Raw genomic sequence first — 144,179 nt, 5'->3', positions numbered from 1 at the left:
TTTTGATTTCCCTGTTGGAGGCTGACTTCGCGTACGTAACGCACTGCAGAGGCAGGCAACAATTATGCGCAAGGCTGGGTATTAATTCAACAACTACTACCCCCAGCAGAGACGCAGTAAACTGAAGGCAGTGACAGGCAGGCCTAATGCTGTATTTTTTTGGAAGTTTTTGTGAACAACCACACTGCCTGTGATATAGTCTGTATTTCGATTTTCCTGTTGGAGGCTGACTTCGCGTACGTAACGCACTGCAGAGGCAGGCAACAATTATGCGCAAGACTGAGTATTAATTCAACAACTACTACCCCCAGCAGAGACGCAGTAAACTGAAGGCAATGACAGGCAGGCCTAATATTGTATTTTTTTGGAAGTTTTTGTGAACAACCACACTGCCTGTGATATAGTCTGTATTTCGATTTCCCTGTTGGAGGCTGACTTCGCGTACGTAAAGCACTGCAGAGCAGGTAACAATTATGCGCAAGGCTGGGTTATAATTCAACAACTACTACCCCCAGCAGAGACGCAGTAAACTGAAGGCAGTGACAGGCAGGCCTAATATTGTATTTTTTTGGAAGTTTTTGTGAACATCCACACTGCCTGTAATATAGTCTGTATTTCGATTTCCCTGTTGGAGGTTGACTTCGCGTACGTAAAGCACTGCAGAGCAGGTAACAATTATGCGCAAGGCTGGGTATTAATTCAACAACTACTACCCCAGCAGAGACGCAGTAAACTGAAGGCAGTGACAGGCAGGCCTAATACTGTATTTTTTTGGAAGTTTTTGTGAACAACCACACTGCCTGTGATATAGTCTGTATTTCGATTTTCCTGTTGGAGGCTGACTTCGCGTACGTAACGCACTGCAGAGGCAGGCAACAATTATGCGCAAGACTGGGTATTAAATCAACAACTACTACCCCCAGCAGAGACGCAGTAAACTGAAGGCAGTGACAGGCAGGCCTAATATTGTATTTTTTTGGAAGTTTTTGTGAACAACCACACTGCCTGTGATATAGTCTGTATTTCGATTTCCCTGTTGGAGGCTGACTTCGCGTACGTAACGCACTGCAGAGGCAGGCAACAATTATGCGCAAGGCTGGGTATTAATTCAACAACTACTACCCCCAGCAGAGACGCAGTAAACTGAAGGCAGTGACAGGCAGGCCTAATACTGTATTTTTTTGGAAGTTTTTGTGAACAACCACACTGCCTGTGATATAGTCTGTATTTCGATTTTCCTGTTGGAGGCTGACTTCGCGTACGTAACGCACTGCAGAGGCAGGCAACAATTATGCGCAAGACTGGGTATTAAATCAACAACTACTACCCCCAGCAGAGACGCAGTAAACTGAAGGCAGTGACAGGCAGGCCTAATATTGTATTTTTTTGGAAGTTTTTGTGAACAACCACACTGCCTGTGATATTGTCTGTATTTCGATTTCCCTGCTGGAGGCTGACTTCGCGTACGTAACGCACTGCAGAGGCAGGCAACAATTATGCGCAAGGCTGGGTATTAATTCAACAACTACTACCCCCAGCAGAGACACAGTAAACTGAAGGCAGTGACAGGCAGGCCTAATATTGTATTTTTTTGGAAGTTTTTGTGAAAAACCACACTGCCTGTAATATAGTCTGTATTTCGATTTCCCTGTTGGAGGCTGACTTCGCGTACGTAAAGCACTGCAGAGCAGGTAACAATTATGCGCAAGGCTGGGTATTAATTCAACAACTACTACCCCCAGCAGAGACGCAGTAAACTGAAGGCAGTGACAGGCAGGCCTAATACTGTATTTTTTTGGAAGTTTTTGTGAACAACCACACTGCCTGTGATATAGTCTGTATTTCGATTTCCCTGTTGGAGGCTGACTTCGCGTACGTAACGCACTGCAGAGGCAGGCAACAATTATGCGCAAGGCTGGGTATTAATTCAACAACTACTACCCCCAGCAGAGACGCAGTAAACTGAAGGCAGTGACAGGCAGGCCTAATATTGTATTTTTTTGGAAGTTTTTGTGAACAACCACACTGCCTGTGATATTGTCTGTATTTCGATTTCCCTGTTGGAGGCTGACTTCGCGTACGTAACGCACTGCAGAGGCAGGCAACAATTATGCGCAAGACTGGGTATTAATTCAACAACTACTACCCCCAGCAGAGACGCAGTAAACTGAAGGCAGTGACAGGCAGGCCTAATATTGTATTTTTTTGGAAGTTTTTGTGAACAACCACACTGCCTGTGATATTGTCTGTATTTCGATTTCCCTGCTGGAGGCTGACTTCGCGTACGTAACGCACTGCAAAGGCAGGCAACAATTATGCGCAAGGCTGGGTATTAATTCAACAACTACCCCCAGCAGAGACGCAGTAAACTGAAGGCAGTGACAGGCAGGCCTAATATTGTATTTTTTTGGAAGTTTTTGTGAAAAACCACACTGCCTGTAATATAGTCTGTATTTCGATTTCCCTGTTGGAGGCTGACTTCGCGTACGTAAAGCACTGCAGAGCAGGTAACAATTATGCGCAAGGCTGGGTATTAATTCAACAACTACTACCCCCAGCAGAGACGCAGTAAACTGAAGGCAGTGACAGGCAGGCCTAATACTGTATTTTTTTGGAAGTTTTTGTGAACAACCACACTGCCTGTGATATAGTCTGTATTTCGATTTTCCTGTTGGAGGCTGACTTCGCGTACGTAACGCACTGCAGAGGCAGGCAACAATTATGCGCAAGACTTGGTATTAATTCAACAACTACTACCTCCAGCAGAGACGCAGTAAACTGAAGGCAGTGACAGGCAGGCCTAATATTGTATTTTTTTGGAAGTTTTTGTGAACAACCACACTGCCTGTAATATAGTCTGTATTTCGATTTCCCTGTTGGAGGTTGACTTCGCGTACGTAAAGCACTGCAGAGCAGGTAACAATTATGCGCAAGGCTGGGTATTAATTCAACAACTACTACCCCCAGCAGAGACGCAGTAAACTGAAGGCAGTGACAGGCAGGCCTAATACTGTATTTTTTTGGAAGTTTTTGTGAACAACCACACTGCCTGTGATATAGTCTGTATTTCGATTTTCCTGTTGGAGGCTGACTTCGCGTACGTAACGCACTGCAGAGGCAGGCAACAATTATGCGCAAGACTGGGTATTAAATCAACAACTACTACCCCCAGCAGAGACGCAGTAAACTGAAGGCAGTGACAGGCAGGCCTAATATTGTATTTTTTTGGAAGTTTTTGTGAACAACCACACTGCCTGTAAGATAGTCTGTATTTCGATTTCCCTGTTGGAGGCTGACTTCGTGTACGTAACGCACTGCAGAGGCAGGCAACAATTATGCGCAAGGCTGGGTATTAATTCAACAACTACTACCCCCAGCAGAGACGCAGTAAACTGAAGACAGTGACAGGCAGGCCTAATATTGTATTTTTTTGGAAGTTTTTGTGAACAACCACACTGCCTGTAATATAGTCTGTATTTCGATTTCCCTGTTGGAGGTTGACTTCGCGTACGTAAAGCACTGCAGAGCAGGTAACAATTATGCGCAAGGCTGGGTGTTAATTCAACAACTACTACCCCCAGCAGAGACGCAGTAAACTGAAGGCAGTGACAGGCAGGCCTAATACTGTATTTTTTTGGAAGTTTTTGTGAACAACCACACTGCTTGTGATATAGTCTGTATTTCGATTTTCCTGTTGGAGGCTGACTTCGCGTACGTAACGCACTGCAGAGGCAGGCAACAATTATGCGCAAGACTGGGTATTAATTCAACAACTACTACCCCCAGCAGAGACGCAGTAAACTGAAGGCAGTGACAGGCAGGCCTAATATTGTATTTTTTTGGAAGTTTTTGTGAACAACCACACTGCCTGTGATATAGTCTGTATTTCGATTTCCCTGTTGGAGGCTGACTTCGCGTACGTAAAGCACTGCAGAGCAGGTAACAATTATGCGCAAGGCTGGGTATTAATTCAACAACTACTACCCCCAGCAGAGACGCAGTAAACTGAAGGCAGTGACAGGCAGGCCTAATACTGTATTTTTTTGGAAGTTTTTGTGAACAACCACACTGCCTGTGATATAGTCTGTATTTTGATTTCCCTGTTGGAGGCTGACTTCGCGTACTTAACGCCCTGCAGAGGCAGGCAACAATTATGCGCAAGGCTGGGTATTAATTCAACAACTACTACCCCCAGCAGAGACGCAGTAAACTGAAGGCAGTGACAGGCAGGCCTAATATTGTATTTTTTTGGAAGTTTTTGTGAACAACCACACTGCCTGTGATATTGTCTGTATTTCGATTTCCCTGTTGGAGGCTGACTTCGCGTACGTAACGCACTGCAGAGGCAGGCAACAATTATGCGCAAGACTGGGTATTAATTCAACAACTACTACCCCCAGCAGAGACGCAGTAAACTGAAGGCAGTGACAGGCAGGCCTAATATTGTATTTTTTTGGAAGTTTTTGTGAACAACCACACTGCCTGTGATATAGTCTGTATTTCGATTTCCCTGCTGGAGGCTGACTTCGCGTACGTAACGCACTGCAGAGGCAGGCAACAATTATGCGCAAGGCTGGGTATTAATTCAACAACTACTACCCCCAGTAGAGACGCAGTAAACTGAAGGCAGTGACAGGCAGGCCTAATATTGTATTTTTTTGGAAGTTATTGTGAACAACCACACTGCCTGTGATATAGTCTGTATTTCGATTTCCCTGCTGGAGGCTGACTTCGCGTACGTAACGCACTGCAGAGGCAGGCAACAATTATGCGCAAGGCTGGGTATTAATTCAACAACTACTACCCCCAGCAGAGACGCAGTAAACTGAAGGCAGTGACAGGCAGGCCTAATATTGTATTTTTTTGGAAGTTTTTGTGAAAAACCACACTGCCTGTAATATAGTCTGTATTTCGATTTCCCTGTTGGAGGTTGACTTCGCGTACGTAAAGCACTGCAGAGCAGGTAACAATTATGCGCAAGGCTGGGTGTTAATTCAACAACTACTACCCCCAGCAGAGACGCAGTAAACTGAAGGCAGTGACAGGCAGGCCTAATACTGTATTTTTTTGGAAGTTTTTGTGAACAACCACACTGCTTGTGATATAGTCTGTATTTCGATTTTCCTGTTGGAGGCTGACTTCGCGTACGTAACGCACTGCAGAGGCAGGCAACAATTATGCGCAAGACTGGGTATTAATTCAACAACTACTACCCCCAGCAGAGACGCAGTAAACTGAAGGCAGTGACAGGCAGGCCTAATATTGTATTTTTTTGGAAGTTTTTGTGAACAACCACACTGCCTGTGATATAGTCTGTATTTCGATTTCCCTGTTGGAGGCTGACTTCGCGTACGTAAAGCACTGCAGAGCAGGTAACAATTATGCGCAAGGCTGGGTATTAATTCAACAACTACTACCCCCAGCAGAGACGCAGTAAACTGAAGGCAGTGACAGGCAGGCCTAATACTGTATTTTTTTGGAAGTTTTTGTGAACAACCACACTGCCTGTGATATAGTCTGTATTTTGATTTCCCTGTTGGAGGCTGACTTCGCGTACTTAACGCCCTGCAGAGGCAGGCAACAATTATGCGCAAGGCTGGGTATTAATTCAACAACTACTACCCCCAGCAGAGACGCAGTAAACTGAAGGCAGTGACAGGCAGGCCTAATATTGTATTTTTTTGGAAGTTTTTGTGAACAACCACACTGCCTGTGATATTGTCTGTATTTCGATTTCCCTGTTGGAGGCTGACTTCGCGTACGTAACGCACTGCAGAGGCAGGCAACAATTATGCGCAAGACTGGGTATTAATTCAACAACTACTACCCCCAGCAGAGACGCAGTAAACTGAAGGCAGTGACAGGCAGGCCTAATATTGTATTTTTTTGGAAGTTTTTGTGAACAACCACACTGCCTGTGATATAGTCTGTATTTCGATTTCCCTGCTGGAGGCTGACTTCGCGTACGTAACGCACTGCAGAGGCAGGCAACAATTATGCGCAAGGCTGGGTATTAATTCAACAACTACTACCCCCAGTAGAGACGCAGTAAACTGAAGGCAGTGACAGGCAGGCCTAATATTGTATTTTTTTGGAAGTTATTGTGAACAACCACACTGCCTGTGATATAGTCTGTATTTCGATTTCCCTGCTGGAGGCTGACTTCGCGTACGTAACGCACTGCAGAGGCAGGCAACAATTATGCGCAAGGCTGGGTATTAATTCAACAACTACTACCCCCAGCAGAGACGCAGTAAACTGAAGGCAGTGACAGGCAGGCCTAATATTGTATTTTTTTGGAAGTTTTTGTGAAAAACCACACTGCCTGTAATATAGTCTGTATTTCGATTTCCCTGTTGGAGGCTGACTTCGCGTACGTAAAGCACTGCAGAGCAGGTAACAATTATGCGCAAGGCTGGGTATTAATTCAACAACTACTACCCCCAGCAGAGACGCAGTAAACTGAAGGCAGTGACAGGCAGGCCTAATACTGTATTTTTTTGGAAGTTTTTGTGAACAACCACACTGCCTGTGATATAGTCTGTATTTCGATTTTCCTGTTGGAGGCTGACTTCGCGTACGTAACGCACTGCAGAGGCAGGCAACAATTATGCGCAAGACTGGGTATTAATTCAACAACTACTACCTCCAGCAGAGACGCAGTAAACTGAAGGCAGTGACAGGCAGGCCTAATATTGTATTTTTTTGGAAGTTTTTGTGAACAACCACACTGCCTGTAATATAGTCTGTATTTCGATTTCCCTGTTGGAGGTTGACTTCGCGTACGTAAAGCACTGCAGAGCAGGTAACAATTATGCGCAAGGCTGGGTATTAATTCAACAACTACTACCCCCAGCAGAGACGCAGTAAACTGAAGGCAGTGACAGGCAGGCCTAATACTGTATTTTTTTGGAAGTTTTTGTGAACAACCACACTGCCTGTGATATAGTCTGTATTTCGATTTTCCTGTTGGAGGCTGACTTCGCGTACGTAACGCACTGCAGAGGCAGGCAACAATTATGCGCAAGACTGGGTATTAAATCAACAACTACTACCCCCAGCAGAGACGCAGTAAACTGAAGGCAGTGACAGGCAGGCCTAATATTGTATTTTTTTGGAAGTTTTTGTGAACAACCACACTGCCTGTAAGATAGTCTGTATTTCGATTTCCCTGTTGGAGGCTGACTTCGTGTACGTAACGCACTGCAGAGGCAGGCAACAATTATGCGCAAGGCTGGGTATTAATTCAACAACTACTACCCCCAGCAGAGACGCAGTAAACTGAAGACAGTGACAGGCAGGCCTAATATTGTATTTTTTTGGAAGTTTTTGTGAACAACCACACTGCCTGTAATATAGTCTGTATTTCGATTTCCCTGTTGGAGGTTGACTTCGCGTACGTAAAGCACTGCAGAGCAGGTAACAATTATGCGCAAGGCTGGGTGTTAATTCAACAACTACTACCCCCAGCAGAGACGCAGTAAACTGAAGGCAGTGACAGGCAGGCCTAATACTGTATTTTTTTGGAAGTTTTTGTGAACAACCACACTGCTTGTGATATAGTCTGTATTTCGATTTTCCTGTTGGAGGCTGACTTCGCGTACGTAACGCACTGCAGAGGCAGGCAACAATTATGCGCAAGACTGGGTATTAATTCAACAACTACTACCCCCAGCAGAGACGCAGTAAACTGAAGGCAGTGACAGGCAGGCCTAATATTGTATTTTTTTGGAAGTTTTTGTGAACAACCACACTGCCTGTGATATAGTCTGTATTTCGATTTCCCTGTTGGAGGCTGACTTCGCGTACGTAAAGCACTGCAGAGCAGGTAACAATTATGCGCAAGGCTGGGTATTAATTCAACAACTACTACCCCCAGCAGAGACGCAGTAAACTGAAGGCAGTGACAGGCAGGCCTAATACTGTATTTTTTTGGAAGTTTTTGTGAACAACCACACTGCCTGTGATATAGTCTGTATTTTGATTTCCCTGTTGGAGGCTGACTTCGCGTACTTAACGCCCTGCAGAGGCAGGCAACAATTATGCGCAAGGCTGGGTATTAATTCAACAACTACTACCCCCAGCAGAGACGCAGTAAACTGAAGGCAGTGACAGGCAGGCCTAATATTGTATTTTTTTGGAAGTTTTTGTGAACAACCACACTGCCTGTGATATTGTCTGTATTTCGATTTCCCTGTTGGAGGCTGACTTCGCGTACGTAACGCACTGCAGAGGCAGGCAACAATTATGCGCAAGACTGGGTATTAATTCAACAACTACTACCCCCAGCAGAGACGCAGTAAACTGAAGGCAGTGACAGGCAGGCCTAATATTGTATTTTTTTGGAAGTTTTTGTGAACAACCACACTGCCTGTGATATAGTCTGTATTTCGATTTCCCTGCTGGAGGCTGACTTCGCGTACGTAACGCACTGCAGAGGCAGGCAACAATTATGCGCAAGGCTGGGTATTAATTCAACAACTACTACCCCCAGTAGAGACGCAGTAAACTGAAGGCAGTGACAGGCAGGCCTAATATTGTATTTTTTTGGAAGTTTTTGTGAAAAACCACACTGCCTGTAATATAGTCTGTATTTCGATTTCCCTGTTGGAGGCTGACTTCGCGTACGTAAAGCACTGCAGAGCAGGTAACAATTATGCGCAAGGCTGGGTATTAATTCAACAACTACTACCCCCAGCAGAGACGCAGTAAACTGAAGGCAGTGACAGGCAGGCCTAATACTGTATTTTTTTGGAAGTTTTTGTGAACAACCACACTGCCTGTGATATAGTCTGTATTTCGATTTCCCTGCTGGAGGCTGACTTCGCGTACGTAACGCACTGCAGAGGCAGGCAACAATTATGCGCAAGGCTGGGTATTAATTCAACAACTACTACCCCCAGTAGAGACGCAGTAAACTGAAGGCAGTGACAGGCAGGCCTAATATTGTATTTTTTTGGAAGTTTTTGTGAAAAACCACACTGCCTGTAATATAGTCTGTATTTCGATTTCCCTGTTGGAGGCTGACTTCGCGTACGTAAAGCACTGCAGAGCAGGCAACAATTATGCGCAAGGCTGGGTATTAATTCAACAACTACTACCCCCAGCAGAGATGCAGTAAACTGAAGGCAGTGACAGGCAGGCCTAATACTGTATTTTTTTGGAAGTTTTTGTGAACAACCACACTGCCTGTGATATAGTCTGTATTTCGATTTTCCTGTTGGAGGCTGACTTCGCGTACGTAACGCACTGCAGAGGCAGGCAACAATTATGCGCAAGACTGGGTATTAATTCAACAACTACTACCCCCAGCAGAGACGCAGTAAACTGAAGGCAGTGACAGGCAGGCCTAATATTGTATTTTTTTGGAAGTTTTTGTGAACAACCACACTGCCTGTGATATAGTCTGTATTTCGATTTCCCTGCTGGAGGCTGACTTCGCGTACGTAACGCACTGCAGAGGCAGGCAACAATTATGCGCAAGGCTGGGTATTAATTCAACAACTACTACCCCCAGTAGAGACGCAGTAAACTGAAGGCAGTGACAGGCAGGCCTAATATTGTATTTTTTTGGAAGTTTTTGTGAAAAACCACACTGCCTGTAATATAGTCTGTATTTCGATTTCCCTGTTGGAGGCTGACTTCGCGTACGTAAAGCACTGCAGAGCAGGTAACAATTATGCGCAAGGCTGGGTATTAATTCAACAACTACTACCCCCAGCAGAGACGCAGTAAACTGAAGGCAGTGACAGGCAGGCCTAATACTGTATTTTTTTGGAAGTTTTTGTGAACAACCACACTGCCTGTGATATAGTCTGTATTTCGATTTTCCTGTTGGAGGCTGACTTCGCGTACGTAACGCACTGCAGAGGCAGGCAACAATTATGCGCAAGACTGGGTATTAATTCAACAACTACTACCTCCAGCAGAGACGCAGTAAACTGAAGGCAGTGACAGGCAGGCCTAATATTGTATTTTTTTGGAAGTTTTTGTGAACAACCACACTGCCTGTAATATAGTCTGTATTTCGATTTCCCTGTTGGAGGTTGACTTCGCGTACGTAAAGCACTGCAGAGCAGGTAACAATTATGCGCAAGGCTGGGTATTAATTCAACAACTACTACCCCCAGCAGAGACGCAGTAAACTGAAGGCAGTGACAGGCAGGCCTAATACTGTATTTTTTTGGAAGTTTTTGTGAACAACCACACTGCCTGTGATATAGTCTGTATTTCGATTTTCCTGTTGGAGGCTGACTTCGCGTACGTAACGCACTGCAGAGGCAGGCAACAATTATGCGCAAGACTGGGTATTAAATCAACAACTACTACCCCCAGCAGAGACGCAGTAAACTGAAGGCAGTGACAGGCAGGCCTAATATTGTATTTTTTTGGAAGTTTTTGTGAACAACCACACTGCCTGTAAGATAGTCTGTATTTCGATTTCCCTGTTGGAGGCTGACTTCGTGTACGTAACGCACTGCAGAGGCAGGCAACAATTATGCGCAAGGCTGGGTATTAATTCAACAACTACTACCCCCAGCAGAGACGCAGTAAACTGAAGACAGTGACAGGCAGGCCTAATATTGTATTTTTTTGGAAGTTTTTGTGAACAACCACACTGCCTGTAATATAGTCTGTATTTCGATTTCCCTGTTGGAGGTTGACTTCGCGTACGTAAAGCACTGCAGAGCAGGTAACAATTATGCGCAAGGCTGGGTGTTAATTCAACAACTACTACCCCCAGCAGAGACGCAGTAAACTGAAGGCAGTGACAGGCAGGCCTAATACTGTATTTTTTTGGAAGTTTTTGTGAACAACCACACTGCTTGTGATATAGTCTGTATTTCGATTTTCCTGTTGGAGGCTGACTTCGCGTACGTAACGCACTGCAGAGGCAGGCAACAATTATGCGCAAGACTGGGTATTAATTCAACAACTACTACCCCCAGCAGAGACGCAGTAAACTGAAGGCAGTGACAGGCAGGCCTAATATTGTATTTTTTTGGAAGTTTTTGTGAACAACCACACTGCCTGTGATATAGTCTGTATTTCGATTTCCCTGTTGGAGGCTGACTTCGCGTACGTAAAGCACTGCAGAGCAGGTAACAATTATGCGCAAGGCTGGGTATTAATTCAACAACTACTACCCCCAGCAGAGACGCAGTAAACTGAAGGCAGTGACAGGCAGGCCTAATACTGTATTTTTTTGGAAGTTTTTGTGAACAACCACACTGCCTGTGATATAGTCTGTATTTTGATTTCCCTGTTGGAGGCTGACTTCGCGTACTTAACGCCCTGCAGAGGCAGGCAACAATTATGCGCAAGGCTGGGTATTAATTCAACAACTACTACCCCCAGCAGAGACGCAGTAAACTGAAGGCAGTGACAGGCAGGCCTAATATTGTATTTTTTTGGAAGTTTTTGTGAACAACCACACTGCCTGTGATATAGTCTGTATTTCGATTTCCCTGCTGGAGGCTGACTTCGCGTACGTAACGCACTGCAGAGGCAGGCAACAATTATGCGCAAGGCTGGGTATTAATTCAACAACTACTACCCCCAGTAGAGACGCAGTAAACTGAAGGCAGTGACAGGCAGGCCTAATATTGTATTTTTTTGGAAGTTTTTGTGAAAAACCACACTGCCTGTAATATAGTCTGTATTTCGATTTCCCTGTTGGAGGCTGACTTCGCGTACGTAAAGCACTGCAGAGCAGGTAACAATTATGCGCAAGGCTGGGTATTAATTCAACAACTACTACCCCCAGCAGAGACGCAGTAAACTGAAGGCAGTGACAGGCAGGTCTAATACTGTATTTTTTTGGAAGTTTTTGTGAACAACCACACTGCCTGTGATATAGTCTGTATTTCGATTTCCCTGCTGGAGGCTGACTTCGCGTACGTAACGCACTGCAGAGGCAGGCAACAATTATGCGCAAGGCTGGGTATTAATTCAACAACTACTACCCCCAGTAGAGACGCAGTAAACTGAAGGCAGTGACAGGCAGGCCTAATATTGTATTTTTTTGGAAGTTTTTGTGAAAAACCACACTGCCTGTAATATAGTCTGTATTTCGATTTCCCTGTTGGAGGCTGACTTCGCGTACGTAAATCACTGCAGAGCAGGCAACAATTATGCGCAAGGCTGGGTATTAATTCAACAACTACTACCCCCAGCAGAGATGCAGTAAACTGAAGGCAGTGACAGGCAGGCCTAATACTGTATTTTTTTGGAAGTTTTTGTGAACAACCACACTGCCTGTGATATAGTCTGTATTTCGATTTTCCTGTTGGAGGCTGACTTCGCGTACGTAACGCACTGCAGAGGCAGGCAACAATTATGCGCAAGACTGGGTATTAATTCAACAACTACTACCCCCAGCAGAGACGCAGTAAACTGAAGGCAGTGACAGGCAGGCCTAATATTGTATTTTTTTGGAAGTTTTTGTGAACAACCACACTGCCTGTGATATAGTCTGTATTTCGATTTCCCTGCTGGAGGCTGACTTCGCGTACGTAACGCACTGCAGAGGCAGGCAACAATTATGCGCAAGGCTGGGTATTAATTCAACAACTACTACCCCCAGTAGAGACGCAGTAAACTGAAGGCAGTGACAGGCAGGCCTAATATTGTATTTTTTTGGAAGTTTTTGTGAAAAACCACACTGCCTGTAATATAGTCTGTATTTCGATTTCCCTGTTGGAGGCTGACTTCGCGTACGTAAAGCACTGCAGAGCAGGTAACAATTATGCGCAAGGCTGGGTATTAATTCAACAACTACTACCCCCAGCAGAGACGCAGTAAACTGAAGGCAGTGACAGGCAGGCCTAATACTGTATTTTTTTGGACGTTTTTGTGAACAACCACACTGCCTGTGATATAGTCTGTATTTCGATTTTCCTGTTGGAGGCTGACTTCGCGTACGTAACGCACTGCAGAGGCAGGCAACAATTATGCGCAAGGCTGGGTATTAATTCAACAACTACTACCCCCAGAAGAGACGCAGTAAACTGAAGGCAGTGACAGGCAGGCCTAATATTGTATTTTTTTGGAAGTTTTTGTGAACAACCACACTGCCTGTAATATAGTCTGTATTTCGATTTCCCTGCTGGAGGCTGACTTCGCGTACGTAACGCACTGCAGAGGCAGGCAACAATTATGCGCAAGGCTGGGTATTAATTCAACAACTACTACCCCCAGCAGAGACGCAGTAAACTGAAGGCAGTGACAGGCAGGCCTAATATTGTATTTTTTTGGAAGTTTTTGTGAACAACCACACTGCCTGTGATATTGTCTGTATTTCGATTTCCCTGTTGGAGGCTGACTTCGCGTACGTAACGCACTGCAGAGGCAGGCAACAATTATGCGCAAGACTGGGTATTAATTCAACAACTACTACCCCCAGCAGAGACGCAGTAAACTGAAGGCAGTGACAGGCAGGCCTAATATTGTATTTTTTTGGAAGTTTTTGTGAACAACCACACTGCCTGTGATATAGTCTGTATTTCGATTTCCCTGCTGGAGGCTGACTTCGCGTACGTAACGCACTGCAGAGGCAGGCAACAATTATGCGCAAGGCTGGGTATTAATTCAACAACTACTACCCCCAGTAGAGACGCAGTAAACTGAAGGCAGTGACAGGCAGGCCTAATATTGTATTTTTTTGGAAGTTTTTGTGAAAAACCACACTGCCTGTAATATAGTCTGTATTTCGATTTCCCTGTTGGAGGCTGACTTCGCGTACGTAAAGCACTGCAGAGCAGGTAACAATTATGCGCAAGGCTGGGTATTAATTCAACAACTACTACCCCCAGCAGAGACGCAGTAAACTGAAGGCAGTGACAGGCAGGCCTAATACTGTATTTTTTTGGAAGTTTTTGTGAACAACCACACTGCCTGTGATATAGTCTGTATTTCGATTTCCCTGCTGGAGGCTGACTTCGCGTACGTAACGCACTGCAGAGGCAGGCAACAATTATGCGCAAGGCTGGGTATTAATTCAACAACTACTACCCCCAGTAGAGACGCAGTAAACTGAAGGCAGTGACAGGCAGGCCTAATATTGTATTTTTTTGGAAGTTTTTGTGAAAAACCACACTGCCTGTAATATAGTCTGTATTTCGATTTCCCTGTTGGAGGCTGACTTCGCGTACGTAAAGCACTGCAGAGGCAGGCAACAATTATGCGCAAGACTGGGTATTAATTCAACAACTACTACCCCCAGCAGAGACGCAGTAAACTGAAGGCAGTGACAGGCAGGCCTAATATTGTATTTTTTTGGAAGTTTTTGTGAACAACCACACTGCCTGTGATATAGTCTGTATTTCGATTTCCCTGCTGGAGGCTGACTTCGCGTACGTAACGCACTGCAGAGGCAGGCAACAATTATGCGCAAGGCTGGGTATTAATTCAACAACTACTACCCCCAGTAGAGACGCAGTAAACTGAAGGCAGTGACAGGCAGGCCTAATATTGTATTTTTTTGGAAGTTTTTGTGAAAAACCACACTGCCTGTAATATAGTCTGTATTTCGATTTCCCTGTTGGAGGCTGACTTCGCGTACGTAAAGCACTGCAGAGGCAGGCAACAATTATGCGCAAGGCTGGGTATTAATTCAACAACTACTACCCCCAGAAGAGACGCAGTAAACTGAAGGCAGTGACAGGCAGGCCTAATACTGTATTTTTTTGGAAGTTTTTGTGAACAACCACACTGACTGTGATATAGTCTGTATTTCGATTTTCCTGTTGGAGGCTGACTTCGCGTACGTAACGCACTGCAGAGCAGGTAACAATTATGCGCAAGGCTGGGTATTAATTCAACAACTACTACCCCCAGCAGAGACGCAGTAAACTGAAGGCAGTGACAGGCAGGCCTAATACTGTATTTTTTTGGAAGTTTTTGTGAACAACCACACTGCCTGTGATATAGTCTGTATTTTGATTTCCCTGTTGGAGGCTGACTTCGCGTACTTAACGCACTGCAGAGGCAGGCAACAATTATGCGCAAGGCTGGGTATTAATTCAACAACTACTACCCCCAGCAGAGACGCAGTAAACTGAAGGCAGTGACAGGCAGGCCTAATATTGTATTTTTTTGGAAGTTTTTGTGAACAACCACACTGCCTGTGATATTGTCTGTATTTCGATTTCCCTGTTGGAGGCTGACTTCGCGTACGTAACGCACTGCAGAGGCAGGCAACAATTATGCGCAAGACTGGGTATTAATTCAACAACTACTACCCCCAGCAGAGACGCAGTAAACTGAAGGCAGTGACAGGCAGGCCTAATATTGTATTTTTTTGGAAGTTTTTGTGAACAACCACACTGCCTGTGATATAGTCTGTATTTCGATTTCCCTGCTGGAGGCTGACTTCGCGTACGTAACGCACTGCAGAGGCAGGCAACAATTATGCGCAAGGCTGGGTATTAATTCAACAACTACTACCCCCAGTAGAGACGCAGTAAACTGAAGGCAGTGACAGGCAGGCCTAATATTGTATTTTTTTGGAAGTTTTTGTGAAAAACCACACTGCCTGTAATATAGTCTGTATTTCGATTTCCCTGTTGGAGGCTGACTTCGCGTACGTAAAGCACTGCAGAGCAGGTAACAATTATGCGCAAGGCTGGGTATTAATTCAACAACTACTACCCCCAGCAGAGACGCAGTAAACTGAAGGCAGTGACAGGCAGGCCTAATACTGTATTTTTTTGGACGTTTTTGTGAACAACCACACTGCCTGTGATATAGTCTGTATTTCGATTTTCCTGTTGGAGGCTGACTTCGCGTACGTAACGCACTGCAGAGGCAGGCAACAATTATGCGCAAGGCTGGGTATTAATTCAACAACTACTACCCCCAGAAGAGACGCAGTAAACTGAAGGCAGTGACAGGCAGGCCTAATATTGTATTTTTTTGGAAGTTTTTGTGAACAACCACACTGCCTGTAATATAGTCTGTATTTCGATTTCCCTGCTGGAGGCTGACTTCGCGTACGTAACGCACTGCAGAGGCAGGCAACAATTATGCGCAAGACTGGGTATTAATTCAACAACTACTACCCCCAGCAGAGACGCAGTAAACTGAAGGCAGTGACAGGCAGGCCTAATATTGTATTTTTTTGGAAGTTTTTGTGAACAACCACACTGCCTGTGATATAGTCTGTATTTCGATTTCCCTGCTGGAGGCTGACTTCGCGTACGTAACGCACTGCAGAGGCAGGCAACAATTATGCGCAAGGCTGGGTATTAATTCAACAACTACTACCCCCAGTAGAGACGCAGTAAACTGAAGGCAGTGACAGGCAGGCCTAATATTGTATTTTTTTGGAAGTTTTTGTGAAAAACCACACTGCCTGTAATATAGTCTGTATTTCGATTTCCCTGTTGGAGGCTGACTTCGCGTACGTAAAGCACTGCAGAGGCAGGCAACAATTATGCGCAAGGCTGGGTATTAATTCAACAACTACTACCCCCAGAAGAGACGCAGTAAACTGAAGGCAGTGACAGGCAGGCCTAATACTGTATTTTTTTGGAAGTTTTTGTGAACAACCACACTGACTGTGATATAGTCTGTATTTCGATTTTCCTGTTGGAGGCTGACTTCGCGTACGTAACGCACTGCAGAGCAGGTAACAATTATGCGCAAGGCTGGGTATTAATTCAACAACTACTACCCCCAGCAGAGACGCAGTAAACTGAAGGCAGTGACAGGCAGGCCTAATACTGTATTTTTTTGGAAGTTTTTGTGAACAACCACACTGCCTGTGATATAGTCTGTATTTTGATTTCCCTGTTGGAGGCTGACTTCGCGTACTTAACGCACTGCAGAGGCAGGCAACAATTATGCGCAAGGCTGGGTATTAATTCAACAACTACTACCCCCAGCAGAGACGCAGTAAACTGAAGGCAGTGACAGGCAGGCCTAATATTGTATTTTTTTGGAAGTTTTTGTGAACAACCACACTGCCTGTGATATTGTCTGTATTTCGATTTCCCTGTTGGAGGCTGACTTCGCGTACGTAACGCACTGCAGAGGCAGGCAACAATTATGCGCAAGACTGGGTATTAATTCAACAACTACTACCCCCAGCAGAGACGCAGTAAACTGAAGGCAGTGACAGGCAGGCCTAATATTGTATTTTTTTGGAAGTTTTTGTGAACAACCACACTGCCTGTGATATAGTCTGTATTTCGATTTCCCTGCTGGAGGCTGACTTCGCGTACGTAACGCACTGCAGAGGCAGGCAACAATTATGCGCAAGGCTGGGTATTAATTCAACAACTACTACCCCCAGTAGAGACGCAGTAAACTGAAGGCAGTGACAGGCAGGCCTAATATTGTATTTTTTTGGAAGTTTTTGTGAAAAACCACACTGCCTGTAATATAGTCTGTATTTCGATTTCCCTGTTGGAGGCTGACTTCGCGTACGTAAAGCACTGCAGAGCAGGTAACAATTATGCGCAAGGCTGGGTATTAATTCAACAACTACTACCCCCAGCAGAGACGCAGTAAACTGAAGGCAGTGACAGGCAGGCCTAATACTGTATTTTTTTGGACGTTTTTGTGAACAACCACACTGCCTGTGATATAGTCTGTATTTCGATTTTCCTGTTGGAGGCTGACTTCGCGTACGTAACGCACTGCAGAGGCAGGCAACAATTATGCGCAAGGCTGGGTATTAATTCAACAACTACTACCCCCAGAAGAGACGCAGTAAACTGAAGGCAGTGACAGGCAGGCCTAATATTGTATTTTTTTGGAAGTTTTTGTGAACAACCACACTGCCTGTAATATAGTCTGTATTTCGATTTCCCTGCTGGAGGCTGACTTCGCGTACGTAACGCACTGCAGAGGCAGGCAACAATTATGCGCAAGGCTGGGTATTAATTCAACAACTACTACCCCCAGAAGAGACGCAGTAAACTGAAGGCAGTGACAGGCAGGCCTAATATTGTATTTTTTTGGAAGTTTTTGTGAAAAACCACACTGCCTGTAATATAGTCTGTATTTCGATTTCCCTGTTGGAGGCTGACTTCGCGTACGTAAAGCACTGCAGAGCAGGTAACAATTATGCGCAAGGCTGGGTATTAATTCAACAACTACTACCCCCAGCAGAGACGCAGTAAACTGAAGGCAGTGACAGGCAGGCCTAATACTGTATTTTTTTGGACGTTTTTGTGAACAACCACACTGCCTGTGATATAGTCTGTATTTCGATTTTCCTGTTGGAGGCTGACTTCGCGTACGTAACGCACTGCAGAGGCAGGCAACAATTATGCGCAAGGCTGGGTATTAATTCAACAACTACTACCCCCAGAAGAGACGCAGTAAACTGAAGGCAGTGACAGGCAGGCCTAATATTGTATTTTTTTGGAAGTTTTTGTGAACAACCACACTGCCTGTAATATAGTCTGTATTTCGATTTCCCTGCTGGAGGCTGACTTCGCGTACGTAACGCACTGCAGAGGCAGGCAACAATTATGCGCAAGGCTGGGTATTAATTCAACAACTACTACCCCCAGAAGAGACGCAGTAAACTGAAGGCAGTGACAGGCAGGCCTAATACTGTATTTTTTTGGAAGTTTTTGTGAACAACCACACTGACTGTGATATAGTCTGTATTTCGATTTTCCTGTTGGAGGCTGACTTCGCGTACGTAACGCACTGCAGAGCAGGTAACAATTATGCGCAAGGCTGGGTATTAATTCAACAACTACTACCCCCAGCAGAGACGCAGTAAACTGAAGGCAGTGACAGGCAGGCCTAATACTGTATTTTTTTGGAAGTTTTTGTGAACAACCACACTGCCTGTGATATAGTCTGTATTTCGATTTCCCTGCTGGAGGCTGACTTCGCGTACGTAACGCACTGCAGAGGCAGGCAACAATTATGCGCAAGGCTGGGTATTAATTCAACAACTACTACCCCCAGTAGAGACGCAGTAAACTGAAGGCAGTGACAGGCAGGCCTAATATTGTATTTTTTTGGAAGTTTTTGTGAAAAACCACACTGCCTGTAATATAGTCTGTATTTCGATTTCCCTGTTGGAGGCTGACTTCGCGTACGTAAAGCACTGCAGAGGCAGGCAACAATTATGCGCAAGACTGGGTATTAATTCAACAACTACTACCCCCAGCAGAGACGCAGTAAACTGAAGGCAGTGACAGGCAGGCCTAATATTGTATTTTTTTGGAAGTTTTTGTGAACAACCACACTGCCTGTGATATAGTCTGTATTTCGATTTCCCTGCTGGAGGCTGACTTCGCGTACGTAACGCACTGCAGAGGCAGGCAACAATTATGCGCAAGGCTGGGTATTAATTCAACAACTACTACCCCCAGTAGAGACGCAGTAAACTGAAGGCAGTGACAGGCAGGCCTAATATTGTATTTTTTTGGAAGTTTTTGTGAAAAACCACACTGCCTGTAATATAGTCTGTATTTCGATTTCCCTGTTGGAGGCTGACTTCGCGTACGTAAAGCACTGCAGAGGCAGGCAACAATTATGCGCAAGGCTGGGTATTAATTCAACAACTACTACCCCCAGAAGAGACGCAGTAAACTGAAGGCAGTGACAGGCAGGCCTAATACTGTATTTTTTTGGAAGTTTTTGTGAACAACCACACTGACTGTGATATAGTCTGTATTTCGATTTTCCTGTTGGAGGCTGACTTCGCGTACGTAACGCACTGCAGAGCAGGTAACAATTATGCGCAAGGCTGGGTATTAATTCAACAACTACTACCCCCAGCAGAGACGCAGTAAACTGAAGGCAGTGACAGGCAGGCCTAATACTGTATTTTTTTGGAAGTTTTTGTGAACAACCACACTGCCTGTGATATAGTCTGTATTTTGATTTCCCTGTTGGAGGCTGACTTCGCGTACTTAACGCACTGCAGAGGCAGGCAACAATTATGCGCAAGGCTGGGTATTAATTCAACAACTACTACCCCCAGCAGAGACGCAGTAAACTGAAGGCAGTGACAGGCAGGCCTAATATTGTATTTTTTTGGAAGTTTTTGTGAACAACCACACTGCCTGTGATATTGTCTGTATTTCGATTTCCCTGTTGGAGGCTGACTTCGCGTACGTAACGCACTGCAGAGGCAGGCAACAATTATGCGCAAGACTGGGTATTAATTCAACAACTACTACCCCCAGCAGAGACGCAGTAAACTGAAGGCAGTGACAGGCAGGCCTAATATTGTATTTTTTTGGAAGTTTTTGTGAACAACCACACTGCCTGTGATATAGTCTGTATTTCGATTTCCCTGCTGGAGGCTGACTTCGCGTACGTAACGCACTGCAGAGGCAGGCAACAATTATGCGCAAGGCTGGGTATTAATTCAACAACTACTACCCCCAGTAGAGACGCAGTAAACTGAAGGCAGTGACAGGCAGGCCTAATATTGTATTTTTTTGGAAGTTTTTGTGAAAAACCACACTGCCTGTAATATAGTCTGTATTTCGATTTCCCTGTTGGAGGCTGACTTCGCGTACGTAAAGCACTGCAGAGCAGGTAACAATTATGCGCAAGGCTGGGTATTAATTCAACAACTACTACCCCCAGCAGAGACGCAGTAAACTGAAGGCAGTGACAGGCAGGCCTAATACTGTATTTTTTTGGACGTTTTTGTGAACAACCACACTGCCTGTGATATAGTCTGTATTTCGATTTTCCTGTTGGAGGCTGACTTCGCGTACGTAACGCACTGCAGAGGCAGGCAACAATTATGCGCAAGGCTGGGTATTAATTCAACAACTACTACCCCCAGAAGAGACGCAGTAAACTGAAGGCAGTGACAGGCAGGCCTAATATTGTATTTTTTTGGAAGTTTTTGTGAACAACCACACTGCCTGTAATATAGTCTGTATTTCGATTTCCCTGCTGGAGGCTGACTTCGCGTACGTAACGCACTGCAGAGGCAGGCAACAATTATGCGCAAGACTGGGTATTAATTCAACAACTACTACCCCCAGCAGAGACGCAGTAAACTGAAGGCAGTGACAGGCAGGCCTAATATTGTATTTTTTTGGAAGTTTTTGTGAACAACCACACTGCCTGTGATATAGTCTGTATTTCGATTTCCCTGCTGGAGGCTGACTTCGCGTACGTAACGCACTGCAGAGGCAGGCAACAATTATGCGCAAGGCTGGGTATTAATTCAACAACTACTACCCCCAGTAGAGACGCAGTAAACTGAAGGCAGTGACAGGCAGGCCTAATATTGTATTTTTTTGGAAGTTTTTGTGAAAAACCACACTGCCTGTAATATAGTCTGTATTTCGATTTCCCTGTTGGAGGCTGACTTCGCGTACGTAAAGCACTGCAGAGGCAGGCAACAATTATGCGCAAGGCTGGGTATTAATTCAACAACTACTACCCCCAGAAGAGACGCAGTAAACTGAAGGCAGTGACAGGCAGGCCTAATACTGTATTTTTTTGGAAGTTTTTGTGAACAACCACACTGACTGTGATATAGTCTGTATTTCGATTTTCCTGTTGGAGGCTGACTTCGCGTACGTAACGCACTGCAGAGCAGGTAACAATTATGCGCAAGGCTGGGTATTAATTCAACAACTACTACCCCCAGCAGAGACGCAGTAAACTGAAGGCAGTGACAGGCAGGCCTAATACTGTATTTTTTTGGAAGTTTTTGTGAACAACCACACTGCCTGTGATATAGTCTGTATTTTGATTTCCCTGTTGGAGGCTGACTTCGCGTACTTAACGCACTGCAGAGGCAGGCAACAATTATGCGCAAGGCTGGGTATTAATTCAACAACTACTACCCCCAGCAGAGACGCAGTAAACTGAAGGCAGTGACAGGCAGGCCTAATATTGTATTTTTTTGGAAGTTTTTGTGAACAACCACACTGCCTGTGATATTGTCTGTATTTCGATTTCCCTGTTGGAGGCTGACTTCGCGTACGTAACGCACTGCAGAGGCAGGCAACAATTATGCGCAAGACTGGGTATTAATTCAACAACTACTACCCCCAGCAGAGACGCAGTAAACTGAAGGCAGTGACAGGCAGGCCTAATATTGTATTTTTTTGGAAGTTTTTGTGAACAACCACACTGCCTGTGATATAGTCTGTATTTCGATTTCCCTGCTGGAGGCTGACTTCGCGTACGTAACGCACTGCAGAGGCAGGCAACAATTATGCGCAAGGCTGGGTATTAATTCAACAACTACTACCCCCAGTAGAGACGCAGTAAACTGAAGGCAGTGACAGGCAGGCCTAATATTGTATTTTTTTGGAAGTTTTTGTGAAAAACCACACTGCCTGTAATATAGTCTGTATTTCGATTTCCCTGTTGGAGGCTGACTTCGCGTACGTAAAGCACTGCAGAGCAGGTAACAATTATGCGCAAGGCTGGGTATTAATTCAACAACTACTACCCCCAGCAGAGACGCAGTAAACTGAAGGCAGTGACAGGCAGGCCTAATACTGTATTTTTTTGGACGTTTTTGTGAACAACCACACTGCCTGTGATATAGTCTGTATTTCGATTTTCCTGTTGGAGGCTGACTTCGCGTACGTAACGCACTGCAGAGGCAGGCAACAATTATGCGCAAGGCTGGGTATTAATTCAACAACTACTACCCCCAGAAGAGACGCAGTAAACTGAAGGCAGTGACAGGCAGGCCTAATATTGTATTTTTTTGGAAGTTTTTGTGAACAACCACACTGCCTGTAATATAGTCTGTATTTCGATTTCCCTGCTGGAGGCTGACTTCGCGTACGTAACGCACTGCAGAGGCAGGCAACAATTATGCGCAAGGCTGGGTATTAATTCAACAACTACTACCCCCAGAAGAGACGCAGTAAACTGAAGGCAGTGACAGGCAGGCCTAATATTGTATTTTTTTGGAAGTTTTTGTGAAAAACCACACTGCCTGTAATATAGTCTGTATTTCGATTTCCCTGTTGGAGGCTGACTTCGCGTACGTAAAGCACTGCAGAGCAGGTAACAATTATGCGCAAGGCTGGGTATTAATTCAACAACTACTACCCCCAGCAGAGACGCAGTAAACTGAAGGCAGTGACAGGCAGGCCTAATACTGTATTTTTTTGGACGTTTTTGTGAACAACCACACTGCCTGTGATATAGTCTGTATTTCGATTTTCCTGTTGGAGGCTGACTTCGCGTACGTAACGCACTGCAGAGGCAGGCAACAATTATGCGCAAGGCTGGGTATTAATTCAACAACTACTACCCCCAGAAGAGACGCAGTAAACTGAAGGCAGTGACAGGCAGGCCTAATATTGTATTTTTTTGGAAGTTTTTGTGAACAACCACACTGCCTGTAATATAGTCTGTATTTCGATTTCCCTGCTGGAGGCTGACTTCGCGTACGTAACGCACTGCAGAGGCAGGCAACAATTATGCGCAAGGCTGGGTATTAATTCAACAACTACTACCCCCAGAAGAGACGCAGTAAACTGAAGGCAGTGACAGGCAGGCCTAATACTGTATTTTTTTGGAAGTTTTTGTGAACAACCACACTGACTGTGATATAGTCTGTATTTCGATTTTCCTGTTGGAGGCTGACTTCGCGTACGTAACGCACTGCAGAGCAGGTAACAATTATGCGCAAGGCTGGGTATTAATTCAACAACTACTACCCCCAGCAGAGACGCAGTAAACTGAAGGCAGTGACAGGCAGGCCTAATACTGTATTTTTTTGGAAGTTTTTGTGAACAACCACACTGCCTGTGATATAGTCTGTATTTTGATTTCCCTGTTGGAGGCTGACTTCGCGTACTTAACGCACTGCAGAGGCAGGCAACAATTATGCGCAAGGCTGGGTATTAATTCAACAACTACTACCCCCAGCAGAGACGCAGTAAACTGAAGGCAGTGACAGGCAGGCCTAATATTGTATTTTTTTGGAAGTTTTTGTGAACAACCACACTGCCTGTGATATTGTCTGTATTTCGATTTCCCTGTTGGAGGCTGACTTCGCGTACGTAACGCACTGCAGAGGCAGGCAACAATTATGCGCAAGACTGGGTATTAATTCAACAACTACTACCCCCAGCAGAGACGCAGTAAACTGAAGGCAGTGACAGGCAGGCCTAATATTGTATTTTTTTGGAAGTTTTTGTGAACAACCACACTGCCTGTGATATAGTCTGTATTTCGATTTCCCTGCTGGAGGCTGACTTCGCGTACGTAACGCACTGCAGAGGCAGGCAACAATTATGCGCAAGGCTGGGTATTAATTCAACAACTACTACCCCCAGTAGAGACGCAGTAAACTGAAGGCAGTGACAGGCAGGCCTAATATTGTATTTTTTTGGAAGTTTTTGTGAAAAACCACACTGCCTGTAATATAGTCTGTATTTCGATTTCCCTGTTGGAGGCTGACTTCGCGTACGTAAAGCACTGCAGAGCAGGTAACAATTATGCGCAAGGCTGGGTATTAATTCAACAACTACTACCCCCAGCAGAGACGCAGTAAACTGAAGGCAGTGACAGGCAGGCCTAATACTGTATTTTTTTGGAAGTTTTTGTGAACAACCACACTGCCTGTGATATAGTCTGTATTTCGATTTCCCTGCTGGAGGCTGACTTCGCGTACGTAACGCACTGCAGAGGCAGGCAACAATTATGCGCAAGGCTGGGTATTAATTCAACAACTACTACCCCCAGTAGAGACGCAGTAAACTGAAGGCAGTGACAGGCAGGCCTAATATTGTATTTTTTTGGAAGTTTTTGTGAAAAACCACACTGCCTGTAATATAGTCTGTATTTCGATTTCCCTGTTGGAGGCTGACTTCGCGTACGTAAAGCACTGCAGAGCAGGTAACAATTATGCGCAAGGCTGGGTATTAATTCAACAACTACTACCCCCAGCAGAGACGCAGTAAACTGAAGGCAGTGACAGGCAGGCCTAATACTGTATTTTTTTGGACGTTTTTGTGAACAACCACACTGCCTGTGATATAGTCTGTATTTCGATTTTCCTGTTGGAGGCTGACTTCGCGTACGTAACGCACTGCAGAGGCAGGCAACAATTATGCGCAAGGCTGGGTATTAATTCAACAACTACTACCCCCAGAAGAGACGCAGTAAACTGAAGGCAGTGACAGGCAGGCCTAATATTGTATTTTTTTGGAAGTTTTTGTGAACAACCACACTGCCTGTAATATAGTCTGTATTTCGATTTCCCTGCTGGAGGCTGACTTCGCGTACGTAACGCACTGCAGAGGCAGGCAACAATTATGCGCAAGGCTGGGTATTAATTCAACAACTACTACCCCCAGAAGAGACGCAGTAAACTGAAGGCAGTGACAGGCAGGCCTAATACTGTATTTTTTTGGAAGTTTTTGTGAACAACCACACTGACTGTGATATAGTCTGTATTTCGATTTTCCTGTTGGAGGCTGACTTCGCGTACGTAACGCACTGCAGAGCAGGTAACAATTATGCGCAAGGCTGGGTATTAATTCAACAACTACTACCCCCAGCAGAGACGCAGTAAACTGAAGGCAGTGACAGGCAGGCCTAATACTGTATTTTTTTGGAAGTTTTTGTGAACAACCACACTGCCTGTGATATAGTCTGTATTTTGATTTCCCTGTTGGAGGCTGACTTCGCGTACTTAACGCACTGCAGAGGCAGGCAACAATTATGCGCAAGGCTGGGTATTAATTCAACAACTACTACCCCCAGCAGAGACGCAGTAAACTGAAGGCAGTGACAGGCAGGCCTAATATTGTATTTTTTTGGAAGTTTTTGTGAACAACCACACTGCCTGTGATATTGTCTGTATTTCGATTTCCCTGTTGGAGGCTGACTTCGCGTACGTAACGCACTGCAGAGGCAGGCAACAATTATGCGCAAGACTGGGTATTAATTCAACAACTACTACCCCCAGCAGAGACGCAGTAAACTGAAGGCAGTGACAGGCAGGCCTAATATTGTATTTTTTTGGAAGTTTTTGTGAACAACCACACTGCCTGTGATATAGTCTGTATTTCGATTTCCCTGCTGGAGGCTGACTTCGCGTACGTAACGCACTGCAGAGGCAGGCAACAATTATGCGCAAGGCTGGGTATTAATTCAACAACTACTACCCCCAGTAGAGACGCAGTAAACTGAAGGCAGTGACAGGCAGGCCTAATATTGTATTTTTTTGGAAGTTTTTGTGAAAAACCACACTGCCTGTAATATAGTCTGTATTTCGATTTCCCTGTTGGAGGCTGACTTCGCGTACGTAAAGCACTGCAGAGCAGGTAACAATTATGCGCAAGGCTGGGTATTAATTCAACAACTACTACCCCCAGCAGAGACGCAGTAAACTGAAGGCAGTGACAGGCAGGCCTAATACTGTATTTTTTTGGAAGTTTTTGTGAACAACCACACTGCCTGTGATATAGTCTGTATTTCGATTTCCCTGCTGGAGGCTGACTTCGCGTACGTAACGCACTGCAGAGGCAGGCAACAATTATGCGCAAGGCTGGGTATTAATTCAACAACTACTACCCCCAGTAGAGACGCAGTAAACTGAAGGCAGTGACAGGCAGGCCTAATATTGTATTTTTTTGGAAGTTTTTGTGAAAAACCACACTGCCTGTAATATAGTCTGTATTTCGATTTCCCTGTTGGAGGCTGACTTCGCGTACGTAAAGCACTGCAGAGACAGGCAACAATTATGCGCAAGACTGGGTATTAATTCAACAACTACTACCCCCAGCAGAGACGCAGTAAACTGAAGGCAGTGACAGGCAGGCCTAATATTGTATTTTTTTGGAAGTTTTTGTGAACAACCACACTGCCTGTGATATAGTCTGTATTTCGATTTCCCTGCTGGAGGCTGACTTCGCGTACGTAACGCACTGCAGAGGCAGGCAACAATTATGCGCAAGGCTGGGTATTAATTCAACAACTACTACCCCCAGTAGAGACGCAGTAAACTGAAGGCAGTGACAGGCAGGCCTAATATTGTATTTTTTTGGAAGTTTTTGTGAAAAACCACACTGCCTGTAATATAGTCTGTATTTCGATTTCCCTGTTGGAGGCTGACTTCGCGTACGTAAAGCACTGCAGAGCAGGTAACAATTATGCGCAAGGCTGGGTATTAATTCAACAACTACTACCCCCAGCAGAGACGCAGTAAACTGAAGGCAGTGACAGGCAGGCCTAATACTGTATTTTTTTGGACGTTTTTGTGAACAATCACACTGCCTGTGATATAGTCTGTATTTCGATTTTCCTGTTGGAGGCTGACTTCGCGTACGTAACGCACTGCAGAGGCAGGCAACAATTATGCGCAAGGCTGGGTATTAATTCAACAACTACTACCCCCAGAAGAGACGCAGTAAACTGAAGGCAGTGACAGGCAGGCCTAATATTGTATTTTTTTGGAAGTTTTTGTGAACAACCACACTGCCTGTAATATAGTCTGTATTTCGATTTCCCTGCTGGAGGCTGACTTCGCGTACGTAACGCACTGCAGAGGCAGGCAACAATTATGCGCAAGGCTGGGTATTAATTCAACAACTACTACCCCCAGAAGAGACGCAGTAAACTGAAGGCAGTGACAGGCAGGCCTAATACTGTATTTTTTTGGAAGTTTTTGTGAACAACCACACTGACTGTGATATAGTCTGTATTTCGATTTTCCTGTTGGAGGCTGACTTCGCGTACGTAACGCACTGCAGAGCAGGTAACAATTATGCGCAAGGCTGGGTATTAATTCAACAACTACTACCCCCAGCAGAGACGCAGTAAACTGAAGGCAGTGACAGGCAGGCCTAATACTGTATTTTTTTGGAAGTTTTTGTGAACAACCACACTGCCTGTGATATAGTCTGTATTTCGATTTCCCTGCTGGAGGCTGACTTCGCGTACGTAACGCACTGCAGAGGCAGGCAACAATTATGCGCAAGGCTGGGTATTAATTCAACAACTACTACCCCCAGTAGAGACGCAGTAAACTGAAGGCAGTGACAGGCAGGCCTAATATTGTATTTTTTTGGAAGTTTTTGTGAAAAACCACACTGCCTGTAATATAGTCTGTATTTCGATTTCCCTGTTGGAGGCTGACTTCGCGTACGTAAAGCACTGCAGAGGCAGGCAACAATTATGCGCAAGACTGGGTATTAATTCAACAACTACTACCCCCAGCAGAGACGCAGTAAACTGAAGGCAGTGACAGGCAGGCCTAATATTGTATTTTTTTGGAAGTTTTTGTGAACAACCACACTGCCTGTGATATAGTCTGTATTTCGATTTCCCTGCTGGAGGCTGACTTCGCGTACGTAACGCACTGCAGAGGCAGGCAACAATTATGCGCAAGGCTGGGTATTAATTCAACAACTACTACCCCCAGTAGAGACGCAGTAAACTGAAGGCAGTGACAGGCAGGCCTAATATTGTATTTTTTTGGACGTTTTTGTGAAAAACCACACTGCCTGTAATATAGTCTGTATTTCGATTTCCCTGTTGGAGGCTGACTTCGCGTACGTAAAGCACTGCAGAGCAGGTAACAATTATGCGCAAGGCTGGGTATTAATTCAACAACTACTACCCCCAGCAGAGACGCAGTAAACTGAAGGCAGTGACAGGCAGGCCTAATACTGTATTTTTTTGGACGTTTTTGTGAACAATCACACTGCCTGTGATATAGTCTGTATTTCGATTTTCCTGTTGGAGGCTGACTTCGCGTACGTAACGCACTGCAGAGGCAGGCAACAATTATGCGCAAGGCTGGGTATTAATTCAACAACTACTACCCCCAGAAGAGACGCAGTAAACTGAAGGCAGTGACAGGCAGGCCTAATACTGTATTTTTTTGGAAGTTTTTGTGAACAACCACACTGACTGTGATATAGTCTGTATTTCGATTTTCCTGTTGGAGGCTGACTTCGCGTACGTAACGCACTGCAGAGCAGGTAACAATTATGTGCAAGGCTGGGTATTAATTCAACAACTACTACCCCCAGCAGAGACGCAGTAAACTGAAGGCAGTGACAGGCAGGCCTAATACTGTATTTTTTTGGAAGTTTTTGTGAACAACCACACTGCCTGTGATATAGTCTGTATTTTGATTTCCCTGTTGGAGGCTGACTTCGCGTACTTAACGCACTGCAGAGGCAGGCAACAATTATGCGCAAGGCTGGGTATTAATTCAACAACTACTACCCCCAGCAGAGACGCAGTAAACTGAAGGCAGTGACAGGCAGGCCTAATATTGTATTTTTTTGGAAGTTTTTGTGAACAACCACACTGCCTGTGATATTGTCTGTATTTCGATTTCCCTGTTGGAGGCTGACTTCGCGTACGTAACGCACTGCAGAGGCAGGCAACAATTATGCGCAAGACTGGGTATTAATTCAACAACTACTACCCCCAGCAGAGACGCAGTAAACTGAAGGCAGTGACAGGCAGGCCTAATATTGTATTTTTTTGGAAGTTTTTGTGAACAACCACACTGCCTGTGATATAGTCTGTATTTCGATTTCCCTGCTGGAGGCTGACTTCGCGTACGTAACGCACTGCAGAGGCAGGCAACAATTATGCGCAAGGCTGGGTATTAATTCAACAACTACTACCCCCAGTAGAGACGCAGTAAACTGAAGGCAGTGACAGGCAGGCCTAATATTGTATTTTTTTGGAAGTTTTTGTGAAAAACCACACTGCCTGTAATATAGTCTGTATTTCGATTTCCCTGTTGGAGGCTGACTTCGCGTACGTAAAGCACTGCAGAGCAGGTAACAATTATGCGCAAGGCTGGGTATTAATTCAACAACTACTACCCCCAGCAGAGACGCAGTAAACTGAAGGCAGTGACAGGCAGGCCTAATACTGTATTTTTTTGGACGTTTTTGTGAACAACCACACTGCCTGTGATATAGTCTGTATTTCGATTTTCCTGTTGGAGGCTGACTTCGCGTACGTAACGCACTGCAGAGGCAGGCAACAATTATGCGCAAGGCTGGGTATTAATTCAACAACTACTACCCCCAGAAGAGACGCAGTAAACTGAAGGCAGTGACAGGCAGGCCTAATATTGTATTTTTTTGGAAGTTTTTGTGAACAACCACACTGCCTGTAATATAGTCTGTATTTCGATTTCCCTGCTGGAGGCTGACTTCGCGTACGTAACGCACTGCAGAGGCAGGCAACAATTATGCGCAAGGCTGGGTATTAATTCAACAACTACTACCCCCAGAAGAGACGCAGTAAACTGAAGGCAGTGACAGGCAGGCCTAATATTGTATTTTTTTGGAAGTTTTTGTGAAAAACCACACTGCCTGTAATATAGTCTGTATTTCGATTTCCCTGTTGGAGGCTGACTTCGCGTACGTAAAGCACTGCAGAGCAGGTAACAATTATGCGCAAGGCTGGGTATTAATTCAACAACTACTACCCCCAGCAGAGACGCAGTAAACTGAAGGCAGTGACAGGCAGGCCTAATACTGTATTTTTTTGGACGTTTTTGTGAACAACCACACTGCCTGTGATATAGTCTGTATTTCGATTTTCCTGTTGGAGGCTGACTTCGCGTACGTAACGCACTGCAGAGGCAGGCAACAATTATGCGCAAGGCTGGGTATTAATTCAACAACTACTACCCCCAGAAGAGACGCAGTAAACTGAAGGCAGTGACAGGCAGGCCTAATATTGTATTTTTTTGGAAGTTTTTGTGAACAACCACACTGCCTGTAATATAGTCTGTATTTCGATTTCCCTGCTGGAGGCTGACTTCGCGTACGTAACGCACTGCAGAGGCAGGCAACAATTATGCGCAAGGCTGGGTATTAATTCAACAACTACTACCCCCAGAAGAGACGCAGTAAACTGAAGGCAGTGACAGGCAGGCCTAATACTGTATTTTTTTGGAAGTTTTTGTGAACAACCACACTGACTGTGATATAGTCTGTATTTCGATTTTCCTGTTGGAGGCTGACTTCGCGTACGTAACGCACTGCAGAGCAGGTAACAATTATGCGCAAGGCTGGGTATTAATTCAACAACTACTACCCCCAGCAGAGACGCAGTAAACTGAAGGCAGTGACAGGCAGGCCTAATACTGTATTTTTTTGGAAGTTTTTGTGAACAACCACACTGCCTGTGATATAGTCTGTATTTTGATTTCCCTGTTGGAGGCTGACTTCGCGTACTTAACGCACTGCAGAGGCAGGCAACAATTATGCGCAAGGCTGGGTATTAATTCAACAACTACTACCCCCAGCAGAGACGCAGTAAACTGAAGGCAGTGACAGGCAGGCCTAATATTGTATTTTTTTGGAAGTTTTTGTGAACAACCACACTGCCTGTGATATTGTCTGTATTTCGATTTCCCTGTTGGAGGCTGACTTCGCGTACGTAACGCACTGCAGAGGCAGGCAACAATTATGCGCAAGACTGGGTATTAATTCAACAACTACTACCCCCAGCAGAGACGCAGTAAACTGAAGGCAGTGACAGGCAGGCCTAATATTGTATTTTTTTGGAAGTTTTTGTGAACAACCACACTGCCTGTGATATAGTCTGTATTTCGATTTCCCTGCTGGAGGCTGACTTCGCGTACGTAACGCACTGCAGAGGCAGGCAACAATTATGCGCAAGGCTGGGTATTAATTCAACAACTACTACCCCCAGTAGAGACGCAGTAAACTGAAGGCAGTGACAGGCAGGCCTAATATTGTATTTTTTTGGAAGTTTTTGTGAAAAACCACACTGCCTGTAATATAGTCTGTATTTCGATTTCCCTGTTGGAGGCTGACTTCGCGTACGTAAAGCACTGCAGAGCAGGTAACAATTATGCGCAAGGCTGGGTATTAATTCAACAACTACTACCCCCAGCAGAGACGCAGTAAACTGAAGGCAGTGACAGGCAGGCCTAATACTGTATTTTTTTGGAAGTTTTTGTGAACAACCACACTGCCTGTGATATAGTCTGTATTTCGATTTCCCTGCTGGAGGCTGACTTCGCGTACGTAACGCACTGCAGAGGCAGGCAACAATTATGCGCAAGGCTGGGTATTAATTCAACAACTACTACCCCCAGTAGAGACGCAGTAAACTGAAGGCAGTGACAGGCAGGCCTAATATTGTATTTTTTTGGAAGTTTTTGTGAAAAACCACACTGCCTGTAATATAGTCTGTATTTCGATTTCCCTGTTGGAGGCTGACTTCGCGTACGTAAAGCACTGCAGAGACAGGCAACAATTATGCGCAAGACTGGGTATTAATTCAACAACTACTACCCCCAGCAGAGACGCAGTAAACTGAAGGCAGTGACAGGCAGGCCTAATATTGTATTTTTTTGGAAGTTTTTGTGAACAACCACACTGCCTGTGATATAGTCTGTATTTCGATTTCCCTGCTGGAGGCTGACTTCGCGTACGTAACGCACTGCAGAGGCAGGCAACAATTATGCGCAAGGCTGGGTATTAATTCAACAACTACTACCCCCAGTAGAGACGCAGTAAACTGAAGGCAGTGACAGGCAGGCCTAATATTGTATTTTTTTGGAAGTTTTTGTGAAAAACCACACTGCCTGTAATATAGTCTGTATTTCGATTTCCCTGTTGGAGGCTGACTTCGCGTACGTAAAGCACTGCAGAGCAGGTAACAATTATGCGCAAGGCTGGGTATTAATTCAACAACTACTACCCCCAGCAGAGACGCAGTAAACTGAAGGCAGTGACAGGCAGGCCTAATACTGTATTTTTTTGGACGTTTTTGTGAACAATCACACTGCCTGTGATATAGTCTGTATTTCGATTTTCCTGTTGGAGGCTGACTTCGCGTACGTAACGCACTGCAGAGGCAGGCAACAATTATGCGCAAGGCTGGGTATTAATTCAACAACTACTACCCCCAGAAGAGACGCAGTAAACTGAAGGCAGTGACAGGCAGGCCTAATATTGTATTTTTTTGGAAGTTTTTGTGAACAACCACACTGCCTGTAATATAGTCTGTATTTCGATTTCCCTGCTGGAGGCTGACTTCGCGTACGTAACGCACTGCAGAGGCAGGCAACAATTATGCGCAAGGCTGGGTATTAATTCAACAACTACTACCCCCAGCAGAGACGCAGTAAACTGAAGGCAGTGACAGGCAGGCCTAATACTGTATTTTTTTGGAAGTTTTTGTGAACAACCACACTGCCTGTGATATAGTCTGTATTTTGATTTCCCTGTTGGAGGCTGACTTCGCGTACTTAACGCACTGCAGAGGCAGGCAACAATTATGCGCAAGGCTGGGTATTAATTCAACAACTACTACCCCCAGCAGAGACGCAGTAAACTGAAGGCAGTGACAGGCAGGCCTAATATTGTATTTTTTTGGAAGTTTTTGTGAACAACCACACTGCCTGTGATATTGTCTGTATTTCGATTTCCCTGTTGGAGGCTGACTTCGCGTACGTAACGCACTGCAGAGGCAGGCAACAATTATGCGCAAGACTGGGTATTAATTCAACAACTACTACCCCCAGCAGAGACGCAGTAAACTGAAGGCAGTGACAGGCAGGCCTAATATTGTATTTTTTTGGAAGTTTTTGTGAACAACCACACTGCCTGTGATATAGTCTGTATTTCGATTTCCCTGCTGGAGGCTGACTTCGCGTACGTAACGCACTGCAGAGGCAGGCAACAATTATGCGCAAGGCTGGGTATTAATTCAACAACTACTACCCCCAGTAGAGACGCAGTAAACTGAAGGCAGTGACAGGCAGGCCTAATATTGTATTTTTTTGGAAGTTTTTGTGAAAAACCACACTGCCTGTAATATAGTCTGTATTTCGATTTCCCTGTTGGAGGCTGACTTCGCGTACGTAAAGCACTGCAGAGCAGGTAACAATTATGCGCAAGGCTGGGTATTAATTCAACAACTACTACCCCCAGCAGAGACGCAGTAAACTGAAGGCAGTGACAGGCAGGCCTAATACTGTATTTTTTTGGACGTTTTTGTGAACAATCACACTGCCTGTGATATAGTCTGTATTTCGATTTTCCTGTTGGAGGCTGACTTCGCGTACGTAACGCACTGCAGAGGCAGGCAACAATTATGCGCAAGGCTGGGTATTAATTCAACAACTACTACCCCCAGAAGAGACGCAGTAAACTGAAGGCAGTGACAGGCAGGCCTAATATTGTATTTTTTTGGAAGTTTTTGTGAACAACCACACTGCCTGTAATATAGTCTGTATTTCGATTTCCCTGCTGGAGGCTGACTTCGCGTACGTAACGCACTGCAGAGGCAGGCAACAATTATGCGCAAGGCTGGGTATTAATTCAACAACTACTACCCCCAGTAGAGACGCAGTAAACTGAAGGCAGTGACAGGCAGGCCTAATATTGTATTTTTTTGGAAGTTTTTGTGAAAAACCACACTGCCTGTAATATAGTCTGTATTTCGATTTCCCTGTTGGAGGCTGACTTCGCGTACGTAAAGCACTGCAGAGCAGGTAACAATTATGCGCAAGGCTGGGTATTAATTCAACAACTACTACCCCCAGCAGAGACGCAGTAAACTGAAGGCAGTGACAGGCAGGCCTAATACTGTATTTTTTTGGAAGTTTTTGTGAACAACCACACTGCCTGTGATATAGTCTGTATTTCGATTTCCCTGCTGGAGGCTGACTTCGCGTATGTAACGCACTGCAGAGGCAGGCAACAATTATGCGCAAGGCTGGGTATTAATTCAACAACTACTACCCCCAGAAGAGACGCAGTAAACTGAAGGCAGTGACAGGCAGGCCTAATACTGTATTTTTTTGGAAGTTTTTGTGAACAACCACACTGACTGTGATATAGTCTGTATTTCGATTTTCCTGTTGGAGGCTGACTTCGCGTACGTAACGCACTGCAGAGGCAGGCAACAATTATGCGCAAGACTGGGTATTAAATCAGCAACTACTACCCCCAGCAGAGACGCAGTAAACTGAAGGCAGTGACAGGCAGGCCTAATATTGTATTTTTTTGGAAGTTTTTGTGAACAACCACACTGCCTGTAATATAGTCTGTATTTCGATTTCCCTGTTGGAGGCTGACTTCGCGTACGTAACGCACTGCAGAGGCAGGCAACAATTATGCGCAAGGCTGGGTATTAATTCAACAACTACTACCCCCAGCAGAGACGCAGTAAACTGAAGGCAGTGACAGGCAGGCCTAATATTGTATTTTTTTGGAAGTTTTTGTGAACAACCACACTGCCTGTGATATTGTCTGTATTTCGATTTCCCTGCTGGAGGCTGACTTCGCGTACGTAAAGCACTGCAGAGCAGGTAACAATTATGCGCAAGGCTGGGTATTAATTCAACAACTACTACCCCCAGCAGAGACGCAGTAAACTGAAGGCAGTGACAGGCAGGCCTAATACTGTATTTTTTTGGAAGTTTTTGTGAACAACCACACTGCTTGTGATATAGTCTGTATTTCGATTTTCCTGTTGGAGGCTGACTTCGCGTACGTAACGCACTGCAGAGGCAGGCAACAATTATGCGCAAGACTGGGTATTAATTCAACAACTACTACCCCCAGCAGAGACGCAGTAAACTGAAGGCAGTGACAGGCAGGCCTAATATTGTATTTTTTTGGAAGTTTTTGTGAACAACCACACTGCCTGTGATATAGTCTGTATTTCGATTTCCCTGTTGGAGGCTGACTTCGCGTACGTAAAGCACTGCAGAGCAGGTAACAATTATGCGCAAGGCTGGGTATTAATTCAACAACTACTACCCCCAGCAGAGACGCAGTAAACTGAAGGCAGTGACAGGCAGGCCTAATACTGTATTTTTTTGGAAGTTTTTGTGAACAACCACACTGCCTGTGATATAGTCTGTATTTTGATTTCCCTGTTGGAGGCTGACTTCGCGTACTTAACGCACTGCAGAGGCAGGCAACAATTATGCGCAAGGCTGGGTATTAATTCAACAACTACTACCCCCAGCAGAGACGCAGTAAACTGAAGGCAGTGACAGGCAGGCCTAATATTGTATTTTTTTGGAAGTTTTTGTGAACAACCACACTGCCTGTGATATTGTCTGTATTTCGATTTCCCTGTTGGAGGCTGACTTCGCGTACGTAACGCACTGCAGAGGCAGGCAACAATTATGCGCAAGACTGGGTATTAATTCAACAACTACTACCCCCAGCAGAGACGCAGTAAACTGAAGGCAGTGACAGGCAGGCCTAATATTGTATTTTTTTGGAAGTTTTTGTGAACAACCACACTGCCTGTGATATAGTCTGTATTTCGATTTCCCTGCTGGAGGCTGACTTCGCGTACGTAACGCACTGCAGAGGCAGGCAACAATTATGCGCAAGGCTGGGTATTAATTCAACAACTACTACCCCCAGTAGAGACGCAGTAAACTGAAGGCAGTGACAGGCAGGCCTAATATTGTATTTTTTTGGAAGTTTTTGTGAAAAACCACACTGCCTGTAATATAGTCTGTATTTCGATTTCCCTGTTGGAGGCTGACTTCGCGTACGTAAAGCACTGCAGAGCAGGTAACAATTATGCGCAAGGCTGGGTATTAATTCAACAACTACTACCCCCAGCAGAGACGCAGTAAACTGAAGGCAGTGACAGGCAGGCCTAATACTGTATTTTTTTGGAAGTTTTTGTGAACAACCACACTGCCTGTGATATAGTCTGTATTTCGATTTCCCTGCTGGAGGCTGACTTCGCGTACGTAACGCACTGCAGAGGCAGGCAACAATTATGCGCAAGGCTGGGTATTAATTCAACAACTACTACCCCCAGTAGAGACGCAGTAAACTGAAGGCAGTGACAGGCAGGCCTAATATTGTATTTTTTTGGAAGTTTTTGTGAAAAACCACACTGCCTGTAATATAGTCTGTATTTCGATTTCCCTGTTGGAGGCTGACTTCGCGTACGTAAAGCACTGCAGAGCAGGTAACAATTATGCGCAAGGCTGGGTATTAATTCAACAACTACTACCCCCAGCAGAGATGCAGTAAACTGAAGGCAGTGACAGGCAGGCCTAATACTGTATTTTTTTGGAAGTTTTTGTGAACAACCACACTGCCTGTGATATAGTCTGTATTTCGATTTCCCTGCTGGAGGCTGACTTCGCGTACGTAACGCACTGCAGAGGCAGGCAACAATTATGCGCAAGGCTGGGTATTAATTCAACAACTACTACCCCCAGAAGAGACGCAGTAAACTGAAGGCAGTGACAGGCAGGCCTAATACTGTATTTTTTTGGAAGTTTTTGTGAACAACCACACTGACTGTGATATAGTCTGTATTTCGATTTTCCTGTTGGAGGCTGACTTCGCGTACGTAACGCACTGCAGAGGCAGGCAACAATTATGCGCAAGACTGGGTATTAAATCAGCAACTACTACCCCCAGCAGAGACGCAGTAAACTGAAGGCAGTGACAGGCAGGCCTAATATTGTATTTTTTTGGAAGTTTTTGTGAACAACCACACTGCCTGTGATATTGTCTGTATTTCGATTTCCCTGCTGGAGGCTGACTTCGCGTACGTAAGGCACTGCAGAGGCAGGCAACAATTATGCGCAAGGCTGGGTATTAATTCAACAACTACTACCCCCAGTAGAGACGCAGTAAACTGAAGGCAGTGACAGGCAGGCCTAATATTGTATTTTTTTGGAAGTTTTTGTGAAAAACCACACTGCCTGTAATATAGTCTGTATTTCGATTTCCCTGTTGGAGGCTGACTTCGCGTACGTAAAGCACTGCAGAGCAGGTAACAATTATGCGCAAGGCTGGGTATTAATTCAACAACTACTACCCCCAGCAGAGACGCTGTAAACTGAAGGCAGTGACAGGCAGGCCTAATATTGTATTTTTTTGGAAGTTTTTGTGAACAACCACACTGCCTGTGATATAGTCTGTATTTCGATTTTCCTGTTGGAGGCTGACTTCGCGTACGTAACGCACTGCAGAGGCAGGCAACAATTATGCGCAAGGCTGGGTATTAATTCAACAACTACTACCCCCAGTAGAGACGCAGTAAACTGAAGGCAGTGACAGGCAGGCCTAATATTGTATTTTTTTGGAAGTTTTTGTGAAAAACCACACTGCCTGTAATATAGTCTGTATTTCGATTTCCCTGTTGGAGGCTGACTTCGCGTACGTAAAGCACTGCAGAGCAGGTAACAATTATGCGCAAGGCTGGGTATTAATTCAACAACTACTACCCCCAGCAGAGACGCAGTAAACTGAAGGCGGTGACAGGCAGGCCTAATACTGTATTTTTTTGGAAGTTTTTGTGAACAACCACACTGCCTGTGATATAGTCTGTATTTCGATTTTCCTGTTGGAGGCTGACTTCGCGTACGTAACGCACTGCAGAGGCAGGCAACAATTATGCGCAAGACTGGGTATTAATTCAACAACTACTACCTCCAGCAGAGACGCAGTAAACTGAAGGCAGTGACAGGCAGGCCTAATATTGTATTTTTTTGGAAGTTTTTGTGAACAACCACACTGCCTGTGATATAGTCTGTATTTCGATTTCCCTGTTGGAGGCTGACTTCGCGTACGTAACGCACTGCAGAGGCAGGCAACAATTATGCGCAAGACTGGGTATTAATTCAACAACTACTACCTCCAGCAGAGACGCAGTAAACTGAAGGCAGTGACAGGCAGGCCTAATATTGTATTTTTTTGGAAGTTTTTGTGAACAACCACACTGCCTGTAATATAGTCTGTATTTCGATTTCCCTGTTGGAGGCTGACTTCACGTACGTAACGCACTGCAGAGGCAGGCAACAATTATGCGCAAGGCTGGGTATTAATTCAACAACTACTACCCCCAGCAGAGACGCAGTAAACTGAAGGCAGTGACAGGCAGGCCTAATATTGTATTTTTTTGGAAGTTTTTGTGAACAACCACACTGCCTGTAATATAGTCTGTATTTCGATTTCCCTGTTGGAGGTTGACTTCGCGTACGTAAAGCACTGCAGAGCAGGTCACAATTATGCGCAAGGCTGGGTATTAATTCAACAACTACTACCCCCAGCAGAGACGCAGTAAACTGAAGGCAGTGACAGGCAGGCCTAATACTGTATTTTTTTGGAAGTTTTTGTGAACAACCACACTGACTGTGATATAGTCTGTATTTCGATTTTCCTGTTGGAGGCTGACTTCGCGTACGTAACGCACTGCAGAGGCAGGCAACAATTATGCGCAAGACTGGGTATTAAATCAGCAACTACTACCCCCAGCAGAGACGCAGTAAACTGAAGGCAGTGACAGGCAGGCCTAATATTGTATTTTTTTGGAAGTTTTTGTGAACAACCACACTGCCTGTAATATAGTCTGTATTTCGATTTCCCTGTTGGAGGCTGACTTCGCGTACGTAACGCACTGCAGAGGCAGGCTACAATTATGCGCAAGGCTGGGTATTAATTCAACAACTACTACCCCCAGCAGAGACGCAGTAAACTGAAGGCAGTGACAGGCAGGCCTAATATTGTATTTTTTTGGAAGTTTTTGTGAACAACCACACTGCCTGTGATATTGTCTGTATTTCGATTTCCCTGCTGGAGGCTGACTTCGCGTACGTAAGGCACTGCAGAGGCAGGCAACAATTATGCGCAAGGCTGGGTATTAATTCAACAACTACTACCCCCAGTAGAGACGCAGTAAACTGAAGGCAGTGACAGGCAGGCCTAATATTGTATTTTTTTGGAAGTTTTTGTGAAAAACCACACTGCCTGTAATATAGTCTGTATTTCGATTTCCCTGTTGGAGGCTGACTTCGCGTACGTAAAGCACTGCAGAGCAGGTAACAATTATGCGCAAGGCTGGGTATTAATTCAACAACTACTACCCCCAGCAGAGACGCAGTAAACTGAAGGCAGTGACAGGCAGGCCTAATACTGTATTTTTTTGGAAGTTTTTGTGAACAACCACACTCCCTGTGATATAGTCTGTATTTCGATTTTCCTGTTGGAGGCTGACTTCGCGTACGTAACGCACTGCAGAGGCAGGCAACAATTATGCGCAAGACTGGGTATTAATTCAACAACTACTACCTCCAGCAGAGACGCAGTAAACTGAAGGCAGTGACAGGCAGGCCTAATATTGTATTTTTTTGGAAGTTTTTGTGAACAACCACACTGCCTGTGATATAGTCTGTATTTCGATTTCCCTGTTGGAGGCTGACTTCGCGTACGTAACGCACTGCAGAGGCCGGCAACAATTATGCGCAAGGCTGGGTATTAATTCAACAACTACTACCCCCAGCAGAGACGCAGTAAACTGAAGGCAGTGACAGGCAGGCCTAATATTGTATTTTTTTGGAAGTTTTTGTGAACAACCACACTGCCTGTAATATAGTCTGTATTTCGATTTCCCTGTTGGAGGTTGACTTCGCGTACGTAAAGCAATGCAGAGCAGGTAACAATTATGCGCAAGGCTGGGTATTAATTCAACAACTACTACCCCCAGCAGAGACGCAGTAAACTGAAAGCAGTGACAGGCAGGCCTAATACTGTATTTTTTTGGAAGTTTTTGTGAACAACCACACTGCCTGTGATATAGTCTGTATTTTGAATTCCCTGTTGGAGGCTGACTTCGCGTACTTAACGCACTGCAGAGGCAGGCAACAATTATGCGCAAGGCTGGGTATTAATTCAACAACTACTACCCCCAGCAGAGACGCAGTAAACTGAAGGCAGTGACAGGCAGGCCTAATATTGTATTTTTTTGGAAGTTTTTGTGAACAACCACACTGCCTGTGATATTGTCTGTATTTCGATTTCCCTGTTGGAGGCTGACTTCGCGTACGTAACGCACTGCAGAGGCAGGCAACAATTATGCGCAAGGCTGGGTATTAATTCAACAACTACTACCCCCAGTAGAGACGCAGTAAACTGAAGGCAGTGACAGGCAGGCCTAATATTGTATTTTTTTGGAAGTTTTTGTGAAAAACCACACTGCCTGTAATATAGTCTGTATTTCGATTTCCCTGTTGGAGGCTGACTTCGCGTACGTAAAGCACTGCAGAGCAGGTAACAATTATGCGCAAGGCTGGGTATTAATTCAACAACTACTACCCCCAGCAGAGACGCAGTAAACTGAAGGCAGTGACAGGCAGGCCTAATACTGTATTTTTTTGGAAGTTTTTGTGAACAACCACACTGCCTGTGATATAGTCTGTATTTCGATTTCCCTGCTGGAGGCTGACTTCGCGTATGTAACGCACTGCAGAGGCAGGCAACAATTATGCGCAAGGCTGGGTATTAATTCAACAACTACTACCCCCAGAAGAGACGCAGTAAACTGAAGGCAGTGACAGGCAGGCCTAATACTGTATTTTTTTGGAAGTTTTTGTGAACAACCACACTGACTGTGATATAGTCTGTATTTCGATTTTCCTGTTGGAGGCTGACTTCGCGTACGTAACGCACTGCAGAGGCAGGCAACAATTATGCGCAAGACTGGGTATTAAATCAGCAACTACTACCCCCAGCAGAGACGCAGTAAACTGAAGGCAGTGACAGGCAGGCCTAATATTGTATTTTTTTGGAAGTTTTTGTGAACAACCACACTGCCTGTAATATAGTCTGTATTTCGATTTCCCTGTTGGAGGCTGACTTCGCGTACGTAACGCACTGCAGAGGCAGGCAACAATTATGCGCAAGGCTGGGTATTAATTCAACAACTACTACCCCCAGCAGAGACGCAGTAAACTGAAGGCAGTGACAGGCAGGCCTAATATTGTATTTTTTTGGAAGTTTTTGTGAACAACCACACTGCCTGTGATATTGTCTGTATTTCGATTTCCCTGCTGGAGGCTGACTTCGCGTACGTAAAGCACTGCAGAGCAGGTAACAATTATGCGCAAGGCTGGGTATTAATTCAACAACTACTACCCCCAGCAGAGACGCAGTAAACTGAAGGCAGTGACAGGCAGGCCTAATACTGTATTTTTTTGGAAGTTTTTGTGAACAACCACACTGCTTGTGATATAGTCTGTATTTCGATTTTCCTGTTGGAGGCTGACTTCGCGTACGTAACGCACTGCAGAGGCAGGCAACAATTATGCGCAAGACTGGGTATTAATTCAACAACTACTACCCCCAGCAGAGACGCAGTAAACTGAAGGCAGTGACAGGCAGGCCTAATATTGTATTTTTTTGGAAGTTTTTGTGAACAACCACACTGCCTGTGATATAGTCTGTATTTCGATTTCCCTGTTGGAGGCTGACTTCGCGTACGTAAAGCACTGCAGAGCAGGTAACAATTATGCACAAGGCTGGGTATTAATTCAACAACTACTACCCCCAGCAGAGACGCAGTAAACTGAAGGCAGTGACAGGCAGGCCTAATACTGTATTTTTTTGGAAGTTTTTGTGAACAACCACACTGCCTGTGATATAGTCTGTATTTTGATTTCCCTGTTGGAGGCTGACTTCGCGTACTTAACGCACTGCAGAGGCAGGCAACAATTATGCGCAAGGCTGGGTATTAATTCAACAACTACTACCCCCAGCAGAGACGCAGTAAACTGAAGGCAGTGACAGGCAGGCCTAATATTGTATTTTTTTGGAAGTTTTTGTGAACAACCACACTGCCTGTGATATTGTCTGTATTTCGATTTCCCTGTTGGAGGCTGACTTCGCGTACGTAACGCACTGCAGAGGCAGGCAACAATTATGCGCAAGACTGGGTATTAATTCAACAACTACTACCCCCAGCAGAGACGCAGTAAACTGAAGGCAGTGACAGGCAGGCCTAATATTGTATTTTTTTGGAAGTTTTTGTGAACAACCACACTGCCTGTGATATAGTCTGTATTTCGATTTCCCTGCTGGAGGCTGACTTCGCGTACGTAACGCACTGCAGAGGCAGGCAACAATTATGCGCAAGGCTGGGTATTAATTCAACAACTACTACCCCCAGTAGAGACGCAGTAAACTGAAGGCAGTGACAGGCAGGCCTAATATTGTATTTTTTTGGAAGTTTTTGTGAAAAACCACACTGCCTGTAATATAGTCTGTATTTCGATTTCCCTGTTGGAGGCTGACTTCGCGTACGTAAAGCACTGCAGAGCAGGTAACAATTATGCGCAAGGCTGGGTATTAATTCAACAACTACTACCCCCAGCAGAGACGCAGTAAACTGAAGGCAGTGACAGGCAGGCCTAATACTGTATTTTTTTGGAAGTTTTTGTGAACAACCACACTGCCTGTGATATAGTCTGTATTTCGATTTCCCTGCTGGAGGCTGACTTCGCGTACGTAACGCACTGCAGAGGCAGGCAACAATTATGCGCAAGGCTGGGTATTAATTCGACAACTGCTACCCCCAGTAGAGACGCAGTAAACTGAAGGCAGTGACAGGCAGGCCTAATATTGTATTTTTTTGGAAGTTTTTGTGAAAAACCACACTGCCTGTAATATAGTCTGTATTTCGATTTCCCTGTTGGAGGCTGACTTCGCGTACGTAAAGCACTGCAGAGCAGGTAACAATTATGCGCAAGGCTGGGTATTAATTCAACAACTACTACCCCCAGCAGAGATGCAGTAAACTGAAGGCAGTGACAGGCAGGCCTAATACTGTATTTTTTTGGAAGTTTTTGTGAACAACCACACTGCCTGTGATATAGTCTGTATTTCGATTTTCCTGTTGGAGGCTGACTTCGCGTACGTAACGCACTGCAGAGGCAGGCAACAATTATGCGCAAGACTGGGTATTAATTCAACAACTACTACCCCCAGCAGAGACGCAGTAAACTGAAGGCAGTGACAGGCAGGCCTAATATTGTATTTTTTTGGAAGTTTTTGTGAACAACCACACTGCCTGTGATATAGTCTGTATTTCGATTTCCCTGCTGGAGGCTGACTTCGCGTACGTAACGCACTGCAGAGGCAGGCAACAATTATGCGCAAGGCTGGGTATTAATTCAACAACTACTACCCCCAGTAGAGACGCAGTAAACTGAAGGCAGTGACAGGCAGGCCTAATATTGTATTTTTTTGGAAGTTTTTGTGAAAAACCACACTGCCTGTAATATAGTCTGTATTTCGATTTCCCTGTTGGAGGCTGACTTCGCGTACGTAAAGCACTGCAGAGCAGGTAACAATTATGCGCAAGGCTGGGTATTAATTCAACAACTACTACCCCCAGCAGAGACGCAGTAAACTGAAGGCAGTGACAGGCAGGCCTAATACTGTATTTTTTTGGAAGTTTTTGTGAACAACCACACTGCCTGTGATATAGTCTGTATTTCGATTTCCCTGCTGGAGGCTGACTTCGCGTACGTAACGCACTGCAGAGGCAGGCAACAATTATGCGCAAGGCTGGGTATTAATTCAACAACTACTACCCCCAGTAGAGACGCAGTAAACTGAAGGCAGTGACAGGCAGGCCTAATATTGTATTTTTTTGGAAGTTTTTGTGAAAAACCACACTGCCTGTAATATAGTCTGTATTTCGATTTCCCTGTTGGAGGCTGACTTCGCGTACGTAAAGCACTGCAGAGCAGGTAACAATTATGCGCAAGGCTGGGTATTAATTCAACAACTACTACCCCCAGCAGAGACGCAGTAAACTGAAGGCAGTGACAGGCAGGCCTAATACTGTATTTTTTTGGAAGTTTTTGTGAACAACCACACTCCCTGTGATATAGTCTGTATTTCGATTTTCCTGTTGGAGGCTGACTTCGCGTACGTAACGCACTGCAGAGGCAGGCAACAATTATGCGCAAGACTGGGTATTAATTCAACAACTACTACCTCCAGCAGAGACGCAGTAAACTGAAGGCAGTGACAGGCAGGCCTAATATTGTATTTTTTTGGAAGTTTTTGTGAACAACCACACTGCCTGTGATATAGTCTGTATTTCGATTTCCCTGTTGGAGGCTGACTTCGCGTACGTAACGCACTGCAGAGGCCGGCAACAATTATGCGCAAGGCTGGGTATTAATTCAACAACTACTACCCCCAGCAGAGACGCAGTAAACTGAAGGCAGTGACAGGCAGGCCTAATATTGTATTTTTTTGGAAGTTTTTGTGAACAACCACACTGCCTGTAATATAGTCTGTATTTCGATTTCCCTGTTGGAGGTTGACTTCGCGTACGTAAAGCAATGCAGAGCAGGTAACAATTATGCGCAAGGCTGGGTATTAATTCAACAACTACTACCCCCAGCAGAGACGCAGTAAACTGAAAGCAGTGACAGGCAGGCCTAATACTGTATTTTTTTGGAAGTTTTTGTGAACAACCACACTGCCTGTGATATAGTCTGTATTTTGATTTCCCTGTTGGAGGCTGACTTCGCGTACTTAACGCACTGCAGAGGCAGGCAACAATTATGCGCAAGGCTGGGTATTAATTCAACAACTACTACCCCCAGCAGAGACGCAGTAAACTGAAGGCAGTGACAGGCAGGCCTAATATTGTATTTTTTTGGAAGTTTTTGTGAACAACCACACTGCCTGTGATATTGTCTGTATTTCGATTTCCCTGTTGGAGGCTGACTTCGCGTACGTAACGCACTGCAGAGGCAGGCAACAATTATGCGCAAGACTGGGTATTAATTCAACAACTACTACCCCCAGCAGAGACGCAGTAAACTGAAGGCAGTGACAGGCAGGCCTAATATTGTATTTTTTTGGAAGTTTTTGTGAACAACCACACTGCCTGTGATATAGTCTGTATTTCGATTTCCCTGCTGGAGGCTGACTTCGCGTACGTAACGCACTGCAGAGGCAGGCAACAATTATGCGCAAGGCTGGGTATTAATTCAACAACTACTACCCCCAGTAGAGACGCAGTAAACTGAAGGCAGTGACAGGCAGGCCTAATATTGTATTTTTTTGGAAGTTTTTGTGAAAAACCACACTGCCTGTAATATAGTCTGTATTTCGATTTCCCTGTTGGAGGCTGACTTCGCGTACGTAAAGCACTGCAGAGCAGGTAACAATTATGCGCAAGGCTGGGTATTAATTCAACAACTACTACCCCCAGCAGAGACGCAGTAAACTGAAGGCAGTGACAGGCAGGCCTAATACTGTATTTTTTTGGACGTTTTTGTGAACAATCACACTGCCTGTGATATAGTCTGTATTTCGATTTTCCTGTTGGAGGCTGACTTCGCGTACGTAACGCACTGCAGAGGCAGGCAACAATTATGCGCAAGGCTGGGTATTAATTCAACAACTACTACCCCCAGAAGAGACGCAGTAAACTGAAGGCAGTGACAGGCAGGCCTAATATTGTATTTTTTTGGAAGTTTTTGTGAACAACCACACTGCCTGTAATATAGTCTGTATTTCGATTTCCCTGCTGGAGGCTGACTTCGCGTACGTAACGCACTGCAGAGGCAGGCAACAATTATGCGCAAGGCTGGGTATTAATTCAACAACTACTACCCCCAGTAGAGACGCAGTAAACTGAAGGCAGTGACAGGCAGGCCTAATATTGTATTTTTTTGGAAGTTTTTGTGAAAAACCACACTGCCTGTAATATAGTCTGTATTTCGATTTCCCTGTTGGAGGCTGACTTCGCGTACGTAAAGCACTGCAGAGCAGGTAACAATTATGCGCAAGGCTGGGTATTAATTCAACAACTACTACCCCCAGCAGAGACGCAGTAAACTGAAGGCAGTGACAGGCAGGCCTAATACTGTATTTTTTTGGAAGTTTTTGTGAACAACCACACTGCCTGTGATATAGTCTGTATTTCGATTTCCCTGCTGGAGGCTGACTTCGCGTATGTAACGCACTGCAGAGGCAGGCAACAATTATGCGCAAGGCTGGGTATTAATTCAACAACTACTACCCCCAGAAGAGACGCAGTAAACTGAAGGCAGTGACAGGCAGGCCTAATACTGTATTTTTTTGGAAGTTTTTGTGAACAACCACACTGACTGTGATATAGTCTGTATTTCGATTTTCCTGTTGGAGGCTGACTTCGCGTACGTAACGCACTGCAGAGGCAGGCAACAATTATGCGCAAGACTGGGTATTAAATCAGCAACTACTACCCCCAGCAGAGACGCAGTAAACTGAAGGCAGTGACAGGCAGGCCTAATATTGTATTTTTTTGGAAGTTTTTGTGAACAACCACACTGCCTGTGATATTGTCTGTATTTCGATTTCCCTGCTGGAGGCTGACTTCGCGTACGTAAGGCACTGCAGAGGCAGGCAACAATTATGCGCAAGGCTGGGTATTAATTCAACAACTACTACCCCCAGTAGAGACGCAGTAAACTGAAGGCAGTGACAGGCAGGCCTAATATTGTATTTTTTTGGAAGTTTTTGTGAAAAACCACACTGCCTGTAATATAGTCTGTATTTCGATTTCCCTGTTGGAGGCTGACTTCGCGTACGTAAAGCACTGCAGAGCAGGTAACAATTATGCGCAAGGCTGGGTATTAATTCAACAACTACTACCCCCAGCAGAGACGCTGTAAACTGAAGGCAGTGACAGGCAGGCCTAATATTGTATTTTTTTGGAAGTTTTTGTGAACAACCACACTGCCTGTGATATAGTCTGTATTTCGATTTTCCTGTTGGAGGCTGACTTCGCGTACGTAACGCACTGCAGAGGCAGGCAACAATTATGCGCAAGGCTGGGTATTAATTCAACAACTACTACCCCCAGTAGAGACGCAGTAAACTGAAGGCAGTGACAGGCAGGCCTAATATTGTATTTTTTTGGAAGTTTTTGTGAAAAACCACACTGCCTGTAATATAGTCTGTATTTCGATTTCCCTGTTGGAGGCTGACTTCGCGTACGTAAAGCACTGCAGAGCAGGTAACAATTATGCGCAAGGCTGGGTATTAATTCAACAACTACTACCCCCAGCAGAGACGCAGTAAACTGAAGGCAGTGACAGGCAGGCCTAATACTGTATTTTTTTGGAAGTTTTTGTGAACAACCACACTGCCTGTGATATAGTCTGTATTTCGATTTTCCTGTTGGAGGCTGACTTCGCGTACGTAACGCACTGCAGAGGCAGGCAACAATTATGCGCAAGACTGGGTATTAATTCAACAACTACTACCTCCAGCAGAGACGCAGTAAACTGAAGGCAGTGACAGGCAGGCCTAATATTGTATTTTTTTGGAAGTTTTTGTGAACAACCACACTGCCTGTGATATAGTCTGTATTTCGATTTCCCTGTTGGAGGCTGACTTCGCGTACGTAACGCACTGCAGAGGCAGGCAACAATTATGCGCAAGACTGGGTATTAATTCAACAACTACTACCTCCAGCAGAGACGCAGTAAACTGAAGGCAGTGACAGGCAGGCCTAATATTGTATTTTTTTGGAAGTTTTTGTGAACAACCACACTGCCTGTAATATAGTCTGTATTTCGATTTCCCTGTTGGAGGCTGACTTCACGTACGTAACGCACTGCAGAGGCAGGCAACAATTATGCGCAAGGCTGGGTATTAATTCAACAACTACTACCCCCAGCAGAGACGCAGTAAACTGAAGGCAGTGACAGGCAGGCCTAATATTGTATTTTTTTGGAAGTTTTTGTGAACAACCACACTGCCTGTAATATAGTCTGTATTTCGATTTCCCTGTTGGAGGTTGACTTCGCGTACGTAAAGCACTGCAGAGCAGGTCACAATTATGCGCAAGGCTGGGTATTAATTCAACAACTACTACCCCCAGCAGAGACGCAGTAAACTGAAGGCAGTGACAGGCAGGCCTAATACTGTATTTTTTTGGAAGTTTTTGTGAACAACCACACTGACTGTGATATAGTCTGTATTTCGATTTTCCTGTTGGAGGCTGACTTCGCGTACGTAACGCACTGCAGAGGCAGGCAACAATTATGCGCAAGACTGGGTATTAAATCAGCAACTACTACCCCCAGCAGAGACGCAGTAAACTGAAGGCAGTGACAGGCAGGCCTAATATTGTATTTTTTTGGAAGTTTTTGTGAACAACCACACTGACTGTAATATAGTCTGTATTTCGATTTCCCTGTTGGAGGCTGACTTCGCGTACGTAACGCACTGCAGAGGCAGGCTACAATTATGCGCAAGGCTGGGTATTAATTCAACAACTACTACCCCCAGCAGAGACGCAGTAAACTGAAGGCAGTGACAGGCAGGCCTAATATTGTATTTTTTTGGAAGTTTTTGTGAACAACCACACTGCCTGTGATATTGTCTGTATTTCGATTTCCCTGCTGGAGGCTGACTTCGCGTACGTAAGGCACTGCAGAGGCAGGCAACAATTATGCGCAAGGCTGGGTATTAATTCAACAACTACTACCCCCAGTAGAGACGCAGTAAACTGAAGGCAGTGACAGGCAGGCCTAATATTGTATTTTTTTGGAAGTTTTTGTGAAAAACCACACTGCCTGTAATATAGTCTGTATTTCGATTTCCCTGTTGGAGGCTGACTTCGCGTACGTAAAGCACTGCAGAGCAGGTAACAATTATGCGCAAGGCTGGGTATTAATTCAACAACTACTACCCCCAGCAGAGACGCAGTAAACTGAAGGCAGTGACAGGCAGGCCTAATACTGTATTTTTTTGGAAGTTTTTGTGAACAACCACACTCCCTGTGATATAGTCTGTATTTCGATTTTCCTGTTGGAGGCTGACTTCGCGTACGTAACGCACTGCAGAGGCAGGCAACAATTATGCGCAAGACTGGGTATTATTTCAACAACTACTACCTCCAGCAGAGACGCAGTAAACTGAAGGCAGTGACAGGCAGGCCTAATATTGTATTTTTTTGGAAGTTTTTGTGAACAACCACACTGCCTGTGATATAGTCTGTATTTCGATTTCCCTGTTGGAGGCTGACTTCGCGTACGTAACGCACTGCAGAGGCCGGCAACAATTATGCGCAAGGCTGGGTATTAATTCAACAACTACTACCCCCAGCAGAGACGCAGTAAACTGAAGGCAGTGACAGGCAGGCCTAATATTGTATTTTTTTGGAAGTTTTTGTGAACAACCACACTGCCTGTAATATAGTCTGTATTTCGATTTCCCTGTTGGAGGTTGACTTCGCGTACGTAAAGCAATGCACAGCAGGTAACAATTATGCGCAAGGCTGGGTATTAATTCAACAACTACTACCCCCAGCAGAGACGCAGTAAACTGAAAGCAGTGACAGGCAGGCCTAATACTGTATTTTTTTGGAAGTTTTTGTGAACAACCACACTGCCTGTGATATAGTCTGTATTTTGAATTCCCTGTTGGAGGCTGACTTCGCGTACTTAACGCACTGCAGAGGCAGGCAACAATTATGCGCAAGGCTGGGTATTAATTCAACAACTACTACCCCCAGCAGAGACGCAGTAAACTGAAGGCAGTGACAGGCAGGCCTAATATTGTATTTTTTTGGAAGTTTTTGTGAACAACCACACTGCCTGTGATATTGTCTGTATTTCGATTTCCCTGTTGGAGGCTGACTTCGCGTACGTAACGCACTGCAGAGGCAGGCAACAATTATGCGCAAGACTGGGTATTAATTCAACAACTACTACCCCCAGCAGAGACGCAGTAAACTGAAGGCAGTGACAGGCAGGCCTAATATTGTATTTTTTTGGAAGTTTTTGTGAACAACCACACTGCCTGTGATATAGTCTGTATTTCGATTTCCCTGCTGGAGGCTGACTTCGCGTACGTAACGCACTGCAGAGGCAGGCAACAATTATGCGCAAGGCTGGGTATTAATTCAACAACTACTACCCCCAGTAGAGACGCAGTAAACTGAAGGCAGTGACAGGCAGGCCTAATATTGTATTTTTTTGGAAGTTTTTGTGAAAAACCACACTGCCTGTAATATAGTCTGTATTTCGATTTCCCTGTTGGAGGCTGACTTCGCGTACGTAAAGCACTGCAGAGCAGGTAACAATTATGCGCAAGGCTGGGTATTAATTCAACAACTACTACCCCCAGCAGAGACGCAGTAAACTGAAGGCAGTGACAGGCAGGCCTAATACTGTATTTTTTTGGACGTTTTTGTGAACAATCACACTGCCTGTGATATAGTCTGTATTTCGATTTTCCTGTTGGAGGCTGACTTCGCGTACGTAACGCACTGCAGAGGCAGGCAACAATTATGCGCAAGGCTGGGTATTAATTCAACAACTACTACCCCCAGAAGAGACGCAGTAAACTGAAGGCAGTGACAGGCAGGCCTAATATTGTATTTTTTTGGAAGTTTTTGTGAACAACCACACTGCCTGTAATATAGTCTGTATTTCGATTTCCCTGCTGGAGGCTGACTTCGCGTACGTAACGCACTGCAGAGGCAGGCAACAATTATGCGCAAGGCTGGGTATTAATTCAACAACTACTACCCCCAGTAGAGACGCAGTAAACTGAAGGCAGTGACAGGCAGGCCTAATATTGTATTTTTTTGGAAGTTTTTGTGAAAAACCACACTGCCTGTAATATAGTCTGTATTTCGATTTCCCTGTTGGAGGCTGACTTCGCGTACGTAAAGCACTGCAGAGCAGGTAACAATTATGCGCAAGGCTGGGTATTAATTCAACAACTACTACCCCCAGCAGAGACGCAGTAAACTGAAGGCAGTGACAGGCAGGCCTAATACTGTATTTTTTTGGAAGTTTTTGTGAACAACCACACTGCCTGTGATATAGTCTGTATTTCGATTTCCCTGCTGGAGGCTGACTTCGCGTATGTAACGCACTGCAGAGGCAGGCAACAATTATGCGCAAGGCTGGGTATTAATTCAACAACTACTACCCCCAGAAGAGACGCAGTAAACTGAAGGCAGTGACAGGCAGGCCTAATACTGTATTTTTTTGGAAGTTTTTGTGAACAACCACACTGACTGTGATATAGTCTGTATTTCGATTTTCCTGTTGGAGGCTGACTTCGCGTACGTAACGCACTGCAGAGGCAGGCAACAATTATGCGCAAGACTGGGTATTAAATCAGCAACTACTACCCCCAGCAGAGACGCAGTAAACTGAAGGCAGTGACAGGCAGGCCTAATATTGTATTTTTTTGGAAGTTTTTGTGAACAACCACACTGCCTGTAATATAGTCTGTATTTCGATTTCCCTGTTGGAGGCTGACTTCGCGTACGTAACGCACTGCAGAGGCAGGCAACAATTATGCGCAAGGCTGGGTATTAATTCAACAACTACTACCCCCAGCAGAGACGCAGTAAACTGAAGGCAGTGACAGGCAGGCCTAATATTGTATTTTTTTGGAAGTTTTTGTGAACAACCACACTGCCTGTGATATTGTCTGTATTTCGATTTCCCTGCTGGAGGCTGACTTCGCGTATGTAAAGCACTGCAGAGCAGGTAACAATTATGCGCAAGGCTGGGTATTAATTCAACAACTACTACCCCCAGCAGAGACGCAGTAAACTGAAGGCAGTGACAGGCAGGCCTAATACTGTATTTTTTTGGAAGTTTTTGTGAACAACCACACTGCTTGTGATATAGTCTGTATTTCGATTTTCCTGTTGGAGGCTGACTTCGCGTACGTAACGCACTGCAGAGGCAGGCAACAATTATGCGCAAGACTGGGTATTAATTCAACAACTACTACCCCCAGCAGAGACGCAGTAAACTGAAGGCAGTGACAGGCAGGCCTAATATTGTATTTTTTTGGAAGTTTTTGTGAACAACCACACTGCCTGTGATATAGTCTGTATTTCGATTTCCCTGTTGGAGGCTGACTTCGCGTACGTAAAGCACTGCAGAGCAGGTAACAATTATGCACAAGGCTGGGTATTAATTCAACAACTACTACCCCCAGCAGAGACGCAGTAAACTGAAGGCAGTGACAGGCAGGCCTAATACTGTATTTTTTTGGAAGTTTTTGTGAACAACCACACTGCCTGTGATATAGTCTGTATTTTGATTTCCCTGTTGGAGGCTGACTTCGCGTACTTAACGCACTGCAGAGGCAGGCAACAATTATGCGCAAGGCTGGGTATTAATTCAACAACTACTACCCCCAGCAGAGACGCAGTAAACTGAAGGCAGTGACAGGCAGGCCTAATATTGTATTTTTTTGGAAGTTTTTGTGAACAACCACACTGCCTGTGATATTGTCTGTATTTCGATTTCCCTGTTGGAGGCTGACTTCGCGTACGTAACGCACTGCAGAGGCAGGCAACAATTATGCGCAAGACTGGGTATTAATTCAACAACTACTACCCCCAGCAGAGACGCAGTAAACTGAAGGCAGTGACAGGCAGGCCTAATATTGTATTTTTTTGGAAGTTTTTGTGAACAACCACACTGCCTGTGATATAGTCTGTATTTCGATTTCCCTGCTGGAGGCTGACTTCGCGTACGTAACGCACTGCAGAGCAGGTAACAATTATGCGCAAGGCTGGGTATTAATTCAACAACTACTACCCCCAGCAGAGACGCAGTAAACTGAAGGCAGTGACAGGCAGGCCTAATACTGTATTTTTTTGGAAGTTTTTGTGAACAACCACACTGCCTGTGATATAGTCTGTATTTCGATTTCCCTGCTGGAGGCTGACTTCGCGTACGTAACGCACTGCAGAGGCAGGCAACAATTATGCGCAAGGCTGGGTATTAATTCAACAACTACTACCCCCAGTAGAGACGCAGTAAACTGAAGGCAGTGACAGGCAGGCCTAATATTGTATTTTTTTGGAAGTTTTTGTGAAAAACCACACTGCCTGTAATATAGTCTGTATTTCGATTTCCCTGTTGGAGGCTGACTTCGCGTACGTAAAGCACTGCAGAGCAGGTAACAATTATGCGCAAGGCTGGGTATTAATTCAACAACTACTACCCCCAGCAGAGATGCAGTAAACTGAAGGCAGTGACAGGCAGGCCTAATACTGTATTTTTTTGGAAGTTTTTGTGAACAACCACACTGCCTGTGATATAGTCTGTATTTCGATTTTCCTGTTGGAGGCTGACTTCGCGTACGTAACGCACTGCAGAGGCAGGCAACAATTATGCGCAAGACTGGGTATTAATTCAACAACTACTACCCCCAGCAGAGACGCAGTAAACTGAAGGCAGTGACAGGCAGGCCTAATATTGTATTTTTTTGGAAGTTTTTGTGAACAACCACACTGCCTGTGATATAGTCTGTATTTCGATTTCCCTGCTGGAGGCTGACTTCGCGTACGTAACGCACTGCAGAGGCAGGCAACAATTATGCGCAAGGCTGGGTATTAATTCAACAACTACTACCCCCAGTAGAGACGCAGTAAACTGAAGGCAGTGACAGGCAGGCCTAATATTGTATTTTTTTGGAAGTTTTTGTGAAAAACCACACTGCCTGTAATATAGTCTGTATTTCGATTTCCCTGTTGGAGGCTGACTTCGCGTACGTAAAGCACTGCAGAGCAGGTAACAATTATGCGCAAGGCTGGGTATTAATTCAACAACTACTACCCCCAGCAGAGACGCAGTAAACTGAAGGCAGTGACAGGCAGGCCTAATACTGTATTTTTTTGGAAGTTTTTGTGAACAACCACACTGCCTGTGATATAGTCTGTATTTCGATTTCCCTGCTGGAGGCTGACTTCGCGTACGTAACGCACTGCAGAGGCAGGCAACAATTATGCGCAAGGCTGGGTATTAATTCAACAACTACTACCCCCAGTAGAGACGCAGTAAACTGAAGGCAGTGACAGGCAGGCCTAATATTGTATTTTTTTGGAAGTTTTTGTGAAAAACCACACTGCCTGTAATATAGTCTGTATTTCGATTTCCCTGTTGGAGGCTGACTTCGCGTACGTAAAGCACTGCAGAGCAGGTAACAATTATGCGCAAGGCTGGGTATTAATTCAACAACTACTACCCCCAGCAGAGACGCAGTAAACTGAAGGCAGTGACAGGCAGGCCTAATACTGTATTTTTTTGGAAGTTTTTGTGAACAACCACACTGCCTGTGATATAGTCTGTATTTCGATTTCCCTGCTGGAGGCTGACTTCGCGTACGTAACGCACTGCAGAGGCAGGCAACAATTATGCGCAAGGCTGGGTATTAATTCAACAACTACTACCCCCAGAAGAGACGCAGTAAACTGAAGGCAGTGACAGGCAGGCCTAATACTGTATTTTTTTGGAAGTTTTTGTGAACAACCACACTGACTGTGATATAGTCTGTATTTCGATTTTCCTGTTGGAGGCTGACTTCGCGTACGTAACGCACTGCAGAGGCAGGCAACAATTATGCGCAAGACTGGGTATTAAATCAGCAACTACTACCCCCAGCAGAGACGCAGTAAACTGAAGGCAGTGACAGGCAGGCCTAATATTGTATTTTTTTGGAAGTTTTTGTGAACAACCACACTGCCTGTGATATTGTCTGTATTTCGATTTCCCTGCTGGAGGCTGACTTCGCGTACGTAAGGCACTGCAGAGGCAGGCAACAATTATGCGCAAGGCTGGGTATTAATTCAACAACTACTACCCCCAGTAGAGACGCAGTAAACTGAAGGCAGTGACAGGCAGGCCTAATATTGTATTTTTTTGGAAGTTTTTGTGAAAAACCACACTGCCTGTAATATAGTCTGTATTTCGATTTCCCTGTTGGAGGCTGACTTCGCGTACGTAAAGCACTGCAGAGCAGTTAACAATTATGCGCAAGGCTGGGTATTAATTCAACAACTACTACCCCCAGCAGAGACGCTGTAAACTGAAGGCAGTGACAGGCAGGCCTAATACTGTATTTTTTTGGAAGTTTTTGTGAACAACCACACTGCCTGTGATATAGTCTGTATTTCGATTTCCCTGCTGGAGGCTGACTTCGCGTACGTAAGGCACTGCAGAGGCAGGCAACAATTATGCGCAAGGCTGGGTATTAATTCAACAACTACTACCCCCAGCAGAGACGCAGTAAACTGAAGGCAGTGACAGGCAGGCCTAATATTGTATTTTTTTGGAAGTTTTTGTGAACAACCACACTGCCTGTGATATTGTCTGTATTTCGATTTCCCTGTTGGAGGCTGACTTCGCGTACGTAACGCACTGCAGAGGCAGGCAACAATTATGCGCAAGACTGGGTATTAATTCAACAACTACTACCCCCAGCAGAGACGCAGTAAACTGAAGGCAGTGACAGGCAGGCCTAATATTGTATTTTTTTGGAAGTTTTTGTGAACAACCACACTGCCTGTGATATAGTCTGTATTTCGATTTCCCTGCTGGAGGCTGACTTCGCGTACGTAACGCACTGCAGAGGCAGGCAACAATTATGCGCAAGGCTGGGTATTAATTCAACAACTACTACCCCCAGTAGAGACGCAGTAAACTGAAGGCAGTGACAGGCAGGCCTAATATTGTATTTTTTTGGAAGTTTTTGTGAAAAACCACACTGCCTGTAATATAGTCTGTATTTCGATTTCCCTGTTGGAGGCTGACTTCGCGTACGTAAAGCACTGCAGAGCAGGTAACAATTATGCGCAAGGCTGGGTATTAATTCAACAACTACTACCCCCAGCAGAGACGCAGTAAACTGAAGGCAGTGACAGGCAGGCCTAATACTGTATTTTTTTGGACGTTTTTGTGAACAATCACACTGCCTGTGATATAGTCTGTATTTCGATTTTCCTGTTGGAGGCTGACTTCGCGTACGTAACGCACTGCAGAGGCAGGCAACAATTATGCGCAAGGCTGGGTATTAATTCAACAACTACTACCCCCAGAAGAGACGCAGTAAACTGAAGGCAGTGACAGGCAGGCCTAATATTGTATTTTTTTGGAAGTTTTTGTGAACAACCACACTGCCTGTAATATAGTCTGTATTTCGATTTCCCTGCTGGAGGCTGACTTCGCGTACGTAACGCACTGCAGAGGCAGGCAACAATTATGCGCAAGGCTGGGTATTAATTCAACAACTACTACCCCCAGTAGAGACGCAGTAAACTGAAGGCAGTGACAGGCAGGCCTAATATTGTATTTTTTTGGAAGTTTTTGTGAAAAACCACACTGCCTGTAATATAGTCTGTATTTCGATTTCCCTGTTGGAGGCTGACTTCGCGTACGTAAAGCACTGCAGAGCAGGTAACAATTATGCGCAAGGCTGGGTATTAATTCAACAACTACTACCCCCAGCAGAGACGCAGTAAACTGAAGGCAGTGACAGGCAGGCCTAATACTGTATTTTTTTGGAAGTTTTTGTGAACAACCACACTGCCTGTGATATAGTCTGTATTTCGATTTCCCTGCTGGAGGCTGACTTCGCGTATGTAACGCACTGCAGAGGCAGGCAACAATTATGCGCAAGGCTGGGTATTAATTCAACAACTACTACCCCCAGAAGAGACGCAGTAAACTGAAGGCAGTGACAGGCAGGCCTAATACTGTATTTTTTTGGAAGTTTTTGTGAACAACCACACTGACTGTGATATAGTCTGTATTTCGATTTTCCTGTTGGAGGCTGACTTCGCGTACGTAACGCACTGCAGAGGCAGGCAACAATTATGCGCAAGACTGGGTATTAAATCAGCAACTACTACCCCCAGCAGAGACGCAGTAAACTGAAGGCAGTGACAGGCAGGCCTAATATTGTATTTTTTTGGAAGTTTTTGTGAACAACCACACTGCCTGTAATATAGTCTGTATTTCGATTTCCCTGTTGGAGGCTGACTTCGCGTACGTAACGCACTGCAGAGGCAGGCAACAATTATGCGCAAGGCTGGGTATTAATTCAACAACTACTACCCCCAGCAGAGACGCAGTAAACTGAAGGCAGTGACAGGCAGGCCTAATATTGTATTTTTTTGGAAGTTTTTGTGAACAACCACACTGCCTGTGATATTGTCTGTATTTCGATTTCCCTGCTGGAGGCTGACTTCGCGTACGTAAAGCACTGCAGAGCAGGTAACAATTATGCGCAAGGCTGGGTATTAATTCAACAACTACTACCCCCAGCAGAGACGCAGTAAACTGAAGGCAGTGACAGGCAGGCCTAATACTGTATTTTTTTGGAAGTTTTTGTGAACAACCACACTGCTTGTGATATAGTCTGTATTTCGATTTTCCTGTTGGAGGCTGACTTCGCGTACGTAACGCACTGCAGAGGCAGGCAACAATTATGCGCAAGACTGGGTATTAATTCAACAACTACTACCCCCAGCAGAGACGCAGTAAACTGAAGGCAGTGACAGGCAGGCCTAATATTGTATTTTTTTGGAAGTTTTTGTGAACAACCACACTGCCTGTGATATAGTCTGTATTTCGATTTCCCTGTTGGAGGCTGACTTCGCGTACGTAAAGCACTGCAGAGCAGGTAACAATTATGCGCAAGGCTGGGTATTAATTCAACAACTACTACCCCCAGCAGAGACGCAGTAAACTGAAGGCAGTGACAGGCAGGCCTAATACTGTATTTTTTTGGAAGTTTTTGTGAACAACCACACTGCCTGTGATATAGTCTGTATTTTGATTTCCCTGTTGGAGGCTGACTTCGCGTACTTAACGCACTGCAGAGGCAGGCAACAATTATGCGCAAGGCTGGGTATTAATTCAACAACTACTACCCCCAGCAGAGACGCAGTAAACTGAAGGCAGTGACAGGCAGGCCTAATATTGTATTTTTTTGGAAGTTTTTGTGAACAACCACACTGCCTGTGATATTGTCTGTATTTCGATTTCCCTGTTGGAGGCTGACTTCGCGTACGTAACGCACTGCAGAGGCAGGCAACAATTATGCGCAAGACTGGGTATTAATTCAACAACTACTACCCCCAGCAGAGACGCAGTAAACTGAAGGCAGTGACAGGCAGGCCTAATATTGTATTTTTTTGGAAGTTTTTGTGAACAACCACACTGCCTGTGATATAGTCTGTATTTCGATTTCCCTGCTGGAGGCTGACTTCGCGTACGTAACGCACTGCAGAGGCAGGCAACAATTATGCGCAAGGCTGGGTATTAATTCAACAACTACTACCCCCAGTAGCGACGCAGTAAACTGAAGGCAGTGACAGGCAGGCCTAATATTGTATTTTTTTGGAAGTTTTTGTGAAAAACCACACTGCCTGTAATATAGTCTGTATTTCGATTTCCCTGTTGGAGGCTGACTTCGCGTACGTAAAGCACTGCAGAGCAGGTAACAATTATGCGCAAGGCTGGGTATTAATTCAACAACTACTACCCCCAGCAGAGACGCAGTAAACTGAAGGCAGTGACAGGCAGGCCTAATACTGTATTTTTTTGGAAGTTTTTGTGAACAACCACACTGCCTGTGATATAGTCTGTATTTCGATTTCCCTGCTGGAGGCTGACTTCGCGTACGTAACGCACTGCAGAGGCAGGCAACAATTATGCGCAAGGCTGGGTATTAATTCAACAACTACTACCCCCAGTAGAGACGCAGTAAACTGAAGGCAGTGACAGGCAGGCCTAATATTGTATTTTTTTGGAAGTTTTTGTGAAAAACCACACTGCCTGTAATATAGTCTGTATTTCGATTTCCCTGTTGGAGGCTGACTTCGCGTACGTAAAGCACTGCAGAGCAGGTAACAATTATGCGCAAGGCTGGGTATTAATTCAACAACTACTACCCCCAGCAGAGATGCAGTAAACTGAAGGCAGTGACAGGCAGGCCTAATACTGTATTTTTTTGGAAGTTTTTGTGAACAACCACACTGCCTGTGATATAGTCTGTATTTCGATTTTCCTGTTGGAGGCTGACTTCGCGTACGTAACGCACTGCAGAGGCAGGCAACAATTATGCGCAAGACTGGGTATTAATTCAACAACTACTACCCCCAGCAGAGACGCAGTAAACTGAAGGCAGTGACAGGCAGGCCTAATATTGTATTTTTTTGGAAGTTTTTGTGAACAACCACACTGCCTGTGATATAGTCTGTATTTCGATTTCCCTGCTGGAGGCTGACTTCGCGTACGTAACGCACTGCAGAGGCAGGCAACAATTATGCGCAAGGCTGGGTATTAATTCAACAACTACTACCCCCAGTAGAGACGCAGTAAACTGAAGGCAGTGACAGGCAGGCCTAATATTGTATTTTTTTGGAAGTTTTTGTGAAAAACCACACTGCCTGTAATATAGTCTGTATTTCGATTTCCCTGTTGGAGGCTGACTTCGCGTACGTAAAGCACTGCAGAGCAGGTAACAATTATGCGCAAGGCTGGGTATTAATTCAACAACTACTACCCCCAGCAGAGACGCAGTAAACTGAAGGCAGTGACAGGCAGGCCTAATACTGTATTTTTTTGGAAGTTTTTGTGAACAACCACACTGCCTGTGATATAGTCTGTATTTCGATTTCCCTGCTGGAGGCTGACTTCGCGTACGTAACGCACTGCAGAGGCAGGCAACAATTATGCGCAAGGCTGGGTATTAATTCAACAACTACTACCCCCAGTAGAGACGCAGTAAACTGAAGGCAGTGACAGGCAGGCCTAATATTGTATTTTTTTGGAAGTTTTTGTGAAAAACCACACTGCCTGTAATATAGTCTGTATTTCGATTTCCCTGTTGGAGGCTGACTTCGCGTACGTAAAGCACTGCAGAGCAGGTAACAATTATGCGCAAGGCTGGGTATTAATTCAACAACTACTACCCCCAGCAGAGACGCAGTAAACTGAAGGCAGTGACAGGCAGGCCTAATACTGTATTTTTTTGGAAGTTTTTGTGAACAACCACACTGCCTGTGATATAGTCTGTATTTCGATTTCCCTGCTGGAGGCTGACTTCGCGTACGTAACGCACTGCAGAGGCAGGCAACAATTATGCGCAAGGCTGGGTATTAATTCAACAACTACTACCCCCAGTAGAGACGCAGTAAACTGAAGGCAGTGACAGGCAGGCCTAATATTGTATTTTTTTGGAAGTTTTTGTGAAAAACCACACTGCCTGTAATATAGTCTGTATTTCGATTTCCCTGTTGGAGGCTGACTTCGCGTACGTAAAGCACTGCAGAGCAGGTAACAATTATGCGCAAGGCTGGGTATTAATTCAACAACTACTACCCCCAGCAGAGACGCAGTAAACTGAAGGCAGTGACAGGCAGGCCTAATACTGTATTTTTTTGGAAGTTTTTGTGAACAACCACACTGCCTGTGATATAGTCTGTATTTCGATTTCCCTGCTGGAGGCTGACTTCGCGTACGTAACGCACTGCAGAGGCAGGCAACAATTATGCGCAAGGCTGGGTATTAATTCAACAACTACTACCCCCAGTAGAGACGCAGTAAACTGAAGGCAGTGACAGGCAGGCCTAATATTGTATTTTTTTGGAAGTTTTTGTGAAAAACCACACTGCCTGTAATATAGTCTGTATTTCGATTTCCCTGTTGGAGGCTGACTTCGCGTACGTAAAGCACTGCAGAGCAGGTAACAATTATGCGCAAGGCTGGGTATTAATTCAACAACTACTACCCCCAGCAGAGACGCAGTAAACTGAAGGCAGTGACAGGCAGGCCTAATACTGTATTTTTTTGGAAGTTTTTGTGAACAACCACACTGCCTGTGATATAGTCTGTATTTCGATTTCCCTGCTGGAGGCTGACTTCGCGTACGTAACGCACTGCAGAGGCAGGCAACAATTATGCGCAAGGCTGGGTATTAATTCAACAACTACTACCCCCAGAAGAGACGCAGTAAACTGAAGGCAGTGACAGGCAGGCCTAATACTGTATTTTTTTGGAAGTTTTTGTGAACAACCACACTGACTGTGATATAGTCTGTATTTCGATTTTCCTGTTGGAGGCTGACTTCGCGTACGTAACGCACTGCAGAGGCAGGCAACAATTATGCGCAAGACTGGGTATTAAATCAGCAACTACTACCCCCAGCAGAGACGCAGTAAACTGAAGGCAGTGACAGGCAGGCCTAATATTGTATTTTTTTGGAAGTTTTTGTGAACAACCACACTGCCTGTGATATTGTCTGTATTTCGATTTCCCTGCTGGAGGCTGACTTCGCGTACGTAAGGCACTGCAGAGGCAGGCAACAATTATGCGCAAGGCTGGGTATTAATTCAACAACTACTACCCCCAGTAGAGACGCAGTAAACTGAAGGCAGTGACAGGCAGGCCTAATATTGTATTTTTTTGGAAGTTTTTGTGAAAAACCACACTGCCTGTAATATAGTCTGTATTTCGATTTCCCTGTTGGAGGCTGACTTCGCGTACGTAAAGCACTGCAGAGCAGGTAACAATTATGCGCAAGGCTGGGTATTAATTCAACAACTACTACCCCCAGCAGAGACGCTGTAAACTGAAGGCAGTGACAGGCAGGCCTAATACTGTATTTTTTTGGAAGTTTTTGTGAACAACCACACTGCCTGTGATATAGTCTGTATTTCGATTTTCCTGTTGGAGGCTGACTTCGCGTACGTAACGCACTGCAGAGGCAGGCAACAATTATGCGCAAGGCTGGGTATTAATTCAACAACTACTACCCCCAGTAGAGACGCAGTAAACTGAAGGCAGTGACAGGCAGGCCTAATATTGTATTTTTTTGGAAGTTTTTGTGAAAAACCACACTGCCTGTAATATAGTCTGTATTTCGATTTCCCTGTTGGAGGCTGACTTCGCGTACGTAAAGCACTGCAGAGCAGGTAACAATTATGCGCAAGGCTGGGTATTAATTCAACAACTACTACCCCCAGCAGAGACGCAGTAAACTGAAGGCAGTGACAGGCAGGCCTAATACTGTATTTTTTTGGAAGTTTTTGTGAACAACCACACTGCCTGTGATATAGTCTGTATTTCGATTTTCCTGTTGGAGGCTGACTTCGCGTACGTAACGCACTGCAGAGGCAGGCAACAATTATGCGCAAGACTGGGTATTAATTCAACAACTACTACCTCCAGCAGAGACGCAGTAAACTGAAGGCAGTGACAGGCAGGCCTAATATTGTATTTTTTTGGAAGTTTTTGTGAACAACCACACTGCCTGTGATATAGTCTGTATTTCGATTTCCCTGTTGGAGGCTGACTTCGCGTACGTAACGCACTGCAGAGGCAGGCAACAATTATGCGCAAGACTGGGTATTAATTCAACAACTACTACCTCCAGCAGAGACGCAGTAAACTGAAGGCAGTGACAGGCAGGCCTAATATTGTATTTTTTTGGAAGTTTTTGTGAACAACCACACTGCCTGTAATATAGTCTGTATTTCGATTTCCCTGTTGGAGGCTGACTTCACGTACGTAACGCACTGCAGAGGCAGGCAACAATTATGCGCAAGGCTGGGTATTAATTCAACAACTACTACCCCCAGCAGAGACGCAGTAAACTGAAGGCAGTGACAGGCAGGCCTAATATTGTATTTTTTTGGAAGTTTTTGTGAACAACCACACTGCCTGTAATATAGTCTGTATTTCGATTTCCCTGTTGGAGGTTGACTTCGCGTACGTAAAGCACTGCAGAGCAGGTCACAATTATGCGCAAGGCTGGGTATTAATTCAACAACTACTACCCCCAGCAGAGACGCAGTAAACTGAAGGCAGTGACAGGCAGGCCTAATACTGTATTTTTTTGGAAGTTTTTGTGAACAACCACACTGACTGTGATATAGTCTGTATTTCGATTTTCCTGTTGGAGGCTGACTTCGCGTACGTAACGCACTGCAGAGGCAGGCAACAATTATGCGCAAGACTGGGTATTAAATCAGCAACTACTACCCCCAGCAGAGACGCAGTAAACTGAAGGCAGTGACAGGCAGGCCTAATATTGTATTTTTTTGGAAGTTTTTGTGAACAACCACACTGCCTGTAATATAGTCTGTATTTCGATTTCCCTGTTGGAGGCTGACTTCGCGTACGTAACGCACTGCAGAGGCAGGCTACAATTATGCGCAAGGCTGGGTATTAATTCAACAACTACTACCCCCAGCAGAGACGCAGTAAACTGAAGGCAGTGACAGGCAGGCCTAATATTGTATTTTTTTGGAAGTTTTTGTGAACAACCACACTGCCTGTGATATTGTCTGTATTTCGATTTCCCTGCTGGAGGCTGACTTCGCGTACGTAAGGCACTGCAGAGGCAGGCAACAATTATGCGCAAGGCTGGGTATTAATTCAACAACTACTACCCCCAGTAGAGACGCAGTAAACTGAAGGCAGTGACAGGCAGGCCTAATATTGTATTTTTTTGGAAGTTTTTGTGAAAAACCACACTGCCTGTAATATAGTCTGTATTTCGATTTCCCTGTTGGAGGCTGACTTCGCGTACGTAAAGCACTGCAGAGCAGGTAACAATTATGCGCAAGGCTGGGTATTAATTCAACAACTACTACCCCCAGCAGAGACGCAGTAAACTGAAGGCAGTGACAGGCAGGCCTAATACTGTATTTTTTTGGAAGTTTTTGTGAACAACCACACTCCCTGTGATATAGTCTGTATTTCGATTTTCCTGTTGGAGGCTGACTTCGCGTACGTAACGCACTGCAGAGGCAGGCAACAATTATGCGCAAGACTGGGTATTAATTCAACAACTACTACCTCCAGCAGAGACGCAGTAAACTGAAGGCAGTGACAGGCAGGCCTAATATTGTATTTTTTTGGAAGTTTTTGTGAACAACCACACTGCCTGTGATATAGTCTGTATTTCGATTTCCCTGTTGGAGGCTGACTTCGCGTACGTAACGCACTGCAGAGGCAGGCAACAATTATGCGCAAGGCTGGGTATTAATTCAACAACTACTACCCCCAGCAGAGACGCAGTAAACTGAAGGCAGTGACAGGCAGGCCTAATATTGTATTTTTTTGGAAGTTTTTGTGAACAACCACACTGCCTGTAATATAGTCTGTATTTCGATTTCCCTGTTGGAGGTTGACTTCGCGTACGTAAAGCAATGCAGAGCAGGTAACAATTATGCGCAAGGCTGGGTATTAATTCAACAACTACTACCCCCAGCAGAGACGCAGTAAACTGAAAGCAGTGACAGGCAGGCCTAATACTGTATTTTTTTGGAAGTTTTTGTGAACAACCACACTGCCTGTGATATAGTCTGTATTTTGATTTCCCTGTTGGAGGCTGACTTCGCGTACGTAACGCACTGCAGAGGCAGGCAACAATTATGCGCAAGGCTGGGTATTAATTCAACAACTACTACCCCCAGCAGAGACGCAGTAAACTGAAGGCAGTGACAGGCAGGCCTAATATTGTATTTTTTTGGAAGTTTTTGTGAACAACCACACTGCCTGTGATATTGTCTGTATTTCGATTTCCCTGTTGGAGGCTGACTTCGCGTACGTAACGCACTGCAGAGGCAGGCAACAATTATGCGCAAGACTGGGTATTAATTCAACAACTACTACCCCCAGCAGAGACGCAGTAAACTGAAGGCAGTGACAGGCAGGCCTAATATTGTATTTTTTTGGAAGTTTTTGTGAACAACGACACTGCCTGTGATATAGTCTGTATTTTGATTTCCCTGTTGGAGGCTGACTTCGCGTACTTAACGCACTGCAGAGGCAGGCAACAATTATGCGCAAGGCTGGGTATTAATTCAACAACTACTACCCCCAGCAGAGACGCAGTAAACTGAAGGCAGTGACAGGCAGGCCTAATATTGTATTTTTTTGGAAGTTTTTGTGAACAACCACACTGCCTGTGATATTGTCTGTATTTCGATTTCCCTGTTGGAGGCTGACTTCGCGTACGTAACGCACTGCAGAGGCAGGCAACAATTATGCGCAAGACTGGGTATTAATTCAACAACTACTACCCCCAGCAGAGACGCAGTAAACTGAAGGCAGTGACAGGCAGGCCTAATATTGTATTTTTTTGGAAGTTTTTGTGAACAACCACACTGCCTGTGATATTGTCTGTATTTCGATTTCCCTGCTGGAGGCTGACTTCGCGTACGTAACGCACTGCAGAGGCAGGCAACAATTATGCGCAAGGCTGGGTATTAATTCAACAACTACTACCCCCAGTAGAGACGCAGTAAACTGAAGGCAGTGACAGGCAGGCCTAATATTGTATTTTTTTGGAAGTTTTTGTGAAAAACCACACTGCCTGTAATATAGTCTGTATTTCGATTTCCCTGTTGGAGGCTGACTTCGCGTACGTAAAGCACTGCAGAGCAGGTAACAATTATGCGCAAGGCTGGGTATTAATTCAACAACTACTACCCCCAGCAGAGACGCAGTAAACTGAAGGCAGTGACAGGCTGGCCTAATACTGTATTTTTTTGGAAGTTTTTGTGAACAACCACACTGCCTGTGATATAGTCTGTATTTTGATTTCCCTGTTGGAGGCTGACTTCGCGTACCTAACGCACTGCAGAGGCAGGCAACAATTATGCGCAAGGCTGGGTATTAATTCAACAACTACTACCCCCAGCAGAGACGCAGTAAACTGAAGGCAGTGACAGGCAGGCCTAATATTGAATTTTTTTGGAAGTTTTTGTGAACAACCACACTGCCTGTGATATAGTCTGTATTTCGATTTCCCTGTTGGAGGCTGACTTCGCGTACGTAACGCACTGCAGAGGCAGGCAACAATTATGCGCAAGACTGGGTATTAATTCAACAACTACTACCCCCAGCAGAGACGCAGTAAACTGAAGGCAGTGACAGGCAGGCCTAATATTGTATTTTTTGGAAGTTTTTGTGAACAACCACACTGCCTGTGATATTGTCTGTATTTCGATTTCCCTGCTGGAGGCTGACTTCGCGTACGTAACGCATTGCAGAGGCAGGCAACAATTATGCGCAAGGCTGGGTATTAATTCAACAACTACTACCCCCAGTAGAGACGCAGTAAACTGAAGGCAGTGACAGGCAGGCCTAATATTGTATTTTTTTGGAAGTTTTTGTGAAAAACCACACTGCCTGTAATATAGTCTGTATTTCGATTTCCCTGTTGGAGGCTGACTTCGCGTACGTAAAGCACTGCAGAGCAGGTAACAATTATGCGCAAGGCTGGGTATTAATTCAACAACTACTACCCCCAGCAGAGACGCAGTAAACTGAAGGCAGTGACAGGCAGGCCTAATACTGTATTTTTTTGGAAGTTTTTGTGAACAACCACACTGCCTATGATATAGTCTGTATTTCGATTTCCCTGCTGGAGGCTGACTTCGCGTACGTAACGCACTGCAGAGGCAGGCAACAATTATGCGCAAGGCTGGGTATTAATTCAACAACTACTACCCCCAGTAGAGACGCAGTAAACTGAAGGCAGTGACAGGCAGGCCTAATATTGTATTTTTTTGGAAGTTTTTGTGAAAAACCACACTGCCTGTAATATAGTCTGTATTTCGATTTCCCTGTTGGAGGCTGACTTCGCGTACGTAAAGCACTGCAGAGCAGGTAACAATTATGCGCAAGGCTGGGTATTAATTCAACAACTACTACCCCCAGCAGAGACGCAGTAAACTGAAGGCAGTGACAGGCAGGCCTAATACTGTATTTTTTTGGAAGTTTTTGTGAACAACCACACTGCCTGTGATATAGTCTGTATTTCGATTTTCCTGTTGGAGGCTGACTTCGCGTACGTAACGCACTGCAGAGGCAGGCAACAATTATGCGCAAGACTGGGTATTAATTCAACAACTACTACCTCCAGCAGAGACGCAGTAAACTGAAGGCAGTGACAGGCAGGCCTAATATTGTATTTTTTTGGAAGTTTTTGTGAACAACCACACTGCCTGTGATATAGTCTGTATTTCGATTTCCCTGTTGGAGGCTGACTTCACGTACGTAACGCACTGCAGAGGCAGGCAACAATTATGCGCAAGGCTGGGTATTAATTCAACAACTACTACCCCCAGCAGAGACGCAGTAAACTGAAGGCAGTGACAGGCAGGCCTAATATTGTATTTTTTTGGAAGTTTTTGTGAACAACCACACTGCCTGTAATATTGTCTGTATTTCGATTTCCCTGTTGGAGGTTGACTTCGCGTACGTAAAGCACTGCAGAGCAGGTAACAATTATGCGCAAGGCTGGGTATTAATTCAACAACTACTACCCCCAGCAGAGACGCAGTAAACTGAAGGCAGTGACAGGCAGGCCTAATACTGTATTTTTTTGGAAGTTTTTGTGAACAACCACACTGCCTGTGATATAGTCTGTATTTCGATTTTCCTGTTGGAGGCTGACTTCGCGTACGTAACGCACTGCAGAGGCAGGCAACAATTATGCGCAAGGCTGGGTATTAATTCAACAACTACTACCCCCAGCAGAGACGCAGTAAACTGAAGGCAGTGACAGGCAGGCCTAATACTGTATTTTTTTGGAAGTTTTTGTGAACAACCACACTGCCTGTGATATAGTCTGTATTTTGATTTCCCTGTTGGAGGCTGACTTCGCGTACTTAACGCACTGCAGAGGCAGGCAACAATTATGCGCAAGGCTGGGTATTAATTCAACAACTACTACCCACAGCAGAGACGCAGTAAACTGAAGGCAGTGACAGGCAGGCCTAATATTGTATTTTTTTGGAAGTTTTTGTGAACAACCACACTGCCTGTGATATTGTCTGTATTTCGATTTCCCTGTTGGAGGCTGACTTCGCGTACGTAACGCACTGCAGAGGCAGGCAACAATTATGCGCAAGACTGGGTATTAATTCAACAACTACTACCCCCAGCAGAGACGCAGTAAACTGAAGGCAGTGACAGGCAGGCCTAATATTGTATTTTTTTGGAAGTTTTTGTGAACAACCACACTGCCTGTGATATAGTCTGTATTTCGATTTCCCTGCTGGAGGCTGACTTCGCGTACGTAACGCACTGCAGAGGCAGGCAACAATTATGCGCAAGGCTGGGTATTAATTCAACAACTACTACCCCCAGTAGAGACGCAGTAAACTGAAGGCAGTGACAGGCAGGCCTAATATTGTATTTTTTTGGAAGTTTTTGTGAAAAACCACACTGCCTGTAATATAGTCTGTATTTCGATTTCCCTGTTGGAGGCTGACTTCGCGTACGTAAAGCACTGCAGAGCAGGTAACAATTATGCGCAAGGCTGGGTATTAATTCAACAACTACTACCCCCAGCAGAGACGCAGTAAACTGAAGGCAGTGACAGGCAGGCCTAATACTGTATTTTTTTGGAAGTTTTTGTGAACAACCACACTGCCTGTGATATAGTCTGTATTTCGATTTCCCTGCTGGAGGCTGACTTCGCGTACGTAACGCACTGCAGAGGCAGGCAACAATTATGCGCAAGGCTGGGTATTAATTCAACAACTACTACCCCCAGTAGAGACGCAGTAAACTGAAGGCAGTGACAGGCAGGCCTAATATTGTATTTTTTTGGAAGTTTTTGTGAAAAACCACACTGCCTGTAATATAGTCTGTATTTCGATTTCCCTGTTGGAGGCTGACTTCGCGTACGTAAAGCACTGCAGAGCAGGTAACAATTATGCGCAAGGCTGGGTATTAATTCAACAACTACTACCCCCAGCAGAGACGCAGTAAACTGAAGGCAGTGACAGGCAGGCCTAATACTGTATTTTTTTGGAAGTTTTTGTGAACAACCACACTGCCTGTGATATAGTCTGTATTTCGATTTCCCTGTTGGAGGCTGACTTCGCGTACGTAACGCACTGCAGAGGCAGGCAACAATTATGCGCAAGGCTGGGTATTAATTCAACAACTACTACCCCCAGCAGAGACGCAGTAAACTGAAGGCAGTGACAGGCTGGCCTAATACTGTATTTTTTTGGAAGTTTTTGTGAAAAACCACACTGCCTGTAATATAGTCTGTATTTCGATTTCCCTGTTGGAGGCTGACTTCGCGTACGTAAAGCACTGCAGAGCAGGTAACAATTATGCGCAAGGCTGGGTATTAATTCAACAACTACTACCCCCAGCAGAGACGCAGTAAACTGAAGGCAGTGACAGGCAGGCCTAATACTGTATTTTTTTGGAAGTTTTTGTGAACAACCACACTGCCTGTGATATAGTCTGTATTTTGATTTCCCTGTTGGAGGCTGACTTCGCGTACCTAACGCACTGCAGAGGCAGGCAACAATTATGCGCAAGGCTGGGTATTAATTCAACAACTACTACCCCCAGCAGAGACGCAGTAAACTGAAGGCAGTGACAGGCAGGCCTAATATTGTATTTTTTTGGAAGTTTTTGTGAACAACCACACTGCCTGTGATATAGTCTGTATTTCGATTTCCCTGTTGGAGGCTGACTTCGCGTACGTAACGCACTGCAGAGGCAGGCAACAATTATGCGCAAGACTGGGTATTAATTCAACAACTACTACCCCCAGCAGAGACGCAGTAAACTGAAGGCAGTGACAGGCAGGCCTAATATTGTATTTTTTGGAAGTTTTTGTGAACAACCACACTGCCTGTGATATTGTCTGTATTTCGATTTCCCTGCTGGAGGCTGACTTCGCGTACGTAACGCATTGCAGAGGCAGGCAACAATTATGCGCAAGGCTGGGTATTAATTCAACAACTACTACCCCCAGTAGAGACGCAGTAAACTGAAGGCAGTGACAGGCAGGCCTAATATTGTATTTTTTTGGAAGTTTTTGTGAAAAACCACACTGCCTGTAATATAGTCTGTATTTCGATTTCCCTGTTGGAGGCTGACTTCGCGTACGTAAAGCACTGCAGAGCAGGTAACAATTATGCGCAAGGCTGGGTATTAATTCAACAACTACTACCCCCAGCAGAGACGCAGTAAACTGAAGGCAGTGACAGGCAGGCCTAATATTGTATTTTTTTGGAAGTTTTTGTGAACAACCACACTGCCTGTGATATAGTCTGTATTTCGATTTCCCTGTTGGAGGCTGACTTCGCGTACGTAACGCACTGCAGAGGCAGGCAACAATTATGCGCAAGGCTGGGTATTAATTCAACAACTACTACCCCCAGCAGAGACGCAGTAAACTGAAGGCAGTGACAGGCAGGCCTAATATTGTATTTTTTGGAAGTTTTTGTGAACAACCACACTGCCTGTGATATTGTCTGTATTTCGATTTCCCTGCTGGAGGCTGACTTCGCGTACGTAACGCATTGCAGAGGCAGGCAACAATTATGCGCAAGGCTGGGTATTAATTCAACAACTACTACCCCCAGTAGAGACGCAGTAAACTGAAGGCAGTGACAGGCAGGCCTAATATTGTATTTTTTTGGAAGTTATTGTGAAAAACCACACTGCCTGTAATATAGTCTGTATTTCGATTTCCCTGTTGGAGGCTGACTTCGCGTACGTAAAGCACTGCAGAGCAGGTAACAATTATGCGCAAGGCTGGGTATTAATTCAACAACTACTACCCCCAGCAGAGACGCAGTAAACTGAAGGCAGTGACAGGCAGGCCTAATACTGTATTTTTTTGGAAGTTTTTGTGAACAACCACACTGCCTGTGATATAGTCTGTATTTCGATTTCCCTGCTGGAGGCTGACTTCGCGTACGTAACGCACTGCAGAGGCAGGCAACAATTATGCGCAAGGCTGGGTATTAATTCAACAACTACTACCCCCAGTAGAGACGCAGTAAACTGAAGGCAGTGACAGGCAGGCCTAATATTGTATTTTTTTGGAAGTTTTTGTGAAAAACCACACTGCCTGTAATATAGTCTGTATTTCGATTTCCCTGTTGGAGGCTGACTTCGCGTACGTAAAGCACTGCAGAGCAGGTAACAATTATGCGCAAGGCTGGGTATTAATTCAACAACTACTACCCCCAGCAGAGACGCAGTAAACTGAAGGCAGTGACAGGCAGGCCTAATACTGTATTTTTTTGGAAGTTTTTGTGAACAACCACACTGCCTGTGATATAGTCTGTATTTCGATTTTCCTGTTGGAGGCTGACTTCGCGTACGTAACGCACTGCAGAGGCAGGCAACAATTATGCGCAAGACTGGGTATTAATTCAACAACTACTACCTCCAGCAGAGACGCAGTAAACTGAAGGCAGTGACAGGCAGGCCTAATATTGTATTTTTTTGGAAGTTTTTGTGAACAACCACACTGCCTGTGATATAGTCTGTATTTCGATTTCCCTGTTGGAGGCTGACTTCACGTACGTAACGCACTGCAGAGGCAGGCAACAATTATGCGCAAGGCTGGGTATTAATTCAACAACTACTACCCCCAGCAGAGACGCAGTAAACTGAAGGCAGTGACAGGCAGGCCTAATATTGTATTTTTTTGGAAGTTTTTGTGAACAACCACACTGCCTGTAATATAGTCTGTATTTCGATTTCCCTGTTGGAGGTTGACTTCGCGTACGTAAAGCACTGCAGAGCAGGTAACAATTATGCGCAAGGCTGGGTATTAATTCAACAACTACTACCCCCAGCAGAGACGCAGTAAACTGAAGGCAGTGACAGGCAGGCCTAATACTGTATTTTTTTGGAAGTTTTTGTGAACAACCACACTGCCTGTGATATAGTCTGTATTTCGATTTTCCTGTTGGAGGCTGACTTCGCGTACGTAACGCACTGCAGAGGCAGGCAACAATTATGCGCAAGGCTGGGTATTAATTCAACAACTACTACCCCCAGCAGAGACGCAGTAAACTGAAGGCAGTGACAGGCAGGCCTAATACTGTATTTTTTTGGAAGTTTTTGTGAACAACCACACTGCCTGTGATATAGTCTGTATTTTGATTTCCCTGTTGGAGGCTGACTTCGCGTACTTAACGCACTGCAGAGGCAGGCAACAATTATGCGCAAGGCTGGGTATTAATTCAACAACTACTACCCCCAGCAGAGACGCAGTAAACTGAAGGCAGTGACAGGCAGGCCTAATATTGTATTTTTTTGGAAGTTTTTGTGAACAACCACACTGCCTGTGATATTGTCTGTATTTCGATTTCCCTGTTGGAGGCTGACTTCGCGTACGTAACGCACTGCAGAGGCAGGCAACAATTATGCGCAAGACTGGGTATTAATTCAACAACTACTACCCCCAGCAGAGACGCAGTAAACTGAAGGCAGTGACAGGCAGGCCTAATATTGTATTTTTTTGGAAGTTTTTGTGAACAACCACACTGCCTGTGATATAGTCTGTATTTCGATTTCCCTGCTGGAGGCTGACTTCGCGTACGTAACGCACTGCAGAGGCAGGCAACAATTATGCGCAAGGCTGGGTATTAATTCAACAACTACTACCCCCAGTAGAGACGCAGTAAACTGAAGGCAGTGACAGGCAGGCCTAATATTGTATTTTTTTGGAAGTTTTTGTGAAAAACCACACTGCCTGTAATATAGTCTGTATTTCGATTTCCCTGTTGGAGGCTGACTTCGCGTACGTAAAGCACTGCAGAGCAGGTAACAATTATGCGCAAGGCTGGGTATTAATTCAACAACTACTACCCCCAGCAGAGACGCAGTAAACTGAAGGCAGTGACAGGCAGGCCTAATACTGTATTTTTTTGGAAGTTTTTGTGAACAACCACACTGCCTGTGATATAGTCTGTATTTCGATTTCCCTGCTGGAGGCTGACTTCGCGTACGTAACGCACTGCAGAGGCAGGCAACAATTATGCGCAAGGCTGGGTATTAATTCAACAACTACTACCCCCAGTAGAGACGCAGTAAACTGAAGGCAGTGACAGGCAGGCCTAATATTGTATTTTTTTGGAAGTTTTTGTGAAAAACCACACTGCCTGTAATATAGTCTGTATTTCGATTTCCCTGTTGGAGGCTGACTTCGCGTACGTAAAGCACTGCAGAGCAGGTAACAATTATGCGCAAGGCTGGGTATTAATTCAACAACTACTACCCCCAGCAGAGACGCAGTAAACTGAAGGCAGTGACAGGCAGGCCTAATACTGTATTTTTTTGGAAGTTTTTGTGGACAACCACACTGCCTGTGATATAGTCTGTATTTCGATTTCCCTGTTGGAGGCTGACTTCGCGTACGTAACGCACTGCAGAGGCAGGCAACAATTATGCGCAAGGCTGGGTATTAATTCAACAACTACTACCCCCAGCAGAGACGCAGTAAACTGAAGGCAGTGACAGGCTGGCCTAATACTGTATTTTTTTGGAAGTTTTTGTGAAAAACCACACTGCCTGTAATATAGTCTGTATTTCGATTTCCCTGTTGGAGGCTGACTTCGCGTACGTAAAGCACTGCAGAGCAGGTAACAATTATGCGCAAGGCTGGGTATTAATTCAACAACTACTACCCCCAGCAGAGACGCAGTAAACTGAAGGCAGTGACAGGCAGGCCTAATACTGTATTTTTTTGGAAGTTTTTGTGAACAACCACACTGCCTGTGATATAGTCTGTATTTTGATTTCCCTGTTGGAGGCTGACTTCGCGTACCTAACGCACTGCAGAGGCAGGCAACAATTATGCGCAAGGCTGGGTATTAATTCAACAACTACTACCCCCAGCAGAGACGCAGTAAACTGAAGGCAGTGACAGGCAGGCCTAATATTGTATTTTTTTGGAAGTTTTTGTGAACAACCACACTGCCTGTGATATAGTCTGTATTTCGATTTCCCTGTTGGAGGCTGACTTCGCGTACGTAACGCACTGCAGAGGCAGGCAACAATTATGCGCAAGACTGGGTATTAATTCAACAACTACTACCCCCAGCAGAGACGCAGTAAACTGAAGGCAGTGACAGGCAGGCCTAATATTGTATTTTTTGGAAGTTTTTGTGAACAACCACACTGCCTGTGATATTGTCTGTATTTCGATTTCCCTGCTGGAGGCTGACTTCGCGTACGTAACGCATTGCAGAGGCAGGCAACAATTATGCGCAAGGCTGGGTATTAATTCAACAACTACTACCCCCAGTAGAGACGCAGTAAACTGAAGGCAGTGACAGGCAGGCCTAATATTGTATTTTTTTGGAAGTTTTTGTGAAAAACCACACTGCCTGTAATATAGTCTGTATTTCGATTTCCCTGTTGGAGGCTGACTTCGCGTACGTAAAGCACTGCAGAGCAGGTAACAATTATGCGCAAGGCTGGGTATTAATTCAACAACTACTACCCCCAGCAGAGACGCAGTAAACTGAAGGCAGTGACAGGCAGGCCTAATATTGTATTTTTTTGGAAGTTTTTGTGAACAACCACACTGCCTGTGATATAGTCTGTATTTCGATTTCCCTGTTGGAGGCTGACTTCGCGTACGTAACGCACTGCAGAGGCAGGCAACAATTATGCGCAAGACTGGGTATTAATTCAACAACTACTACCCCCAGCAGAGACGCAGTAAACTGAAGGCAGTGACAGGCAGGCCTAATATTGTATTTTTTGGAAGTTTTTGTGAACAACCACACTGCCTGTGATATTGTCTGTATTTCGATTTCCCTGCTGGAGGCTGACTTCGCGTACGTAACGCATTGCAGAGGCAGGCAACAATTATGCGCAAGGCTGGGTATTAATTCAACAACTACTACCCCCAGTAGAGACGCAGTAAACTGAAGGCAGTGACAGGCAGGCCTAATATTGTATTTTTTTGGAAGTTATTGTGAAAAACCACACTGCCTGTAATATAGTCTGTATTTCGATTTCCCTGTTGGAGGCTGACTTCGCGTACGTAAAGCACTGCAGAGCAGGTAACAATTATGCGCAAGGCTGGGTATTAATTCAACAACTACTACCCCCAGCAGAGACGCAGTAAACTGAAGGCAGTGACAGGCAGGCCTAATACTGTATTTTTTTGGAAGTTTTTGTGAACAACCACACTGCCTGTGATATAGTCTGTATTTCGATTTCCCTGCTGGAGGCTGACTTCGCGTACGTAACGCACTGCAGAGGCAGGCAACAATTATGCGCAAGGCTGGGTATTAATTCAACAACTACTACCCCCAGTAGAGACGCAGTAAACTGAAGGCAGTGACAGGCAGGCCTAATATTGTATTTTTTTGGAAGTTTTTGTGAAAAACCACACTGCCTGTAATATAGTCTGTATTTCGATTTCCCTGTTGGAGGCTGACTTCGCGTACGTAAAGCACTGCAGAGCAGGTAACAATTATGCGCAAGGCTGGGTATTAATTCAACAACTACTACCCCCAGCAGAGACGCAGTAAACTGAAGGCAGTGACAGGCAGGCCTAATACTGTATTTTTTTGGAAGTTTTTGTGAACAACCACACTGCCTGTGATATAGTCTGTATTTCGATTTTCCTGTTGGAGGCTGACTTCGCGTACGTAACGCACTGCAGAGGCAGGCAACAATTATGCGCAAGACTGGGTATTAATTCAACAACTACTACCTCCAGCAGAGACGCAGTAAACTGAAGGCAGTGACAGGCAGGCCTAATATTGTATTTTTTTGGAAGTTTTTGTGAACAACCACACTGCCTGTGATATAGTCTGTATTTCGATTTCCCTGTTGGAGGCTGACTTCACGTACGTAACGCACTGCAGAGGCAGGCAACAATTATGCGCAAGGCTGGGTATTAATTCAACAACTACTACCCCCAGCAGAGACGCAGTAAACTGAAGGCAGTGACAGGCAGGCCTAATATTGTATTTTTTTGGAAGTTTTTGTGAACAACCACACTGCCTGTAATATAGTCTGTATTTCGATTTCCCTGTTGGAGGTTGACTTCGCGTACGTAAAGCACTGCAGAGCAGGTAACAATTATGCGCAAGGCTGGGTATTAATTCAACAACTACTACCCCCAGCAGAGACGCAGTAAACTGAAGGCAGTGACAGGCAGGCCTAATACTGTATTTTTTTGGAAGTTTTTGTGAACAACCACACTGCCTGTGATATAGTCTGTATTTCGATTTTCCTGTTGGAGGCTGACTTCGCGTACGTAACGCACTGCAGAGGCAGGCAACAATTATGCGCAAGGCTGGGTATTAATTCAACAACTACTACCCCCAGCAGAGACGCAGTAAACTGAAGGCAGTGACAGGCAGGCCTAATACTGTATTTTTTTGGAAGTTTTTGTGAACAACCACACTGCCTGTGATATAGTCTGTATTTTGATTTCCCTGTTGGAGGCTGACTTCGCGTACTTAACGCACTGCAGAGGCAGGCAACAATTATGCGCAAGGCTGGGTATTAATTCAACAACTACTACCCCCAGCAGAGACGCAGTAAACTGAAGGCAGTGACAGGCAGGCCTAATATTGTATTTTTTTGGAAGTTTTTGTGAACAACCACACTGCCTGTGATATTGTCTGTATTTCGATTTCCCTGTTGGAGGCTGACTTCGCGTACGTAACGCACTGCAGAGGCAGGCAACAATTATGCGCAAGACTGGGTATTAATTCAACAACTACTACCCCCAGCAGAGACGCAGTAAACTGAAGGCAGTGACAGGCAGGCCTAATATTGTATTTTTTTGGAAGTTTTTGTGAACAACCACACTGCCTGTGATATAGTCTGTATTTCGATTTCCCTGCTGGAGGCTGACTTCGCGTACGTAACGCACTGCAGAGGCAGGCAACAATTATGCGCAAGGCTGGGTATTAATTCAACAACTACTACCCCCAGTAGAGACGCAGTAAACTGAAGGCAGTGACAGGCAGGCCTAATATTGTATTTTTTTGGAAGTTTTTGTGAAAAACCACACTGCCTGTAATATAGTCTGTATTTCGATTTCCCTGTTGGAGGCTGACTTCGCGTACGTAAAGCACTGCAGAGCAGGTAACAATTATGCGCAAGGCTGGGTATTAATTCAACAACTACTACCCCCAGCAGAGACGCAGTAAACTGAAGGCAGTGACAGGCAGGCCTAATACTGTATTTTTTTGGAAGTTTTTGTGAACAACCACACTGCCTGTGATATAGTCTGTATTTCGATTTCCCTGCTGGAGGCTGACTTCGCGTACGTAACGCACTGCAGAGGCAGGCAACAATTATGCGCAAGGCTGGGTATTAATTCAACAACTACTACCCCCAGTAGAGACGCAGTAAACTGAAGGCAGTGACAGGCAGGCCTAATATTGTATTTTTTTGGAAGTTTTTGTGAAAAACCACACTGCCTGTAATATAGTCTGTATTTCGATTTCCCTGTTGGAGGCTGACTTCGCGTACGTAAAGCACTGCAGAGCAGGTAACAATTATGCGCAAGGCTGGGTATTAATTCAACAACTACTACCCCCAGCAGAGACGCAGTAAACTGAAGGCAGTGACAGGCAGGCCTAATACTGTATTTTTTTGGAAGTTTTTGTGGACAACCACACTGCCTGTGATATAGTCTGTATTTCGATTTCCCTGTTGGAGGCTGACTTCGCGTACGTAACGCACTGCAGAGGCAGGCAACAATTATGCGCAAGGCTGGGTATTAATTCAACAACTACTACCCCCAGCAGAGACGCAGTAAACTGAAGGCAGTGACAGGCTGGCCTAATACTGTATTTTTTTGGAAGTTTTTGTGAAAAACCACACTGCCTGTAATATAGTCTGTATTTCGATTTCCCTGTTGGAGGCTGACTTCGCGTACGTAAAGCACTGCAGAGCAGGTAACAATTATGCGCAAGGCTGGGTATTAATTCAACAACTACTACCCCCAGCAGAGACGCAGTAAACTGAAGGCAGTGACAGGCAGGCCTAATACTGTATTTTTTTGGAAGTTTTTGTGAACAACCACACTGCCTGTGATATAGTCTGTATTTTGATTTCCCTGTTGGAGGCTGACTTCGCGTACCTAACGCACTGCAGAGGCAGGCAACAATTATGCGCAAGGCTGGGTATTAATTCAACAACTACTACCCCCAGCAGAGACGCAGTAAACTGAAGGCAGTGACAGGCAGGCCTAATATTGTATTTTTTTGGAAGTTTTTGTGAACAACCACACTGCCTGTGATATAGTCTGTATTTCGATTTCCCTGTTGGAGGCTGACTTCGCGTACGTAACGCACTGCAGAGCAGGTAACAATTATGCGCAAGGCTGGGTATTAATTCAACAACTACTACCCCCAGCAGAGACGCAGTAAACTGAAGGCAGTGACAGGCAGGCCTAATATTGTATTTTTTTGGAAGTTTTTGTGAACAACCACACTGCCTGTGATATAGTCTGTATTTCGATTTCCCTGTTGGAGGCTGACTTCGCGTACGTAACGCACTGCAGAGGCAGGCAACAATTATGCGCAAGACTGGGTATTAATTCAACAACTACTACCCCCAGCAGAGACGCAGTAAACTGAAGGCAGTGACAGGCAGGCCTAATATTGTATTTTTTGGAAGTTTTTGTGAACAACCACACTGCCTGTGATATTGTCTGTATTTCGATTTCCCTGCTGGAGGCTGACTTCGCGTACGTAACGCATTGCAGAGGCAGGCAACAATTATGCGCAAGGCTGGGTATTAATTCAACAACTACTACCCCCAGTAGAGACGCAGTAAACTGAAGGCAGTGACAGGCAGGCCTAATATTGTATTTTTTTGGAAGTTATTGTGAAAAACCACACTGCCTGTAATATAGTCTGTATTTCGATTTCCCTGTTGGAGGCTGACTTCGCGTACGTAAAGCACTGCAGAGCAGGTAACAATTATGCGCAAGGCTGGGTATTAATTCAACAACTACTACCCCCAGCAGAGACGCAGTAAACTGAAGGCAGTGACAGGCAGGCCTAATACTGTATTTTTTTGGAAGTTTTTGTGAACAACCACACTGCCTGTGATATAGTCTGTATTTCGATTTCCCTGCTGGAGGCTGACTTCGCGTACGTAACGCACTGCAGAGGCAGGCAACAATTATGCGCAAGGCTGGGTATTAATTCAACAACTACTACCCCCAGTAGAGACGCAGTAAACTGAAGGCAGTGACAGGCAGGCCTAATATTGTATTTTTTTGGAAGTTTTTGTGAAAAACCACACTGCCTGTAATATAGTCTGTATTTCGATTTCCCTGTTGGAGGCTGACTTCGCGTACGTAAAGCACTGCAGAGCAGGTAACAATTATGCGCAAGGCTGGGTATTAATTCAACAACTACTACCCCCAGCAGAGACGCAGTAAACTGAAGGCAGTGACAGGCAGGCCTAATACTGTATTTTTTTGGAAGTTTTTGTGAACAACCACACTGCCTGTGATATAGTCTGTATTTCGATTTTCCTGTTGGAGGCTGACTTCGCGTACGTAACGCACTGCAGAGGCAGGCAACAATTATGCGCAAGACTGGGTATTAATTCAACAACTACTACCTCCAGCAGAGACGCAGTAAACTGAAGGCAGTGACAGGCAGGCCTAATATTGTATTTTTTTGGAAGTTTTTGTGAACAACCACACTGCCTGTGATATAGTCTGTATTTCGATTTCCCTGTTGGAGGCTGACTTCACGTACGTAACGCACTGCAGAGGCAGGCAACAATTATGCGCAAGGCTGGGTATTAATTCAACAACTACTACCCCCAGCAGAGACGCAGTAAACTGAAGGCAGTGACAGGCAGGCCTAATATTGTATTTTTTTGGAAGTTTTTGTGAACAACCACACTGCCTGTAATATAGTCTGTATTTCGATTTCCCTGTTGGAGGTTGACTTCGCGTACGTAAAGCACTGCAGAGCAGGTAACAATTATGCGCAAGGCTGGGTATTAATTCAACAACTACTACCCCCAGCAGAGACGCAGTAAACTGAAGGCAGTGACAGGCAGGCCTAATACTGTATTTTTTTGGAAGTTTTTGTGAACAACCACACTGCCTGTGATATAGTCTGTATTTCGATTTTCCTGTTGGAGGCTGACTTCGCGTACGTAACGCACTGCAGAGGCAGGCAACAATTATGCGCAAGGCTGGGTATTAATTCAACAACTACTACCCCCAGCAGAGACGCAGTAAACTGAAGGCAGTGACAGGCAGGCCTAATATTGTATTTTTTTGGAAGTTTTTGTGAACAACCACACTGCCTGTGATATTGTCTGTATTTCGATTTCCCTGTTGGAGGCTGACTTCGCGTACGTAACGCACTGCAGAGGCAGGCAACAATTATGCGCAAGACTGGGTATTAATTCAACAACTACTACCCCCAGCAGAGACGCAGTAAACTGAAGGCAGTGACAGGCAGGCCTAATATTGTATTTTTTTGGAAGTTTTTGTGAACAACCACACTGCCTGTGATATAGTCTGTATTTCGATTTCCCTGCTGGAGGCTGACTTCGCGTACGTAACGCACTGCAGAGGCAGGCAACAATTATGCGCAAGGCTGGGTATTAATTCAACAACTACTACCCCCAGTAGAGACGCAGTAAACTGAAGGCAGTGACAGGCAGGCCTAATATTGTATTTTTTTGGAAGTTTTTGTGAAAAACCACACTGCCTGTAATATAGTCTGTATTTCGATTTCCCTGTTGGAGGCTGACTTCGCGTACGTAAAGCACTGCAGAGCAGGTAACAATTATGCGCAAGGCTGGGTATTAATTCAACAACTACTACCCCCAGCAGAGACGCAGTAAACTGAAGGCAGTGACAGGCAGGCCTAATACTGTATTTTTTTGGAAGTTTTTGTGAACAACCACACTGCCTGTGATATAGTCTGTATTTCGATTTCCCTGCTGGAGGCTGACTTCGCGTACGTAACGCACTGCAGAGGCAGGCAACAATTATGCGCAAGGCTGGGTATTAATTCAACAACTACTACCCCCAGTAGAGACGCAGTAAACTGAAGGCAGTGACAGGCAGGCCTAATATTGTATTTTTTTGGAAGTTTTTGTGAAAAACCACACTGCCTGTAATATAGTCTGTATTTCGATTTCCCTGTTGGAGGCTGACTTCGCGTACGTAAAGCACTGCAGAGCAGGTAACAATTATGCGCAAGGCTGGGTATTAATTCAACAACTACTACCCCCAGCAGAGACGCAGTAAACTGAAGGCAGTGACAGGCAGGCCTAATACTGTATTTTTTTGGAAGTTTTTGTGGACAACCACACTGCCTGTGATATAGTCTGTATTTCGATTTCCCTGTTGGAGGCTGACTTCGCGTACGTAACGCACTGCAGAGGCAGGCAACAATTATGCGCAAGGCTGGGTATTAATTCAACAACTACTACCCCCAGCAGAGACGCAGTAAACTGAAGGCAGTGACAGGCTGGCCTAATACTGTATTTTTTTGGAAGTTTTTGTGAAAAACCACACTGCCTGTAATATAGTCTGTATTTCGATTTCCCTGTTGGAGGCTGACTTCGCGTACGTAAAGCACTGCAGAGCAGGTAACAATTATGCGCAAGGCTGGGTATTAATTCAACAACTACTACCCCCAGCAGAGACGCAGTAAACTGAAGGCAGTGACAGGCAGGCCTAATACTGTATTTTTTTGGAAGTTTTTGTGAACAACCACACTGCCTGTGATATAGTCTGTATTTTGATTTCCCTGTTGGAGGCTGACTTCGCGTACCTAACGCACTGCAGAGGCAGGCAACAATTATGCGCAAGGCTGGGTATTAATTCAACAACTACTACCCCCAGCAGAGACGCAGTAAACTGAAGGCAGTGACAGGCAGGCCTAATATTGTATTTTTTTGGAAGTTTTTGTGAACAACCACACTGCCTGTGATATAGTCTGTATTTCGATTTCCCTGTTGGAGGCTGACTTCGCGTACGTAACGCACTGCAGAGGCAGGCAACAATTATGCGCAAGACTGGGTATTAATTCAACAACTACTACCCCCAGCAGAGACGCAGTAAACTGAAGGCAGTGACAGGCAGGCCTAATATTGTATTTTTTGGAAGTTTTTGTGAACAACCACACTGCCTGTGATATTGTCTGTATTTCGATTTCCCTGCTGGAGGCTGACTTCGCGTACGTAACGCATTGCAGAGGCAGGCAACAATTATGCGCAAGGCTGGGTATTAATTCAACAACTACTACCCCCAGTAGAGACGCAGTAAACTGAAGGCAGTGACAGGCAGGCCTAATATTGTATTTTTTTGGAAGTTTTTGTGAAAAACCACACTGCCTGTAATATAGTCTGTATTTCGATTTCCCTGTTGGAGGCTGACTTCGCGTACGTAAAGCACTGCAGAGCAGGTAACAATTATGCGCAAGGCTGGGTATTAATTCAACAACTACTACCCCCAGTAGAGACGCAGTAAACTGAAGGCAGTGACAGGCAGGCCTAATATTGTATTTTTTTGGAAGTTTTTGTGAAAAACCACACTGCCTGTGATATAGTCTGTATTTCGATTTCCCTGTTGGAGGCTGACTTCACGTACGTAACGCACTGCAGAGGCAGGCAACAATTATGCGCAAGGCTGGGTATTAATTCAACAACTACTACCCCCAGCAGAGACGCAGTAAACTGAAGGCAGTGACAGGCAGGCCTAATATTGTATTTTTTTGGAAGTTTTTGTGAACAACCACACTGCCTGTAATATAGTCTGTATTTCGATTTCCCTGTTGGAGGTTGACTTCGCGTACGTAAAGCACTGCAGAGCAGGTAACAATTATGCGCAAGGCTGGGTATTAATTCAACAACTACTACCCCCAGCAGAGACGCAGTAAACTGAAGGCAGTGACAGGCAGGCCTAATACTGTATTTTTTTGGAAGTTTTTGTGAACAACCACACTGCCTGTGATATAGTCTGTATTTCGATTTTCCTGTTGGAGGCTGACTTCGCGTACGTAACGCACTGCAGAGGCAGGCAACAATTATGCGCAAGGCTGGGTATTAATTCAACAACTACTACCCCCAGCAGAGACGCAGTAAACTGAAGGCAGTGACAGGCAGGCCTAATATTGTATTTTTTTGGAAGTTTTTGTGAACAACCACACTGCCTGTGATATTGTCTGTATTTCGATTTCCCTGTTGGAGGCTGACTTCGCGTACGTAACGCACTGCAGAGGCAGGCAACAATTATGCGCAAGACTGGGTATTAATTCAACAACTACTACCCCCAGCAGAGACGCAGTAAACTGAAGGCAGTGACAGGCAGGCCTAATATTGTATTTTTTTGGAAGTTTTTGTGAACAACCACACTGCCTGTGATATAGTCTGTATTTCGATTTCCCTGCTGGAGGCTGACTTCGCGTACGTAACGCACTGCAGAGGCAGGCAACAATTATGCGCAAGGCTGGGTATTAATTCAACAACTACTACCCCCAGTAGAGACGCAGTAAACTGAAGGCAGTGACAGGCAGGCCTAATATTGTATTTTTTTGGAAGTTTTTGTGAAAAACCACACTGCCTGTAATATAGTCTGTATTTCGATTTCCCTGTTGGAGGCTGACTTCGCGTACGTAAAGCACTGCAGAGCAGGTAACAATTATGCGCAAGGCTGGGTATTAATTCAACAACTACTACCCCCAGCAGAGACGCAGTAAACTGAAGGCAGTGACAGGCAGGCCTAATACTGTATTTTTTTGGAAGTTTTTGTGAACAACCACACTGCCTGTGATATAGTCTGTATTTCGATTTCCCTGCTGGAGGCTGACTTCGCGTACGTAACGCACTGCAGAGGCAGGCAACAATTATGCGCAAGGCTGGGTATTAATTCAACAACTACTACCCCCAGTAGAGACGCAGTAAACTGAAGGCAGTGACAGGCAGGCCTAATATTGTATTTTTTTGGAAGTTTTTGTGAAAAACCACACTGCCTGTAATATAGTCTGTATTTCGATTTCCCTGTTGGAGGCTGACTTCGCGTACGTAAAGCACTGCAGAGCAGGTAACAATTATGCGCAAGGCTGGGTATTAATTCAACAACTACTACCCCCAGCAGAGACGCAGTAAACTGAAGGCAGTGACAGGCAGGCCTAATACTGTATTTTTTTGGAAGTTTTTGTGGACAACCACACTGCCTGTGATATAGTCTGTATTTCGATTTCCCTGTTGGAGGCTGACTTCGCGTACGTAACGCACTGCAGAGGCAGGCAACAATTATGCGCAAGGCTGGGTATTATTTTCAACAACTACTACCCCCAGCAGAGACGCAGTAAACTGAAGGCAGTGACAGGCTGGCCTAATACTGTATTTTTTTGGAAGTTTTTGTGAAAAACCACACTGCCTGTAATATAGTCTGTATTTCGATTTCCCTGTTGGAGGCTGACTTCGCGTACGTAAAGCACTGCAGAGCAGGTAACAATTATGCGCAAGGCTGGGTATTAATTCAACAACTACTACCCCCAGCAGAGACGCAGTAAACTGAAGGCAGTGACAGGCAGGCCTAATACTGTATTTTTTTGGAAGTTTTTGTGAACAACCACACTGCCTGTGATATAGTCTGTATTTTGATTTCCCTGTTGGAGGCTGACTTCGCGTACCTAACGCACTGCAGAGGCAGGCAACAATTATGCGCAAGGCTGGGTATTAATTCAACAACTACTACCCCCAGCAGAGACGCAGTAAACTGAAGGCAGTGACAGGCAGGCCTAATATTGTATTTTTTTGGAAGTTTTTGTGAACAACCACACTGCCTGTGATATAGTCTGTATTTCGATTTCCCTGTTGGAGGCTGACTTCGCGTACGTAACGCACTGCAGAGGCAGGCAACAATTATGCGCAAGACTGGGTATTAATTCAACAACTACTACCCCCAGCAGAGACGCAGTAAACTGAAGGCAGTGACAGGCAGGCCTAATATTGTATTTTTTGGAAGTTTTTGTGAACAACCACACTGCCTGTGATATTGTCTGTATTTCGATTTCCCTGCTGGAGGCTGACTTCGCGTACGTAACGCATTGCAGAGGCAGGCAACAATTATGCGCAAGGCTGGGTATTAATTCAACAACTACTACCCCCAGTAGAGACGCAGTAAACTGAAGGCAGTGACAGGCAGGCCTAATATTGTATTTTTTTGGAAGTTTTTGTGAAAAACCACACTGCCTGTAATATAGTCTGTATTTCGATTTCCCTGTTGGAGGCTGACTTCGCGTACGTAAAGCACTGCAGAGCAGGTAACAATTATGCGCAAGGCTGGGTATTAATTCAACAACTACTACCCCCAGCAGAGACGCAGTAAACTGAAGGCAGTGACAGGCAGGCCTAATATTGTATTTTTTTGGAAGTTTTTGTGAACAACCACACTGCCTGTGATATAGTCTGTATTTCGATTTCCCTGTTGGAGGCTGACTTCGCGTACGTAACGCACTGCAGAGGCAGGCAACAATTATGCGCAAGACTGGGTATTAATTCAACAACTACTACCCCCAGCAGAGACGCAGTAAACTGAAGGCAGTGACAGGCAGGCCTAATATTGTATTTTTTGGAAGTTTTTGTGAACAACCACACTGCCTGTGATATTGTCTGTATTTCGATTTCCCTGCTGGAGGCTGACTTCGCGTACGTAACGCATTGCAGAGGCAGGCAACAATTATGCGCAAGGCTGGGTATTAATTCAACAACTACTACCCCCAGTAGAGACGCAGTAAACTGAAGGCAGTGACAGGCAGGCCTAATATTGTATTTTTTTGGAAGTTTTTGTGAAAAACCACACTGCCTGTAATATAGTCTGTATTTCGATTTCCCTGTTGGAGGCTGACTTCGCGTACGTAAAGCACTGCAGAGCAGGTAACAATTATGCGCAAGGCTGGGTATTAATTCAACAACTACTACCCCCAGCAGAGACGCAGTAAACTGAAGGCAGTGACAGGCAGGCCTAATACTGTATTTTTTTGGAAGTTTTTGTGAACAACCACACTGCCTGTGATATAGTCTGTATTTCGATTTTCCTGTTGGAGGCTGACTTCGCGTACGTAACGCACTGCAGAGGCAGGCAACAATTATGCGCAAGACTGGGTATTAATTCAACAACTACTACCTCCAGCAGAGACGCAGTAAACTGAAGGCAGTGACAGGCAGGCCTAATATTGTATTTTTTTGGAAGTTTTTGTGAACAACCACACTGCCTGTGATATAGTCTGTATTTCGATTTCCCTGTTGGAGGCTGACTTCACGTACGTAACGCACTGCAGAGGCAGGCAACAATTATGCGCAAGGCTGGGTATTAATTCAACAACTACTACCCCCAGCAGAGACGCAGTAAACTGAAGGCAGTGACAGGCAGGCCTAATATTGTATTTTTTTGGAAGTTTTTGTGAACAACCACACTGCCTGTAATATAGTCTGTATTTCGATTTCCCTGTTGGAGGTTGACTTCGCGTACGTAAAGCACTGCAGAGCAGGTAACAATTATGCGCAAGGCTGGGTATTAATTCAACAACTACTACCCCCAGTAGAGACGCAGTAAACTGAAGGCAGTGACAGGCAGGCCTAATATTGTATTTTTTTGGAAGTTTTTGTGAAAAACCACACTGCCTGTAATATAGTCTGTATTTCGATTTCCCTGTTGGAGGCTGACTTCGCGTACGTAAAGCACTGCAGAGCAGGTAACAATTATGCGCAAGGCTGGGTATTAATTCAACAACTACTACCCCCAGCAGAGACGCAGTAAACTGAAGGCAGTGACAGGCAGGCCTAATACTGTATTTTTTTGGAAGTTTTTGTGAACAACCACACTGCCTGTGATATAGTCTGTATTTCGATTTCCCTGCTGGAGGCTGACTTCGCGTACGTAACGCACTGCAGAGGCAGGCAACAATTATGCGCAAGGCTGGGTATTAATTCAACAACTACTACCCCCAGTAGAGACGCAGTAAACTGAAGGCAGTGACAGGCAGGCCTAATATTGTATTTTTTTGCAAGTTTTTGTGAAAAACCACACTGCCTGTAATATAGTCTGTATTTCGATTTCCCTGTTGGAGGCTGACTTCGCGTACGTAAAGCACTGCAGAGCAGGTAACAATTATGCGCAAGGCTGGGTATTAATTCAACAACTACTACCCCCAGCAGAGACGCAGTAAACTGAAGGCAGTGACAGGCAGGCCTAATATTGTATTTTTTTGGAAGTTTTTGTGAACAACCACACTGCCTGTAATATAGTCTGTATTTCGATTTCCCTGTTGGAGGCTGACTTCGCGTACGTAACGCACTGCAGAGGCAGGCAACAATTATGCGCAAGGCTGGGTATTAATTCAACAACTACTACCCCCAGCAGAGACGCAGTAAACTGAAGGCAGTGACAGGCAGGCCTAATATTGTATTTTTTTGGAAGTTTTTGTGAACAACCACACTGCCTGTAATATAGTCTGTATTTCGATTTCCCTGTTGGAGGTTGACTTCGCGTTCGTAAAGCACTGCAGAGCAGGTAACAATTATGCGCAAGGCTGGGTATTAATTCAACAACTACTACCCCCAGCAGAGACGCAGTAAACTGAAGGCAGTGACAGGCAGGCCTAATATTGTATTTTTTTGGAAGTTTTTGTGAACAACCACACTGCCTGTGATATAGTCTGTATTTTGATTTCCCTGTTGGAGGCTGACTTCGCGTACTTAACGCACTGCAGAGGCAGGCAACAATTATGCGCAAGGCTGGGTATTAATTCAACAACTACTACCCCCAGCAGAGACGCAGTAAACTGAAGGCAGTGACAGGCAGGCCTAATATTGTATTTTTTTGGAAGTTTTTGTGAACAACCACACTGCCTGTGATATTGTCTGTATTTCGATTTCCCTGTTGGAGGCTGACTTCGCGTACGTAACGCACTGCAGGGGCAGGCAACAATTATGCGCAAGACTGGGTATTAATTCAACAACTACTACCCCCAGTAGAGACGCAGTAAACTGAAGGCAGTGACAGGCAGGCCTAATATTGTATTTTTTTGGAAGTTTTTGTGAAAAACCACACTGCCTGTAATATAGTCTGTATTTCGATTTCCCTGTTGGAGGCTGACTTCGCGTACGTAAAGCACTGCAGAGCAGGTAACAATTATGCGCAAGGCTGGGTATTAATTCAACAACTACTACCCCCAGCAGAGACGCAGTAAACTGAAGGCAGTGACAGGCTGGCCTAATACTGTATTTTTTTGGAAGTTTTTGTGAACAACCACACTGCCTGTGATATAGTCTGTATTTTGATTTCCCTGTTGGAGGCTGACTTCGCGTACTTAACGCACTGCAGAGGCAGGCAACAATTATGCGCAAGGCTGGGTATTAATTCAACAACTACTACCCCCAGCAGAGACGCAGTAAACTGAAGGCAGTGACAGGCAGGCCTAATATTGTATTTTTTTGGAAGTTTTTGTGAACAACCACACTGCCTGTGATATTGTCTGTATTTCGATTTCCCTGTTGGAGGCTGACTTCGCGTACGTAACGCACTGCAGAGGCAGGCAACAATTATGCGCAAGACTGGGTATTAATTCAACAACTACTACCCCCAGCAGAGACGCAGTAAACTGAAGGCAGTGACAGGCAGGCCTAATATTGTATTTTTTTGGAAGTTTTTGTGAACAACCACACTGCCTGTGATATTGTCTGTATTTCGATTTCCCTGCTGGAGGCTGACTTCGCGTACGTAACGCACTGCAGAGGCAGGCAACAATTATGCGCAAGGCTGGGTATTAATTCAACAACTACTACCCCCAGTAGAGACGCAGTAAACTGAAGGCAGTGACAGGCAGGCCTAATATTGTATTTTTTTGGAAGTTTTTGTGAAAAACCACACTGCCTGTAATATAGTCTGTATTTCAATTTCCCTGTTGGAGGCTGACTTCGCGTACGTAAAGCACTGCAGAGCAGGTAACAATTATGCGCAAGGCTGGGTATTAATTCAACAACTACTACCCCCAGCAGAGACGCAGTAAACTGAAGGCAGTGACAGGCAGGCCTAATACTGTATTTTTTTGGAAGTTTTTGTGAACAACCACACTGCCTGTGATATAGTCTGTATTTCGATTTTCCTGTTGGAGGCTGACTTCGCGTACGTAACGCACTGCAGAGGCAGGCAACAATTATGCGCAAGACTGGGTATTAATTCAACAACTACTACCCCCAGCAGAGACGCAGTAAACTGAAGGCAGTGACAGGCAGGCCTAATATTGTATTTTTTTGGAAGTTTTTGTGAACAACCACACTGCCTGTAATATAGTCTGTATTTCGATTTCCCTGTTGGAGGTTGACTTCGCGTTCGTAAAGCACTGCAGAGCAGGTAACAATTATGCGCAAGGCTGGGTATTAATTCAACAACTACTACCCCCAGCAGAGACGCAGTAAACTGAAGGCAGTGACAGGCAGGCCTAATATTGTATTTTTTTTGGAAGTTTTTGTGAACAACCACACTGCCTGTGATATAGTCTGTATTTTGATTTCCCTGTTGGAGGCTGACTTCGCGTACTTAACGCACTGCAGAGGCAGGCAACAATTATGCGCAAGGCTGGGTATTAATTCAACAACTACTACCCCCAGCAGAGACGCAGTAAACTGAAGGCAGTGACAGGCAGGCCTAATATTGTATTTTTTTGGAAGTTTTTGTGAACAACCACACTGCCTGTGATATTGTCTGTATTTCGATTTCCCTGTTGGAGGCTGACTTCGCGTACGTAACGCACTGCAGGGGCAGGCAACAATTATGCGCAAGACTGGGTATTAATTCAACAACTACTACCCCCAGCAGAGACGCAGTAAACTGAAGGCAGTGACAGGCAGGCCTAATATTGTATTTTTTTGGAAGTTTTTGTGAACAACCACACTGCCTGTGATATTGTCTGTATTTCGATTTCCCTGCTGGAGGCTGACTTCGCGTACGTAACGCACTGCAGAGGCAGGCAACAATTATGCGCAAGGCTGGGTATTAATTCAACAACTACTACCCCCAGTAGAGACGCAGTAAACTGAAGGCAGTGACAGGCAGGCCTAATATTGTATTTTTTTGGAAGTTTTTGTGAAAAACCACACTGCCTGTAATATAGTCTGTATTTCGATTTCCCTGTTGGAGGCTGACTTCGCGTACGTAAAGCACTGCAGAGCAGGTAACAATTATGCGCAAGGCTGGGTATTAATTCAACAACTACTACCCCCAGCAGAGACGCAGTAAACTGAAGGCAGTGACAGGCTGGCCTAATACTGTATTTTTTTGGAAGTTTTTGTGAACAACCACACTGCCTGTGATATAGTCTGTATTTTGATTTCCCTGTTGGAGGCTGACTTCGCGTACTTAACGCACTGCAGAGGCAGGCAACAATTATGCGCAAGGCTGGGTATTAATTCAACAACTACTACCCCCAGCAGAGACGCAGTAAACTGAAGGCAGTGACAGGCAGGCCTAATATTGTATTTTTTTGGAAGTTTTTGTGAACAACCACACTGCCTGTGATATTGTCTGTATTTCGATTTCCCTGTTGGAGGCTGACTTCGCGTACGTAACGCACTGCAGAGGCAGGCAACAATTATGCGCAAGACTGGGTATTAATTCAACAACTACTACCCCCAGCAGAGACGCAGTAAACTGAAGGCAGTGACAGGCAGGCCTAATATTGTATTTTTTTGGAAGTTTTTGTGAACAACCACACTGCCTGTGATATTGTCTGTATTTCGATTTCCCTGCTGGAGGCTGACTTCGCGTACGTAACGCACTGCAGAGGCAGGCAACAATTATGCGCAAGGCTGGGTATTAATTCAACAACTACTACCCCCAGTAGAGACGCAGTAAACTGAAGGCAGTGACAGGCAGGCCTAATATTGTATTTTTTTGGAAGTTTTTGTGAAAAACCACACTGCCTGTAATATAGTCTGTATTTCAATTTCCCTGTTGGAGGCTGACTTCGCGTACGTAAAGCACTGCAGAGCAGGTAACAATTATGCGCAAGGCTGGGTATTAATTCAACAACTACTACCCCCAGCAGAGACGCAGTAAACTGAAGGCAGTGACAGGCAGGCCTAATACTGTATTTTTTTGGAAGTTTTTGTGAACAACCACACTGCCTGTGATATAGTCTGTATTTCGATTTTCCTGTTGGAGGCTGACTTCGCGTACGTAACGCACTGCAGAGGCAGGCAACAATTATGCGCAAGACTGGGTATTAATTCAACAACTACTACCCCCAGCAGAGACGCAGTAAACTGAAGGCAGTGACAGGCAGGCCTAATATTGTATTTTTTTGGAAGTTTTTGTGAACAACCACACTGCCTGTAATATAGTCTGTATTTCGATTTCCCTGTTGGAGGTTGACTTCGCGTTCGTAAAGCACTGCAGAGCAGGTAACAATTATGCGCAAGGCTGGGTATTAATTCAACAACTACTACCCCCAGCAGAGACGCAGTAAACTGAAGGCAGTGACAGGCAGGCCTAATATTGTATTTTTTTTGGAAGTTTTTGTGAACAACCACACTGCCTGTGATATAGTCTGTATTTTGATTTCCCTGTTGGAGGCTGACTTCGCGTACTTAACGCACTGCAGAGGCAGGCAACAATTATGCGCAAGGCTGGGTATTAATTCAACAACTACTACCCCCAGCAGAGACGCAGTAAACTGAAGGCAGTGACAGGCAGGCCTAATATTGTATTTTTTTGGAAGTTTTTGTGAACAACCACACTGCCTGTGATATTGTCTGTATTTCGATTTCCCTGTTGGAGGCTGACTTCGCGTACGTAACGCACTGCAGGGGCAGGCAACAATTATGCGCAAGACTGGGTATTAATTCAACAACTACTACCCCCAGCAGAGACGCAGTAAACTGAAGGCAGTGACAGGCAGGCCTAATATTGTATTTTTTTGGAAGTTTTTGTGAACAACCACACTGCCTGTGATATTGTCTGTATTTCGATTTCCCTGCTGGAGGCTGACTTCGCGTACGTAACGCACTGCAGAGGCAGGCAACAATTATGCGCAAGGCTGGGTATTAATTCAACAACTACTACCCCCAGTAGAGACGCAGTAAACTGAAGGCAGTGACAGGCAGGCCTAATATTGTATTTTTTTGGAAGTTTTTGTGAAAAACCACACTGCCTGTAATATAGTCTGTATTTCGATTTCCCTGTTGGAGGCTGACTTCGCGTACGTAAAGCACTGCAGAGCAGGTAACAATTATGCGCAAGGCTGGGTATTAATTCAACAACTACTACCCCCAGCAGAGACGCAGTAAACTGAAGGCAGTGACAGGCTGGCCTAATACTGTATTTTTTTGGAAGTTTTTGTGAACAACCACACTGCCTGTGATATAGTCTGTATTTTGATTTCCCTGTTGGAGGCTGACTTCGCGTACTTAACGCACTGCAGAGGCAGGCAACAATTATGCGCAAGGCTGGGTATTAATTCAACAACTACTACCCCCAGCAGAGACGCAGTAAACTGAAGGCAGTGACAGGCAGGCCTAATATTGTATTTTTTTGGAAGTTTTTGTGAACAACCACACTGCCTGTGATATTGTCTGTATTTCGATTTCCCTGTTGGAGGCTGACTTCGCGTACGTAACGCACTGCAGAGGCAGGCAACAATTATGCGCAAGACTGGGTATTAATTCAACAACTACTACCCCCAGCAGAGACGCAGTAAACTGAAGGCAGTGACAGGCAGGCCTAATATTGTATTTTTTTGGAAGTTTTTGTGAACAACCACACTGCCTGTGATATTGTCTGTATTTCGATTTCCCTGCTGGAGGCTGACTTCGCGTACGTAACGCACTGCAGAGGCAGGCAACAATTATGCGCAAGGCTGGGTATTAATTCAACAACTACTACCCCCAGTAGAGACGCAGTAAACTGAAGGCAGTGACAGGCAGGCCTAATATTGTATTTTTTTGGAAGTTTTTGTGAAAAACCACACTGCCTGTAATATAGTCTGTATTTCAATTTCCCTGTTGGAGGCTGACTTCGCGTACGTAAAGCACTGCAGAGCAGGTAACAATTATGCGCAAGGCTGGGTATTAATTCAACAACTACTACCCCCAGCAGAGACGCAGTAAACTGAAGGCAGTGACAGGCAGGCCTAATACTGTATTTTTTTGGAAGTTTTTGTGAACAACCACACTGCCTGTGATATAGTCTGTATTTCGATTTTCCTGTTGGAGGCTGACTTCGCGTACGTAACGCACTGCAGAGGCAGGCAACAATTATGCGCAAGACTGGGTATTAATTCAACAACTACTACCTCCAGCAGAGACGCAGTAAACTGAAGGCAGTGACAGGCAGGCCTAATATTGTATTTTTTTGGAAGTTTTTGTGAACAACCACACTGCCTGTGATATAGTCTGTATTTCGATTTCCCTGTTGGAGGCTGACTTCACGTACGTAACGCACTGCAGAGGCAGGCAACAATTATGCGCAAGGCTGGGTATTAATTCAACAACTACTACCCCCAGCAGAGACGCAGTAAACTGAAGGCAGTGACAGGCAGGCCTAATATTGTATTTTTTTGGAAGTTTTTGTGAACAACCACACTGCCTGTAATATAGTCTGTATTTCGATTTCCCTGTTGGAGGTTGACTTCGCGTACGTAAAGCACTGCAGAGCAGGTAACAATTATGCGCAAGGCTGGGTATTAATTCAACAACTACTACCCCCAGCAGAGACGCAGTAAACTGAAGGCAGTGACAGGCAGGCCTAATACTGTATTTTTTTGGAAGTTTTTGTGAACAACCACACTGCCTGTGATATAGTCTGTATTTCGATTTTCCTGTTGGAGGCTGACTTCGCGTACGTAACGCACTGCAGAGGCAGGCAACAATTATGCGCAAGGCTGGGTATTAATTCAACAACTACTACCCCCAGCAGAGACGCAGTAAACTGAAGGCAGTGACAGGCAGGCCTAATACTGTATTTTTTTGGACGTTTTTGTGAACAATCACACTGCCTGTGATATAGTCTGTATTTCGATTTTCCTGTTGGAGGCTGACTTCGCGTACGTAACGCACTGCAGAGGCAGGCAACAATTATGCGCAAGGCTGGGTATTAATTCAACAACTACTACCCCCAGAAGAGACGCAGTAAACTGAAGGCAGTGACAGGCAGGCCTAATATTGTATTTTTTTGGAAGTTTTTGTGAACAACCACACTGCCTGTAATATAGTCTGTATTTCGATTTCCCTGCTGGAGGCTGACTTCGCGTACGTAACGCACTGCAGAGGCAGGCAACAATTATGCGCAAGGCTGGGTATTAATTCAACAACTACTACCCCCAGTAGAGACGCAGTAAACTGAAGGCAGTGACAGGCAGGCCTAATATTGTATTTTTTTGGAAGTTTTTGTGAAAAACCACACTGCCTGTAATATAGTCTGTATTTCGATTTCCCTGTTGGAGGCTGACTTCGCGTACGTAAAGCACTGCAGAGCAGGTAACAATTATGCGCAAGGCTGGGTATTAATTCAACAACTACTACCCCCAGCAGAGACGCAGTAAACTGAAGGCAGTGACAGGCAGGCCTAATACTGTATTTTTTTGGAAGTTTTTGTGAACAACCACACTGCCTGTGATATAGTCTGTATTTCGATTTCCCTGCTGGAGGCTGACTTCGCGTATGTAACGCACTGCAGAGGCAGGCAACAATTATGCGCAAGGCTGGGTATTAATTCAACAACTACTACCCCCAGAAGAGACGCAGTAAACTGAAGGCAGTGACAGGCAGGCCTAATATTGTATTTTTTTGGAAGTTTTTGTGAACAACCACACTGCCTGTGATATTGTCTGTATTTCGATTTCCCTGTTGGAGGCTGACTTCGCGTACGTAACGCACTGCAGAGGCAGGCAACAATTATGCGCAAGACTGGGTATTAATTCAACAACTACTACCCCCAGCAGAGACGCAGTAAACTGAAGGCAGTGACAGGCAGGCCTAATATTGTATTTTTTTGGAAGTTTTTGTGAACAACCACACTGCCTGTGATATTGTCTGTATTTCGATTTCCCTGCTGGAGGCTGACTTCGCGTACGTAACGCACTGCAGAGGCAGGCAACAATTATGCGCAAGGCTGGGTATTAATTCAACAACTACTACCCCCAGTAGAGACGCAGTAAACTGAAGGCAGTGACAGGCAGGCCTAATATTGTATTTTTTTGGAAGTTTTTGTGAAAAACCACACTGCCTGTAATATAGTCTGTATTTCAATTTCCCTGTTGGAGGCTGACTTCGCGTACGTAAAGCACTGCAGAGCAGGTAACAATTATGCGCAAGGCTGGGTATTAATTCAACAACTACTACCCCCAGCAGAGACGCAGTAAACTGAAGGCAGTGACAGGCAGGCCTAATACTGTATTTTTTTGGAAGTTTTTGTGAACAACCACACTGCCTGTGATATAGTCTGTATTTCGATTTTCCTGTTGGAGGCTGACTTCGCGTACGTAACGCACTGCAGAGGCAGGCAACAATTATGCGCAAGACTGGGTATTAATTCAACAACTACTACCTCCAGCAGAGACGCAGTAAACTGAAGGCAGTGACAGGCAGGCCTAATATTGTATTTTTTTGGAAGTTTTTGTGAACAACCACACTGCCTGTGATATAGTCTGTATTTCGATTTCCCTGTTGGAGGCTGACTTCACGTACGTAACGCACTGCAGAGGCAGGCAACAATTATGCGCAAGGCTGGGTATTAATTCAACAACTACTACCCCCAGCAGAGACGCAGTAAACTGAAGGCAGTGACAGGCAGGCCTAATATTGTATTTTTTTGGAAGTTTTTGTGAACAACCACACTGCCTGTAATATAGTCTGTATTTCGATTTCCCTGTTGGAGGTTGACTTCGCGTACGTAAAGCACTGCAGAGCAGGTAACAATTATGCGCAAGGCTGGGTATTAATTCAACAACTACTACCCCCAGCAGAGACGCAGTAAACTGAAGGCAGTGACAGGCAGGCCTAATACTGTATTTTTTTGGAAGTTTTTGTGAACAACCACACTGCCTGTGATATAGTCTGTATTTCGATTTTCCTGTTGGAGGCTGACTTCGCGTACGTAACGCACTGCAGAGGCAGGCAACAATTATGCGCAAGGCTGGGTATTAATTCAACAACTACTACCCCCAGCAGAGACGCAGTAAACTGAAGGCAGTGACAGGCAGGCCTAATACTGTATTTTTTTGGACGTTTTTGTGAACAATCACACTGCCTGTGATATAGTCTGTATTTCGATTTTCCTGTTGGAGGCTGACTTCGCGTACGTAACGCACTGCAGAGGCAGGCAACAATTATGCGCAAGGCTGGGTATTAATTCAACAACTACTACCCCCAGAAGAGACGCAGTAAACTGAAGGCAGTGACAGGCAGGCCTAATATTGTATTTTTTTGGAAGTTTTTGTGAACAACCACACTGCCTGTAATATAGTCTGTATTTCGATTTCCCTGCTGGAGGCTGACTTCGCGTACGTAACGCACTGCAGAGGCAGGCAACAATTATGCGCAAGGCTGGGTATTAATTCAACAACTACTACCCCCAGTAGAGACGCAGTAAACTGAAGGCAGTGACAGGCAGGCCTAATATTGTATTTTTTTGGAAGTTTTTGTGAAAAACCACACTGCCTGTAATATAGTCTGTATTTCGATTTCCCTGTTGGAGGCTGACTTCGCGTACGTAAAGCACTGCAGAGCAGGTAACAATTATGCGCAAGGCTGGGTATTAATTCAACAACTACTACCCCCAGCAGAGACGCAGTAAACTGAAGGCAGTGACAGGCAGGCCTAATACTGTATTTTTTTGGAAGTTTTTGTGAACAACCACACTGCCTGTGATATAGTCTGTATTTCGATTTCCCTGCTGGAGGCTGACTTCGCGTATGTAACGCACTGCAGAGGCAGGCAACAATTATGCGCAAGGCTGGGTATTAATTCAACAACTACTACCCCCAGAAGAGACGCAGTAAACTGAAGGCAGTGACAGGCAGGCCTAATATTGTATTTTTTTGGAAGTTTTTGTGAACAACCACACTGCCTGTGATATTGTCTGTATTTCGATTTCCCTGTTGGAGGCTGACTTCGCGTACGTAACGCACTGCAGAGGCAGGCAACAATTATGCGCAAGACTGGGTATTAATTCAACAACTACTACCCCCAGCAGAGACGCAGTAAACTGAAGGCAGTGACAGGCAGGCCTAATATTGTATTTTTTTGGAAGTTTTTGTGAACAACCACACTGCCTGTGATATTGTCTGTATTTCGATTTCCCTGCTGGAGGCTGACTTCGCGTACGTAACGCACTGCAGAGGCAGGCAACAATTATGCGCAAGGCTGGGTATTAATTCAACAACTACTACCCCCAGTAGAGACGCAGTAAACTGAAGGCAGTGACAGGCAGGCCTAATATTGTATTTTTTTGGAAGTTTTTGTGAAAAACCACACTGCCTGTAATATAGTCTGTATTTCAATTTCCCTGTTGGAGGCTGACTTCGCGTACGTAAAGCACTGCAGAGCAGGTAACAATTATGCGCAAGGCTGGGTATTAATTCAACAACTACTACCCCCAGCAGAGACGCAGTAAACTGAAGGCAGTGACAGGCAGGCCTAATACTGTATTTTTTTGGAAGTTTTTGTGAACAACCACACTGCCTGTGATATAGTCTGTATTTCGATTTTCCTGTTGGAGGCTGACTTCGCGTACGTAACGCACTGCAGAGGCAGGCAACAATTATGCGCAAGACTGGGTATTAATTCAACAACTACTACCTCCAGCAGAGACGCAGTAAACTGAAGGCAGTGACAGGCAGGCCTAATATTGTATTTTTTTGGAAGTTTTTGTGAACAACCACACTGCCTGTGATATAGTCTGTATTTCGATTTCCCTGTTGGAGGCTGACTTCACGTACGTAACGCACTGCAGAGGCAGGCAACAATTATGCGCAAGGCTGGGTATTAATTCAACAACTACTACCCCCAGCAGAGACGCAGTAAACTGAAGGCAGTGACAGGCAGGCCTAATATTGTATTTTTTTGGAAGTTTTTGTGAACAACCACACTGCCTGTAATATAGTCTGTATTTCGATTTCCCTGTTGGAGGTTGACTTCGCGTACGTAAAGCACTGCAGAGCAGGTAACAATTATGCGCAAGGCTGGGTATTAATTCAACAACTACTACCCCCAGCAGAGACGCAGTAAACTGAAGGCAGTGACAGGCAGGCCTAATACTGTATTTTTTTGGAAGTTTTTGTGAACAACCACACTGCCTGTGATATAGTCTGTATTTCGATTTTCCTGTTGGAGGCTGACTTCGCGTACGTAACGCACTGCAGAGGCAGGCAACAATTATGCGCAAGGCTGGGTATTAATTCAACAACTACTACCCCCAGCAGAGACGCAGTAAACTGAAGGCAGTGACAGGCAGGCCTAATACTGTATTTTTTTGGACGTTTTTGTGAACAATCACACTGCCTGTGATATAGTCTGTATTTCGATTTTCCTGTTGGAGGCTGACTTCGCGTACGTAACGCACTGCAGAGGCAGGCAACAATTATGCGCAAGGCTGGGTATTAATTCAACAACTACTACCCCCAGAAGAGACGCAGTAAACTGAAGGCAGTGACAGGCAGGCCTAATATTGTATTTTTTTGGAAGTTTTTGTGAAAAACCACACTGCCTGTAATATAGTCTGTATTTCGATTTCCCTGTTGGAGGCTGACTTCGCGTACGTAAAGCACTGCAGAGCAGGTAACAATTATGCGCAAGGCTGGGTATTAATTCAACAACTACTACCCCCAGCAGAGACGCAGTAAACTGAAGGCAGTGACAGGCAGGCCTAATACTGTATTTTTTTGGAAGTTTTTGTGAACAACCACACTGCCTGTGATATAGTCTGTATTTCGATTTCCCTGCTGGAGGCTGACTTCGCGTATGTAACGCACTGCAGAGGCAGGCAACAATTATGCGCAAGGCTGGGTATTAATTCAACAACTACTACCCCCAGAAGAGACGCAGTAAACTGAAGGCAGTGACAGGCAGGCCTAATACTGTATTTTTTTGGAAGTTTTTGTGAACAACCACACTGACTGTGATATAGTCTGTATTTCGATTTTCCTGTTGGAGGCTGACTTCGCGTACGTAACGCACTGCAGAGGCAGGCAACAATTATGCGCAAGACTGGGTATTAAATCAGCAACTACTACCCCCAGCAGAGACGCAGTAAACTGAAGGCAGTGACAGGCAGGCCTAATATTGTATTTTTTTGGAAGTTTTTGTGAACAACCACACTGCCTGTGATATTGTCTGTATTTCGATTTCCCTGCTGGAGGCTGACTTCGCGTACGTAAGGCACTGCAGAGGCAGGCAACAATTATGCGCAAGGCTGGGTATTAATTCAACAACTACTACCCCCAGTAGAGACGCAGTAAACTGAAGGCAGTGACAGGCAGGCCTAATATTGTATTTTTTTGGAAGTTTTTGTGAAAAACCACACTGCCTGTAATATAGTCTGTATTTCGATTTCCCTGTTGGAGGCTGACTTCGCGTACGTAAAGCACTGCAGAGCAGGTAACAATTATGCGCAAGGCTGGGTATTAATTCAACAACTACTACCCCCAGCAGAGACGCTGTAAACTGAAGGCAGTGACAGGCAGGCCTAATATTGTATTTTTTTGGAAGTTTTTGTGAACAACCACACTGCCTGTGATATAGTCTGTATTTCGATTTTCCTGTTGGAGGCTGACTTCGCGTACGTAACGCACTGCAGAGGCAGGCAACAATTATGCGCAAGGCTGGGTATTAATTCAACAACTACTACCCCCAGTAGAGACGCAGTAAACTGAAGGCAGTGACAGGCAGGCCTAATATTGTATTTTTTTGGAAGTTTTTGTGAAAAACCACACTGCCTGTAATATAGTCTGTATTTCGATTTCCCTGTTGGAGGCTGACTTCGCGTACGTAAAGCACTGCAGAGCAGGTAACAATTATGCGCAAGGCTGGGTATTAATTCAACAACTACTACCCCCAGCAGAGACGCAGTAAACTGAAGGCAGTGACAGGCAGGCCTAATACTGTATTTTTTTGGAAGTTTTTGTGAACAACCACACTGCCTGTGATATAGTCTGTATTTCGATTTTCCTGTTGGAGGCTGACTTCGCGTACGTAACGCACTGCAGAGGCAGGCAACAATTATGCGCAAGACTGGGTATTAATTCAACAACTACTACCTCCAGCAGAGACGCAGTAAACTGAAGGCAGTGACAGGCAGGCCTAATATTGTATTTTTTTGGAAGTTTTTGTGAACAACCACACTGCCTGTGATATAGTCTGTATTTCGATTTCCCTGTTGGAGGCTGACTTCGCGTACGTAACGCACTGCAGAGGCAGGCAACAATTATGCGCAAGACTGGGTATTAATTCAACAACTACTACCTCCAGCAGAGACGCAGTAAACTGAAGGCAGTGACAGGCAGGCCTAATATTGTATTTTTTTGGAAGTTTTTGTGAACAACCACACTGCCTGTAATATAGTCTGTATTTCGATTTCCCTGTTGGAGGCTGACTTCACGTACGTAACGCACTGCAGAGGCAGGCAACAATTATGCGCAAGGCTGGGTATTAATTCAACAACTACTACCCCCAGCAGAGACGCAGTAAACTGAAGGCAGTGACAGGCAGGCCTAATATTGTATTTTTTTGGAAGTTTTTGTGAACAACCACACTGCCTGTAATATAGTCTGTATTTCGATTTCCCTGTTGGAGGTTGACTTCGCGTACGTAAAGCACTGCAGAGCAGGTCACAATTATGCGCAAGGCTGGGTATTAATTCAACAACTACTACCCCCAGCAGAGACGCAGTAAACTGAAGGCAGTGACAGGCAGGCCTAATACTGTATTTTTTGGGAAGTTTTTGTGAACAACCACACTGACTGTGATATAGTCTGTATTTCGATTTTCCTGTTGGAGGCTGACTTCGCGTACGTAACGCACTGCAGAGGCAGGCAACAATTATGCGCAAGACTGGGTATTAAATCAGCAACTACTACCCCCAGCAGAGACGCAGTAAACTGAAGGCAGTGACAGGCAGGCCTAATATTGTATTTTTTTGGAAGTTTTTGTGAACAACCACACTGCCTGTAATATAGTCTGTATTTCGATTTCCCTGTTGGAGGCTGACTTCGCGTACGTAACGCACTGCAGAGGCAGGCTACAATTATGCGCAAGGCTGGGTATTAATTCAACAACTACTACCCCCAGCAGAGACGCAGTAAACTGAAGGCAGTGACAGGCAGGCCTAATATTGTATTTTTTTGGAAGTTTTTGTGAACAACCACACTGCCTGTGATATTGTCTGTATTTCGATTTCCCTGCTGGAGGCTGACTTCGCGTACGTAAGGCACTGCAGAGGCAGGCAACAATTATGCGCAAGGCTGGGTATTAATTCAACAACTACTACCCCCAGTAGAGACGCAGTAAACTGAAGGCAGTGACAGGCAGGCCTAATATTGTATTTTTTTGGAAGTTTTTGTGAAAAACCACACTGCCTGTAATATAGTCTGTATTTCGATTTCCCTGTTGGAGGCTGACTTCGCGTACGTAAAGCACTGCAGAGCAGGTAACAATTATGCGCAAGGCTGGGTATTAATTCAACAACTACTACCCCCAGCAGAGACGCAGTAAACTGAAGGCAGTGACAGGCAGGCCTAATACTGTATTTTTTTGGAAGTTTTTGTGAACAACCACACTCCCTGTGATATAGTCTGTATTTCGATTTTCCTGTTGGAGGCTGACTTCGCGTACGTAACGCACTGCAGAGGCAGGCAACAATTATGCGCAAGACTGGGTATTAATTCAACAACTACTACCTCCAACAGAGACGCAGTAAACTGAAGGCAGTGACAGGCAGGCCTAATATTGTATTTTTTTGGAAGTTTTTGTGAACAACCACACTGCCTGTGATATAGTCTGTATTTCGATTTCCCTGTTGGAGGCTGACTTCGCGTACGTAACGCACTGCAGAGGCCGGCAACAATTATGCGCAAGGCTGGGTATTAATTCAACAACTACTACCCCCAGCAGAGACGCAGTAAACTGAAGGCAGTGACAGGCAGGCCTAATATTGTATTTTTTTGGAAGTTTTTGTGAACAACCACACTGCCTGTAATATAGTCTGTATTTCGATTTCCCTGTTGGAGGTTGACTTCGCGTACGTAAAGCAATGCAGAGCAGGTAACAATTATGCGCAAGGCTGGGTATTAATTCAACAACTACTACCCCCAGCAGAGACGCAGTAAACTGAAAGCAGTGACAGGCAGGCCTAATACTGTATTTTTTTGGAAGTTTTTGTGAACAACCACACTGCCTGTGATATAGTCTGTATTTTGAATTCCCTGTTGGAGGCTGACTTCGCGTACTTAACGCACTGCAGAGGCAGGCAACAATTATGCGCAAGGCTGGGTATTAATTCAACAACTACTACCCCCAGAAGAGACGCAGTAAACTGAAGGCAGTGACAGGCAGGCCTAATATTGTATTTTTTTGGAAGTTTTTGTGAACAACCACACTGCCTGTAATATAGTCTGTATTTCGATTTCCCTGCTGGAGGCTGACTTCGCGTACGTAACGCACTGCAGAGGCAGGCAACAATTATGCGCAAGGCTGGGTATTAATTCAACAACTACTACCCCCAGTAGAGACGCAGTAAACTGAAGGCAGTGACAGGCAGGCCTAATATTGTATTTTTTTGGAAGTTTTTGTGAAAAACCACACTGCCTGTAATATAGTCTGTATTTCGATTTCCCTGTTGGAGGCTGACTTCGCGTACGTAAAGCACTGCAGAGCAGGTAACAATTATGCGCAAGGCTGGGTATTAATTCAACAACTACTACCCCCAGCAGAGACGCAGTAAACTGAAGGCAGTGACAGGCAGGCCTAATACTGTATTTTTTTGGAAGTTTTTGTGAACAACCACACTGCCTGTGATATAGTCTGTATTTCGATTTCCCTGCTGGAGGCTGACTTCGCGTATGTAACGCACTGCAGAGGCAGGCAACAATTATGCGCAAGGCTGGGTATTAATTCAACAACTACTACCCCCAGAAGAGACGCAGTAAACTGAAGGCAGTGACAGGCAGGCCTAATACTGTATTTTTTTGGAAGTTTTTGTGAACAACCACACTGACTGTGATATAGTCTGTATTTCGATTTTCCTGTTGGAGGCTGACTTCGCGTACGTAACGCACTGCAGAGGCAGGCAACAATTATGCGCAAGACTGGGTATTAAATCAGCAACTACTACCCCCAGCAGAGACGCAGTAAACTGAAGGCAGTGACAGGCAGGCCTAATATTGTATTTTTTTGGAAGTTTTTGTGAACAACCACACTGCCTGTAATATAGTCTGTATTTCGATTTCCCTGTTGGAGGCTGACTTCGCGTACGTAACGCACTGCAGAGGCAGGCAACAATTATGCGCAAGGCTGGGTATTAATTCAACAACTACTACCCCCAGCAGAGACGCAGTAAACTGAAGGCAGTGACAGGCAGGCCTAATATTGTATTTTTTTGGAAGTTTTTGTGAACAACCACACTGCCTGTGATATTGTCTGTATTTCGATTTCCCTGCTGGAGGCTGACTTCGCGTATGTAAAGCACTGCAGAGCAGGTAACAATTATGCGCAAGGCTGGGTATTAATTCAACAACTACTACCCCCAGCAGAGACGCAGTAAACTGAAGGCAGTGACAGGCAGGCCTAATACTGTATTTTTTTGGAAGTTTTTGTGAACAACCACACTGCTTGTGATATAGTCTGTATTTCGATTTTCCTGTTGGAGGCTGACTTCGCGTACGTAACGCACTGCAGAGGCAGGCAACAATTATGCGCAAGACTGGGTATTAATTCAACAACTACTACCCCCAGCAGAGACGCAGTAAACTGAAGGCAGTGACAGGCAGGCCTAATATTGTATTTTTTTGGAAGTTTTTGTGAACAACCACACTGCCTGTGATATAGTCTGTATTTCGATTTCCCTGTTGGAGGCTGACTTCGCGTACGTAAAGCACTGCAGAGCAGGTAACAATTATGCACAAGGCTGGGTATTAATTCAACAACTACTACCCCCAGCAGAGACGCAGTAAACTGAAGGCAGTGACAGGCAGGCCTAATACTGTATTTTTTTGGAAGTTTTTGTGAACAACCACACTGCCTGTGATATAGTCTGTATTTTGATTTCCCTGTTGGAGGCTGACTTCGCGTACTTAACGCACTGCAGAGGCAGGCAACAATTATGCGCAAGGCTGGGTATTAATTCAACAACTACTACCCCCAGCAGAGACGCAGTAAACTGAAGGCAGTGACAGGCAGGCCTAATATTGTATTTTTTTGGAAGTTTTTGTGAACAACCACACTGCCTGTGATATTGTCTGTATTTCGATTTCCCTGTTGGAGGCTGACTTCGCGTACGTAACGCACTGCAGAGGCAGGCAACAATTATGCGCAAGACTGGGTATTAATTCAACAACTACTACCCCCAGCAGAGACGCAGTAAACTGAAGGCAGTGACAGGCAGGCCTAATATTGTATTTTTTTGGAAGTTTTTGTGAACAACCACACTGCCTGTGATATAGTCTGTATTTCGATTTCCCTGCTGGAGGCTGACTTCGCGTACGTAACGCACTGCAGAGGCAGGCAACAATTATGCGCAAGGCTGGGTATTAATTCAACAACTACTACCCCCAGTAGAGACGCAGTAAACTGAAGGCAGTGACAGGCAGGCCTAATATTGTATTTTTTTGGAAGTTTTTGTGAAAAACCACACTGCCTGTAATATAGTCTGTATTTCGATTTCCCTGTTGGAGGCTGACTTCGCGTACGTAAAGCACTGCAGAGCAGGTAACAATTATGCGCAAGGCTGGGTATTAATTCAACAACTACTACCCCCAGCAGAGACGCAGTAAACTGAAGGCAGTGACAGGCAGGCCTAATACTGTATTTTTTTGGACGTTTTTGTGAACAATCACACTGCCTGTGATATAGTCTGTATTTCGATTTCCCTGCTGGAGGCTGACTTCGCGTACGTAACGCACTGCAGAGGCAGGCAACAATTATGCGCAAGGCTGGGTATTAATTCAACAACTACTACCCCCAGTAGAGACGCAGTAAACTGAAGGCAGTGACAGGCAGGCCTAATATTGTATTTTTTTGGAAGTTTTTGTGAAAAACCACACTGCCTGTAATATAGTCTGTATTTCGATTTCCCTGTTGGAGGCTGACTTCGCGTACGTAAAGCACTGCAGAGCAGGTAACAATTATGCGCAAGGCTGGGTATTAATTCAACAACTACTACCCCCAGCAGAGATGCAGTAAACTGAAGGCAGTGACAGGCAGGCCTAATACTGTATTTTTTTGGAAGTTTTTGTGAACAACCACACTGCCTGTGATATAGTCTGTATTTCGATTTTCCTGTTGGAGGCTGACTTCGCGTACGTAACGCACTGCAGAGGCAGGCAACAATTATGCGCAAGACTGGGTATTAATTCAACAACTACTACCCCCAGCAGAGACGCAGTAAACTGAAGGCAGTGACAGGCAGGCCTAATATTGTATTTTTTTGGAAGTTTTTGTGAACAACCACACTGCCTGTGATATAGTCTGTATTTCGATTTCCCTGCTGGAGGCTGACTTCGCGTACGTAACGCACTGCAGAGGCAGGCAACAATTATGCGCAAGGCTGGGTATTAATTCAACAACTACTACCCCCAGTAGAGACGCAGTAAACTGAAGGCAGTGACAGGCAGGCCTAATATTGTATTTTTTTGGAAGTTTTTGTGAAAAACCACACTGCCTGTAATATAGTCTGTATTTCGATTTCCCTGTTGGAGGCTGACTTCGCGTACGTAAAGCACTGCAGAGCAGGTAACAATTATGCGCAAGGCTGGGTATTAATTCAACAACTACTACCCCCAGCAGAGACGCAGTAAACTGAAGGCAGTGACAGGCAGGCCTAATACTGTATTTTTTTGGAAGTTTTTGTGAACAACCACACTGCCTGTGATATAGTCTGTATTTCGATTTCCCTGCTGGAGGCTGACTTCGCGTACGTAACGCACTGCAGAGGCAGGCAACAATTATGCGCAAGGCTGGGTATTAATTCAACAACTACTACCCCCAGTAGAGACGCAGTAAACTGAAGGCAGTGACAGGCAGGCCTAATATTGTATTTTTTTGGAAGTTTTTGTGAAAAACCACACTGCCTGTAATATAGTCTGTATTTCGATTTCCCTGTTGGAGGCTGACTTCGCGTACGTAAAGCACTGCAGAGCAGGTAACAATTATGCGCAAGGCTGGGTATTAATTCAACAACTACTACCCCCAGCAGAGACGCAGTAAACTGAAGGCAGTGACAGGCAGGCCTAATACTGTATTTTTTTGGAAGTTTTTGTGAACAACCACACTGCCTGTGATATAGTCTGTATTTCGATTTCCCTGCTGGAGGCTGACTTCGCGTACGTAACGCACTGCAGAGGCAGGCAACAATTATGCGCAAGGCTGGGTATTAATTCAACAACTACTACCCCCAGAAGAGACGCAGTAAACTGAAGGCAGTGACAGGCAGGCCTAATACTGTATTTTTTTGGAAGTTTTTGTGAACAACCACACTGACTGTGATATAGTCTGTATTTCGATTTTCCTGTTGGAGGCTGACTTCGCGTACGTAACGCACTGCAGAGGCAGGCAACAATTATGCGCAAGACTGGGTATTAAATCAGCAACTACTACCCCCAGCAGAGACGCAGTAAACTGAAGGCAGTGACAGGCAGGCCTAATATTGTATTTTTTTGGAAGTTTTTGTGAACAACCACACTGCCTGTGATATTGTCTGTATTTCGATTTCCCTGCTGGAGGCTGACTTCGCGTACGTAAGGCACTGCAGAGGCAGGCAACAATTATGCGCAAGGCTGGGTATTAATTCAACAACTACTACCCCCAGTAGAGACGCAGTAAACTGAAGGCAGTGACAGGCAGGCCTAATATTGTATTTTTTTGGAAGTTTTTGTGAAAAACCACACTGCCTGTAATATAGTCTGTATTTCGATTTCCCTGTTGGAGGCTGACTTCGCGTACGTAAAGCACTGCAGAGCAGTTAACAATTATGCGCAAGGCTGGGTATTAATTCAACAACTACTACCCCCAGCAGAGACGCTGTAAACTGAAGGCAGTGACAGGCAGGCCTAATACTGTATTTTTTTGGAAGTTTTTGTGAACAACCACACTGCCTGTGATATAGTCTGTATTTCGATTTCCCTGCTGGAGGCTGACTTCGCGTACGTAAGGCACTGCAGAGGCAGGCAACAATTATGCGCAAGGCTGGGTATTAATTCAACAACTACTACCCCCAGTAGAGACGCAGTAAACTGAAGGCAGTGACAGGCAGGCCTAATATTGTATTTTTTTGGAAGTTTTTGTGAAAAACCACACTGCCTGTAATATAGTCTGTATTTCGATTTCCCTGTTGGAGGCTGACTTCGCGTACGTAAAGCACTGCAGAGCAGGTAACAATTATGCGCAAGGCTGGGTATTAATTCAACAACTACTACCCCCAGCAGAGACGCAGTAAACTGAAGGCAGTGACAGGCAGGCCTAATACTGTATTTTTTTGGAAGTTTTTGTGAACAACCACACTCCCTGTGATATAGTCTGTATTTCGATTTTCCTGTTGGAGGCTGACTTCGCGTACGTAACGCACTGCAGAGGCAGGCAACAATTATGCGCAAGACTGGGTATTAATTCAACAACTACTACCTCCAGCAGAGACGCAGTAAACTGAAGGCAGTGACAGGCAGGCCTAATATTGTATTTTTTTGGAAGTTTTTGTGAACAACCACACTGCCTGTGATATAGTCTGTATTTCGATTTCCCTGTTGGAGGCTGACTTCGCGTACGTAACGCACTGCAGAGGCCGGCAACAATTATGCGCAAGGCTGGGTATTAATTCAACAACTACTACCCCCAGCAGAGACGCAGTAAACTGAAGGCAGTGACAGGCAGGCCTAATATTGTATTTTTTTGGAAGTTTTTGTGAACAACCACACTGCCTGTAATATAGTCTGTATTTCGATTTCCCTGTTGGAGGTTGACTTCGCGTACGTAAAGCAATGCAGAGCAGGTAACAATTATGCGCAAGGCTGGGTATTAATTCAACAACTACTACCCCCAGCAGAGACGCAGTAAACTGAAAGCAGTGACAGGCAGGCCTAATACTGTATTTTTTTGGAAGTTTTTGTGAACAACCACACTGCCTGTGATATAGTCTGTATTTTGATTTCCCTGTTGGAGGCTGACTTCGCGTACTTAACGCACTGCAGAGGCAGGCAACAATTATGCGCAAGGCTGGGTATTAATTCAACAACTACTACCCCCAGCAGAGACGCAGTAAACTGAAGGCAGTGACAGGCAGGCCTAATATTGTATTTTTTTGGAAGTTTTTGTGAACAACCACACTGCCTGTGATATTGTCTGTATTTCGATTTCCCTGTTGGAGGCTGACTTCGCGTACGTAACGCACTGCAGAGGCAGGCAACAATTATGCGCAAGACTGGGTATTAATTCAACAACTACTACCCCCAGCAGAGACGCAGTAAACTGAAGGCAGTGACAGGCAGGCCTAATATTGTATTTTTTTGGAAGTTTTTGTGAACAACCACACTGCCTGTGATATAGTCTGTATTTCGATTTCCCTGCTGGAGGCTGACTTCGCGTACGTAACGCACTGCAGAGGCAGGCAACAATTATGCGCAAGGCTGGGTATTAATTCAACAACTACTACCCCCAGTAGAGACGCAGTAAACTGAAGGCAGTGACAGGCAGGCCTAATATTGTATTTTTTTGGAAGTTTTTGTGAAAAACCACACTGCCTGTAATATAGTCTGTATTTCGATTTCCCTGTTGGAGGCTGACTTCGCGTACGTAAAGCACTGCAGAGCAGGTAACAATTATGCGCAAGGCTGGGTATTAATTCAACAACTACTACCCCCAGCAGAGACGCAGTAAACTGAAGGCAGTGACAGGCAGGCCTAATACTGTATTTTTTTGGACGTTTTTGTGAACAATCACACTGCCTGTGATATAGTCTGTATTTCGATTTTCCTGTTGGAGGCTGACTTCGCGTACGTAACGCACTGCAGAGGCAGGCAACAATTATGCGCAAGGCTGGGTATTAATTCAACAACTACTACCCCCAGAAGAGACGCAGTAAACTGAAGGCAGTGACAGGCAGGCCTAATATTGTATTTTTTTGGAAGTTTTTGTGAACAACCACACTGCCTGTAATATAGTCTGTATTTCGATTTCCCTGCTGGAGGCTGACTTCGCGTACGTAACGCACTGCAGAGGCAGGCAACAATTATGCGCAAGGCTGGGTATTAATTCAACAACTACTACCCCCAGTAGAGACGCAGTAAACTGAAGGCAGTGACAGGCAGGCCTAATATTGTATTTTTTTGGAAGTTTTTGTGAAAAACCACACTGCCTGTAATATAGTCTGTATTTCGATTTCCCTGTTGGAGGCTGACTTCGCGTACGTAAAGCACTGCAGAGCAGGTAACAATTATGCGCAAGGCTGGGTATTAATTCAACAACTACTACCCCCAGCAGAGACGCAGTAAACTGAAGGCAGTGACAGGCAGGCCTAATACTGTATTTTTTTGGAAGTTTTTGTGAACAACCACACTGCCTGTGATATAGTCTGTATTTCGATTTCCCTGCTGGAGGCTGACTTCGCGTATGTAACGCACTGCAGAGGCAGGCAACAATTATGCGCAAGGCTGGGTATTAATTCAACAACTACTACCCCCAGAAGAGACGCAGTAAACTGAAGGCAGTGACAGGCAGGCCTAATACTGTATTTTTTTGGAAGTTTTTGTGAACAACCACACTGACTGTGATATAGTCTGTATTTCGATTTTCCTGTTGGAGGCTGACTTCGCGTACGTAACGCACTGCAGAGGCAGGCAACAATTATGCGCAAGACTGGGTATTAAATCAGCAACTACTACCCCCAGCAGAGACGCAGTAAACTGAAGGCAGTGACAGGCAGGCCTAATATTGTATTTTTTTGGAAGTTTTTGTGAACAACCACACTGCCTGTAATATAGTCTGTATTTCGATTTCCCTGTTGGAGGCTGACTTCGCGTACGTAACGCACTGCAGAGGCAGGCAACAATTATGCGCAAGGCTGGGTATTAATTCAACAACTACTACCCCCAGCAGAGACGCAGTAAACTGAAGGCAGTGACAGGCAGGCCTAATATTGTATTTTTTTGGAAGTTTTTGTGAACAACCACACTGCCTGTGATATTGTCTGTATTTCGATTTCCCTGCTGGAGGCTGACTTCGCGTACGTAAAGCACTGCAGAGCAGGTAACAATTATGCGCAAGGCTGGGTATTAATTCAACAACTACTACCCCCAGCAGAGACGCAGTAAACTGAAGGCAGTGACAGGCAGGCCTAATACTGTATTTTTTTGGAAGTTTTTGTGAACAACCACACTGCTTGTGATATAGTCTGTATTTCGATTTTCCTGTTGGAGGCTGACTTCGCGTACGTAACGCACTGCAGAGGCAGGCAACAATTATGCGCAAGACTGGGTATTAATTCAACAACTACTACCCCCAGCAGAGACGCAGTAAACTGAAGGCAGTGACAGGCAGGCCTAATATTGTATTTTTTTGGAAGTTTTTGTGAACAACCACACTGCCTGTGATATAGTCTGTATTTCGATTTCCCTGTTGGAGGCTGACTTCGCGTACGTAAAGCACTGCAGAGCAGGTAACAATTATGCGCAAGGCTGGGTATTAATTCAACAACTACTACCCCCAGCAGAGACGCAGTAAACTGAAGGCAGTGACAGGCAGGCCTAATACTGTATTTTTTTGGAAGTTTTTGTGAACAACCACACTGCCTGTGATATAGTCTGTATTTTGATTTCCCTGTTGGAGGCTGACTTCGCGTACTTAACGCACTGCAGAGGCAGGCAACAATTATGCGCAAGGCTGGGTATTAATTCAACAACTACTACCCCCAGCAGAGACGCAGTAAACTGAAGGCAGTGACAGGCAGGCCTAATATTGTATTTTTTTGGAAGTTTTTGTGAACAACCACACTGCCTGTGATATTGTCTGTATTTCGATTTCCCTGTTGGAGGCTGACTTCGCGTACGTAACGCACTGCAGAGCAGGCAACAATTATGCGCAAGACTGGGTATTAATTCAACAACTACTACCCCCAGCAGAGACGCAGTAAACTGAAGGCAGTGACAGGCAGGCCTAATATTGTATTTTTTTGGAAGTTTTTGTGAACAACCACACTGCCTGTGATATAGTCTGTATTTCGATTTCCCTGCTGGAGGCTGACTTCGCGTACGTAACGCACTGCAGAGGCAGGCAACAATTATGCGCAAGGCTGGGTATTAATTCAACAACTACTACCCCCAGTAGCGACGCAGTAAACTGAAGGCAGTGACAGGCAGGCCTAATATTGTATTTTTTTGGAAGTTTTTGTGAAAAACCACACTGCCTGTAATATAGTCTGTATTTCGATTTCCCTGTTGGAGGCTGACTTCGCGTACGTAAAGCACTGCAGAGCAGGTAACAATTATGCGCAAGGCTGGGTATTAATTCAACAACTACTACCCCCAGCAGAGACGCAGTAAACTGAAGGCAGTGACAGGCAGGCCTAATACTGTATTTTTTTGGAAGTTTTTGTGAACAACCACACTGCCTGTGATATAGTCTGTATTTCGATTTCCCTGCTGGAGGCTGACTTCGCGTACGTAACGCACTGCAGAGGCAGGCAACAATTATGCGCAAGGCTGGGTATTAATTCAACAACTACTACCCCCAGTAGAGACGCAGTAAACTGAAGGCAGTGACAGGCAGGCCTAATATTGTATTTTTTTGCAAGTTTTTGTGAAAAACCACACTGCCTGTAATATAGTCTGTATTTCGATTTCCCTGTTGGAGGCTGACTTCGCGTACGTAAAGCACTGCAGAGCAGGTAACAATTATGCGCAAGGCTGGGTATTAATTCAACAACTACTACCCCCAGCAGAGATGCAGTAAACTGAAGGCAGTGACAGGGAGGCCTAATACTGTATTTTTTTGGAAGTTTTTGTGAACAACCACACTGCCTGTGATATAGTCTGTATTTCGATTTTCCTGTTGGAGGCTGACTTCGCGTACGTAACGCACTGCAGAGGCAGGCAACAATTATGCGCAAGACTGGGTATTAATTCAACAACTACTACCCCCAGCAGAGACGCAGTAAACTGAAGGCAGTGACAGGCAGGCCTAATATTGTATTTTTTTGGAAGTTTTTGTGAACAACCACACTGCCTGTGATATAGTCTGTATTTCGATTTCCCTGCTGGAGGCTGACTTCGCGTACGTAACGCACTGCAGAGGCAGGCAACAATTATGCGCAAGGCTGGGTATTAATTCAACAACTACTACCCCCAGTAGAGACGCAGTAAACTGAAGGCAGTGACAGGCAGGCCTAATATTGTATTTTTTTGGAAGTTTTTGTGAAAAACCACACTGCCTGTAATATAGTCTGTATTTCGATTTCCCTGTTGGAGGCTGACTTCGCGTACGTAAAGCACTGCAGAGCAGGTAACAATTATGCGCAAGGCTGGGTATTAATTCAACAACTACTACCCCCAGCAGAGACGCAGTAAACTGAAGGCAGTGACAGGCAGGCCTAATACTGTATTTTTTTGGAAGTTTTTGTGAACAACCACACTGCCTGTGATATAGTCTGTATTTCGATTTCCCTGCTGGAGGCTGACTTCGCGTACGTAACGCACTGCAGAGGCAGGCAACAATTATGCGCAAGGCTGGGTATTAATTCAACAACTACTACCCCCAGTAGAGACGCAGTAAACTGAAGGCAGTGACAGGCAGGCCTAATATTGTATTTTTTTGGAAGTTTTTGTGAAAAACCACACTGCCTGTAATATAGTCTGTATTTCGATTTCCCTGTTGGAGGCTGACTTCGCGTACGTAAAGCACTGCAGAGCAGGTAACAATTATGCGCAAGGCTGGGTATTAATTCAACAACTACTACCCCCAGCAGAGACGCAGTAAACTGAAGGCAGTGACAGGCAGGCCTAATACTGTATTTTTTTGGAAGTTTTTGTGAACAACCACACTGCCTGTGATATAGTCTGTATTTCGATTTCCCTGCTGGAGGCTGACTTCGCGTACGTAACGCACTGCAGAGGCAGGCAACAATTATGCGCAAGGCTGGGTATTAATTCAACAACTACTACCCCCAGTAGAGACGCAGTAAACTGAAGGCAGTGACAGGCAGGCCTAATATTGTATTTTTTTGGAAGTTTTTGTGAAAAACCACACTGCCTGTAATATAGTCTGTATTTCGATTTCCCTGTTGGAGGCTGACTTCGCGTACGTAAAGCACTGCAGAGCAGGTAACAATTATGCGCAAGGCTGGGTATTAATTCAACAACTACTACCCCCAGCAGAGACGCAGTAAACTGAAGGCAGTGACAGGCAGGCCTAATACTGTATTTTTTTGGAAGTTTTTGTGAACAACCACACTGCCTGTGATATAGTCTGTATTTCGATTTCCCTGCTGGAGGCTGACTTCGCGTACGTAACGCACTGCAGAGGCAGGCAACAATTATGCGCAAGGCTGGGTATTAATTCAACAACTACTACCCCCAGTAGAGACGCAGTAAACTGAAGGCAGTGACAGGCAGGCCTAATATTGTATTTTTTTGGAAGTTTTTGTGAAAAACCACACTGCCTGTAATATAGTCTGTATTTCGATTTCCCTGTTGGAGGCTGACTTCGCGTACGTAAAGCACTGCAGAGCAGGTAACAATTATGCGCAAGGCTGGGTATTAATTCAACAACTACTACCCCCAGCAGAGACGCAGTAAACTGAAGGCAGTGACAGGCAGGCCTAATACTGTATTTTTTTGGAAGTTTTTGTGAACAACCACACTGCCTGTGATATAGTCTGTATTTCGATTTCCCTGCTGGAGGCTGACTTCGCGTACGTAACGCACTGCAGAGGCAGGCAACAATTATGCGCAAGGCTGGGTATTAATTCAACAACTACTACCCCCAGAAGAGACGCAGTAAACTGAAGGCAGTGACAGGCAGGCCTAATACTGTATTTTTTTGGAAGTTTTTGTGAACAACCACACTGACTGTGATATAGTCTGTATTTCGATTTTCCTGTTGGAGGCTGACTTCGCGTACGTAACGCACTGCAGAGGCAGGCAACAATTATGCGCAAGACTGGGTATTAAATCAGCAACTACTACCCCCAGCAGAGACGCAGTAAACTGAAGGCAGTGACAGGCAGGCCTAATATTGTATTTTTTTGGAAGTTTTTGTGAACAACCACACTGCCTGTGATATTGTCTGTATTTCGATTTCCCTGCTGGAGGCTGACTTCGCGTACGTAAGGCACTGCAGAGGCAGGCAACAACAATGCGCAAGGCTGGGTATTAATTCAACAACTACTACCCCCAGTAGAGACGCAGTAAACTGAAGGCAGTGACAGGCAGGCCTAATATTGTATTTTTTTGGAAGTTTTTGTGAAAAACCACACTGCCTGTAATATAGTCTGTATTTCGATTTCCCTGTTGGAGGCTGACTTCGCGTACGTAAAGCACTGCAGAGCAGGTAACAATTATGCGCAAGGCTGGGTATTAATTCAACAACTACTACCCCCAGCAGAGACGCTGTAAACTGAAGGCAGTGACAGGCAGGCCTAATACTGTATTTTTTTGGAAGTTTTTGTGAACAACCACACTGCCTGTGATATAGTCTGTATTTCGATTTTCCTGTTGGAGGCTGACTTCGCGTACGTAACGCACTGCAGAGGCAGGCAACAATTATGCGCAAGGCTGGGTATTAATTCAACAACTACTACCCCCAGTAGAGACGCAGTAAACTGAAGGCAGTGACAGGCAGGCCTAATATTGTATTTTTTTGGAAGTTTTTGTGAAAAACCACACTGCCTGTAATATAGTCTGTATTTCGATTTCCCTGTTGGAGGCTGACTTCGCGTACGTAAAGCACTGCAGAGCAGGTAACAATTATGCGCAAGGCTGGGTATTAATTCAACAACTACTACCCCCAGCAGAGACGCAGTAAACTGAAGGCAGTGACAGGCAGGCCTAATACTGTATTTTTTTGGAAGTTTTTGTGAACAACCACACTGCCTGTGATATAGTCTGTATTTCGATTTTCCTGTTGGAGGCTGACTTCGCGTACGTAACGCACTGCAGAGGCAGGCAACAATTATGCGCAAGACTGGGTATTAATTCAACAACTACTACCTCCAGCAGAGACGCAGTAAACTGAAGGCAGTGACAGGCAGGCCTAATATTGTATTTTTTTGGAAGTTTTTGTGAACAACCACACTGCCTGTGATATAGTCTGTATTTCGATTTCCCTGTTGGAGGCTGACTTCGCGTACGTAACGCACTGCAGAGGCAGGCAACAATTATGCGCAAGACTGGGTATTAATTCAACAACTACTACCTCCAGCAGAGACGCAGTAAACTGAAGGCAGTGACAGGCAGGCCTAATATTGTATTTTTTTGGAAGTTTTTGTGAACAACCACACTGCCTGTAATATAGTCTGTATTTCGATTTCCCTGTTGGAGGCTGACTTCACGTACGTAACGCACTGCAGAGGCAGGCAACAATTATGCGCAAGGCTGGGTATTAATTCAACAACTACTACCCCCAGCAGAGACGCAGTAAACTGAAGGCAGTGACAGGCAGGCCTAATATTGTATTTTTTTGGAAGTTTTTGTGAACAACCACACTGCCTGTAATATAGTCTGTATTTCGATTTCCCTGTTGGAGGTTGACTTCGCGTACGTAAAGCACTGCAGAGCAGGTCACAATTATGCGCAAGGCTGGGTATTAATTCAACAACTACTACCCCCAGCAGAGACGCAGTAAACTGAAGGCAGTGACAGGCAGGCCTAATACTGTATTTTTTTGGAAGTTTTTGTGAACAACCACACTGACTGTGATATAGTCTGTATTTCGATTTTCCTGTTGGAGGCTGACTTCGCGTACGTAACGCACTGCAGAGGCAGGCAACAATTATGCGCAAGACTGGGTATTAAATCAGCAACTACTACCCCCAGCAGAGACGCAGTAAACTGAAGGCAGTGACAGGCAGGCCTAATATTGTATTTTTTTGGAAGTTTTTGTGAACAACCACACTGCCTGTAATATAGTCTGTATTTCGATTTCCCTGTTGGAGGCTGACTTCGCGTACGTAACGCACTGCAGAGGCAGGCTACAATTATGCGCAAGGCTGGGTATTAATTCAACAACTACTACCCCCAGCAGAGACGCAGTAAACTGAAGGCAGTGACAGGCAGGCCTAATATTGTATTTTTTTGGAAGTTTTTGTGAACAACCACACTGCCTGTGATATTGTCTGTATTTCGATTTCCCTGCTGGAGGCTGACTTCGCGTACGTAAGGCACTGCAGAGGCAGGCAACAATTATGCGCAAGGCTGGGTATTAATTCAACAACTACTACCCCCAGTAGAGACGCAGTAAACTGAAGGCAGTGACAGGCAGGCCTAATATTGTATTTTTTTGGAAGTTTTTGTGAAAAACCACACTGCCTGTAATATAGTCTGTATTTCGATTTCCCTGTTGGAGGCTGACTTCGCGTACGTAAAGCACTGCAGAGCAGGTAACAATTATGCGCAAGGCTGGGTATTAATTCAACAACTACTACCCCCAGCAGAGACGCAGTAAACTGAAGGCAGTGACAGGCAGGCCTAATACTGTATTTTTTTGGAAGTTTTTGTGAACAACCACACTCCCTGTGATATAGTCTGTATTTCGATTTTCCTGTTGGAGGCTGACTTCGCGTACGTAACGCACTGCAGAGGCAGGCAACAATTATGCGCAAGACTGGGTATTAATTCAACAACTACTACCTCCAGCAGAGACGCAGTAAACTGAAGGCAGTGACAGGCAGGCCTAATATTGTATTTTTTTGGAAGTTTTTGTGAACAACCACACTGCCTGTGATATAGTCTGTATTTCGATTTCCCTGTTGGAGGCTGACTTCGCGTACGTAACGCACTGCAGAGGCAGGCAACAATTATGCGCAAGGCTGGGTATTAATTCAACAACTACTACCCCCAGCAGAGACGCAGTAAACTGAAGGCAGTGACAGGCAGGCCTAATATTGTATTTTTTTGGAAGTTTTTGTGAACAACCACACTGCCTGTAATATAGTCTGTATTTCGATTTCCCTGTTGGAGGTTGACTTCGCGTACGTAAAGCAATGCAGAGCAGGTAACAATTATGCGCAAGGCTGGGTATTAATTCAACAACTACTACCCCCAGCAGAGACGCAGTAAACTGAAGGCAGTGACAGGCAGGCCTAATATTGTATTTTTTTGGAAGTTTTTGTGAACAACCACACTGCCTGTGATATTGTCTGTATTTCGATTTCCCTGTTGGAGGCTGACTTCGCGTACGTAACGCACTGCAGAGGCAGGCAACAATTATGCGCAAGACTGGGTATTAATTCAACAACTACTACCCCCAGCAGAGACGCAGTAAACTGAAGGCAGTGACAGGCAGGCCTAATATTGTATTTTTTTGGAAGTTTTTGTGAACAACGACACTGCCTGTGATATAGTCTGTATTTTGATTTCCCTGTTGGAGGCTGACTTCGCGTACTTAACGCACTGCAGAGGCAGGCAACAATTATGCGCAAGGCTGGGTATTAATTCAACAACTACTACCCCCAGCAGAGACGCAGTAAACTGAAGGCAGTGACAGGCAGGCCTAATATTGTATTTTTTTGGAAGTTTTTGTGAACAACCACACTGCCTGTGATATTGTCTGTATTTCGATTTCCCTGTTGGAGGCTGACTTCGCGTACGTAACGCACTGCAGAGGCAGGCAACAATTATGCGCAAGACTGGGTATTAATTCAACAACTACTACCCCCAGCAGAGACGCAGTAAACTGAAGGCAGTGACAGGCAGGCCTAATATTGTATTTTTTTGGAAGTTTTTGTGAACAACCACACTGCCTGTGATATTGTCTGTATTTCGATTTCCCTGCTGGAGGCTGACTTCGCGTACGTAACGCACTGCAGAGGCAGGCAACAATTATGCGCAAGGCTGGGTATTAATTCAACAACTACTACCCCCAGTAGAGACGCAGTAAACTGAAGGCAGTGACAGGCAGGCCTAATATTGTATTTTTTTGGAAGTTTTTGTGAAAAACCACACTGCCTGTAATATAGTCTGTATTTCGATTTCCCTGTTGGAGGCTGACTTCGCGTACGTAAAGCACTGCAGAGCAGGTAACAATTATGCGCAAGGCTGGGTATTAATTCAACAACTACTACCCCCAGCAGAGACGCAGTAAACTGAAGGCAGTGACAGGCTGGCCTAATACTGTATTTTTTTGGAAGTTTTTGTGAACAACCACACTGCCTGTGATATAGTCTGTATTTTGATTTCCCTGTTGGAGGCTGACTTCGCGTACCTAACGCACTGCAGAGGCAGGCAACAATTATGCGCAAGGCTGGGTATTAATTCAACAACTACTACCCCCAGCAGAGACGCAGTAAACTGAAGGCAGTGACAGGCAGGCCTAATATTGAATTTTTTTGGAAGTTTTTGTGAACAACCACACTGCCTGTGATATAGTCTGTATTTCGATTTCCCTGTTGGAGGCTGACTTCGCGTACGTAACGCACTGCAGAGGCAGGCAACAATTATGCGCAAGACTGGGTATTAATTCAACAACTACTACCCCCAGCAGAGACGCAGTAAACTGAAGGCAGTGACAGGCAGGCCTAATAATGTATTTTTTGGAAGTTTTTGTGAACAACCACACTGCCTGTGATATTGTCTGTATTTCGATTTCCCTGCTGGAGGCTGACTTCGCGTACGTAACGCATTGCAGAGGCAGGCAACAATTATGCGCAAGGCTGGGTATTAATTCAACAACTACTACCCCCAGTAGAGACGCAGTAAACTGAAGGCAGTGACAGGCAGGCCTAATATTGTATTTTTTTGGAAGTTTTTGTGAAAAACCACACTGCCTGTAATATAGTCTGTATTTCGATTTCCCTGTTGGAGGCTGACTTCGCGTACGTAAAGCACTGCAGAGCAGGTAACAATTATGCGCAAGGCTGGGTATTAATTCAACAACTACTACCCCCAGCAGAGACGCAGTAAACTGAAGGCAGTGACAGGCAGGCCTAATACTGTATTTTTTTGGAAGTTTTTGTGAACAACCACACTGCCTGTGATATAGTCTGTATTTCGATTTCCCTGCTGGAGGCTGACTTCGCGTACGTAACGCACTGCAGAGGCAGGCAACAATTATGCGCAAGGCTGGGTATTAATTCAACAACTACTACCCCCAGTAGAGACGCAGTAAACTGAAGGCAGTGACAGGCAGGCCTAATATTGTATTTTTTTGGAAGTTTTTGTGAAAAACCACACTGCCTGTAATATAGTCTGTATTTCGATTTCCCTGTTGGAGGCTGACTTCGCGTACGTAAAGCACTGCAGAGCAGGTAACAATTATGCGCAAGGCTGGGTATTAATTCAACAACTACTACCCCCAGCAGAGACGCAGTAAACTGAAGGCAGTGACAGGCAGGCCTAATACTGTATTTTTTTGGAAGTTTTTGTGAACAACCACACTGCCTGTGATATAGTCTGTATTTCGATTTTCCTGTTGGAGGCTGACTTCGCGTACGTAACGCACTGCAGAGGCAGGCAACAATTATGCGCAAGACTGGGTATTAATTCAACAACTACTACCTCCAGCAGAGACGCAGTAAACTGAAGGCAGTGACAGGCAGGCCTAATATTGTATTTTTTTGGAAGTTTTTGTGAACAACCACACTGCCTGTGATATAGTCTGTATTTCGATTTCCCTGTTGGAGGCTGACTTCACGTACGTAACGCACTGCAGAGGCAGGCAACAATTATGCGCAAGGCTGGGTATTAATTCAACAACTACTACCCCCAGCAGAGACGCAGTAAACTGAAGGCAGTGACAGGCAGGCCTAATATTGTATTTTTTTGGAAGTTTTTGTGAACAACCACACTGCCTGTAATATTGTCTGTATTTCGATTTCCCTGTTGGAGGTTGACTTCGCGTACGTAAAGCACTGCAGAGCAGGTAACAATTATGCGCAAGGCTGGGTATTAATTCAACAACTACTACCCCCAGCAGAGACGCAGTAAACTGAAGGCAGTGACAGGCAGGCCTAATACTGTATTTTTTTGGAAGTTTTTGTGAACAACCACACTGCCTGTGATATAGTCTGTATTTCGATTTTCCTGTTGGAGGCTGACTTCGCGTACGTAACGCACTGCAGAGGCAGGCAACAATTATGCGCAAGGCTGGGTATTAATTCAACAACTACTACCCCCAGCAGAGACGCAGTAAACTGAAGGCAGTGACAGGCAGGCCTAATACTGTATTTTTTTGGAAGTTTTTGTGAACAACCACACTGCCTGTGATATAGTCTGTATTTTGATTTCCCTGTTGGAGGCTGACTTCGCGTACTTAACGCACTGCAGAGGCAGGCAACAATTATGCGCAAGGCTGGGTATTAATTCAACAACTACTACCCACAGCAGAGACGCAGTAAACTGAAGGCAGTGACAGGCAGGCCTAATATTGTATTTTTTTGGAAGTTTTTGTGAACAACCACACTGCCTGTGATATTGTCTGTATTTCGATTTCCCTGTTGGAGGCTGACTTCGCGTACGTAACGCACTGCAGAGGCAGGCAACAATTATGCGCAAGACTGGGTATTAATTCAACAACTACTACCCCCAGCAGAGACGCAGTAAACTGAAGGCAGTGACAGGCAGGCCTAATATTGTATTTTTTTGGAAGTTTTTGTGAACAACCACACTGCCTGTGATATAGTCTGTATTTCGATTTCCCTGCTGGAGGCTGACTTCGCGTACGTAACGCACTGCAGAGGCAGGCAACAATTATGCGCAAGGCTGGGTATTAATTCAACAACTACTACCCCCAGTAGAGACGCAGTAAACTGAAGGCAGTGACAGGCAGGCCTAATATTGTATTTTTTTGGAAGTTTTTGTGAAAAACCACACTGCCTGTAATATAGTCTGTATTTCGATTTCCCTGTTGGAGGCTGACTTCGCGTACGTAAAGCACTGCAGAGCAGGTAACAATTATGCGCAAGGCTGGGTATTAATTCAACAACTACTACCCCCAGCAGAGACGCAGTAAACTGAAGGCAGTGACAGGCAGGCCTAATACTGTATTTTTTTGGAAGTTTTTGTGAACAACCACACTGCCTGTGATATAGTCTGTATTTCGATTTCCCTGCTGGAGGCTGACTTCGCGTACGTAACGCACTGCAGAGGCAGGCAACAATTATGCGCAAGGCTGGGTATTAATTCAACAACTACTACCCCCAGTAGAGACGCAGTAAACTGAAGGCAGTGACAGGCAGGCCTAATATTGTATTTTTTTGGAAGTTTTTGTGAAAAACCACACTGCCTGTAATATAGTCTGTATTTCGATTTCCCTGTTGGAGGCTGACTTCGCGTACGTAAAGCACTGCAGAGCAGGTAACAATTATGCGCAAGGCTGGGTATTAATTCAACAACTACTACCCCCAGCAGAGACGCAGTAAACTGAAGGCAGTGACAGGCAGGCCTAATACTGTATTTTTTTGGAAGTTTTTGTGAACAACCACACTGCCTGTGATATAGTCTGTATTTCGATTTCCCTGTTGGAGGCTGACTTCGCGTACGTAACGCACTGCAGAGGCAGGCAACAATTATGCGCAAGGCTGGGTATTAATTCAACAACTACTACCCCCAGCAGAGACGCAGTAAACTGAAGGCAGTGACAGGCTGGCCTAATACTGTATTTTTTTGGAAGTTTTTGTGAAAAACCACACTGCCTGTAATATAGTCTGTATTTCGATTTCCCTGTTGGAGGCTGACTTCGCGTACGTAAAGCACTGCAGAGCAGGTAACAATTATGCGCAAGGCTGGGTATTAATTCAACAACTACTACCCCCAGCAGAGACGCAGTAAACTGAAGGCAGTGACAGGCAGGCCTAATACTGTATTTTTTTGGAAGTTTTTGTGAACAACCACACTGCCTGTGATATAGTCTGTATTTTGATTTCCCTGTTGGAGGCTGACTTCGCGTACCTAACGCACTGCAGAGGCAGGCAACAATTATGCGCAAGGCTGGGTATTAATTCAACAACTACTACCCCCAGCAGAGACGCAGTAAACTGAAGGCAGTGACAGGCAGGCCTAATATTGTATTTTTTTGGAAGTTTTTGTGAACAACCACACTGCCTGTGATATAGTCTGTATTTCGATTTCCCTGTTGGAGGCTGACTTCGCGTACGTAACGCACTGCAGAGGCAGGCAACAATTATGCGCAAGACTGGGTATTAATTCAACAACTACTACCCCCAGCAGAGACGCAGTAAACTGAAGGCAGTGACAGGCAGGCCTAATATTGTATTTTTTGGAAGTTTTTGTGAACAACCACACTGCCTGTGATATTGTCTGTATTTCGATTTCCCTGCTGGAGGCTGACTTCGCGTACGTAACGCATTGCAGAGGCAGGCAACAATTATGCGCAAGGCTGGGTATTAATTCAACAACTACTACCCCCAGTAGAGACGCAGTAAACTGAAGGCAGTGACAGGCAGGCCTAATATTGTATTTTTTTGGAAGTTTTTGTGAAAAACCACACTGCCTGTAATATAGTCTGTATTTCGATTTCCCTGTTGGAGGCTGACTTCGCGTACGTAAAGCACTGCAGAGCAGGTAACAATTATGCGCAAGGCTGGGTATTAATTCAACAACTACTACCCCCAGCAGAGACGCAGTAAACTGAAGGCAGTGACAGGCAGGCCTAATATTGTATTTTTTTGGAAGTTTTTGTGAACAACCACACTGCCTGTGATATAGTCTGTATTTCGATTTCCCTGTTGGAGGCTGACTTCGCGTACGTAACGCACTGCAGAGGCAGGCAACAATTATGCGCAAGACTGGGTATTAATTCAACAACTACTACCCCCAGCAGAGACGCAGTAAACTGAAGGCAGTGACAGGCAGGCCTAATATTGTATTTTTTGGAAGTTTTTGTGAACAACCACACTGCCTGTGATATTGTCTGTATTTCGATTTCCCTGCTGGAGGCTGACTTCGCGTACGTAACGCATTGCAGAGGCAGGCAACAATTATGCGCAAGGCTGGGTATTAATTCAACAACTACTACCCCCAGTAGAGACGCAGTAAACTGAAGGCAGTGACAGGCAGGCCTAATATTGTATTTTTTTGGAAGTTATTGTGAAAAACCACACTGCCTGTAATATAGTCTGTATTTCGATTTCCCTGTTGGAGGCTGACTTCGCGTACGTAAAGCACTGCAGAGCAGGTAACAATTATGCGCAAGGCTGGGTATTAATTCAACAACTACTACCCCCAGCAGAGACGCAGTAAACTGAAGGCAGTGACAGGCAGGCCTAATACTGTATTTTTTTGGAAGTTTTTGTGAACAACCACACTGCCTGTGATATAGTCTGTATTTCGATTTCCCTGCTGGAGGCTGACTTCGCGTACGTAACGCACTGCAGAGGCAGGCAACAATTATGCGCAAGGCTGGGTATTAATTCAACAACTACTACCCCCAGTAGAGACGCAGTAAACTGAAGGCAGTGACAGGCAGGCCTAATATTGTATTTTTTTGGAAGTTTTTGTGAAAAACCACACTGCCTGTAATATAGTCTGTATTTCGATTTCCCTGTTGGAGGCTGACTTCGCGTACGTAAAGCACTGCAGAGCAGGTAACAATTATGCGCAAGGCTGGGTATTAATTCAACAACTACTACCCCCAGCAGAGACGCAGTAAACTGAAGGCAGTGACAGGCAGGCCTAATACTGTATTTTTTTGGAAGTTTTTGTGAACAACCACACTGCCTGTGATATAGTCTGTATTTCGATTTTCCTGTTGGAGGCTGACTTCGCGTACGTAACGCACTGCAGAGGCAGGCAACAATTATGCGCAAGACTGGGTATTAATTCAACAACTACTACCTCCAGCAGAGACGCAGTAAACTGAAGGCAGTGACAGGCAGGCCTAATATTGTATTTTTTTGGAAGTTTTTGTGAACAACCACACTGCCTGTGATATAGTCTGTATTTCGATTTCCCTGTTGGAGGCTGACTTCACGTACGTAACGCACTGCAGAGGCAGGCAACAATTATGCGCAAGGCTGGGTATTAATTCAACAACTACTACCCCCAGCAGAGACGCAGTAAACTGAAGGCAGTGACAGGCAGGCCTAATATTGTATTTTTTTGGAAGTTTTTGTGAACAACCACACTGCCTGTAATATAGTCTGTATTTCGATTTCCCTGTTGGAGGTTGACTTCGCGTACGTAAAGCACTGCAGAGCAGGTAACAATTATGCGCAAGGCTGGGTATTAATTCAACAACTACTACCCCCAGCAGAGACGCAGTAAACTGAAGGCAGTGACAGGCAGGCCTAATACTGTATTTTTTTGGAAGTTTTTGTGAACAACCACACTGCCTGTGATATAGTCTGTATTTCGATTTTCCTGTTGGAGGCTGACTTCGCGTACGTAACGCACTGCAGAGGCAGGCAACAATTATGCGCAAGGCTGGGTATTAATTCAACAACTACTACCCCCAGCAGAGACGCAGTAAACTGAAGGCAGTGACAGGCAGGCCTAATACTGTATTTTTTTGGAAGTTTTTGTGAACAACCACACTGCCTGTGATATAGTCTGTATTTTGATTTCCCTGTTGGAGGCTGACTTCGCGTACTTAACGCACTGCAGAGGCAGGCAACAATTATGCGCAAGGCTGGGTATTAATTCAACAACTACTACCCCCAGCAGAGACGCAGTAAACTGAAGGCAGTGACAGGCAGGCCTAATATTGTATTTTTTTGGAAGTTTTTGTGAACAACCACACTGCCTGTGATATTGTCTGTATTTCGATTTCCCTGTTGGAGGCTGACTTCGCGTACGTAACGCACTGCAGAGGCAGGCAACAATTATGCGCAAGACTGGGTATTAATTCAACAACTACTACCCCCAGCAGAGACGCAGTAAACTGAAGGCAGTGACAGGCAGGCCTAATATTGTATTTTTTTGGAAGTTTTTGTGAACAACCACACTGCCTGTGATATAGTCTGTATTTCGATTTCCCTGCTGGAGGCTGACTTCGCGTACGTAACGCACTGCAGAGGCAGGCAACAATTATGCGCAAGGCTGGGTATTAATTCAACAACTACTACCCCCAGTAGAGACGCAGTAAACTGAAGGCAGTGACAGGCAGGCCTAATATTGTATTTTTTTGGAAGTTTTTGTGAAAAACCACACTGCCTGTAATATAGTCTGTATTTCGATTTCCCTGTTGGAGGCTGACTTCGCGTACGTAAAGCACTGCAGAGCAGGTAACAATTATGCGCAAGGCTGGGTATTAATTCAACAACTACTACCCCCAGCAGAGACGCAGTAAACTGAAGGCAGTGACAGGCAGGCCTAATACTGTATTTTTTTGGAAGTTTTTGTGAACAACCACACTGCCTGTGATATAGTCTGTATTTCGATTTCCCTGCTGGAGGCTGACTTCGCGTACGTAACGCACTGCAGAGGCAGGCAACAATTATGCGCAAGGCTGGGTATTAATTCAACAACTACTACCCCCAGTAGAGACGCAGTAAACTGAAGGCAGTGACAGGCAGGCCTAATATTGTATTTTTTTGGAAGTTTTTGTGAAAAACCACACTGCCTGTAATATAGTCTGTATTTCGATTTCCCTGTTGGAGGCTGACTTCGCGTACGTAAAGCACTGCAGAGCAGGTAACAATTATGCGCAAGGCTGGGTATTAATTCAACAACTACTACCCCCAGCAGAGACGCAGTAAACTGAAGGCAGTGACAGGCAGGCCTAATACTGTATTTTTTTGGAAGTTTTTGTGGACAACCACACTGCCTGTGATATAGTCTGTATTTCGATTTCCCTGTTGGAGGCTGACTTCGCGTACGTAACGCACTGCAGAGGCAGGCAACAATTATGCGCAAGGCTGGGTATTAATTCAACAACTACTACCCCCAGCAGAGACGCAGTAAACTGAAGGCAGTGACAGGCTGGCCTAATACTGTATTTTTTTGGAAGTTTTTGTGAAAAACCACACTGCCTGTAATATAGTCTGTATTTCGATTTCCCTGTTGGAGGCTGACTTCGCGTACGTAAAGCACTGCAGAGCAGGTAACAATTATGCGCAAGGCTGGGTATTAATTCAACAACTACTACCCCCAGCAGAGACGCAGTAAACTGAAGGCAGTGACAGGCAGGCCTAATACTGTATTTTTTTGGAAGTTTTTGTGAACAACCACACTGCCTGTGATATAGTCTGTATTTTGATTTCCCTGTTGGAGGCTGACTTCGCGTACCTAACGCACTGCAGAGGCAGGCAACAATTATGCGCAAGGCTGGGTATTAATTCAACAACTACTACCCCCAGCAGAGACGCAGTAAACTGAAGGCAGTGACAGGCAGGCCTAATATTGTATTTTTTTGGAAGTTTTTGTGAACAACCACACTGCCTGTGATATAGTCTGTATTTCGATTTCCCTGTTGGAGGCTGACTTCGCGTACGTAACGCACTGCAGAGGCAGGCAACAATTATGCGCAAGACTGGGTATTAATTCAACAACTACTACCCCCAGCAGAGACGCAGTAAACTGAAGGCAGTGACAGGCAGGCCTAATATTGTATTTTTTGGAAGTTTTTGTGAACAACCACACTGCCTGTGATATTGTCTGTATTTCGATTTCCCTGCTGGAGGCTGACTTCGCGTACGTAACGCATTGCAGAGGCAGGCAACAATTATGCGCAAGGCTGGGTATTAATTCAACAACTACTACCCCCAGTAGAGACGCAGTAAACTGAAGGCAGTGACAGGCAGGCCTAATATTGTATTTTTTTGGAAGTTTTTGTGAAAAACCACACTGCCTGTAATATAGTCTGTATTTCGATTTCCCTGTTGGAGGCTGACTTCGCGTACGTAAAGCACTGCAGAGCAGGTAACAATTATGCGCAAGGCTGGGTATTAATTCAACAACTACTACCCCCAGCAGAGACGCAGTAAACTGAAGGCAGTGACAGGCAGGCCTAATATTGTATTTTTTTGGAAGTTTTTGTGAACAACCACACTGCCTGTGATATAGTCTGTATTTCGATTTCCCTGTTGGAGGCTGACTTCGCGTACGTAACGCACTGCAGAGGCAGGCAACAATTATGCGCAAGACTGGGTATTAATTCAACAACTACTACCCCCAGCAGAGACGCAGTAAACTGAAGGCAGTGACAGGCAGGCCTAATATTGTATTTTTTGGAAGTTTTTGTGAACAACCACACTGCCTGTGATATTGTCTGTATTTCGATTTCCCTGCTGGAGGCTGACTTCGCGTACGTAACGCATTGCAGAGGCAGGCAACAATTATGCGCAAGGCTGGGTATTAATTCAACAACTACTACCCCCAGTAGAGACGCAGTAAACTGAAGGCAGTGACAGGCAGGCCTAATATTGTATTTTTTTGGAAGTTATTGTGAAAAACCACACTGCCTGTAATATAGTCTGTATTTCGATTTCCCTGTTGGAGGCTGACTTCGCGTACGTAAAGCACTGCAGAGCAGGTAACAATTATGCGCAAGGCTGGGTATTAATTCAACAACTACTACCCCCAGCAGAGACGCAGTAAACTGAAGGCAGTGACAGGCAGGCCTAATACTGTATTTTTTTGGAAGTTTTTGTGAACAACCACACTGCCTGTGATATAGTCTGTATTTCGATTTCCCTGCTGGAGGCTGACTTCGCGTACGTAACGCACTGCAGAGGCAGGCAACAATTATGCGCAAGGCTGGGTATTAATTCAACAACTACTACCCCCAGTAGAGACGCAGTAAACTGAAGGCAGTGACAGGCAGGCCTAATATTGTATTTTTTTGGAAGTTTTTGTGAAAAACCACACTGCCTGTAATATAGTCTGTATTTCGATTTCCCTGTTGGAGGCTGACTTCGCGTACGTAAAGCACTGCAGAGCAGGTAACAATTATGCGCAAGGCTGGGTATTAATTCAACAACTACTACCCCCAGCAGAGACGCAGTAAACTGAAGGCAGTGACAGGCAGGCCTAATACTGTATTTTTTTGGAAGTTTTTGTGAACAACCACACTGCCTGTGATATAGTCTGTATTTCGATTTTCCTGTTGGAGGCTGACTTCGCGTACGTAACGCACTGCAGAGGCAGGCAACAATTATGCGCAAGACTGGGTATTAATTCAACAACTACTACCTCCAGCAGAGACGCAGTAAACTGAAGGCAGTGACAGGCAGGCCTAATATTGTATTTTTTTGGAAGTTTTTGTGAACAACCACACTGCCTGTGATATAGTCTGTATTTCGATTTCCCTGTTGGAGGCTGACTTCACGTACGTAACGCACTGCAGAGGCAGGCAACAATTATGCGCAAGGCTGGGTATTAATTCAACAACTACTACCCCCAGCAGAGACGCAGTAAACTGAAGGCAGTGACAGGCAGGCCTAATATTGTATTTTTTTGGAAGTTTTTGTGAACAACCACACTGCCTGTAATATAGTCTGTATTTCGATTTCCCTGTTGGAGGTTGACTTCGCGTACGTAAAGCACTGCAGAGCAGGTAACAATTATGCGCAAGGCTGGGTATTAATTCAACAACTACTACCCCCAGCAGAGACGCAGTAAACTGAAGGCAGTGACAGGCAGGCCTAATACTGTATTTTTTTGGAAGTTTTTGTGAACAACCACACTGCCTGTGATATAGTCTGTATTTCGATTTTCCTGTTGGAGGCTGACTTCGCGTACGTAACGCACTGCAGAGGCAGGCAACAATTATGCGCAAGGCTGGGTATTAATTCAACAACTACTACCCCCAGCAGAGACGCAGTAAACTGAAGGCAGTGACAGGCAGGCCTAATACTGTATTTTTTTGGAAGTTTTTGTGAACAACCACACTGCCTGTGATATAGTCTGTATTTTGATTTCCCTGTTGGAGGCTGACTTCGCGTACTTAACGCACTGCAGAGGCAGGCAACAATTATGCGCAAGGCTGGGTATTAATTCAACAACTACTACCCCCAGCAGAGACGCAGTAAACTGAAGGCAGTGACAGGCAGGCCTAATATTGTATTTTTTTGGAAGTTTTTGTGAACAACCACACTGCCTGTGATATTGTCTGTATTTCGATTTCCCTGTTGGAGGCTGACTTCGCGTACGTAACGCACTGCAGAGGCAGGCAACAATTATGCGCAAGACTGGGTATTAATTCAACAACTACTACCCCCAGCAGAGACGCAGTAAACTGAAGGCAGTGACAGGCAGGCCTAATATTGTATTTTTTTGGAAGTTTTTGTGAACAACCACACTGCCTGTGATATAGTCTGTATTTCGATTTCCCTGCTGGAGGCTGACTTCGCGTACGTAACGCACTGCAGAGGCAGGCAACAATTATGCGCAAGGCTGGGTATTAATTCAACAACTACTACCCCCAGTAGAGACGCAGTAAACTGAAGGCAGTGACAGGCAGGCCTAATATTGTATTTTTTTGGAAGTTTTTGTGAAAAACCACACTGCCTGTAATATAGTCTGTATTTCGATTTCCCTGTTGGAGGCTGACTTCGCGTACGTAAAGCACTGCAGAGCAGGTAACAATTATGCGCAAGGCTGGGTATTAATTCAACAACTACTACCCCCAGCAGAGACGCAGTAAACTGAAGGCAGTGACAGGCAGGCCTAATACTGTATTTTTTTGGAAGTTTTTGTGAACAACCACACTGCCTGTGATATAGTCTGTATTTCGATTTCCCTGCTGGAGGCTGACTTCGCGTACGTAACGCACTGCAGAGGCAGGCAACAATTATGCGCAAGGCTGGGTATTAATTCAACAACTACTACCCCCAGTAGAGACGCAGTAAACTGAAGGCAGTGACAGGCAGGCCTAATATTGTATTTTTTTGGAAGTTTTTGTGAAAAACCACACTGCCTGTAATATAGTCTGTATTTCGATTTCCCTGTTGGAGGCTGACTTCGCGTACGTAAAGCACTGCAGAGCAGGTAACAATTATGCGCAAGGCTGGGTATTAATTCAACAACTACTACCCCCAGCAGAGACGCAGTAAACTGAAGGCAGTGACAGGCAGGCCTAATACTGTATTTTTTTGGAAGTTTTTGTGGACAACCACACTGCCTGTGATATAGTCTGTATTTCGATTTCCCTGTTGGAGGCTGACTTCGCGTACGTAACGCACTGCAGAGGCAGGCAACAATTATGCGCAAGGCTGGGTATTAATTCAACAACTACTACCCCCAGCAGAGACGCAGTAAACTGAAGGCAGTGACAGGCTGGCCTAATACTGTATTTTTTTGGAAGTTTTTGTGAAAAACCACACTGCCTGTAATATAGTCTGTATTTCGATTTCCCTGTTGGAGGCTGACTTCGCGTACGTAAAGCACTGCAGAGCAGGTAACAATTATGCGCAAGGCTGGGTATTAATTCAACAACTACTACCCCCAGCAGAGACGCAGTAAACTGAAGGCAGTGACAGGCAGGCCTAATACTGTATTTTTTTGGAAGTTTTTGTGAACAACCACACTGCCTGTGATATAGTCTGTATTTTGATTTCCCTGTTGGAGGCTGACTTCGCGTACCTAACGCACTGCAGAGGCAGGCAACAATTATGCGCAAGGCTGGGTATTAATTCAACAACTACTACCCCCAGCAGAGACGCAGTAAACTGAAGGCAGTGACAGGCAGGCCTAATATTGTATTTTTTTGGAAGTTTTTGTGAACAACCACACTGCCTGTGATATAGTCTGTATTTCGATTTCCCTGTTGGAGGCTGACTTCGCGTACGTAACGCACTGCAGAGGCAGGCAACAATTATGCGCAAGACTGGGTATTAATTCAACAACTACTACCCCCAGCAGAGACGCAGTAAACTGAAGGCAGTGACAGGCAGGCCTAATATTGTATTTTTTGGAAGTTTTTGTGAACAACCACACTGCCTGTGATATTGTCTGTATTTCGATTTCCCTGCTGGAGGCTGACTTCGCGTACGTAACGCATTGCAGAGGCAGGCAACAATTATGCGCAAGGCTGGGTATTAATTCAACAACTACTACCCCCAGTAGAGACGCAGTAAACTGAAGGCAGTGACAGGCAGGCCTAATATTGTATTTTTTTGGAAGTTTTTGTGAAAAACCACACTGCCTGTAATATAGTCTGTATTTCGATTTCCCTGTTGGAGGCTGACTTCGCGTACGTAAAGCACTGCAGAGCAGGTAACAATTATGCGCAAGGCTGGGTATTAATTCAACAACTACTACCCCCAGCAGAGACGCAGTAAACTGAAGGCAGTGACAGGCAGGCCTAATATTGTATTTTTTTGGAAGTTTTTGTGAACAACCACACTGCCTGTGATATAGTCTGTATTTCGATTTCCCTGTTGGAGGCTGACTTCGCGTACGTAACGCACTGCAGAGGCAGGCAACAATTATGCGCAAGACTGGGTATTAATTCAACAACTACTACCCCCAGCAGAGACGCAGTAAACTGAAGGCAGTGACAGGCAGGCCTAATATTGTATTTTTTGGAAGTTTTTGTGAACAACCACACTGCCTGTGATATTGTCTGTATTTCGATTTCCCTGCTGGAGGCTGACTTCGCGTACGTAACGCATTGCAGAGGCAGGCAACAATTATGCGCAAGGCTGGGTATTAATTCAACAACTACTACCCCCAGTAGAGACGCAGTAAACTGAAGGCAGTGACAGGCAGGCCTAATATTGTATTTTTTTGGAAGTTTTTGTGAAAAACCACACTGCCTGTAATATAGTCTGTATTTCGATTTCCCTGTTGGAGGCTGACTTCGCGTACGTAAAGCACTGCAGAGCAGGTAACAATTATGCGCAAGGCTGGGTATTAATTCAACAACTACTACCCCCAGCAGAGACGCAGTAAACTGAAGGCAGTGACAGGCAGGCCTAATACTGTATTTTTTTGGAAGTTTTTGTGAACAACCACACTGCCTGTGATATAGTCTGTATTTCGATTTTCCTGTTGGAGGCTGACTTCGCGTACGTAACGCACTGCAGAGGCAGGCAACAATTATGCGCAAGACTGGGTATTAATTCAACAACTACTACCTCCAGCAGAGACGCAGTAAACTGAAGGCAGTGACAGGCAGGCCTAATATTGTATTTTTTTGGAAGTTTTTGTGAACAACCACACTGCCTGTGATATAGTCTGTATTTCGATTTCCCTGTTGGAGGCTGACTTCACGTACGTAACGCACTGCAGAGGCAGGCAACAATTATGCGCAAGGCTGGGTATTAATTCAACAACTACTACCCCCAGCAGAGACGCAGTAAACTGAAGGCAGTGACAGGCAGGCCTAATATTGTATTTTTTTGGAAGTTTTTGTGAACAACCACACTGCCTGTAATATAGTCTGTATTTCGATTTCCCTGTTGGAGGTTGACTTCGCGTACGTAAAGCACTGCAGAGCAGGTAACAATTATGCGCAAGGCTGGGTATTAATTCAACAACTACTACCCCCAGTAGAGACGCAGTAAACTGAAGGCAGTGACAGGCAGGCCTAATATTGTATTTTTTTGGAAGTTTTTGTGAAAAACCACACTGCCTGTAATATAGTCTGTATTTCGATTTCCCTGTTGGAGGCTGACTTCGCGTACGTAAAGCACTGCAGAGCAGGTAACAATTATGCGCAAGGCTGGGTATTAATTCAACAACTACTACCCCCAGCAGAGACGCAGTAAACTGAAGGCAGTGACAGGCAGGCCTAATACTGTATTTTTTTGGAAGTTTTTGTGAACAACCACACTGCCTGTGATATAGTCTGTATTTCGATTTCCCTGCTGGAGGCTGACTTCGCGTACGTAACGCACTGCAGAGGCAGGCAACAATTATGCGCAAGGCTGGGTATTAATTCAACAACTACTACCCCCAGTAGAGACGCAGTAAACTGAAGGCAGTGACAGGCAGGCCTAATATTGTATTTTTTTGCAAGTTTTTGTGAAAAACCACACTGCCTGTAATATAGTCTGTATTTCGATTTCCCTGTTGGAGGCTGACTTCGCGTACGTAAAGCACTGCAGAGCAGGTAACAATTATGCGCAAGGCTGGGTATTAATTCAACAACTACTACCCCCAGCAGAGACGCAGTAAACTGAAGGCAGTGACAGGCAGGCCTAATATTGTATTTTTTTGGAAGTTTTTGTGAACAACCACACTGCCTGTAATATAGTCTGTATTTCGATTTCCCTGTTGGAGGCTGACTTCGCGTACGTAACGCACTGCAGAGGCAGGCAACAATTATGCGCAAGGCTGGGTATTAATTCAACAACTACTACCCCCAGCAGAGACGCAGTAAACTGAAGGCAGTGACAGGCAGGCCTAATATTGTATTTTTTTGGAAGTTTTTGTGAACAACCACACTGCCTGTAATATAGTCTGTATTTCGATTTCCCTGTTGGAGGTTGACTTCGCGTTCGTAAAGCACTGCAGAGCAGGTAACAATTATGCGCAAGGCTGGGTATTAATTCAACAACTACTACCCCCAGCAGAGACGCAGTAAACTGAAGGCAGTGACAGGCAGGCCTAATATTGTATTTTTTTGGAAGTTTTTGTGAACAACCACACTGCCTGTGATATAGTCTGTATTTTGATTTCCCTGTTGGAGGCTGACTTCGCGTACTTAACGCACTGCAGAGGCAGGCAACAATTATGCGCAAGGCTGGGTATTAATTCAACAACTACTACCCCCAGCAGAGACGCAGTAAACTGAAGGCAGTGACAGGCAGGCCTAATATTGTATTTTTTTGGAAGTTTTTGTGAACAACCACACTGCCTGTGATATTGTCTGTATTTCGATTTCCCTGTTGGAGGCTGACTTCGCGTACGTAACGCACTGCAGGGGCAGGCAACAATTATGCGCAAGACTGGGTATTAATTCAACAACTACTACCCCCAGCAGAGACGCAGTAAACTGAAGGCAGTGACAGGCAGGCCTAATATTGTATTTTTTTGGAAGTTTTTGTGAACAACCACACTGCCTGTGATATTGTCTGTATTTCGATTTCCCTGCTGGAGGCTGACTTCGCGTACGTAACGCACTGCAGAGGCAGGCAACAATTATGCGCAAGGCTGGGTATTAATTCAACAACTACTACCCCCAGTAGAGACGCAGTAAACTGAAGGCAGTGACAGGCAGGCCTAATATTGTATTTTTTTGGAAGTTTTTGTGAAAAACCACACTGCCTGTAATATAGTCTGTATTTCGATTTCCCTGTTGGAGGCTGACTTCGCGTACGTAAAGCACTGCAGAGCAGGTAACAATTATGCGCAAGGCTGGGTATTAATTCAACAACTACTACCCCCAGCAGAGACGCAGTAAACTGAAGGCAGTGACAGGCTGGCCTAATACTGTATTTTTTTGGAAGTTTTTGTGAACAACCACACTGCCTGTGATATAGTCTGTATTTTGATTTCCCTGTTGGAGGCTGACTTCGCGTACTTAACGCACTGCAGAGGCAGGCAACAATTATGCGCAAGGCTGGGTATTAATTCAACAACTACTACCCCCAGCAGAGACGCAGTAAACTGAAGGCAGTGACAGGCAGGCCTAATATTGTATTTTTTTGGAAGTTTTTGTGAACAACCACACTGCCTGTGATATTGTCTGTATTTCGATTTCCCTGTTGGAGGCTGACTTCGCGTACGTAACGCACTGCAGAGGCAGGCAACAATTATGCGCAAGACTGGGTATTAATTCAACAACTACTACCCCCAGCAGAGACGCAGTAAACTGAAGGCAGTGACAGGCAGGCCTAATATTGTATTTTTTTGGAAGTTTTTGTGAACAACCACACTGCCTGTGATATTGTCTGTATTTCGATTTCCCTGCTGGAGGCTGACTTCGCGTACGTAACGCACTGCAGAGGCAGGCAACAATTATGCGCAAGGCTGGGTATTAATTCAACAACTACTACCCCCAGTAGAGACGCAGTAAACTGAAGGCAGTGACAGGCAGGCCTAATATTGTATTTTTTTGGAAGTTTTTGTGAAAAACCACACTGCCTGTAATATAGTCTGTATTTCAATTTCCCTGTTGGAGGCTGACTTCGCGTACGTAAAGCACTGCAGAGCAGGTAACAATTATGCGCAAGGCTGGGTATTAATTCAACAACTACTACCCCCAGCAGAGACGCAGTAAACTGAAGGCAGTGACAGGCAGGCCTAATACTGTATTTTTTTGGAAGTTTTTGTGAACAACCACACTGCCTGTGATATAGTCTGTATTTCGATTTTCCTGTTGGAGGCTGACTTCGCGTACGTAACGCACTGCAGAGGCAGGCAACAATTATGCGCAAGACTGGGTATTAATTCAACAACTACTACCTCCAGCAGAGACGCAGTAAACTGAAGGCAGTGACAGGCAGGCCTAATATTGTATTTTTTTGGAAGTTTTTGTGAACAACCACACTGCCTGTGATATAGTCTGTATTTCGATTTCCCTGTTGGAGGCTGACTTCACGTACGTAACGCACTGCAGAGGCAGGCAACAATTATGCGCAAGGCTGGGTATTAATTCAACAACTACTACCCCCAGCAGAGACGCAGTAAACTGAAGGCAGTGACAGGCAGGCCTAATATTGTATTTTTTTGGAAGTTTTTGTGAACAACCACACTGCCTGTAATATAGTCTGTATTTCGATTTCCCTGTTGGAGGTTGACTTCGCGTACGTAAAGCACTGCAGAGCAGGTAACAATTATGCGCAAGGCTGGGTATTAATTCAACAACTACTACCCCCAGCAGAGACGCAGTAAACTGAAGGCAGTGACAGGCAGGCCTAATACTGTATTTTTTTGGAAGTTTTTGTGAACAACCACACTGCCTGTGATATAGTCTGTATTTCGATTTTCCTGTTGGAGGCTGACTTCGCGTACGTAACGCACTGCAGAGGCAGGCAACAATTATGCGCAAGGCTGGGTATTAATTCAACAACTACTACCCCCAGCAGAGACGCAGTAAACTGAAGGCAGTGACAGGCAGGCCTAATACTGTATTTTTTTGGAAGTTTTTGTGAACAACCACACTGCCTGTGATATAGTCTGTATTTCGATTTCCCTGTTGGAGGCTGACTTCGCGTACGTAAAGCACTGCAGAGCAGGTAACAATTATGCGCAAGGCTGGGTATTAATTCAACAACTACTACCCCCAGCAGAGACACAGTAAACTGAAGGCAGTGACAGGCAGGCCTAATACTGTATTTTTTTGGAAGTTTTTGTGAACAACCACACTGCCTGTGATATAGTCTGTATTTCGATTTCCCTGCTGGAGGCTGACTTCGCGTACGTAACGCACTGCAGAGGCAGGCAACAATTATGCGCAAGGCTGGGTATTAATTCAACAACTACTACCCCCAGTAGAGACGCAGTAAACTGAAGGCAGTGACAGGCAGGCCTAATATTGTATTTTTTTGGAAGTTTTTGTGAAAAACCACACTGCCTGTAATATAGTCTGTATTTCGATTTCCCTGTTGGAGGCTGACTTCGCGTACGTAAAGCACTGCAGAGCAGGTAACAATTATGCGCAAGGCTGGGTATTAATTCAACAACTACTACCCCCAGCAGAGACGCAGTAAACTGAAGGCAGTGACAGGCAGGCCTAATACTGTATTTTTTTGGAAGTTTTTGTGAACAACCACACTGCCTGTGATATAGTCTGTATTTCGATTTTCCTGTTGGAGGCTGACTTCGCGTACGTAACGCACTGCAGAGGCAGGCAACAATTATGCGCAAGACTGGGTATTAATTCAACAACTACTACCTCCAGCAGAGACGCAGTAAACTGAAGGCAGTGACAGGCAGGCCTAATATTGTATTTTTTTGGAAGTTTTTGTGAACAACCACACTGCCTGTGATATAGTCTGTATTTCGATTTCCCTGTTGGAGGCTGACTTCACGTACGTAACGCACTGCAGAGGCAGGCAACAATTATGCGCAAGACTGGGTATTAATTCAACAACTACTACCTCCAGCAGAGACGCAGTAAACTGAAGGCAGTGACAGGCAGGCCTAATATTGTATTTTTTTGGAAGTTTTTGTGAACAACCACACTGCCTGTAATATAGTCTGTATTTCGATTTCACTGTTGGAGGCTGACTTCACGTACGTAACGCACTGCAGAGGCAGGCAACAATTATGCACAAGACTGGGTATTAAATCAACAACTACTACCCCCAGCAGAGACGCAGTAAACTGAAGGCAGTGACAGGCAGGCCTAATATTGTATTTTTTTGGAAGTTTTTGTGAACAACCACACTGCCTGTAATATAGTCTGTATTTCGATTTCCCTGTTGGAGGCTGACTTCGCGTACGTAACGCACTGCAGAGGAAGGCAACAATTATGCGCAAGGCTGGGTATTAATTCAACAACTACTACCCCCAGCAGAGACGCAGTAAACTGAAGGCAGTGACAGGCAGGCCTAATATTGTATTTTTTTGGAAGTTTTTGTGAACAACCACACTGCCTGTAATATAGTCTGTATTTCGATTTCCCTGTTGGAGGTTGACTTCGCGTACGTAAAGCACTGCAGAGCAGGTAACAATTATGCGCAAGGCTGGGTATTAATTCAACAACTACTACCCCCAGCAGAGACGCAGTAAACTGAAGGCAGTGACAGGCAGGCCTAATATTGTATTTTTTTGGAAGTTTTTGTGAACAACCACACTGCCTGTGATATAGTCTGTATTTTGATTTCCCTGTTGGAGGCTGACTTCGCGTACTTAACGCACTGCAGAGGCAGGCAACAATTATGCGCAAGGCTGGGTATTAATTCAACAACTACTACCCCCAGCAGAGACGCAGTAAACTGAAGGCAGTGACAGGCAGGCCTAATATTGTATTTTTTTGGAAGTTTTTGTGAACAACCACACTGCCTGTGTTATTGTCTGTATTTCGATTTCCCTGTTGGAGGCTGACTTCGCGTACGTAACGCACTGCAGAGGCAGGCAACAATTATGCGCAAGACTGGGTATTAATTCAACAACTACTACCCCCAGCAGAGACGCAGTAAACTGAAGGCAGTGACAGGCAGGCCTAATATTGTATTTTTTTGGAAGTTTTTGTGAACAACCACACTGCCTGTGATATTGTCTGTATTTCGATTTCCCTGCTGGAGGCTGACTTCGCGTACGTAACGCACTGCAGAGGCAGGCAACAATTATGCGCAAGGCTGGGTATTAATTCAACAACTACTACCCCCAGTAGAGACGCAGTAAACTGAAGGCAGTGACAGGCAGGCCTAATATTGTATTTTTTTGGAAGTTTTTGTGAAAAACCACACTGCCTGTAATATAGTCTGTATTTCGATTTCCCTGTTGGAGGCTGACTTCGCGTACGTAAAGCACTGCAGAGCAGGTAACAATTATGCGCAAGGCTGGGTATTAATTCAACAACTACTACCCCCAGCAGAGACGCAGTAAACTGAAGGCAGTGACAGGCTGGCCTAATACTGTATTTTTTTGGAAGTTTTTGTGAACAACCACACTGCCTGTGATATAGTCTGTATTTTGATTTCCCTGTTGGAGGCTGACTTCGCGTACTTAACGCACTGCAGAGGCAGGCAACAATTATGCGCAAGGCTGGGTATTAATTCAACAACTACTACCCCCAGCAGAGACGCAGTAAACTGAAGGCAGTGACAGGCAGGCCTAATATTGTATTTTTTTGGAAGTTTTTGTGAACAACCACACTGCCTGTGATATTGTCTGTATTTCGATTTCCCTGTTGGAGGCTGACTTCGCGTACGTAACGCACTGCAGAGGCAGGCAACAATTATGCGCAAGACTGGGTATTAATTCAACAACTACTACCCCCAGCAGAGACGCAGTAAACTGAAGGCAGTGACAGGCAAGCCTAATATTGTATTTTTTTGGAAGTTTTTGTGAACAACCACACTGCCTGTGATATTGTCTGTATTTCGATTTCCCTGCTGGAGGCTGACTTCGCGTACGTAACGCACTGCAGAGGCAGGCAACAATTATGCGCAAGGCTGGGTATTAATTCAACAACTACTACCCCCAGTAGAGACGCAGTAAACTGAAGGCAGTGACAGGCAGGCCTAATATTGTATTTTTTTGGAAGTTTTTGTGAAAAACCACACTGCCTGTAATATAGTCTGTATTTCGATTTCCCTGTTGGAGGCTGACTTCGCGTACGTAAAGCACTGCAGAGCAGGTAACAATTATGCGCAAGGCTGGGTATTAATTCAACAACTACTACCCCCAGCAGAGACGCAGTAAACTGAAGGCAGTGACAGGCAGGCCTAATACTGTATTTTTTTGGAAGTTTTTGTGAACAACCACACTGCCTGTGATATAGTCTGTATTTCGATTTCCCTGCTGGAGGCTGACTTCGCGTACGTAACGCACTGCAGAGGCAGGCAACAATTATGCGCAAGGCTGGGTATTAATTCAACAACTACTACCCCCAGTAGAGACGCAGTAAACTGAAGGCAGTGACAGGCAGGCCTAATATTGTATTTTTTTGGAAGTTTTTGTGAAAAACCACACTGCCTGTAATATAGTCTGTATTTCGATTTCCCTGTTGGAGGCTGACTTCGCGTACGTAAAGCACTGCAGAGCAGGTAACAATTATGCGCAAGGCTGGGTATTAATTCAACAACTACTACCCCCAGCAGAGACGCAGTAAACTGAAGGCAGTGACAGGCAGGCCTAATACTGTATTTTTTTGGAAGTTTTTGTGAACAACCACACTGCCTGTGATATAGTCTGTATTTCGATTTCCCTGTTGGAGGCTGACTTCACGTACGTAACGCACTGCAGAGGCAGGCAACAATTATGCGCAAGGCTGGGTATTAATTCAACAACTACTACCCCCAGCAGAGACGCAGTAAACTGAAGGCAGTGACAGGCAGGCCTAATATTGTATTTTTTTGGAAGTTTTTGTGAACAACCACACTGCCTGTAATATAGTCTGTATTTCGATTTCCCTGTTGGAGGTTGACTTCGCGTACGTAAAGCACTGCAGAGCAGGTAACAATTATGCGCAGGGCTGGGTATTAATTCAACAACTACTACCCCCAGCAGAGACGCAGTAAACTGAAGGCAGTGACAGGCAGGCCTAATACTGTATTTTTTTGGAAGTTTTTGTGAACAACCACACTGCCTGTGATATAGTCTGTATTTCGATTTTCCTGTTGGAGGCTGACTTCGCGTACGTAAAGCACTGCAGAGCAGGTAACAATTATGCGCAAGGCTGGGTATTAATTCAACAACTACTACCCCCAGCAGAGACGCAGTAAACTGAAGGCAGTGACAGGCAGGCCTAATATTGTATTTTTTTGGAAGTTTTTGTGAACAACCACACTGCCTGTGATATAGTCTGTATTTTGATTTCCCTGTTGGAGGCTGACTTCGCGTACTTAACGCACTGCAGAGGCAGGCAACAATTATGCGCAAGGCTGGGTATTAATTCAACAACTACTACCCCCAGCAGAGACGCAGTAAACTGAAGGCAGTGACAGGCAGGCCTAATATTGTATTTTTTTGGAAGTTTTTGTGAACAACCACACTGCCTGTGTTATTGTCTGTATTTCGATTTCCCTGTTGGAGGCTGACTTCGCGTACGTAACGCACTGCAGAGGCAGGCAACAATTATGCGCAAGACTGGGTATTAATTCAACAACTACTACCCCCAGCAGAGACGCAGTAAACTGAAGGCAGTGACAGGCAGGCCTAATATTGTATTTTTTTGGAAGTTTTTGTGAACAACCACACTGCCTGTGATATTGTCTGTATTTCGATTTCCCTGCTGGAGGCTGACTTCGCGTACGTAACGCACTGCAGAGGCAGGCAACAATTATGCGCAAGGCTGGGTATTAATTCAACAACTACTACCCCCAGTAGAGACGCAGTAAACTGAAGGCAGTGACAGGCAGGCCTAATATTGTATTTTTTTGGAAGTTTTTGTGAAAAACCACACTGCCTGTAATATAGTCTGTATTTCGATTTCCCTGTTGGAGGCTGACTTCGCGTACGTAAAGCACTGCAGAGCAGGTAACAATTATGCGCAAGGCTGGGTATTAATTCAACAACTACTACCCCCAGCAGAGACGCAGTAAACTGAAGGCAGTGACAGGCTGGCCTAATACTGTATTTTTTTGGAAGTTTTTGTGAACAACCACACTGCCTGTGATATAGTCTGTATTTTGATTTCCCTGTTGGAGGCTGACTTCGCGTACTTAACGCACTGCAGAGGCAGGCAACAATTATGCGCAAGGCTGGGTATTAATTCAACAACTACTACCCCCAGCAGAGACGCAGTAAACTGAAGGCAGTGACAGGCAGGCCTAATATTGTATTTTTTTGGAAGTTTTTGTGAACAACCACACTGCCTGTGATATTGTCTGTATTTCGATTTCCCTGTTGGAGGCTGACTTCGCGTACGTAACGCACTGCAGAGGCAGGCAACAATTATGCGCAAGACTGGGTATTAATTCAACAACTACTACCCCCAGCAGAGACGCAGTAAACTGAAGGCAGTGACAGGCAGGCCTAATATTGTATTTTTTTGGAAGTTTTTGTGAACAACCACACTGCCTGTGATATTGTCTGTATTTCGATTTCCCTGCTGGAGGCTGACTTCGCGTACGTAACGCACTGCAGAGGCAGGCAACAATTATGCGCAAGGCTGGGTATTAATTCAACAACTACTACCCCCAGTAGAGACGCAGTAAACTGAAGGCAGTGACAGGCAGGCCTAATATTGTATTTTTTTGGAAGTTTTTGTGAAAAACCACACTGCCTGTAATATAGTCTGTATTTCGATTTCCCTGTTGGAGGCTGACTTCGCGTACGTAAAGCACTGCAGAGCAGGTAACAATTATGCGCAAGGCTGGGTATTAATTCAACAACTACTACCCCCAGCAGAGACGCAGTAAACTGAAGGCAGTGACAGGCAGGCCTAATACTGTATTTTTTTGGAAGTTTTTGTGAACAACCACACTGCCTGTGATATAGTCTGTATTTCGATTTCCCTGCTGGAGGCTGACTTCGCGTACGTAACGCACTGCAGAGGCAGGCAACAATTATGCGCAAGGCTGGGTATTAATTCAACAACTACTACCCCCAGTAGAGACGCAGTAAACTGAAGGCAGTGACAGGCAGGCCTAATATTGTATTTTTTTGGAAGTTTTTGTGAAAAACCACACTGCCTGTAATATAGTCTGTATTTCGATTTCCCTGTTGGAGGCTGACTTCGCGTACGTAAAGCACTGCAGAGCAGGTAACAATTATGCGCAAGGCTGGGTATTAATTCAACAACTACTACCCCCAGCAGAGACGCAGTAAACTGAAGGCAGTGACAGGCAGGCCTAATATTGTATTTTTTTGGAAGTTTTTGTGAACAACCACACTGCCTGTGATATAGTCTGTATTTCGATTTCCCTGTTGGAGGCTGACTTCACGTACGTAACGCACTGCAGAGGCAGGCAACAATTATGTGCAAGGCTGGGTATTAATTCAACAACTACTACCCCCAGCAGAGACGCAGTAAACTGAAGGCAGTGACAGGCAGGCCTAATATTGTATTTTTTTAGAAGTTTTTGTGAACAACCACACTGCCTGTAATATAGTCTGTATTTCGATTTCCCTGTTGGAGGTTGACTTCGCGTACGTAAAGCACTGCAGAGCAGGTAACAATTATGCGCAGGGCTGGGTATTAATTCAACAACTACTACCCCCAGCAGAGACGCAGTAAACTGAAGGCAGTGACAGGCAGGCCTAATACTGTATTTTTTTGGAAGTTTTTGTGAACAACCACACTGCCTGTGATATAGTCTGTATTTCGATTTTCCTGTTGGAGGCTGACTTCGCGTACGTAAAGCACTGCAGAGCAGGTAACAATTATGCGCAAGGCTGGGTATTAATTCAACAACTACTACCCCCAGCAGAGACGCAGTAAACTGAAGGCAGTGACAGGCAGGCCTAATATTGTATTTTTTTGGAAGTTTTTGTGAACAACCACACTGCCTGTGATATAGTCTGTATTTTGATTTCCCTGTTGGAGGCTGACTTCGCGTACTTAACGCACTGCAGAGGCAGGCAACAATTATGCGCAAGGCTGGGTATTAATTCAACAACTACTACCCCCAGCAGAGACGCAGTAAACTGAAGGCAGTGACAGGCAGGCCTAATATTGTATTTTTTTGGAAGTTTTTGTGAACAACCACACTGCCTGTGTTATTGTCTGTATTTCGATTTCCCTGTTGGAGGCTGACTTCGCGTACGTAACGCACTGCAGAGGCAGGCAACAATTATGCGCAAGACTGGGTATTAATTCAACAACTACTACCCCCAGCAGAGACGCAGTAAACTGAAGGCAGTGACAGGCAGGCCTAATATTGTATTTTTTTGGAAGTTTTTGTGAACAACCACACTGCCTGTGATATTGTCTGTATTTCGATTTCCCTGCTGGAGGCTGACTTCGCGTACGTAACGCACTGCAGAGGCAGGCAACAATTATGCGCAAGGCTGGGTATTAATTCAACAACTACTACCCC

Source organism: Eleutherodactylus coqui, chromosome 3, assembly GCF_035609145.1.
Source record: "Eleutherodactylus coqui strain aEleCoq1 chromosome 3, aEleCoq1.hap1, whole genome shotgun sequence".
Taxonomy (NCBI): domain Eukaryota; kingdom Metazoa; phylum Chordata; class Amphibia; order Anura; family Eleutherodactylidae; genus Eleutherodactylus; species Eleutherodactylus coqui.
The sequence above is the reverse complement of the archived record's forward strand: the minus strand, read 5'-3'. Positions refer to the sequence as shown.